Source organism: Rhinichthys klamathensis, unplaced genomic scaffold, assembly GCF_029890125.1.
Source record: "Rhinichthys klamathensis goyatoka isolate OS25496 unplaced genomic scaffold, OSU_Roscu_1.1 h1tg000249l_1, whole genome shotgun sequence".
Lineage (NCBI taxonomy): Eukaryota > Metazoa > Chordata > Actinopteri > Cypriniformes > Leuciscidae > Rhinichthys > Rhinichthys klamathensis.
The window spans coordinates 918,102-1,038,560 of NW_026606771.1; the positions used below are offsets into that span (position 1 = coordinate 918,102).

Sequence of the window (120,459 nt, forward strand, 5' to 3'; positions counted from 1 at the left end):
TGCTACCCCATATCATAGAACAATAATATAAATAAGGCAAGATCAAAGAACAATATAAAGTATGCAATGCTTTACTATTTAAAATATGCTTTACTTTAGCAATTACAGAAATGCTTCTTGATATTTTAGTGATGGTATATTTAATGTGAGAGTTCCAAGTAATTCTATCATCTATTATAACTCCAAGAAATTTGATTTCATGCACCCGCTCTATAACAACACCCTCTATCTGGATTGCTTCCTGAGCATTGGTGTTACTGTTGCCAAATATCATCATTTTACTTTTACTCAAATTTAGTGATAATTTGTTTTGTTTGAACCACATATTAACACGTTTGAGTTCCAAGGTAACAATTTGACACAGTTGTTGTAAATCATCACCCGATGCAAAAATATTTGTATCGTCTGCAAACAAGATAAATCTCAGTATTTTTGATGTTTTACAAATATCGTTTATATACATATTAAATAATTTTGGACCCAGAATGGAACCTTGAGGTAAGCCGCACACAATTTCTTGACAACTCGACTGATGATCTCCTATTGTCACACATTGTTTTCTATTTTTTAAGTAACTGGTAACCCACTGTAATGCTACCCCTCTAATCCCATACTTTTCCAGTTTGTTAATCAATATGTCATAATTTATTGTGTCAAATGCTTTACTTAGGTCAATAAATAACCCTATTGCATATTTCTTATTATCAACAGCATTCGTTATTTCATCAACTATATCAAAGAGTGCATGTGAAGTTGAACAATTTTTCCTAAAACCAAACTGATTGTCTGAGAGTAATTTGTTTCTTTCTATAAAGCTATCTAGTCTAGAATTAAAAACCTTCTCTAAAATTTTTGAAAATTGTGGTAAAAGAGAAACAGGCCTGTAGTTAGTAAAGAGATGCTTATCCCCTGCCTTAAACAGAGGAATCACTTTTGCTACTTTCATACTATCAGGAAATTGGCCAGTTTGCAATGACAAGTTACAAATGTATGTTAACGGTTTACAAATACTTTCAATAACACATTTTAAGGTCTTCATATCCATATCATAGTGGTCTGTTGAGGTTTTGTTTTTACACCTTCCAACAATGTCCAATATCTCATTTTCCTCAACAGGATTAAGAAACAATGTCTTAGGATTTGTGTCTATTAGCTCACAATTATAGGTCTCAACATTTGCAATTTTTGCAGCAAAATTCGGGCCAACATCTACAAAGAATTTATTAAATTTGTTAACTATTGAGTTCTTATTATTTATAATGTTGTCCTCATCTCTAAAATATTGTGGATAATTGTTCATTCTAGTTTTATTTCTGATTAAACTATTTAAAATATTCCATAAACCTTTAATATTATTCTTATTGCTATCTAACAATTTATTGTAATAATCCTGTTTACATTTTCTAATGATACCTGTCAATTTGTTTTTATATTTCTTATATTTAACCTCCGCTTCCTTGGTTCTATGTATTAAAAAAAAATTGTAAAGTGAATTTTTTTTCTTGCATGCATTCTGCAATCCTTTTGACATCCATGGGTTTTCTATGCCTTTTCTGTTTTCACAGTGATTTTTTATTGGACAATTTTTATCATATACTTTTTGAAATACTCGCGCAAACTCATCATGTGCCTTGTTAGTGTCATTCTCTCTGTATATAATACTCCAGTCTTGCGTTAATAGTTCCTTTCTAAATGCTTCAATAGTTTTCTCTGTTTTTACCCTTCTAGACAAATACATAGTTTCCTCTTCATTTTTTTGATAAGCATTTTTATGTAATACAAAAACTGGAAGGTGATCACTGATATCATTTATCATTAGTCCGCTGACTGTATTACTTTCTAATTCATTGGAAAAAATATTATCTATTAAAGTAGCACTATGGTTTGTAATTCTACTCGGTTTAGTTATTAGAGGAAACAAACCTATACTAAATAGAGTATTAATAAATTCGTCAGTCTTTTTATGTTTATTTGGGTTTAGCAGATCGATGTTAAGATCACCTCCAACAAACATAAGTTTCTGCTTTGAATTTGAAAAGTGCTCCTCTAACCAATTATTAAACACATCTATATTAGACCCAGGTGTTCTATAAATACAACTTACAATAATATTTTTCTTTTTTGTCCTTACAATTTCAATAGTTAGACATTCAAGTATATCATCCACCACCATAGTCATATTTTCAATCAATTTAAAACCATAATTTAAATCTACAAACATAGCTACACCCCCACCTTGCTTATTTCTTCTGTTCTGACTTATAAACTCATAACCTTCAATACTAAAATCCATTTCTGTATCATTACGTATCCATGTTTCTGATATCAAAATCACACTGAATTTTGAAAACTGTTTTAAGTAACTCTTAATGTGGTCAAAGTTTGCATAAAGGCTTCTACTATTAAAGTGAATTACAGAGAAGGTATTAACATACTTAAATGTACAATTGAAATCATCCTCTGTGTAATATTGACAGACATTAACAGATCTCGTAAAGAAATTATTTTCAGGGTCAATGTCAATCTCAGTACTCTGTAAATCATATTGTGAGGATGCAATATCCAGACCATTTAATTCAGTATTTTTCCTTAATGAGAGTTTAAAATCAGAGATTGCTTTAGAAGTCTTGATGGAGGCCATGTGAAAGGAAATGTTTCAACATACCAGAATTATGCCGATTATCCTGATTTTTAAACTTGGTTTGGTGTGCTGGTGCGCCGATGAACTATTAGTTCTATTAGAACTATTAGTTTAACTCTTGCGGCTCTCAACTCTGGCATCAATTCTTTTCGCTTCTTTTTAACTAAGTCCGTATAGTCCTCGTTTATGAAAATGTTTGATCCTTTGAGGCGTTTTGCGTGCAGCAAAATAGTTTCTCGATCCTTCCAACGCAGAAGCTTGACGATAATGGGTCTCGGCCGGTCCCTTCCGCCGTCCGGTTTCCCCACGCGGTGGGCCCTTTCCACCTCCACCGTGTGCTGCAGCTGGAGCTTCTCCGTCAACAGTTGTTTCACTTTTTCCTCCGCGTCGGCCCAAGTCTCCCCCGGCAATTCCTTTACTCCCTCAAAGACCAAGTTGTTTCTGCGGCTCTGTCCTTCCAGGTACTCCATTTTATCGTTGATGATGAGCATACTGTCGCAGACTTTATAAACATCAGATTGCAATGTGTTGTTGCGTTCAGTCAGTTTTACATTCTCTTCCTTCAGATTGTCCACCTCACCTTGCGTGAACTGTAAGCTTGTTTTGAGTTCTTGAATGTCCCTTAATATTGCATCCATACGGGTGTTTGTAGCTTCCATCGTCATTTTTATAAATCCTTTAAAAATCTCCTGTTGTTGCTGAAGTAGTTCCTTGAACATATCCTTTTGTTGATCCATTAGCCCAATGACTCGACTTAGGCTAACGTACTCCTCCTCCGATGCCAAATCTACCTGCTGCTTGGTCTCTGATTTTGATGGTTTCGGCATTGTGAGGAGCCTAGCGATAAAAGCTAGTTCAGTCTGTCTGGGGGTGTGTCACTCTTCTGCACAGGGTAACAACTGTGTATTAGACTGCTCCTATTCTTGCAAGAATAAATACTTCTATTTTATATAATTTGACTCTTTTTATTATTAATGTGTCTCTTACGCAGTGATGTTTGTTTGAGATGAATTTTTGCCACAACAGTTTTGGTGTCAGAAGTGATATTCCTTGGACGTGCCTCCTGGACCTGAGATCGGACGGTGTTTGGCCACCTGGACTAAGTAAGTTCCAGCTCTACCTCGTAAACTTGAGAGAGAGGGGCCGACCGATATCAGGGCCGGGAGAATCGACCACTGGAATCTAAAGAACCCGCAGGTGGCAACAGAAGCATCTCTGGTAAGAGACAGTTCAATTTATTTTCTTTTGGGTAAGTTAATTAAATTCAGTTTAATTGGGGAGAAGAGTGAAATTGAACCATATTGGCTGAAGGCTGTTTCTGTGGTACGTAATCTGAGATTAATTGAGATCTATATAGATCAAGAAATTTCAAACAGATACGAGGGAAAATGATCTGAGATTAATTGAGGTCTGTAACAGAACAAGAAATTTCAAGCAGATAAATAATCTGGGATTAAGTGAGAACTGTAACAGATCAAGAGATTTCAAACAGATAGGTACCCTGAAAATTAGTTGTTCCACGACGGAGCAAATTGTTTTTAGGTACTAAGGCTAATTAGGGGGAACCAGAACAGTTTTTGGTAAACCGTAATTAGGAGGGCACTAATAGTGCAACCCGACCGATTTGGGTTAAAAGAAAGAATCGGATTTGTTTAGGGACGCCTAACAGATTAAACAAAACGCGCGTTGAAGAGAAATCCACAGAGAACAGAAAACAGCCAGTATGGGGATGTCTCAAAAGCAAGCTTGCGAAATTTGATACACCGGTTTTCTGTAGAACTAGGAAAGTATGGGGGGAAATGTATGTTTTAGATATTGAAAAAACTGAGAAAATACCATGATTTCCCCAGGGAGGAAACACTGAGCACAAATAGACTAAGAGTGTGCGAGAATCAGTGGAACAGGGCAGCGGGACAAAAGGTTGTTGTGGCTGCGTTCAACATGTGTGTAAAAAATGTGAACAGATAATGGATTGTAAATGGATGCATGACATTAGATGTCTATAGAACTTAAATTTATATGACAAGGATTGAAGTAGCAAGAAGCAATAAGGCTGTCTGTGTGAAATAGAGGGAACTGTAAGTGAGACTTGGTGGAAGAGGGAAGTGAAAAAAAACAAAAAGGTTGGTGTGTGAGATATGTGTGTGTGGGGATTGTTCAAACAATCATGTACTGGTTAGATAATGAAGGAACTGGCATGTTTGAGAAAAGAAAGGAGAGGATAATGAAGGAACTGGCATGTAGGGAAAAGAAAGGATAAATATAGTAGAAAACTATATGTGATGAAAATAGACATGGTCTGATAGAATTTATGGAAGTCAAATGTAAAATGTTTAAATGATATGAAAAGTTTTAGAATAAAATAAGGCATTGTATGATTGACAGGGATTAACATGATATGAAGAATGTTTTAAGCAGAATGGGGAACAATTCTAGATTTTGATAAAATAATGATTGAAATGATGATATATCTGCCTTATTTTATTAATGTTAAGAAAATAAGGGTATTGAAGCAAGTAGCTATAATGGTTGTCTGTGTAATTTACGGACTGAGTAATATAATCTGTTTTGGAGAAACAGTAGAGATAAGACTGAGACAATAATGTGATGGAAGGGAAAAAGGCTTCAAACCAGTGGAAATGAAAATAATGATGTACAAATTGTTACACTTTATGAAGAGTAACGGAACAGTCCGGGGAAATAAATAAGTAAATAAATAGTGAGACAGAAGAGAGCAAATGCTGTAAACAGCTCTGCTCTGAAGATCTCACTTTGAAGAGATTTGCAGATGATGTTTTGTAAAAGATAAGCTGGGATAACAGCAACAGTGCTTGCTTATTCGCCCGGTTTCCGGATGTTAGACATGTACTTGTAATTAGTGTTGTTGATGATAATACCAAATTAGTAAGGTAAAGACAGAAAACAAATTAGAATATTTTGAGCATTTTCTGTGCTGCTCATGAAATTATGTTCTGCCAATAATAATGATGAAGAGTATGATTTGGCTATTGTGATTGAATCCGCCATTGGTGGAGGGTCAAAGGAATACAGAGAACTGCTTATCAGTGGGTCTGTTTACATTCCTGAAATGGGACACACACTGCTTCAAGGGCGTGCAGTTAGTTGGAGCCGTTTGCAAGCTCACAGTGATCAAACTATAGTCAAGGACAGGTGTCTGATGCTGAAGTTGAGGCTGAAACAAATTCACTAGATGACAGAGAGTGTTTTAATGGTGGTCATCAGGACAATTTAATAGGTAACTGTAAATGACCACCGAGAAGGTGTTTAAAAATGTGATAAAATGACAACACATTTCTGGTAATAATATTGGTTTGAAAATAGATCAGTGTTTAAATGACGATAGTGACAATTATTGGTCTGAGAAATAAGAGATAAAAAACAAGGTCAAAAGATTGAAGTCTTAAAGTGAATCCTTTTGTGACTCCAACAAATGTGAGTTGCAAAATATGTAAAGGTAATATAGAGAGACAGATCTCAAAGATGATTTATAATAACTGCAAAAGATGCAGAGTAGCCTTGTCAAAGTTAGTGTGAATCCTGATTGGAGACTGATAAACTCCTAGAAGAGAAAACTTTTGAAGTCAGATATTAAGTTATGGTAATTGAGAACTTGACAACTAAAATTGAGATTGAGAAATGTGAAACGTTATTGAGAACTAGCATAATTACCATTATGTAAGAACAAATAAGCAGAAGCAGTAGGCTACTGAATTAACAGTTGCTAAATGTAAAATGTGTTGAAAGGCATCTGATTAAACAAACAGCTTGAAAAGTTGACCATGAAAGAACTAGAAGCTGATGTTTTGCTTCCAAAAGATAAGTTTGTTATGGGCTGTATTGAAACAGTTCGCTTATCTAAAATCTGATGTGTGCTGTGCCTGAAACTGCCAGTGCGACAGAGACTCAATCTGAGTGGAAATTTGTAATGTCTAAATTCCCTGAGGTGGGCAAAAGACAAATATAAATAATATGTTTATTTGAAACCGTATGTAATTTCTGGCAAAGATGTCTTAAGCTGGGATAGAGTTAAAAGATGGTAGATAAAAGTTTGATGTTAGAAGTATATGAGAGAGCAGTGTACCATCCAATAGAGTCTCAGAGTCTCTCTCATTCAATGAGTCAGCGAAAAGCTGGTATCTGTGATAATAAGTAAAGCACAGTGTTTCAGTTGAAGATCATAGACACAGAGATGTTTTAAAAATAAAACTGAATGACTTTAAAGAAGTATTTAAAATAATAATACAGATAGAGATGACATTTTGATTAGCTTATTTTAGGACCAGTAACTTCTTTGTCTCATTTAGTCTCCACCATTCAGGACCGATGGCTCCGGCTACAGATGAAGTACACTGAATGTACGGTTGTGATCTAAATTCACTGAGTATAATCCAAGCAGCTAGGTTGCTGCTTTTAAGATAGTTAATGGATTTAAGTGATTAAATACTGTTGTTATTGACCTGTCTCCCTCTGTGAACACTATTAGGCAATCCGAATGGCTCTGGTGACTCTTGAACGTGCCTTTCCTAAGCTCCAGAAAACAGCTGAGTTCTGTTGAAGCAAACAGCCTGTGATGGGAAAGAGCGGTCACCAGTGGGCACGAGTGACCATCTCTATGATGGGTAAGACCTTCTATTGGCCAGACAGGGGGCAACCCAAGCCAGAGTGGATCACGTAAAGTCACTGGCATCTCAAGATGGAGGTGTTTATGTGAGAAAGGTATGAGAGTGGAGCGGATGACTGTGAGGCCAGCAGCATCCTTTATCGTTAGGGCGGATGAGCTGTGAGGAGTTACAGGCAGTCTGACCCAGAAACGTGAGTGTTCCTCTAATACCAATCACCAGAAACCGCATTCATTGTATGGCTTGTTTTTTTTATTTGTGACAAGCGTCTGCAAATATGCCAGGGGAAAACACCCTGATGGAGATTATAGATAAAGGGCTAACAGGAGTGGGCTTTCAAGAGCCAGCTGAGGCCATGAAGTGATTCCCATTAGTTGTTGTGGAGACAGTAGCAAAACTTTTTATGTACTGGTTTGCCTTATGGGCAAGGAAAATCATAGTGTTGATTTTGAACTAATAGGTCTATGACATAGTTTTAACTCCTGAAGGTCGTTAGACATGGTGGTGGCTAAAGATGAAGACAGCTCTTGTAGATTTGAGAAAAGTCTGGATAACAAGGTGAATGGTCAAAGGTTATTGTAATTAATTTAATATTACATTTTGTCTAAGTTACAGCCTTAGAAGGCTGTTGAAAAAGATTATTTATTTATAGTGAGAGAGACTGCTTGAGTGGAGGAAGGGATGGTGCTCTGTCTGTCTTTCCATCATTGGCCTGCTAGAGCAAGCTGAAGCAAAATAATGATAATGAAACAAAACAACCCAGCTGACCTTGTTAAATTCTAATGAATAATGAACAAGACATGCTTTGAAACTGGTTGGGAGACCATGTAAAATTAGGTAGAAGCTACCGGAAAATGGGAAGTTTAAAATCTTATTTAAAATTTAAATCTTTTAGCAATAATATAAAGAAAAGTGAACATTGAGAATGAGCAGTTAACATATGTGTGTCTAGTATGAGTGTGTGTGATGGTGACAGCACTTTATGTCTTGTATGTATTAGTTTGGGGCACTAATATTGCGCCTGTAATACTTTTGTCATACATAATGTAGATTTGAAGATCAGTTTAAGTAAATTGGAATTGTGTAGTTGTAGATCACCATCTGGCATGGGCTGAGATAAATGAAAATGTTGTAGATTTGAGGGAAACAACAAAGTGACATATTGGCTAAGTCAACATGAAATTATCAAGAGAGCCCCTCACATTTATGATTATTGTGAACAAAGGGGGAGAAACGATTGACTGACATTGACCAAGTCTGCACAGCACGACCTGACCTGATAGAAACAATTGATGACTTTGGAAATGTTTGTAGATGACTGACTTGAGAGACCAAACAACAGGCCTGAAAAGCAAGATACGCTGTGAGACTGAGGGCCGTTGCCTTTCAAATACTTCGATAAGAAGATGAGATTGTGGCTTTAAGTGACGAATGTAATATTTTGTTTCAGAGACAGAGAAAGATGTCTGGGCAAAATTTGGCTGAAGGACGCCGTTTGGGTTGGTGTTGATGGCAAATCAAATTAGTTTAAATTGATGCATGAGTTGATTAATGCATCAAAAGGGGGATGGTATAACAATTGCCAAATATGGTTTATTAAGGGGTTCACAGTTGCTGAATAAATGTTGGGAGAACACTAGGGGTAATTTGATAAAAGCCCTGAAAGAAGCCATTTTTTCTGCCTAACAAAATTGATGTCTGTGAGTGTGCACACACCAGAGGTGGGAGTAAGTCACACATGTGCAAGTCACAAGCAAGTCTCAAGTCTTAACCTTCGAGTCTCAAGCAAGTCCAAGTCAATTTTTTATAAAAGCAAGCAAGTCAAGTCAAGTCACTGCCTTATGTCAAGCAAGTCAAGTCAAGTCGTAGCTTGGGTCACAAGTCACTGGCAAGTCATACAAACGTTTGATGATTTCACTGAATTTATATATTAAAATAAGTTAAAACTACATAAGTTGTGGACTATGGTTTTATTTGCAACATTTTTTTTAAATATGCATTTCCACATACAGCTGAGTGGTTACTACAATAAAAATCTAAAAAATAAAAAATAAATACAATTTCAAACTACATAGCCTAAAATGTAAATGTAACTGAAATTAGGCCAACATTAAAGCATGAAAAAATAAATATGCCTCAAACATTGCAGAAGACCATTAAAAGGTATTAAACAATTCACAATTCAAGTATAATGGTTCCTATGCCACCAAATGGCATTCTTCAAACTGGCATCCCCTTTATATAAGTTATATAACAGCCGTTGGCATTTAGCCTATTATGAAGCTAAAACCGCCAATAGGTGGCGGCAAATCACCGTCTTAATGTACGAGTCATAGAAGCAGTCAACTGATTTGTTCAAAATGACAGATTCGTTCTGGAACTAAGCAACTAGGTCACTGAATCACAAATACGCATAACTCTTTCTGTGGCTTGTTTGGAACTATTGTCATTGGAGAAATAGAGCAAAAACAGAAAATATTTGGAATATTATGTCTAAAATGTCACATCACAATATTCACTCTTTGTTTACTGAACTGTTTTATAAAATCATCACATTTGCAATCGCGCCAATAATCTGGAAATATTTTTTTATATATGTTATAATTATGAAAATAACTCATACTAGGGCCATTTTTCCGCCACATTTTGAATTTTGGGTGCATATTACAGTTTTTTACAATCACTTTGTTACTATTTTCAGAACCTTGATGTCATTTTTCACAACTCTAGACACAAAACTCACAACCAATGATCAAAAAGCACATTTTTCAAAACTCTAACCCTTTTCTCAATTGCTTGGATACAATACACATAAAACTTAGATCATTTGTTCATTCAACAAAGATCACCTGTTCAATATGACACAACTTAACATCAAAGTACTACTATTTCAAAAGGCAATTCACACATTACATTTCAAATGAGTGTCTATTCATTTCCTTACAATGATCTAACTATCAATTGATACAACTGGTCAAAATGATAAGTAACTGTTGCATTACTCTTAATGCATAGTTGTATGGAAACAGACACACAATCTTCATGTTTACAGTAAATCATGAAAGTTTCAAGATAATGAGATTCATTGTCACCAATTAGCATGGCATGAACCAATTAGACTACAATATCCATGGATGTAGCCTAATATTTTATCATACTGTAATGCTTCATCAGACACTGTCTCTATGGTGCCAAATACTGTACCACCTTTTCAGACTATGTACAGTATTGACAGTACAGTACTGTATAGATGCAGGCCCTTGTAACTGCGTGTCCAATTCTGCCAATCACAGCAGAGCAGTGTCAGGCCTGGACTCGCCATGCCAAAGGTTTTTTCCAAGATGTCATTTTCCAACATCCATTGTGATGTAGATGAGAACCTGTGGCCAAATCCACAACACAGAGTTGATGACAGTGTAGAAGTACAGTAATCACTCCTGTTTAGTTTCTTACAGCAAGTTGAGGAACACTGCATTTGATGTTTTACAGTACTGTCTTTTCTTTTCTATTTCATAGCTAATTATTTTTGCTTTGATTCAAAAAACCATGTTGTGATTGTACTGTAGTGTTTTGCATCAATATATTACAAACTTTGTTCACAATGATTCCACTGTGTCTGTAATATTCTCTCTACTACTGCAGTACTTTTACAGAGATGTATTTACTGTACATGTAGTACCATAATGAAACCTGTATCACCTATTTTGCTCTACAATATTTAATGATTGTACGAACAATGACACAGTGAAACTATCGGTTGCTTGTGTGTGGGTGATCTATAGTTATGTTTCAATGGTATTTCACAGTTAATTTGTTTTTTGAACCAATGATTGTGCAAGTGCAAGATTTCTTTAAAGATGTGAATGCGCAATGCAATGTTTTGAACATTAGACAGCCTGTGTTACAAGTGATTATCGTTTTGAGTTTTGTGTCTAGAGTTTTGAAAAATGACATCAAGGTTCTGAAAATAGTAGCAAAGTGATTGTAAAAAACTGTAATTCTGCTGGCATTTTTTGCCACCAACCCCCTGATAACATTAAGAGAAACATAAACGACAAAACTAACAGTTTTCTATATTGTTTTTCGTCATTGGAAAGAACAACATTTTTGGCTTTAAAGCATGATTTAAAAAGAAATGTGGCAAATGTTATACAAAACATATACCGACATTAATTATCATTTGAATATTGACAACATTAAGCTACATTTGAAAACATAATTGTGTATAAAGAGGCATGCTGTTTTGACCAATAGTATTCTCTCTAGATTTAAAGATAGTCAAATTAACTATAACAAACAGGTTAAACAAGCCATAGCTTAGCCTACTTTTAGACGTGGTGAATGAAGTTCGACTGTTCGAGGTTGTGATGGTCGTCCGATATCCATTGCCAGTTATTATGCGTACAACAAATCTTCTTGCATGAATATGGTCATTTTCTAGTGTTTATATCCAAAAAGAAACGATGCAGGGAGATGTTTTTGTTTTTAGCGCGCTCACCGCGATGTAGGCTATGTTTTTCTGGGCTTGTGCAGCGTCACGCAATCGCGCAGAATCTGATGACTGACGTCAATGGTTCCGTTGCTTTCATTTTGTTTATCAATGGATGTTGCGATGATTTATATAAAAATGTATATCAAGTCATTCTCGAGTCATACAGTTCAAGTCAAGTCAAGTCTCAAGTCATTGGATCTCAAGTCAAAGTCAAGTCGAGTCATTTTCTTAATTTAGTCAAGCAAGTCTCAAGTCCTTAAATTTGCGACTCGAGTCTGACTCGAGTCAAGTCATGTGACTCGAGTCCCCCATCTCTGGCACACACCAATAACAAAGATTGTTTCAACAGGAAACGCCAGGGCATCGAAGGACACGGGAGAACAGTAGACAAAAGAAACTACGTACTTTACTATCTGACAATAACCTCGAAATTTGTTTCTCTTTACAGAGAGCATGCAGGATTGGGAGACAGGGCAAAATGTGCCAATAAAATAATGGAATTTGGCTAACTGTCCTGGCCTGGGTTATTAGTGTGGCAGAAAGGTGCTACACCTGCGCAGCGCATAACTTAAAATTTTCCTTTTACAGAATGTCAGGATGGATTGGATCAAACAGAACTAATTCTGTTCCAAATGTATAAATATTGTGTGGACATGAGCAAAGTGGGTTGAGTGTTTTTTCAGGGTAAAAGGACCCCGAGTGCTATTAAGTGAGCAAGAAATTATCCGGAGATAATGTTTCAGATTGTTGATTCCACAGGTCACACCAAAGGGGACGAGCGGTTGTCAAGCGGTCACTAACAAAATACTTAAGGTCTCCATTCACAGATGACAGTTCACTCCAGTGGGGGTGCGGTCGTGATATAAGGGAAAACCTTATAAGGATCAGAAAATGGTTGGAGAGTGTGACACCTGGGTCCAAGCCTCTCACCTTAGACAACACCAACAGGCCTCAACCATCCAATAGAGCACAAAGTGAGGGATTCAAGGACGTGCTAGTAACGTACCTCCCGAACCTACGAGGGAAAGACCATTGCAACGGCACGCAAAGTGTCACCCTGGCGAACACGGAACGTCCGTGGGGCGAACGAGATGATCAACACAACTGATGGTTTAAGTTTGACAGAAGAATCTGATTTTGTGATGATTTGGTTTGATTGAATCAAACTAGGTATTGATTTGATTGTAAATGTAGAAAATATATTGATTGTGTCCGTAATGGAAATATTAGAGTTACAGTTTTTCTCGATTGCTTAAACACTATAACCAGGCTTTTGAACTAAAATTTCAAAACCATAATGCCATTTATCAAAAAGCACACCCATTTCACTGAACTATGAACACTATTCCCCTGTTTTGACACATTAGTCAGATTTGTTGAACTGTCACAGCAAAACTCTACACACAAATCCCTTCATTTCTCATTGCCTACACCACGTGGTCATTTAGAAAGCACTAGCATTCAAAATTGTTCACTCAAGTCAGCACAGCTTCAGCTCAGTTAGCACACAATTACCCAGGTGAAAACACTAAGAGTCAAAATTGAACACACATCAGTCAGATCCTTCAATAGATAGATAAAAGCTTATACAATCTTTTATAAAAGATAAAAATTAGTTTACTGAGTTTTGGAATAATGGATCCACAGAGAAATTAAGCAATAGGTCGAGGAGGAGGATGAGGAGGAGGAAGAGGAGGAGGAGGAGGGAGAGGAAGAGGAGGAGGAAGAGGAACAGGAGGAGTTAGAGGAAGAGGAGGAGGAATAGGAAGAGGAAGAGGAGGAGGAAGAGGAGGAGGAGGAGGAGGAGAAGAAGAAGGAGGAGGAAGGGCAAGGGCAAGAAGACAAGCAGTCTCGGATGAAATTCAAGCCACTTTAGTTGGCCATGTCCTTGTCCATGGTATGACTATGAGGGAGGCTGGGCAACGAGTACAGCCAAATTTAAGTCGCTTCACCGTCGCCTCCATCATCAGAACCTTCAGGAAGGTGTGGTGGCAAACAAATTTCTATCACTGAATAAGAGACAAACATTTCCAATTGTCTTTGATGAGGTTTATGTTCTTGCAAGAAAAGGCCAGCAGTCGTACAGTCACACAGAGTGGCTGCAGAGTGTGACAGGGCACAGGGAGGGCATCCTTTCTCCTTTATAGTCTTGACTCCCAGAATGTTATCTTTCTAGGCCAATGATGGTATTTCAACCATACGTGGAACATTCTTAGACTTGTTCATCATATTGTATTCTTGAGTGGAGGCATGTGCCAACACTCTTTACCATTCCAATACAATTCCAGATTTGAATAAGGTTTGTGTGTGCTCTTTTACTGTCATATGATGCTCACACACATCTTACGTAAGAGTAGGAGAGAGTAAAAAAGCAAGCAACATGACTTACCAGTTTTGGAAATGTTGTTTTGAATTTATAGCACCAGTGTGTAAGACTATGTTGTAGTGTGTGTATTTTTGAGGGCTTGTGTGTCCTGTCTGAGGGCAACGTTTGGTTTTTCAGCAAGAGTGAATGGTTTTGAGTGTAGAGCTTCATTTTGACCTGAAAATAGGATGTTTGGGGAATTGGGTGAGACGTTATGGGTTTGTGTTTACTGTTTTGAGAATACGAGGCATAGTTTCAAGAAATGTGTTTAAGCAATCGAGAAAAACTGTAATATTGAACAACTGCATTGGGTTGGAAGAATGGATAAAATTATAAGACTTCTCTGGTTAGATTTTGTTAAATATGGCATTAAATAGAGCTTACTAAATTGAATTAGAAGTGAACAAAATATGGTTAGGAAAACCGAGGTGAAATATGGAGATGGGCGTAGAATAATGGAAAAGGCTTAATGATAGGAGTTAGGATTGTTATTCTAATAATTTTGTTATTCATGGGGGAATACGATTACAGTGACAGGTGAAACATGCTGTCTGTTCAATTGGTGAAAATGACAGTCTATCCCAAGGATGAACAAAATTATGTGACGATACATGTAGCGGGAGCTACAGTGAGATATGTGTTAAATGTATGTTCTGTTTGTTTTTCTTCTATTTGTTTATTTTCTGAGAAAGATTAAGGGCAAAAGATTTAAAGAAGGTTACAAGCAGCGGTCATCCGTGTTACGAGATGGCGTACAAAGATAGGGTTTGAAACTGAGTGATTTTTATTATACTTCATCTGTTTGTTTCCTTACTATGTTATAACTACCTTTTTCCTTACTGGCGTGACTGAGGGTCTGTTTACAGGAGCGCAGGAACAGTGATTTCTCGCTTAGCCCGGCGTCGTAAAAATGTTTACTTGCTAGCTAAAATATTACGGGGCCTTTCCCCCACAAAAACAGCCTTATGCTTCTTCATTCTAAACTTTTCTTCACAGGTTCAAGGAGAGTGATCATTTATGCAAAAAATCAGAGATGAAGAGTATAAGTGTGATGATATGACTTAAAATTTGTTTTATTGTTTATTATTGTGATTATGGGTAATCAGAATGATAAAAAGTGAGGAGTTGTAGTGGCAATTTTAATGATATTCATTGATCTTTAGTAAAATATAGATGATTCAAAGAATGTCACATGTGTGTCTCTCACTTGTAGTGAGAGAAGATTCTGTTTATGTACCTGGGGAGGCAGAAGAGGGAGACACTCCAGAGAACAGACGAACAAGGACCTCTGACCTAGATGTCAGAAGGCCATTTTGGTGAAGGGGAGCTTAGTGGGCCAACTAGTGACGTCTATGGAAAACTACTGGGAGGAAGGCTCTGGGGGGAAGAAGGCCTTGAAACTAAGATAAAAGCTAGTTCAGTCTGTCTGGGGGTGTGTCACTCTTCTGCACAGGGTAACAACTGTGTATTAGACTGCTCCTATTCTTGCAAGAATAAATACTTCTATTTTATATAATTTGACTCTGAGTGTCTCTTACGCAGTGATGTTTGTTTGAGATGAATTTTTGCCACAACAGCAGCACATATTTCTTTTGCAAAAACATTGCATCAGACATATCATATATCATATTTTTTACTTTATACTTGCTAGGAAATGAATTGAAATTGAACCTTTGTATAAATAAGAAAATTATATTTTAAAAAGAAGTTTAAAGGAAAAAAAGTACCAATTAATGACATTGTGTCAGAACACAGCAAACATGAAGAAGTGCTTTTACATTTTTGTTCAAACTTTAAAGTAAGATTACCCTTTGAAAAGTGTGATCATTAAACTTAATCTTTGGTTTTGAGGGGAATTAAATATTCTCAGGACCCCCATCGACCCCTGAAGTTATGACTTCTGAAGATCTCCCATGTGTAAATTCACTCGGTTGAAAAATGTAATTGTAAAATTGAAAGTTTTGTAATTTACACATCTGAAATTAAAGGTACAGTAGTTTTTTAAAAAGTATTTGAATAGCTAAAATCAATGTCATTATTAATAAATATGATCTCATTGGTGTAAAATTAGCTCTGCCAATGTTCTGACGGGTAAGTCCATGGTGGCCTCCATGTCGTTCCTCCATCTTGAAAAAACTATAATAGCGGAGAGGTACAAAAAGCACTAGGCTACCTCAACGCGTTTCTACAACACGTTTTCGTTCAGAGCCGGCTGACTGAAACCATCTGAAAGGGGCACAAGGAGGTCAGTGAGAGGCGCTTGTCACTCCCTCCGGCAAATTTGAAAGATTGCACGGCACTTCATAATACAATCCCATAATAAAGCTTAAAAAACATTATTTAAAGTGAAACGTGTCCGGCAAATTCAAAACTAGGGTAAATATCGGGATAGCTTTTCCCAGGTGGATAGAGCTAATGAAGGAGAAGTTGCCTGCTTTCTTTTCGACAGGTAAGTCAATGTTACGGTCTAAATTACAAGCTTTTTCATTCCGTGGTTGTGCAATTCATTAAATAGGCAGCATAGCGGTAGAACGTGTATAGTTAAACTCGATGAAGTGCTATTGGATGACATGTCGTAGCTTCTTGGCACATAACGGTTACCGTAGTTGCAACACGCATTTGAAAAAGCGTGGCGCTAGAGAGCACTATGCGTTTGAATCGAGGAGGTCAAAGGGGGCATGCTTTCTGCTATAGTCTCATCAGCTCTCCCCAAAGTCTGTTCATGCGGCCAACAGACAGCCTGTCGCATCAACAAATGCTAGCATTTGAAAATTCTACATATATTTTGAGTAGATAACCGATAGTATATTCTCAGTGAAGGGTTTCACCCTGTGTGCTTCCACAATGAATAAGGATAGTTTGAGAGATGCAAGAAAAGTAATATGATATATCTTATACGTACAATAGGTCATAGCTACAGCAGAAAAAGTAAGATCATACTTTGAATTAAGACGAGTAAAATTAAAATATTCGCTCAAGACAAACTTTACTTATGCAGCGTCTCTGAAAATGTGTGGTGATTTTCTAAATGATACAACTTAATCTAAATAAGAGCAATGTAGAGTCCTGGGATTTCTTTTAAAACAAAAACATTGTGACAAACTTTGACAACATGTTTCATGTCGCATGCTATTTGAAATAAGATCTAAGATGCCAAAGGACAGTTCTTGATTTATAACATTTTTATTTGATTTTTGAACAAACGATGTTTAGTAAAAATAATAGCTTTATGCAAATCATTTATATCATACAGAAGTCTTCTAAGAAGATAAATAGAAGATATGATTTTAAAACAAAAAAGATTTGATTTAGACAGTCTTTTAATTTTAAAAGATCTAATTTAAACTTTTAAGATTATACTTTTAAATGAATTTAATTTGAATAAACCTATGAAAAGCAGACTAGCATTGCATACGCTGTGACATAATTGTGCCCCAGAGGCTCATCTGGCCTGTAACTCCTCCGTCTCTGTGCGGGTCTGAAGCTTCATCTCACCCTGTAGCTTATCACTAAAGGATCTGGGAGGGCTTTGTTTGTTTATCACAACTTAAACTATTTGCTTTTTGAATTGTTTTTTATCATTGCATAGATCTAGATTCTACTACTTCTTCAGTTCTATGAAAATGTAAGGAGTTTTTTTTTTATAATTATAGATGTAATTTATATATATATTTATATTTATATTATAAATATATTAATTAAGATAAAACTATGTTTAATTTGTATGAATACATTTTAGTAGCATATGTGTTATTATTCATTGAGTTATATACTTTATTTATAATAATTTAATTTTAAAATAGAGATTTTATGGAGTCAAGTCAAGTCAAGTCACATTTATTTATATAGCGCTTTTCACAATACAGATTGCATCAAAGCAGCTTCACAGTGATAACATGAAAGTAGTACAACACAGTTCAATAATATTGTTGAATATTAAATATCCCCAACTAAGCAAGCCAAAAGCAAGGCGACAGTGGCAAGGAACCAAAACTCCATCAGATTGGATGGAGAAAAAAACCTTGGGAGAACCCAGGCTAGTCAGGGGCCAGTTCTCCTCTGGCTAACAATCATAGGGTTTTAAAGAAGCTTTACAGTAAGTCCATATCAGAGAGTACCTGGAAAAAATACATTTAGTTAATCATGTAATATTTAGGGGATAACATATCGCCGGCGTTGAGTCGTCTCTTCGCAGGCGTTGAGTCGTCTCTTCACAGGCGTTGGTCTTCTCATCACAGGCGTTGAGGCATCCGAAATCCCCGTGAGAGGCAGGATACCAAACTGGAGCCTACGAACGCCATTTTTCTCGGGACAAGCGTCCCGAGATAACAGCAGAAAGGCAGATGGGAAATAATTAGCATAGCTGATGTTCATAATGATTTCCATTACACGGGAGTAGGTGTTAGAAAACCATAATCTCACAACTCTCCGTAACCCAAACTCTCCGCAACCCAACCGCAACCATACGGACCGACCCGTTTGTCTATAAGGCTGTCGAGCCCCACTGGTGCGTTAAGCAGTTTCAGTGGCAAACGGTTCCGTATGGCATAGCAGAGGACTAAAAGGTAAGCATTATGTGAATGCTTGACTAAAGAGACACGTCTTTAGTCTAGTTTTAAACTGTGTCAGCGAGTCAGAGCATCGGACCGTATCGGGAAGGCTATTCCAAGCATGGAGCCGCAAAACACCTTAGAAATTATATTAAATTACTTATTTTTATTTATTTTGAAAATGTAAAAATGCAGCTTTCAGGTGTACACGGTAGAATATGCTGTTACAGTACAAAAATTATTATGGCTATATTAATAAAAATTATACTTTAGGTCACAGTTAAACAAAATCCTTACAGTAATCTTCTAAAAGATAAATAGAAGATACGAATGTATTAAAACTATAAAGATTTCATTTAAACCATCTTTTCATTTTAAAATATTTAAACTTTTACGATTATGATTTGAAATAATCTTAGTACGAACAAAATTTTGGCTCTGGAAAGGTGTTAGCAGACTAACATTACACGATGCACAGAGACTCATCTGCTCTGTCACCCTCTATCCTGAAGCTAATGGGGGCTGGCCTGAGGCATCACAGATTCTAAATGTCTTCATTGGTGCTGTCGCACTAAAGATAGGCCTATGTGGTGATTTTCGCACTGATACTACTTGAGGAATTATTGAACATTTCACACAATGTGTGAGATGACTTGTGAGAGCCCCAAATTTCAAAGTTCTTTACATGTACCCTGATAAATAAAAAATATAGTCAAGTTTTTCCACGATGTAGCATATTTGTTTTATGAATTAATTTAATTTAAAATATCTTGTATTTTTAAAAGATATAATTTAAACTTTTAATGATTATACTATGAAATAAGATTAACACTAATCGAACACATGCAATGTCTCGTTCTGACCGCTGAAAAGACACACACACACACACACACACACACACACACACACACACACACAGACAATGCATGCCTGTCAAGCGAGGGGGAGAGAGAATTACTTGTGGTAATAAAGATCTTTTCAACTTTAAATGTATGGACATTAGGAACTACTTTGTCAACCGGCTGAAAAAGTAAGATGGTTTTATTTTTTGTCACCCCGTTAGCAACCTGTATGTTTTCTACAGCTCTCTGAACATGTAAGATCAGTAAATTTAGTTATTTATTTAAAAAATGAACGATAAAAGCATTTTATTAATATACTTTTAAATGAAGAATGTTGTTCAACTTAAGTTAGTGTGAAATAATATATTTGTAAATTACTAGATGTAAATTTGAACCATTTTCATTTATATAGAGCATGATGTTTTTCAACTTTAGTGTGAAATATATGATACATATTGTGCTCACTTGGAGGGGTATCATGTAACACACACACACACACAGATAAGCGCGCGCCCGGGCCCCTCTGACTTAGAGGTTTTCAGGATTCAGAGAGGTCTAAAGTAATTTATTGCCGATGAGATCACCCATTTCTTACACATACACACATAGACACACACACACACCACTCCGGTCAAGCGTGGGGGAGAGAGAATCACTGGGGGACAACTTTAAACTCATCTTTTACATCTTTTGTAAACCATTCATATTGTATGGACATCTTAGGAACTACTTCTTCAACTCGGTGAAAAAGTAAGATGGTTTTATTTTGTGAACCGTTAGCAACCTGTATGTTTTCTTCTAATCTATAAAACATGCCGGATGATTTTTATCTAAAATAATTGGATCAGTACATTTAGTTATTTATTTTACAATGAATGAGAAAAGCATTTTATTTATTTGTTTATCTAAAATAATTGGTTTGGTGTGAAATATTTGTAATTTCATTTATATCAATTGAAAGAACTGAATGGTTTCAACTCTAGCCAGTGTGAGATATTTTCTCACTGTCCCAGCAAGAGTGCAGGAATGGGATGGACTCTCACTCACTCACTCACACACACACACACACACACACGCACATACATAGAAGACTAAAAGGTGCTGGTCAGCCACAGACTCGCTGTGAGAGAGAAAACAATCTGGGATCTTTTCATGTTTAAACTCATCTTTTACATCTTTGTTAAACCATTCATATTGTATGGACATCTTAGGAACTACTTCTTCAACTTGGTGAAAAAAGTAAGATGATTTTATTTTGTGAACCGTTAGCAACCTGTATGTTTTCTTCTAATCTATAAAACATGTCGGATGATTTTTATCTAAAATAATTGGATCAGCACATTTTAGTTATTTATTTTACAATGAACGATAAAAGCATTTTATTTATATACTTTTAAATGAACAATGTTGTTCAACTTTAGTTAGTGCACGATATTTTCTCACTTTCACACCCCCGCAAATGTATAGCCCCTGCTTCAGGAATGCGGAGGGTATCATGTAACACACACACACACAGATGCAGATGCTTAGTGCGGTGACCATGGCTGTCATGAAAAAAGGCCGGTGAGAGAGAGAGAGAGTCACTCGGAGGAACATCTTTGGGGAATGTCTGATAAAGTAAGATGATTTTATTTATTGCACACCCCTTCAATGTTTTATTCTATAATTTCTCAGGATCAAAGACAACTGTCATACCCCGGATCAAAGACAACTGGCAACTTGACGTATAATAGAAGGGTCAATAGGGCAAAGACAACTGTCAAAATAAATGATTATACACCCACATCAAAGACAACCGGCATACCCCAGATCAAAGACAACTGTCAACTTGATCGATCGATAGGTCAAAGGGTCATCCTAGATCAAAGGGACCTCCGGAACACACTCCGGAAGGTCAAAGGTTAGCCCCGCCCACCTGTCAATCATAGGGTCATAAATCATCTTGACAGAAGCTGCCGGGTATATCTACTAACAACCCTTGGTCTGATTCTGGATCAGAGAATTCACGGATCAAAGCTTGTTGCAGCTGCTGGTAGTCCGTTTTGATAGTCTCTGTTTGACGGTCAAGGAAGCTGCGCACATCACGACTGGACGTAATTCTTAGCAGGTACAATCTGTCCCAAGCGGTCGCGTTGGTGACAGTTTGTAAGTGAAAGTCAATGTCTTGCAGGTAGGCATGCACGTCGTGGCCTCCTGCAGGGTTCGGAGTGAACGTAGGGATGTGTCTGGCCAGCTTGTCAAGTTCTTTGGGGGCCGTGCCGTGGTTAGGGGCAGGGGTTCTCTTGAAGGCCCCCCTCCTTGCTGCTGGCGGGGGTTCTTGTGCGCTGGCTGGTGGTGTCTTGAACGGTGGACTTTCGCCCCCCTTTTCAGCTCTTAGCTCTTGGCTGAAAGATGCGGAACGGCTGGTCAGGGGAAACTTTGTGGTGTGTGTTTCCCCTTCCCGGTCACTCTGTAGTCTATACGAGTGTTTCAGCTCTGTGCGGACAATGTCAAGTTCGTATTCGAGATTGTGTCTCTGCTGAACAAGCTCGTGGATTTTAGCTTGGGCCGCTTGCAAGTGTTTTTTGCAGGCCTTGGCTTTAGTGTCTCTTTCTTTTAATTCAGTCTCTGCTCTTGCAAGGAGAGCTTCACCATGTCGGAGTTTCTTGTCGAGTTCCTTTTTGGTTTCTTTCTCCGACTGCTTTCTTTGGTCTGTGTCCAGACGAAGATCAGAGAGGGCTTTTTGGAGTCTTTCCACTTCCTCTTGTAGCTCTGGGTCTGTGGTATCCTTTTTCCCGCGCTGTTCGTGGGTCTCAAGGAGTAGCTGGTCCAGACGAGACTGAGCGTGGGTTTGGTTCCTCCGGGCCTCCTCCACTTGAAGCTTTAGCGTTGCGGCTTCCTGCTCCAGGTTGATGCCGTGTCTTTCGCTGAGCCGTGCCTGGTTGACAAGTGTGTGAGCGAGATGTCCAACGATTTTGGCCCAGTCTTTGTATTGGTAGCTCTGGGTTGGATCGTGTTCCATCAGCTTGTCCAAGTCGACGTCCAGCTGCTCTTGGCTCGGGGGCTCTGAGTCACCAGCTTCCTCGGGCAGGAAGGTAGCTGTCATGGCTGTCAGCCATGTGTCGAGGTTGTCCCAGTGGGCTGCGGGACTGGAGGCACGGGACATACTGGCTCACTGTGGGCGAGAGAAACACAGCACACACACAAAGAGACCAAGGCAAGTTCGTTCTACCGTTAACGAATTATGCTAATACGGGCTATGCCGTCTATGAGAATTTTGGCTAACTGATGCAGACAGTTAGATTGGGACAATTTGCGTAGGTCAGCGCAGGGCCTAAATAAAGATTTTGACAGGGCGGCAGCCTAAGGAGTCACGTGGTGACGCTAGCTGCTCAGTGGTCGATCTGTTATTTAGCTGTCCTTCGTGTCTCTCATAGGCTCTGTTTCTAGGTGAACTGAAAGAAACAAATCACAACAGAACGGAAAAATAGCGAGATAGAAAAGATTGCAGTAAAATGAAACAAAACAAATTAATAGGTCTGTAATGAAATGGGAGATATACTAACACAGAGAGTGTTGCAGGGGATAACGAGGCCTGAGCCTGCTATCCAGATGGGTTTTACCTTATTTAGTTTGCCTGGGTGACTTGCGGTCACTCTGGTTGGAGCCAGCGTCGTGGTTAATCCTTCCGTCGACCCCACACTCAACCGCCGTGTCCCCGGGCCTCTCTGTTCATCTGTACCAAGGTGCGTTCCTCTCAAACAATCTGCGACTTTGGAGTGCCAGATTGCTGATGACACAGTTCATGTGTCGCACCAAATGGAAAGAGACAGAAAAGTCCGAGACTCACTCACGGTCCGCGTCGGTAACGCCGGTCAGACAAACCAGCTTGCCGGAAACCAACCAGAGATGCCTGTCGAATCACCACAGTGCCCTAGGGAATTCTACGTACAAATACAGAACAGGATTTAGCAAGTGAAACTTAAAGTGAATTAAGGCTTTCTTTTTTATCCAAATTGAGTAATTATGTGTGTAGAAATAAAGGCAAAGGCTTTACTAAATAATAATAAACAAAAGGAAATTATGATAATGTTGGTAATTATCAAAATGACCTAACCCAAAAGAGAAAATAGAGAATAAGGAAAGCCAGATGAAACACGGAGGAAGCAGGCTGTCGTAGCGTGTTTGTGCCACAAGGGTACGTACTTCCTCAGTGGTGGCCCACCTGACTTGAATGGACAAACTTAATTCAAATCAAATTCAACGAAGGTTAAATCAAATTTAAATAAGCATGTAAGAAGAATTAAAAGGAAAATCAGAATAATATCCGCTAATCACCAATGATAGCAATGAAGTATCATTAATAATTATGAAATAATCAAGAGAGAAAGGTAGAACTAAAGAGCAGGCTGAACGCAGGAGGAGGTGTACCGTAGTAGTGGGTTTTCGCCACAAGGGGACGCACTTCCTCTCTGTCGTTAACCTGGTTGAATCAGCCACCTTAATTTAAATTTAAATTCAAAGTTGTTTGAACCAAATTCAAATAAGCGTGTAAAGGAAGTTCAAGATCAGAATTATATCTGATAGTAAATCAAGATTACTGCAAGGTATCATTAATAATTATGAAATAATCCAAAGAGAGAAGTAGCAATAAGTGATTCAAAACAGAATTGCAAAGAGAGAGTGAAGAGACTCGACAGCTGTGAACCGACTTAGCAGGAGATGGCCATTAGATGGCTTAATTCCTTCCAAGTGGGTTAAACAGTGGCTGAGTCTGAGCTGAGACTTCACTCTAAATTTTAATCCAAATCCTGTTTGAATCAAACTCAAGCCAAGTACAAACAGTTAGAGGCAGGAGAACTATCTAACGTTCAACAATATTAACACAAGCAAAGCTTTCCAATGCGAATATGTATTGAAAGTTAGACTGCAAAGTTCATAATCACAGGAAAAATGAAAAAAAACGAGAGAATTTTTAGAACAGAGTGACCTGTTTGCGAATTCCCACACGATGGCGCAATTTTCGTTCATGCGGGGTGAAGTCAGGGCGTGGTAGTGATTTGAGACTGTCACACACTTAAAGGTTGCCCTCTTGTGTTTGTCAGCGGAATAACAACCAGCCTGCTTCAAATGTGATTCAAATCTAAGGGCACGCCCCGTTACTGCATAGATCACAAACATAAAACTTTAAATCTCGGCGGATTTTTGGTGCTATATTTCACAAAAGTGTGTGGCAGGATTTCTTCGCTGCACTACACGTAAATTGTGGACAACAGGAATTAGGCATCTGTTTTTCGGATCCAAATAACATTTATCAAATAGCATTTATGATGACAAATGTTTTCAGTGTTGGATTTTTTCGGTGCTATGTTTTACAAGCACATCTAGCAGGATTCGTCGCTGCGTTGTGCGAGAGAAAACAGGAATTATTCATCTGTTTTTCGACTCCCATAACATATATCAAATAGCACCTATGATTAAATATGCTTTAGGTTTTTACAATTGAGTAGCTACGTCAATGTTTAACCAGGAGTTTATCGTTAATCTAACGATTATAAGGCCTTTTTAAGAATAGTGAAAGAGCATCGTTTCACTAAATCTTGTCTTCACCCTGTTAGAGGAATCTCGTTCGGACAGGGGAGTTTTTAATATTAAAATGTAGCGCGTCTTTACAGAGGCAATTTTAATATTATTAATATAACTGCAGTTTAATTTAGCAATTAACAGTGACTAAAATGTTAAGACATATTTAGCAGCTGTTAATGTGCTTACCTGAATTCGGCTTTGTGCCTTTACTCAGTTTAGTCAGTGAGTTCGCGCTGCGCGCTTTGGCTCACGATTCGAAACGCGCATACAATACTAAATAACAATATACACATAGATTGAAACTGAATTGCTCATAAACAAATTTAAAATGTTCCCGCATCCAATGGACCAGCTACTCCTTGAGACCCACGACCAGCGCGGGAAAAAGGATGCAACAGACCCAGAGCTACAAGAAAAAGTGGAAAAACTCCAAAAAGCCCTGTCTGATCTTCGTCTGGACACAGACCAAAGAGAGCAGTCGGAGAAAGAAAGCAGAGAGGAACTCGACAAGAAACTCCGACATGGTGAAGCTCTCCTTGCAAGAGCAGAGACTGAATTAAAAGAAAGAGACACTAAAGCCAAGGCCTGCAAAAAACACTTGCTAGCGGCCCAAGCTAAAATCCACGAGCTTGTTCAGCAGAGACACGATCTCGAATACGAACTTGACATTGTCCGCACAGAGCTGAAACACTCGTATAGACTGCAGAGTGACCAGGAAGGGGAAACACACACCACACAGTTTCCCCTGACCAGCCGGTCCGCATCTTTCAGCCAAGAGCTAAGAGCTGAAAAGGGGGGCGAAAGTCCACCGTTCAAGACACCACTAGCCAGCGCACAAGAACCCCCGCCAGCAGCAAGGAGGGGGGCCTTCAAGAGAACCCCTGCCCCTAACCACGGCACGGCCCCCAAAGAACTTGACAACCTGGCCAGACACATCCCTACGTTCACTCCGAACCCTGCAGGAGGCCACGACGTGCATGCCTACCTGCAAGACATTGACTTTCACTTACAAACTGTCACCAACGCGACCGCTTGGGACAGATTGTACCTGCTAAGAATTACGTCCAGTCGTGATGTGCGCAGCTTCCTTGACCGTCAAACAGAGACTATCAAAACGGACTACCAGCAGCTGCAACAAGCTTTGATCCGTGAATTCTCTGATCCAGAATCAGACCAAGGGTTGTTCACCGCCATGGACCTCCAGCAGGCCCGACTTGAAACCCCACAGAGCTACTACAGCCGACTCCGACAAGCCTACTTCGGAGCACGGAACCAGCCTTATATGGAAGAGGATGTCAATTTCAGAACTTTGTTCCTTCGAAATCTGCATCCCACAGTGAGTCATCACTTAGGCATCCTGGCCTGTCCCCGTAGCATGTCTACCCAACAGCTACGAGACTTGGCCCACAAAGCTCACATTAAGCAAAAGATTGTGTCCGAAAAGACTTTGAAAGACCACAAAATCTACTCTGTCTCTGAGCACTACTCAGAGCTGGCTCTAGAGGGCGCCCCACAACACCACAGCCCTTTTCACAGACAGTCAGAACCGTTCCAGGCCAACAGAGGGCAGCACAACTGTGATGGTGCACATCCTAGACACCAGAGCGAGCGCTCTGAAAGATTCTGGGAAACCAGCCGGCGACCCAGAAATAGCCGACCCCCATCACCAAGAACCCCAAGCCCAGAAAACAGGCCATGGAGCCCCTCTCGACATGCCACCGACGAGCCCAGGTCTGAGCCCACATCAGATAGAAATCGTATGGCCCCGTCAGAGACGGCGGAGATCCTGAAGGTGCTGAAAGAGCTTCTTCACAGGAAACTTCACAAGGGACACAGGAAGGATGAGCCCGACGTCTTGTGTCTAAGCGTAAGACCAAGCACCCTGAACACTGCTCGTCGGCCACAGGCCACAGAGCCAGCTGTCACATCACAAAGTGACAGCATCATCCAGCCACCTCAGCTGACAGCTGCACTTCCTGAGCATGACAGCACAGTTTCCCACGACTGGGTCCAACACCACAAAGTACCAGGAAATGCTGTTTTGGCTAACTGCCTCCGCAGCGAACCACCCGAGACCAGCCCTAACTACCCATCGATCACCACACCAGCCCCGACGCCAAGATTTCTGGGGAACCTAAGAATCCAAAAGGGGGTGGCCCGGAAACTCTACCTGGCTGTCACGCTGGAAAATGAGGTGAGGCTTGAAGCCCTGGTCGACACGGGCTCAGACCTCACTTTAATATCAGCTGAACTTTTTGAAAGACTCAGATTCAAAGCTAAGAAACAAGATCGAACTCTCACATCTCAAACGTGTGAGCTGACTGTGCAGTCATACAGCCAGAACGACATTCGGCTCGAACAGGTAGCTCCAGTTCACCTTACACTTGGCTCTATGGGTCTGATCCACCCAGTGTACATCTCACAAATGAACACTCACCCACTTCTAATTGGCAAAGACCTGTTAGATCGCTTTGAGCCTTTACTGGACTTCAAACAGCTGAAAGTTTGGGCTCAAGTTCAGGAACCTCTCCCCCTCCCGTCAGACAGGTCACCTGTGCCAGACTGTCAGGTCACAGAGGTCACGAGAACTCCCGCAGAGCCAGACTTCGAGGTCACCAAGGTCACGGGAACTCCCGCAGCCAGCCATGAAGACACAGCCTCAGCACCACATGAAGGTTTGAATTCGCTACCCTGCACCTTCCAGCTCACCAATGACAATTCAATGCCCACTATGAGAAACCACCCCTCATACCCCTCCAACCACCCACGCAAGGCGTCTGAACAAACAGACAACCGGTGCCCCAGACCACTGCAGTTCACCAAGCACATGCTGCGTGCACGGGACAACTCTACGTGTTCTGCACCTGGTGACATCACTGCGCCACAGCTTGTGATGCCACAGTGCAAAAGGGGGGTCATGCCAGTGTATGCCCACGATGCACCATGTGCTGCCAACCGCAGCACCAGAACACCGAAGCAAGTGGCATACCGGCGTCCTCGAAGCGAAAAGACTGTCCTAGCCAAGCAAGGACGACACTCGCTGAGATCTTTCCTCCCTTTCTCTCTCCCTCTCCCCTTTGTCTTTTGCAGGATGCTGTTGTGGTTCTTCATCCGGTGCCTCCAGCCAACCAGAGGACAGCCGCAATCGGACATCTCACCAGGTCCGGCAGCAGGCATCGTCCGGAGAGAACAACCGGGAATCCTGATCACCAAGCACAGGACCCACACCCAGAAAGTGTGTGTTCGACGCGACCCACGCAACATCTACAGAGCACCTCACCCCAGCACAGTAGCCCAATACATCTGGACCCGTGCCCGATGGACAGAGGACCCCCTCGAACACATGCTCAACCAACGTGATAAAATGACTGTCACACAAGCAGACTTAGGTGGACACAACCGCCGTTCTAAACGGTTCCTGGTAGCTTTGCTCGGAGCCGCCGCTGCTGTCGGAACTCTGTTCAACGTTGACATGTCCAGTGTCAACGCAGTGAACCTAGCCACCATGAGACGGCATGTGACTGAAATTCAAACTGAGATCCCACTGCTAAAGGAGCAACTCACAACACAGAGTGCCTCCCTGCAGATCACTGACAAGACATTTAAGGGAATCGTGGTAATTCTCAACACCCACAGCGTTCTGCTGAACCAGACAGTGAACTCGATGAAACAGCTGGTTACTGTTTTCCAGAAAGCTCTGATGACAGACATGCTACGGGAGGTGACCTCCCCCATTGCCAGCCTAGCCATGGGTAAAAATTCCACCGCACCTGATACCCTTAAGCCTTGTAAACACCGTGCTGGCTTCCGCCATCACCACCCCAACTGACCCTCTACAAATGCACCTGGCCCCAAACCGGCACATGTGCACCTTGACTAAAGACATTCATTATCCCTGTCCTAGCAAACCCTTCCTCAGAGACAACACTGACGGAATCTGTGGATTGCAACCTATGATCAGCGACACCCGCTGTCCTGCCAAAGCCAAGCCTCGCACTCAAGTCACCAAGACGCAAGCAGAGATTGCAGGTGACAGGTGGCTCATTAACACTCCTGTGCGCACAGCTACACTCACTTACGACCAGCACGACACTGTCACCCGTGTCATCTTGCTCAACCAGAGCATGTGGAGTCGAGTACTGAAAGGTGCCATCCCAGCTAATTGACATTGCTCCTATCGACACAGCCCTCCAAGCCTTGTCTCGACTACCCATTCTGACTACCTCACCTGTTGTCCAAGCCTGGACCGCAGCCGACACTGCACTGTGTACCTCTATGGTAGTCAGACACACCCTGACACTGGGCTTGGCCTTCATCCTATACAGGAGACTGAACGAGATGCAAACATCTTCAGCCGAGCTCACGAAAGGTTTCGGACGAAACCCGCAAAAAGGGGGTGCCAAGTCAGAGACCAGGCCAGAGGCAGCTTCGAACCTCATAGAGCTGAATCCTCAGCCCTAATAACCACCTGCTGCATGAGTCATGATTCACCTGCCATCCGCCCATTGTGATGTGTCGTCCGATGATGTCCACAAAGGGACGTCATCGGACGAAAAGGGGGACTGTAAGGTATCTGGGGTAAATCCATGACTCTGTCCTGAACGCAAATAAAGCACATTCTTCCTAAAACCCAAAGTTTTTAGGATTAATGAAAATTACTGGACTTTGGTGCCAACAAGTCTGCTCCTAACACTTTTACGACCCTGGAACACTCGCCAGAGACTAACCCTGCATTCTCCCACTCACTAGTCCAAGCTTCAAAGGAATTCCAGAGAACCCCCCCCCCTGTTGGGTGCTCAATGCACGCAGATACAAACACACACACATATATTAACTTTTACTACTCTCCTCATTTAAAGACATTTACTGAGGTATATTTGATATGTTGTTATGTTTGTCGATTGCCCAGGTCCTATGAAGGGATCTATGAGTGTGTGTTAGTTTAAAACAAACTGCAAGGGCAGTTAATTATGCTTTTAATGTAACTTTGCAATATAACTCTCCTTGAATGTCTTTCTTCCTATGTTCAGAATCCTTGTGACCTGACAAGGTCATTTATGTAATTGAACAAGCCATAAAATCGTCCCCTTGGAATTATAAGGTTCTATCTGCGTTCTGAGCAGTTTTGAGATATTGAGCTTCAAAGTTTTTGCATTACATATAGGAAAATTTATATGGGGAACAAGTTTCTTTCAAACATGAAAATAACAGGGACCCTAAATGTATTCTAAATATAAAATATCAAAATCCTCTCAAATTTGTAAATGGTTTTTTTTGGAATGGGTCAAACGCAGATAGAACCTTCTAATTCTAAAAAAACACTTTTTGCTTAGAATTATAAGGTTCTATCTGCCAAAACATTATTTGAACATTAAATATAAAATTAATGTTGTAACAATGTCTCAACATGTGTTAGAAAGTAAAAATTGTATCCTTTCTATGACATTTATTTCATATTTTTTAGCACTTCCATGTATTTAGGACATTTCAAATTAAGCAAGGTAGGTCTAAATATTTTGTCCAGTGCAGAATCTTAATTTCCGTTACCAATTTGGTGGGTAATTAAACACATTATTGCAGAAATTGTTACTTTAATCTTTCTTTTGTTTAGACAGAAAGCAGCTACTGTAATACATCTGAGCAGGACTTTATTCCAGCTAAAGTGGGCCAGGTGAAATGGCTTTCTCTCTAGACATCAGTATGGCTGAAATAACATGCTAACGTTTATTGTTGTAATTAAGACCCCATCAATGAAATTGTTAACTATTTGACCTTTAAGGCTTAAAATTGTAAAAATTAAGACATTTTAAGACTTTAAAAACTACAAGAAAATCGACATGCTTCAGCAAATTAATTCATAAAGTTTTATAATCATTGAAAAATGATTCACTGACTATATGATCACAAAAAATGTCAGACTAATTTTTTAATCACACACACACACACACTCTCTCTCACTCACACACACACACACACTCACACACACGCACACACACCAACACACTTTCACACACACACACACACACACACACACACACACACACACACACACACTCGCACACACACACTCGGACACACACACACACACACACTTTCACACACTCGCACACACACCCATTTTCACACACTCGCGCACACACACACTTGCATGTTAAATGTTTTTTTTAAATATTCAATTTACTCACTGCATATTTGTATAATTCAGATAATAATAACTATAATAATAATAGTTATTAATAATAACCTCATTGATAATTAATACAGTTTTTTACAATCACTTTGTTACTATTTTCAGAACCTTGATGTCATTTTTCACAACTCTAGACACAAAACTCACAACCAATGATCAAAAAGCACATTTTTCAAAACTCTAACCCTTTTCTCAATTGCTTGGATACAATACACATAAAACTTAGATCATTTGTTCATTCAACAAAGATCACCTGTTCAATATGACACAACTTAACATCAAAGTACTACTATTTCAAAAGGCAATTCACACATTACATTTCAAATGAGTGTCTATTCATTTCCTTACAATGATCTAACTATCAATTGATACAACTGCTCAAAATGATAAGTAACTGTTGCATTACTCTTAATGCATAGTTGTATGGAAACAGACACACAATCTTCCATGTTTACAGTAAATCATGAAAGTTTCAAGATAATGAGATTCATTGTCACCAATTAGCATGGCATGAACCAATTAGACTACAATGTCCATGGATGTAGCCTAATATTTTGTCATACTGTAATGCTTCATCAGACATTGTGTCTATGGTGCCAAATACTGTACCACCTTTTCAGACTATGTACAGTATTGACAGTACAGTACTGTATAGATGCAGGCCCTTGTAACTGCGTGTCCAATTCTGCCAATCACAGCAGAGCAGTGTCAGGCCTGGACTCGCCATGCCAAAGGTTTTTTCCAAGATGTCATTTTCCAACATCCATTGTGATGTAGATGAGAACCTGTGGCCAAATCCACAACACAGAGTTGATGACAGTGTAGAAGTACAGTAATCACTCCTGTTTAGTTTCTTACAGCAAGTTGAGGAACACTGCATTTGATGTTTTACAGTACTGTCTTTTCTTTTCTATTTCATAGCTAATTATTTTTGCTTTGATTCAAAAAACCATGTTGTGATTGTACTGTAGTGTTTTGCATCAATATATTACAAACTTTGTTCACAATGATTCCACTGTGTCTGTAATATTCTCTCTACTACTGCAGTACTTTTACAGAGATGTATTTACTGTACATGTAGTACCATAATGAAACCTGTATCACCTATTTTGCTCTACAATATTTAATGATTGTACGAACAATGACACAGTGAAACTATCGGTTGCTTGTGTGTGGGTGATCATTAAATATTGTAGAACAAAAAAGGGGATACAGGTTTCATTATGGTACTACATGTACAGTAAATACATCTCTGTAAAAGTACAGTAGTAGTAGAGAGAATACTACAGACACAGTGGAATCATTGAACAAAGTTTGTAATATATTGATGCAAAACACTACAGTACAATCACAACATAGGTTTATTTGAATCAAAGCAAAAATAATTAGCTATGAAATAGAAAAGAAAAGACACTACTGTAAAACATCAAATGCAGTGTTTCTCAACTTGCTTGGTTGTACTGTAAGAAACAAAACTGTAGTGATTACTGTATTTCTACATTGTAATCAACTCTGTGCTGTGGATTTGGCCACAGGTTCTCATCTACATCACAATGGATGTTTTCATTAGCCAAACATCTTGGAAAACACCTTCGGCATGGCGAATCCAGGCCTGACACTGGTCTGCTGCGATGGCATTGCAGGCGTCATCCATGGATATTGTAGTCTAATTGGTTCATGCTCCACGCAAATTGGTGACAATGAATCTCGTTATCTTGAAACTTTCATGATTTACTGTAAACATGGAAGATTGATTGTCTGTTTCCATACAACTATGCATTACAGTAAGAGTAATGCAACAGTTACTTATCATTTTGAGCAGTCGTATCACTTGATAGTTAGATCATTGTACTGAAATGAATAGACACTCATTTGAAATGTAATGTGTGAATTGCCTTTTGAAATAGTAGTACTTTGATGTTAAGTTGTGTCATATTGAACAGGTGATTTTTGTTAAATGAACAAATGATCTAAGTTTTATGTGTATTGTATCCAAGCAATTGAGGAAAGGGTTAGAGTTTTGAAAAATTTGCATTTTGATCATTGGTTGAGAGTTTTGTGTCTAGAGTTGTGAAAAATGACATCAAGGTTCTAAAAATAGTAACAAAGTGATTGTAAAAAACTGTAATAACCAATACACTATAAAGAAAATGGCCAAATTGAAGCCACTTCATAACACTACACAATTTAGTGAATATTTAATTTACTGTAAATGTATAGCATTATGCCTTTATGGGGTTTCTTTTTGTCTTCAAGGAAAAGTTGGCGACATGACATATAAAGTTGATTCTGATTGGTCCTCTTCTGTGCATTCCAAGTGCTGATTGGCTCACGCAGATAGAACCTTATAGAGCCAAGTTAGAGTTCGATTTTGTAGATAGAACCTTTTTGTTTTTTCAATAAAAAGTCCCACAATGTACACAATTTGAAAAAACACATCACATAATGTAAATAAGTTGTCACAGAATAAGAATATGTGAATAACTCAATTTTGACAAAAATGTCAGATAGAACCTTATAATTCCAAGGGGACGAAATGTATTTTACTATGTTTTACCATCTTTGGAATGATTCTGAACAAATTCTGACTGATCGTAAAACCTGTGAATGCAGCCATAATTTAGCTTTGACAAGACAAAGAGAATTTTGCCGCCAAGAGTTTCGTTGAATGTCATTGGCCAGTTCGCACCTCAGAGGTGTGGACTCCAGTTCCTTTAAAGAGAACTGGACTCGCTCTTCCTGCCTCTGTCTTCCCTCTCTGGCTGGTACCCTGGACTGCTCTTCCTCCAACATGTGACGCGCGCTTGACTCTCTCGCTCGCTCGTACTCTGGACTCTCCCTTCCTTCATCATGTGACTCCTTGGTCCATCGGGAACTCGTGTTCATGCGATGACCCATCTTTCCTTTGTTTGTCTAGTTCAGTTTTATTTTCCTTTTTGTATTCTCCTTTGTTCATTCTCACCGGCGAGTGAAATGAACTTAGTTTGAATCATTTCTTTGGCAACACCTTCAACGGACGATTTGAACATCCCGCCACACGGGCGCGCCGGAAAGGACCTCTGACCGGGTTCGGAACACACACACACGTATACGAGAGAACATGATCAGCAAGTATTCGTTTCCTATCGAGATCTAAATACTGCTAAGATTGCCTGCCCTAATTAGGGTACGATTTGACTCTAAGTGTCTCTCTTAACGGTTCTGTGTCTGATGAATTTTGCCAAACTCACCAGCTCTCTCTCTCTCTCTCTCTCTCTCTCTCTCTCTCTCTCTCTCTCTCTCTCTCTCTTTCTATATGCATTCTCCTTCCTCGATGTTTTATTGTGTTTGTAAATACATTTATTCCTTGTAACGTTTATTAACCGTATACGTAATCACCTTTATTAAATACATATATTCATTGATTGATTCTGCCTGTGCTCATACTTCAAATCACTTAAATGTTTCGATCAGCTACAAGCTTTGAAATGGTATAATACTTTAAATAGTATTGTGACAAAACAGGAGAGCTATCTTTTACGGCCGTAAAGATCGTCTCTTCCTGCGAGTCTCTTAAAGGTAATTTCTCTGTGGAAATTGATGAAGATCCATGATCAGTTTGCTGGACAAACAGATTATTCGATACTAATTAATTCCATTGAGGAGTATCCTGAGAATCTATATATTCTAGACAATTTGTATATGAATATTGAATTATAATTCGTTATGATTTGATTATTGATAAATAAAATTGATCTATCTTGCCGATCTGTATGAATAATTGATTATACATCCATTGTATTCAGTCGTTCATAACGGATTGGCAACGTAACCCCCTTTGCCGGGTGATTTTTAACATGTATTGTTATCAGGGTCAAACCCGTATTAATAGTTATTAATTTGTAATTACTAAATATTGAATACATATTACCCAATGGCCCAAATACTTTACAGGAGAATACAAAAAGGAAAATAAAACTGAACTAGACAAACAAAGGAAAGATGGGTCATCGCATGAACACGAGGTCCCGATGGACCAAGGAGTCACATGATGAAGGAAGGGAGAGTCCAGAGTACGAGCGAGCGAGACAGTCAAGCGCGCGTCACATGTTGGAGGAAGAGCAGTCCAGGGTACCAGCCAGAGAGGGAAGACAGGGGTACCGGCCAGAGAGGGAAGACAGAGCACAGGAAGAGCGAGTCCAGTTCTCTTTAAAGGAACTGGAGTCCACACCTCTGAGGTGCGAACTGGCCAATGACATTCAACGAAACTCTTGGCGGCAAAATTCTCTTTGTCTTGTCAAAGCTAAATTATGGCCGCATTCACAAGTTTTACGATCAGTCAGAATTTGTTCAGAATCATTTCAAAGATGGTAAAACATAGTAAAATACATTTTATGGCTTGTTCAATTACATAAATGACCTTGTCAGCTCACAAGGATTCTGAACATAGGAAGAAAGACATTTAAGGAGAGTTATATTGCAAATTTACATTAAAAGCATAATTAACTGCCCTTTTAGTTTGTTTTAAACTAACACACACTCATAGGTCCCTTCATAGGACCTGGGCAATCGACAAACATAACAACATATCAAATATACCTCAGTAAATGTCTTTAAATGAGGAGAGTAGTAAAAGTTCATATATGTGTGTGTGTGTATCTGCGTGCATTGAGCACCCAACAGGGGGGGGTTCTCTGGAATTCCTTTGAAGCTTGGACTACGTGAGTGGGAGAATGCAGGGTTAGTCTCTGGCGAGTGTTCCAGGGTCGTAAAAGTGTTAGGAGCAGACTTGTTGGCACCAAAGTCCAGTAATTTTCATTAATCCTAAAAACTTTGGGTTTTTAGGAAGAATGTGCTTTATTTGCGTTCAGGACAGAGTCAATGATTTACCCCAGATACCTTACACACTAAAAGCCAAAGGGCCTGCTCGAGGCTTGAGGAAGTTCCCATATGGTCTAGCGGTCAGGATTCCTGGTTTTCACCCAGGCGGCCCGGGTTCGACTCCCGGTATGGGAAGTTCGTGTTGTCTTTGCTTCACTTATGGAAACAGCCAGGACGTCTCTCTGTGCCACTAGCACTTTTGGCCGGCAGGCGGAGCTTACGAAACCTGATAGGTTTAGGTTCTGTCCCCAACCAGTGTGCCTTTGATAGCTCAGCTGGTAGAGTGGAGGACTGTAGGTGGCAAATTGGCAATCCTTAGGTCGCTGGTTCGACTCCGGCTCGAAGGAGGTCTTTTTCACAAGCAAACATTTCATTGGCCATGCTTCTCGACGAGGCCGTCAGCGCTTGAGTTTGTAGTCCAGCATTTTGCAATCGCGACCGCCGCTGGAGGGCAAAAGCTCATTCCCTGACCGGGAATCAAACCCAGGCCGCGGCGGTGAGAGCGCCGAATCCTAACCACTAGACCACCAGTGAAGGTCTGCTGACTCTTTCCCGTCAAGCCTGGCTGTGTGCCTCTACCAGATTTTGCAGCAACTGCTCAAGCAAGACCACTAAGGCTTGAATTTTCCTTCAGGAGAGGAGACTTCTCTGACCCTGGATCACAGTTATTCCACTGAGAAACTGTCACAGGCTCTGTAGGAATATCCTAACAGCACCACAACTTGCCATGAAAACAAAGCAACCAAGATCCCCAACATGTGACGCAACTTGAAGCTTTTTATAGCAGGCTCCTCATCAGACCCCTTCCTGACGTTGGCTCCAGGCCTGTTGATGGCATGAGATAAAGTAGATGTCATGACAGGCCTCTGCCCAGTCGGACACCAACAAGTCGCGTGCATAGTTTTTGTTATTATTATTATTGGATTAGTTGAATAATATTTTAAATTGACAGTCCAACAATAGGCTGCTTTGTCAGTGGGATAACGGTTACCATACAATACCATGCGTCTTTTCAGATGCATTGCATGGGTACTGTCACAAGGACCTTGCTTTGCGACCAGTTTATAGTGTCTATTATGCCAACACAGCAATGGGAGGAAACTGAACCCCCTGGGCGAGGCAAATGAGAGCTCCCTCCGATGAGCCTGATGAAATTGAATTCAGTAAACAATCCCTTCGGATCATTCCCATATTCTTAAAGGGGGGCGGTCACACACTAAAAGTCAAAGGGTCTGCTCAAGGCTTGAGGAAGTTCCCATATGGTCTAGCGGTCAGGATTCCTGGTTTTCACCCAGGCGGCCTGGGTTCGACTCCCGGTATGGGAAGTTTGTGTTGTCTTTGCTTCACTTATGGAAACAGCCAGGACGTCTCTCTGTGCCACTAGCACTTTTGGCCGGCAGGCGGAGCTTACGAAACCTGATAGGTTTAGGTTCTGTCCCCAGCCGGTGTGCCTTCGATAGCTCAGCTGCTAGAGCGGAGGACTGTAGGTGGCAAATTGGCAATCCATAGGTCGCTGGTTCGACTCCGGCTCGAAGGAGGTCTTTTTCACAAGCAAACATTTCATTGGCCATGCTTCTCGACGAGGCCGTCAGCGCTTGAGTTGGTAGTCCAGCATTTTGCAATCGCGAAATGATGGTGAGAGCGCCGAATGGCGGTGAGAGCGCCGAATCCTAACCACTAGACCACCAGGGAAGGTCTGCTGACTCTTTCCCGTCAAGCCTGGCTGTGTGCCTCTACCAGATTTTGCAGCAACTGCTCAAGCAAGACCACTAAGGCTTGAATTTTCCTTCAGGAGAGGAGACTTCTCTGACCCTGGATCACAGTTATTCCACTGAGAAACTGTCACAGGCTCTGTAGGAATATCCTAACAGCACCACAACTTGCCATGAAAACAAAGCAACCAAGATCCCCAACATGTGACGCTTCCAACTTGAAGCTTTTTATAGCAGGCTCCTCATCAGACCCCTTCCTGATGTTGGCTCCAGGCCTATTGATGGCATGAGATAAAGTAGATGTCATGACAGGCCTCTGCCCAGTCGGACACCAACAAGTCGCGTGCATAGTTTTTGTTATTATTATTATTGGATTAGTTGAATAATATTTTAAATTGACAGTCCAACAATAGGCTGCTTTGTCAGTGGGATAACGGTTACCATACAATACCATGCTCTTTTCAGATGCATTGCATGGGTACTGTCACAAGGACCTTGCTTTGCGACCAGTTTATAGTGTCTATTATGCCAACACAGCAATGGGAGGAAACTGAACCCCCTGGGCGAGGCAAATGAGAGCTCCCTCCGATGAGCCTGATGAAATTGAATTCAGTAAACAATCCCTTCGGATCATTCCCATATTCTTAAAGGGGGGCGGTCACACACTAAAAGCCAAAGGGCCTGCTCAAGGCTTGAGGAAGTTCCCATATGGTCTAGCGGTCAGGATTCCTGGTTTTCACCCAGGCGGCCCGGGTTCGACTCCCGGTATGGGAAGTTCGTGTTGTCTTTGCTTCACTTATGGAAACAGCCAGGACGTCTCTCTGTGCCACTAGCACTTTTGGCCGGCAGGCGGAGCTTACGAAACCTGATAGGTTTAGGTTCTGTCCCCAACCGGTGTGCCTTCGATAGCTCAGCTGGTAGAGCGGAGGACTGTAGGTGGCAAATTGGCAATCCTTAGGTCGCTGGTTCGACTCCGGCGCGAAGGAGGTCTTTTTCACAAGCAAACATTTCATTGGCCATGCTTCTCGACGAGGCCATCAGCGCTTGAGTTGGTTGTCCAGCATTTTGCAATCGCGACCGCCGCTGGAGGGCAAAAGCTCATTCCCTGGTCCGGGAATCGAACCCAAGCCGCGGCGGTGAGAGCGCCGAATCCTAACCACTAGACCACCAGGGAAGGTCTGCTGACTCTTTCCCGTCAAGCCTGGCTGTGTGCCTCTACCAGATTTTGCAGCAACTGCTCAAGCAAGACCACTAAGGCTTGAATTTTCCTTCAGGAGAGGAGACTTCTCTGACCCTGGATCACAGTTATTCCACTGAGAAACTGTCACAGGCTCTGTAGGAATATCCTAACAGCACCACAACTTGCCATGAAAACAAAGCAACCGAGATCCCCAACATGTGACGCCTCCAACTTGAAGCTTTTTATAGCAGGCTCCTCATCAGACCCCTTCCTGACGTTGGCTCCAGGCCTGTTGATGGCATGAGATAAAGTAGATGTCTTGACAGGCCTCTGCCCAGTCGGACACCAACAAGTCGCGTGCATAGTTTTTGTTATTATTATTATTGGATTAGTTGAATAATATTTTAAATTGACAGTCCAACAATAGGCTGCTTTGTCAGTGGGATAACGGTTACCATACAATACCATGCGTCTTTTCAGATGCATTGCATGGGTACTGTAACAAGGACCTTGCTTTGCGACCAGTTTATGGTGTCTATTATGCCAGCACAGGAATGGGAGGAAACTGAACCCCCTGGGCGAGGCAAATGCACTCAAGGGTGCCTGACTGGTGGGCCAGTGGCGCAATGGATAACGCGTCTGACTACGAATCAGAAGATTGGAGGTTCGACTCCTGGCTGGCTCGCTCTGCCTCTTTTGCTTCGCTGTCAGCCCATAGCCATTTTATTATTTCCTTTTATTAGCCCATAGTTTTTGTTATTATTATTATTGGATTAGTTGAATAATATTTTAAATTGACAGTCCAACAATAGGCTGCGTTGTCAGTGGGATAACGGTTACCATACAATACCATGCTCTTTTCAGATGCATTGCATGGGTACTGTCACAAGGACCTTGCTTTGCGACCAGTTTATAGTGTCTATTATGCCAACACAGCAATGGGAGGAAACTGAACCCCCTGGGCGAGGCAAATGCACTCAAGGGTGCCTGACTGGTGGGCCAGTGGCGCAATGGATAATGCGTCTGACTACGAATCAGAAGATTCCAGGTTTGACTCCTGGCTGGCTCGCTCTGCCTCTTTTGCTTCGCTGTCAGCCCATAGCCATTTTATTATTTCCTTTTATTAGCCCATATTTTTTGTTATTATTATTATTGGATTAGTTGAATAATATTTTAAATTGACAGTCCAACAATAGGCTGCTTTGTCAGTGGGATAACGGTTACCATACAATACCATGCTCTTTTCAGATGCATTGCATGGGTACTGTCTTTTGTTATTATTATTATTGGATTAGTTGAATAATATTTTAAATTGACAGTCCAACAATAGGCTGCTTTGTCAGTGGGATAACGGTTACCATACAATACCATGCTCTTTTCAGATGCTTTGCATGGGTACTGTCACAAGGACCTTGCTTTGCGACCATTTTATAGTGTCTATTATGCCAACACAGCAATGGGAGGAAACTGAACCCCCTGGGCGAGGCAAATGAGAGCTCCCTCCGATGAGCCTGATGAAATTGAATTCAGTAAACAATCCCTTCGGATCATTCCCATATTCTTAAAGGGGGGCGGTCACACACTAAAAGCCAAAGGGTCTGCTTGAGGCTTGAGGAAGTTCCCATATGGTCTAGCGGTCAGGAGTCCTGGTTTTCACCCAGGCGGCCCGGGTTCGACTCCCGGTATGGGAAGTTCGTGTTGTCTTTGCTTCACTTATGGAAACAGCCAGGACGTCTCTCTGTGCCACTAGCACTTTTGGCCGGCAGGCGGAGCTTACGAAACCTGATAGGTTTAGGTTCTGTCCCCCAACCGGTGTGCCTTCGATAGCTCAGCTGGTACAGCGGAGGACTGTAGGGGGCAAATTGGCAATCCTTAGGTTGCTGGTTTGACTCCGGCTCGAAGGAGGTCTTTTTCGCAAACATTTCATTGGCCATGCTTCTCGACGAGGCCGTCAGCGCTTGAGTTGGTAGTCCAGCATTTTGCAATCGCGACCGCCACTGGAGGGCAAAAGCTCATTCCCTGACCGGGAATCGAACCCAGCCCACGGCGGTGAGAGCACCGAATCCTAACCACTAGACCACCAGGGAAGGTCTGCTGACTCTTTCCCGTCAAGCCTGGCTGTGTGCCTCTACCAGATTTTGCAGCAACTGCTCAAGCAAGACCACTAAGGCTTGAATTTTCCTTCAGGAGAGGAGACTTCTCTGACCCTGGATCACAGTTATTCCACTGAGAAACTGTCACAGGCTCTGTAGGAATATCCTAACAGCACCACAACTTGCCATGAAAACAAAGCAACCGAGATCCCCAACATGTGACGCCTCCAACTTGAAGCTTTTTATAGCAGGCTCCTCATCAGACCCCTTCCTGACGTTGGCTCCAGGCCTGTTGATGGCATGAGATAAAGTAGATGTCTTGACAGGCCTCTGCCCAGTCGGACACCAACAAGTCGCGTGCATAGTTTTTGTTATTATTATTATTGGATTAGTTGAATAATATTTTAAATTGACAGTCCAACAATAGGCTGCTTTGTCAGTGGGATAACGGTTACCATACAATACCATGCGTCTTTTCAGATGCATTGCATGGGTACTGTAACAAGGACCTTGCTTTGCGACCAGTTTATGGTGTCTATTATGCCAGCACAGGAATGGGAGGAAACTGAACCCCCTGGGCGAGGCAAATGCACTCAAGGGTGCCTGACTGGTGGGCCAGTGGCGCAATGGATAACGCGTCTGACTACGAATCAGAAGATTGGAGGTTCGACTCCTGGCTGGCTCGCTCTGCCTCTTTTGCTTCGCTGTCAGCCCATAGCCATTTTATTATTTCCTTTTATTAGCCAAAAGTTTTTGTTATTATTATTATTGGATTAGTTGAATAATATTTTAAATTGACAGTCCAACAATAGGCTGCTTTGTCAGTGGGATAACGGTTACCATACAATACCATGCTCTTTTCAGATGCATTGCATGGGTACTGTCACAAGGACCTTGCTTTGCGACCAGTTTATAGTGTCTATTATGCCAACACAGCAATGGGAGGAAACTGAACCCCCTGGGCGAGGCAAATGAGAGCTCCCTCCGATGAGCCTGATGAAATTGAATTCAGTAAACAATCCCTTCGGATCATTCCCATATTCTTAAAGGGGGGCGGTCACACACTAAAAGCCAAAGGGCCTGCTCAAGGCTTGAGGAAGTTCCCATATGGTCTAGCGGTCAGGATTCCTGGTTTTCACCCAGGCGGCCCGGGTTCGACTCCCGGTATGGGAAGTTCGTGTTGTCTTTGCTTCACTTATGGAAACAGCCAGGACGTCTCTCTGTGACACTAGCACTTTTGGCCGGCAGGCGGAGCTTACGAAACCTGATAGGTTTAGGTTCTGTCCCCAACTGGTGTGCCTTCGATAGCTCAGCTGGTAGAGCGGAGGACTGTAGGTGGCAAATTGGCAATCCTTAGGTCGCTGGTTCGACTCCGGCTCGAAGGAGGTCTTTTTCGCAAACATTTCATTGGCCATGCTTCTCGACGAGGCCGTCAGCGCTTGAGTTGGTAGTCCAGCATTTTGCAATCGCGACCGCCGCTGGAGGGCAAAAGCTCATTCCCTGACCGGGAATCGAACCCAGCCCACGGCGGTGAGAGCGCCGAATCCTAACCACTAGACCACCAGGGAAGGTCTGCTGACTCTTTCCCGTCAAGCCTGGCTGTGTGCCTCTAACAGATTTTGCAGCAACTGCTCAAGCAAGACCACTAAGGCTGGAATTTTCCTTCAGGAGAGGAGAATTCTCTGACCCTGGATCACAGTTCTTCCACTGAGAAACTATCACAGGCTCTGTAGGAATATCCTAACAGCACCACAACTTGCCATGAAAACAAAGCAACCAAGATCCCCAACATGTGACGCCTCCAACTTGAAGCTTTTTATAGCAGGCTCCTCATCAGACCCCTTCCTGACGTTGGCTCCAGGCCTGTTGATGGCATGAGATAAAGTAGATGTCTTGACAGGCCTCTGCCCAGTCGGACACCAACAAGTCGCGTGCATAGTTTTTGTTATTATTAATATTGGATTAGTTGAATAATATTTTAAATTGACAGTCCAACAATAGGCTGCTTTGTCAGTGGGATAATGGTTACCATACAATACCATGTGTCTTTTCAGATGCATTGCATGGGTACTGTAACAAGGACCTTGCTTTGCGACCAGTTTATAGTGTCTATTATGCCAACACAGCAATGGGAGGAAACTGAACCCCCTGGGCGAGGCAAATGCACTCAAGGGTGCCTGACTGGTGGGCCAGTGGCGCAATGGATAATGCGTCTGACTACGAATCAGAAGATTCCAGGTTTGACTCCTGGCTGGCTCGCTCTGCCTCTTTTGCTTCGCTGTCAGCCCATAGCCATTTTATTATTTCCTTTTATTAGCCCATATTTTTTGTTATTATTATTATTGGATTAGTTGAATAATATTTTAAATTGACAGTCCAACAATAGGCTGCTTTGTCAGTGGGATAACGGTTACCATACAATACCATGCTCTTTTCAGATGCATTGCATGGGTACTGTCTTTTGTTATTATTATTATTGGATTAGTTGAATAATATTTTAAATTGACAGTCCAACAATAGGCTGCTTTGTCAGTGGGATAACGGTTACCATACAATACCATGCTCTTTTCAGATGCTTTGCATGGGTACTGTCACAAGGACCTTGCTTTGCGACCATTTTATAGTGTCTATTATGCCAACACAGCAATGGGAGGAAACTGAACCCCCTGGGCGAGGCAAATGAGAGCTCCCTCCGATGAGCCTGATGAAATTGAATTCAGTAAACAATCCCTTCGGATCATTCCCATATTCTTAAAGGGGGGCGGTCACACACTAAAAGCCAAAGGGTCTGCTTGAGGCTTGAGGAAGTTCCCATATGGTCTAGCGGTCAGGAGTCCTGGTTTTCACCCAGGCGGCCCGGGTTCGACTCCCGGTATGGGAAGTTCGTGTTGTCTTTGCTTCACTTATGGAAACAGCCAGGACGTCTCTCTGTGCCACTAGCACTTTTGGCCGGCAGGCGGAGCTTACGAAACCTGATAGGTTTAGGTTCTGTCCCCCAACCGGTGTGCCTTCGATAGCTCAGCTGGTACAGCGGAGGACTGTAGGGGGCAAATTGGCAATCCTTAGGTTGCTGGTTTGACTCCGGCTCGAAGGAGGTCTTTTTCGCAAACATTTCATTGGCCATGCTTCTCGACGAGGCCGTCAGCGCTTGAGTTGGTAGTCCAGCATTTTGCAATCGCGACCGCCACTGGAGGGCAAAAGCTCATTCCCTGACCGGGAATCGAACCCAGCCCACGGCGGTGAGAGCACCGAATCCTAACCACTAGACCACCAGGGAAGGTCTGCTGACTCTTTCCCGTCAAGCCTGGCTGTGTGCCTCTACCAGATTTTGCAGCAACTGCTCAAGCAAGACCACTAAGGCTTGAATTTTCCTTCAGGAGAGGAGACTTCTCTGACCCTGGATCACAGTTATTCCACTGAGAAACTGTCACAGGCTCTGTAGGAATATCCTAACAGCACCACAACTTGCCATGAAAACAAAGCAACCGAGATCCCCAACATGTGACGCCTCCAACTTGAAGCTTTTTATAGCAGGCTCCTCATCAGACCCCTTCCTGACGTTGGCTCCAGGCCTGTTGATGGCATGAGATAAAGTAGATGTCTTGACAGGCCTCTGCCCAGTCGGACACCAACAAGTCGCGTGCATAGTTTTTGTTATTATTATTATTGGATTAGTTGAATAATATTTTAAATTGACAGTCCAACAATAGGCTGCTTTGTCAGTGGGATAACGGTTACCATACAATACCATGCGTCTTTTCAGATGCATTGCATGGGTACTGTAACAAGGACCTTGCTTTGCGACCAGTTTATGGTGTCTATTATGCCAGCACAGGAATGGGAGGAAACTGAACCCCCTGGGCGAGGCAAATGCACTCAAGGGTGCCTGACTGGTGGGCCAGTGGCGCAATGGATAACGCGTCTGACTACGAATCAGAAGATTGGAGGTTCGACTCCTGGCTGGCTCGCTCTGCCTCTTTTGCTTCGCTGTCAGCCCATAGCCATTTTATTATTTCCTTTTATTAGCCAAAAGTTTTTGTTATTATTATTATTGGATTAGTTGAATAATATTTTAAATTGACAGTCCAACAATAGGCTGCTTTGTCAGTGGGATAACGGTTACCATACAATACCATGCTCTTTTCAGATGCATTGCATGGGTACTGTCACAAGGACCTTGCTTTGCGACCAGTTTATAGTGTCTATTATGCCAACACAGCAATGGGAGGAAACTGAACCCCCTGGGCGAGGCAAATGAGAGCTCCCTCCGATGAGCCTGATGAAATTGAATTCAGTAAACAATCCCTTCGGATCATTCCCATATTCTTAAAGGGGGGCGGTCACACACTAAAAGCCAAAGGGCCTGCTCAAGGCTTGAGGAAGTTCCCATATGGTCTAGCGGTCAGGATTCCTGGTTTTCACCCAGGCGGCCCGGGTTCGACTCCCGGTATGGGAAGTTCGTGTTGTCTTTGCTTCACTTATGGAAACAGCCAGGACGTCTCTCTGTGACACTAGCACTTTTGGCCGGCAGGCGGAGCTTACGAAACCTGATAGGTTTAGGTTCTGTCCCCAACTGGTGTGCCTTCGATAGCTCAGCTGGTAGAGCGGAGGACTGTAGGTGGCAAATTGGCAATCCTTAGGTCGCTGGTTCGACTCCGGCTCGAAGGAGGTCTTTTTCGCAAACATTTCATTGGCCATGCTTCTCGACGAGGCCGTCAGCGCTTGAGTTGGTAGTCCAGCATTTTGCAATCGCGACCGCCGCTGGAGGGCAAAAGCTCATTCCCTGACCGGGAATTGAACCCAGCCCACGGCGGTGAGAGCGCCGAATCCTAACCACTAGACCACCAGGGAAGGTCTGCTGACTCTTTCCCGTCAAGCCTGGCTGTGTGCCTCTAACAGATTTTGCAGCAACTGCTCAAGCAAGACCACTAAGGCTGGAATTTTCCTTCAGGAGAGGAGAATTCTCTGACCCTGGATCACAGTTCTTCCACTGAGAAACTATCACAGGCTCTGTAGGAATATCCTAACAGCACCACAACTTGCCATGAAAACAAAGCAACCAAGATCCCCAACATGTGACGCCTCCAACTTGAAGCTTTTTATAGCAGGCTCCTCATCAGACCCCTTCCTGACGTTGGCTCCAGGCCTGTTGATGGCATGAGATAAAGTAGATGTCTTGACAGGCCTCTGCCCAGTCGGACACCAACAAGTCGCGTGCATAGTTTTTGTTATTATTAATATTGGATTAGTTGAATAATATTTTAAATTGACAGTCCAACAATAGGCTGCTTTGTCAGTGGGATAATGGTTACCATACAATACCATGTGTCTTTTCAGATGCATTGCATGGGTACTGTAACAAGGACCTTGCTTTGCGACCAGTTTATGGTGTCTATTATGCCAGCACAGGAATGGGAGGAAACTGAACCCCCTGGGCGAGGCAAATGCACTCAAGGGTGCCTGACTGGTGGGCCAGTGGCGCAATGGATAACGCGTCTGACTACGAATCAGAAGATTCCAGGTTCGACTCCTGGCTGGCTTGCTCTACCTCTTTTGCTTCGCTGTCAGCCCATAGCCATTTTATTATTTCCTTTTATTAGCCCATAGTTTTTGTTATTATTATTATTGGATTAGTTGAATAATATTTTAAATTGACAGTCCAACAATAGGCTGCTTTGTCAGTGGGATAACGGTTACCATACAATACCATGCTCTTTTCAGATGCATTGCATGGGTACTGTCACAAGGACCTTGCTTTGCGACCAGTTTATAGTGTCTATTATGCCAACACAGCAATGGGAGGAAACTGAACCCCCTGGGCGAGGCAAATGAGAGCTCCCTCCGATGAGCCTGATGAAATTGAATTCAGTAAACAATCCCTTCGGATCATTCCCATATTCTTAAAGGGGGGCGGTCACACACTAAAAGCCAAAGGGCCTGCTCGAGGCTTGAGGAAGCTCCCATATGGTCCAGCGGTCAGGATTCCTGGTTTTCACCCAGGCGGCCCGGGTTCGACTCCCGTTATGGGAAGTTCGTGTTGTCTTTGCTTCACTTATGGAAACAGCCAGGACGTCTCTCTGTGCCACTAGCACTTTTGGCCGGCAGGCGGAGCTTACAAAACCTGATAGGTTTAGGTTCTGTCCCCAACCGGTGTGCCTTCGATAGCTCAGCTGGTAGAGCGGAGGACTGTAGGTGGCAATTTGGCAATCCTTAGGTCGCTGGTTCGACTCCGGCTCGAAGGAGGTCTTTTTCGCAAACATTTCATTGGCCGTGCTTCTCGACGAGGCCGTCAGCGCTTGAGTTGGTAGTCCAGCATTTTGCAATCGCGACCGCCACTGGAGGGCAAAAGCTCATTCCCTGACCGGGAATCGAACCCAGGCCGCGGCGGTGAGAGCGCCGAATCCTAACCACTAGACCACCAGGGAAGGTCTACTGACTCTTTCCCGTCAAGCCTGGCTGTGTGCCTCTACCAGATTTTGCAGCAACTGCTCAAGCAAGACCACTAAGGCTTGAATTTTCCTTCAGGAGAGGAGACTTCTCTGACCCTGGATCACAGTTCTTCCACTGAGAAACTGTCACAGGCTCTGTAGGAATATCCTAACAGCACCACAACTTGCCATGAAAACAAAGCAACCAAGATCCCCAACATGTGACGGCTCCAACTTGAAGCTTTTTATAGCAGGCTCCTCATCAGACCCCTTCCTGACGTTGGCTCCAGGCCTGTTGATGGCATGAGATAAAGTAGATGTCTTGACAGGCCTCTGCCCAGTCGGACACCAACAAGTCGCGTGCATAGTTTTTGTTATTATTATTATTGGATTAGTTGAATAATATTTTAAATTGACAGTCCAACAATAGGCTGCTTTGTCAGTGGGATAACGGTTACCATACAATACCATGCGTCTTTTCAGATGCATTGCATGGGTACTGTCACAAGGACCTTGCTTTGCGACCAGTTTATAGTGTCTATTATGCCAGCACAGGAATGGGAGGAAACTGAACCCCCTGGGCGAGGCAAATGAGAGCTCCCTCCGATGAGCCTGATGAAATTGAATTCAGTAAACAATCCCTTTGGATCATTCCCACATTCTTAAAGGGGGGCGGTCACACACTAAAAGCCAAAGGGCCTGCTCGAGGCTTTAGGAAGGTCCCATATGGTCTAGCGGTCAGGATTCCTGGTTTTCACCCAGGCGGCCCGGGTTCGACTCCCGGTATGGGAAGTTCGTGTTGTCTTTGCTCCCCTTATGGAAACAGCCAGGACGTCTCTCTGTGCCACTAGCACTTTTGGCCGGCAGGCGGAGCTTACGAAACCTGATAGGTTTAGGTTCTGTCCCCAACCGGTGTGCCTTCGATAGCTCAGCTGGTAGAGCGGAGGACTGTAGGTGGCAAATTGGCAATCCTTAGGTCGCTGGTTCGACTCCGGCTCGAAGGAGGTCTTTTTCACAAGCAAACATTTCATTGGCCATGCTTCTCGACGAGGCCGTCAGCGCTTGAGTTGGTAGTCCAGCATTTTGCAATCGCGAAATGCTGGTGAGAGCGCCGAATGGCGTGAGAGCGCCGAATCCTAACCACTAGACCACCAGGGAAGGTCTGCTGACTCTTTCCCGTCAAGCATGGCTGTGTGCCTCTACCAGATTTTGCAGCAACTGCTCAAGCAAGACCACTAAGGCTTGAATTTTCCTTCAGGAGAGGAGACTTCTCTGACCCTGGATCACAGTTATTCCACTGAGAAACTGTCACAGGCTCTGTAGGAATATCCTAACAGCACCACAACTTGCCATGAAAACAAAGCAACCAAGATCCCCAACATGTGACGCCTCCAACTTGAAGCTTTTTATAGCAGGCTCCTCATCAGACCCCTTCCTGACGTTGGCTCCAGGCCTGTTGATGGCATGAGATAAAGTAGATGTCATGACAGGCCTCTGCCCAGTCGGACACCAACAAGTCGCGTGCATAGTTTTTGTTATTATTATTATTGGATTAGTTGAATAATATTTTAAATTGACAGTCCAACAATAGGCTGCTTTGTCAGTGGGATAACGGTTACCATACAATACCATGCGTCTTTTCAGATGCATTGCATGGGTACTGTCACAAGGACCTTGCTTTGCGATCAGTTTATAGTGTCTATTATGCCAGCACAGGAATGGGAGGAAACTGAACCCCCTGGGCGAGGCAAATGAGAGCTCCCTCCGATGAGCCTGATGAAATTGAATTCAGTAAACAATCCTTTCGGATCATTCCCATATTCTTAAAGGGGGGCGGTCACACACTAAAAGCCAAAGGGCCTGCTTGAGGCTTGAGGAAGTTCCCATATGGTCTAGCGGTCAGGATTCCTGGTTTTCACCCAGGCGGCCTGGGTTCGACTCCCGGTATGGGAAGTTCGTGTTGTCTTTGCTTCACTTATGGAAAAAGCCAGGACGTCTCTCTGTGCCACTAGCACTTTTGGCCGGCAGGCGGAGCTTACGAAACCTGATAGGTTTAGGTTCTGTCCCCAACCAGCGTGCCTTTGATAGCTCAGCTGGTAGAGCGGAGGACTGTAGGTGGCAAATTGGCAATCCTTAGGTCGCTGGTTCGACTCCGGCTCGAAGGAGGTCTTTTTCACAAGCAAACATTTCATTGGCCATGCTTCTCGACGAGGCCGTCAGCGCTTGAGTTGGTAGTCCAGCATTTTGCAATCGCGACCGCCGCTGGAGGGCAAAAGCTCATTCCCTGACCAGGAATCGAACCCAGGCCACGGCGGTGAGAGCGCCGAATCCTAACCACTAGACCACCAGGGAAGGTCTGCTGACTCTTTCCCGTCAAGCCTGGCTGTGTGCCTCTACCAGATTTTGCAGCAACTGCTCAAGCAAGACCACTAAGGCTTGAATTTTCCTTCAGGAGAGGAGACTTCTCTGACCCTGGATCACAGTTATTCCACTGAGAAACTGTCACAGGCTCTGTAGGAATATCCTAACAGCACCACAACTTGCCATGAAAACAAAGCAACCAAGTTCCTCAACATGTGACGCCTCCAACTTGAAGCTTTTTATAGCAGGCTCCTCATCAGACCCCTTCCTGACGTTGGCTCCAGGCCTGTTGATGGCATGAGATAAAGTAGATGTCTTGACAGGCCTCTGCCCAGTCGGACACCAACAAGTCGCGTGCATAGTTTTTGTTATTATTAATATTGGATTAGTTGAATAATATTTTAAATTGACAGTCCAACAATAGGCTGCTTTGTCAGTAGGATAACGGTTACCATACAATACCATGCTCTTTTCAGATGCATTGCATGGGTACTGTCACAAGGACCTTGCTTTGCGACCAGGTTATGGTGTCTATTATGCCAGCACAGGAATGGGAGGAAACTGAACCCCCTGGGCGAGGCAAATGCACTCAAGGGTGCCTGACTGGTGGGCCAGTGGCGCAATGGATAATGCGTCTGACTACGAATCAGAAGATTCCAGGTTTGACTCCTGGCTGGCTCGCTCTGCCTCTTTTGCTTCGCTGTCAGTCCATAGCCATTTTATTATTTCCTTTTATTAGCCCATATTTTTTGTTATTATTATTATTGGATTAGTTTAATAATATTTTAAATTGACAGTCCAACAATAGGCTGCTTTGTCAGTGGGATAACGGTTACCATACAATACCATGCTCTTTTCAGATGCATTGCATGGGTACTGTCTTTTGTTATTATTGTTATTGGATTAGTTGAATAATATTTTAAATTGACAGTCCAACAATAGGCTGCTTTGTCAGTGGGATGACGGTTACCATACGAGCTTACGAAACCTGAAAGGTTTAGGTTCTGTCCCCAACTGGTGTGTCTTCGATAGCTCAGCTGGTAGAGCGGAGGACTGTAGGTGGCAAATTGGCAATCCTTAGGTCGCTGGTTCGACTCTGGCTCGAAGGAGCTCTTTTTCACAAGCAAACATTTCATTGGCCATGCTTCTCGACGAGGCCGTCAGCGCTTGAGTTGGTAGTCCAGCATTTTGCAATCGCGACCGCCGCTGGAGGGCAAAAGCTCATTCCCTGACCGGGAATCGAACCCAGGCCGCGGCGGTGAGAGCGCCGAATCCTAACCACTAGACCACCAGGGAAGGTCTGCTGACTCTTTCCTGTCAAGCCTGGCTGTGTGCCTCTACCAGATTTTGCAGCAACTGCTCAAGCAAGACCACTAAGGCTTGAATTTTCCTTCAGGAGAGGAGACTTCTCTGACCCTGGATCACAGTTATTCCACTGAGAAACTGTCACAGGCTCTGTAGGAATATCCTAACAGCATCACAACTTGCCATGAAAACAAAGCAACCAAGTTCTTCAACATGTGATGCCTCCAACTTGAAGCTTTTTATAGCAGGCTCCTCATCAGACCCCTTCCTGACGTTGGCTCCAGGCCTGTTGATGGCATGAGATAAAGTAGATGTCTTGACAGGCCTCTGCCCAGTCGGACACCAACAAGTCGCGTGCATAGTTTTTGTTATTATTAATATTGGATTAGTTGAATAATATTTTAAATTGACAGTCCAACAATAGGCTGCTTTGTCAGTGGGATAACGGTTACCATACAATACCATGCGTCTTTTCAGATGCATTGCATGGGTACTGTAACAAGGACCTTGCTTTGCGACCAGTTTATGGTGTCTATTATGCCAGCACAGGAATGGGAGGAAACTGAACCCCCTGGGCGAGGCAAATGCACTCAAGGGTACCTGACTGGTGGGCCAGTGGCGCAATGGATAACGCGTCTGACTACGAATCAGAAGATTCCAGGTTCGACTCCTGGCTGGCTCGCTCTGCCTCTTTTGCTTCGCTGTCAGCCCATAGCCATTTTATTATTTCCTTTTATTAGCCCATAGTTTTTGTTATTATTATTATTGGATTAGTTGAATAATATTTTAAATTGACAGTCCAACAATAGGCTGCTTTGTCAGTGGGATAACGGTTACCATACAATACCATGCTCTTTTCAGATGCATTGCATGGGTACTGTCACAAGGACCTTGCTTTGCGACCAGTTTATAGTGTCTATTATGCCAACACAGCAATGGGAGGAAACTGAACCCCCTGGGCGAGGCAAATGAGAGCTCCCTCCGATGAGCCTGATGAAATTGAATTCAGTAAACAATCCCTTCGGATCATTCCCATATTCTTAAAGGGGGCGGTCACACACTAAAAGCCAAAGGGCCTGCTCGAGGCTTTCATATGGTCTAGCGGTCAGGATTCCTGGTTTTCACCCAGGCAGCCCGGGTTCGACTCCCGGTATGGGAAGTTCGTGTTGTCTTTGCTTCACTAATGGAAACAGCCAGGACGTCTCTCTGTGCCACTAGCACTTTTGGCCGGCAGGCGGAGCTTACGAAACCTGATAGGTTTAGTTTCTGTCCGCAACCGGTGTGCCTTCGATAGCTCAGCTGGTAGAGTGGAGGACTGTAGGTGGCAAATTGGCAATCCTTAGGTCGCTGGTTCGACTCCGGCTTGAAGGAGGTCTTTTTCATAAGCAAACATTTCGTTGGCCATGCTTCTCGACGAGGCCATCAGCGCTCGAGTTGGTAATCCAACATTTTGCAATCGCGACCGCCGCTGGAGGGCAAAAGCTCATTCCCTGACCGGGAATCGAACCCAGGCCGCGGCGGTGAGAGCGCCGAATCCTAACCACTAGACCACCAGGGAAGGTCTGCTGACTCTTTCCCGTCAAGCCTGGCTGTGTGCCTCTGCCAGATTTTGCAGCAACTGCTCAAGCAAGACCACTAAGGCTTGAATTTTCCTTCAGGAGAGGAGACTTCTCTGACCCTGGATCACAGTTCTTCCACTGAGAAACTGTCACAGGCTCTGTAGGAATATCCTAACAGCACCACAACTTGCCATGAAAACAAAGCAACCGAGATCCCCAACATGTGACGCCTCCAACTTGAAGCTTTTTATAGCAGGCTCCTCATCAAACCCCTTCCTGACGTTGGCTCCAGGCTTGTTGATGGCATGAGATAAAGTAGATGTCATGACAGGCCTCTTCCCAGTCGGACACCAACAAGTCGCGTACATAGTTTTTGTTATTATTATTATTGGATTAGTTGAATAATATTTTAAATTGACAGTCCAACAATAGGCTGCTTTGTCAGTGGGATAACGGTTACCATACAATACCATGCGTCTTTTCAGATGCATTGCATGGGTACTGTAACAAGGACCTTGCTTTGCGACCAGTTTATGGTGTCTATTATGCCAGCACAGGAATGGGAGGAAACTGAACCCCCTGGGCGAGGCAAATGCACTCAAGGGTGCCTGACTGGTGGGCCAGTGGCGCAATGGATAACGCGTCTGACTACGAATCAGAAGATTCCAGGTTCGACTCTTGGCTGGCTCGCTCTGCCTCTTTTGCTTCGCTGTCAGCCCATAGCCATTTTATTATTTCCTTTTATTAGCCCATATTTTTTGTTATTATTATTATTGGATTAGTTGAATAATATTAAATTGACAGTCCAACAATAGGCTGCTTTGTCAGTGGGATAACGGTTACCATACAATACCATGCTCTCTTCAGATGCATTGCATGGGTACTGTCTTTTGTTATTATTATTATTGGATTAGTTGAATAATATTTTAAATTGACAGTCCAACAATAGGCTGCTTTGTCAGTGGGATAACGGTTACCATCGCGTGCATATTTTTTGTTATTATTATTATTGGATTAGTTGAATAATATTTTAAATTGACAGTCCAACAATAGGCTGCTTTGTCAGTGGGATAACGGTTACCATACAATACCATGCGTCTTTTCAGATGCATTGCATGGGTACTGTAACAAGGACCTTGCTTTGCGACCAGTTTATAGTGTCTATTATGCCACCACAGGAATGGGAGGAAACTGAACCCCCTGGGCGAGGCAAATGCACTCAAGGGTGCCTGACTGGTGGGCCAGTGGCGCAATGGATAACGCGTCTGACTACGAATCAGAAGATTCCAGGTTCGACTTCTGGCTGGCTCGCTCTGCCTCTTTTGCTTCGCTGTCAGCCCATAGCCATTTTATTATTTCCTTTTATTAGCCCATAGTTTTTGTTATTATTATTATTGGATTAGTTGAATAATATTTTAAATTGACAGTCCAACAATAGGCTGCTTTGTCAGTGGGATAACGGTTACCATACAATACCATGCGTCTTTTCAGATGCATTGCATGGGTACTGTCACAAGGACCTTGCTTTGCGACCAGTTTATAGTGTCTATCATGCCAGCACAGGAATGGGAGGAAACTGAACCCCCTGGGGGAGGCAAATGAGAGCTCCCTCCGATGAGCCTGATGAAATTGAATTCAGTAAACAATCCCTTCGGATCATTCCCATATTCTTAAAGGGGGGCGGTCACACACTAAAAGCCAAAGGGCCTGCTCGAGGCTTGAGGAAGTTCCCATATGGTCTAGCGGTCAGGATTCCTGGTTTTCACCCAGGCGGCCTGGGTTCGACTCCCAGTATGGGAAGTTCGTGTTGTCTTTGCTTCACTTATGGAAACAGCCAGGACGTCTCTCTGTGCCACTAGCACTTTTGGCCGGCAGGCGGAGCTTACGAAACCTGATAGGTTTAGGTTCTGTCCCCAACCGGTGTGCCTTCGATAGCTCAGCTGGTAGAGCGGAGGACTGTAGGTGGCAAATTGGCAATCCTTAGGTCGCTGGTTCGACTCCGGCTCGAAGGAGGTCTTTTTCACAAGCAAACATTTCATTGGCCATGCTTCTCGACGAGGCCGTCAGCGCTTGAGTTGGTAGTCCAGCATTTTGCAATCGCGAAATGATGGTGAGAGCGCCGAATGGCGGTGAGAGCGCCAAATCCTAACCACTAGACCACCAGGGAAGGTCTGCTGACTCTTTCCCGTCAAGCCTGGCTGTGTGCCTCTACCAGATTTTGCAGCAACTGCTCAAGCAAGACCACTAAGGCTTGAATTTTCCTTCAGGAGAGGAGACTTCTCTGACCCTGGATCACAGTTATTCCACTGAGAAACTGTCACAGGCTCTGTAGGAATATCCTAACAGCACCACAACTTGCCATGAAAACAAAGCAACCAAGATCCCCAACATGTGACGCCTCCAACTTGAAGCTTTTTATAGCAGGCTCCTCATCAGACCCCTTCCTGACGTTGGCTCCAGGCCTGTTGATGGCATGAGATAAAGTAGATGTCATGACAGGCCTCTGCCCAGTCGGACACCAACAAGTCGCGTGCATAGTTTTTGTTATTATTATTATTGGATTAGTTGAATAATATTTTAAATTGACAGTCCAACAATAGGCTGCTTTGTCAGTGGGATAACGGTTACCATACAATACCATGCGTCTTTTCAGATGCATTGCATGGGTACTGTCACAAGGACCTTGCTTTGCGACCAGTTTATAGTGTCTATTATGCCAGCACAGGAATGGGAAGAAACTGAACCCCCTGGGCGAGGCAAATGAGAGCTCCCTCCGATGAGCCTGATGAAATTGAATTCAGTAAACAATCCCTTCGGATCATTCCCGTATTCTTAAAGGGGGGCATTCACACACTAAAAGCCAAAGGGCCTGCTCGAGGCTTGAGGAAGTTCCCATATGGTCTAGCGGTCAGGATTCCTGGTTTTCACCCAGGCGGCCTGGGTTCGACTCCCGGTATGGGAAGTCCGTGTTGTCTTTGCTTCACTTATGGAAACAGCCAGGACGTCTCTCTGTGCCACTAGCACTTTTGGCCGGCAGGCGGAGCTTACGAAACCTGAAAGGTTTAGGTTCTGTCCCCAACTGGTGTGCCTTCGATAGCTCAGCTGGTAGAGTGGAGGACTGTAGGTGGCAAATTGGCAATCCTTAGGTCGCTGGTTCGACTCCGGCTCGAAGGATTTCTTTTTCACAAGCAAACATTTCATTGGCCATGCTTCTCGACGAGGCCGACAACGCTTGAGTTGGTAGTCCAGCATTTTGCAATCGCGAAATGATGGTGAGAGCGCCGAATGGCGGTGAGAGCGCCAAATCCTAACCACTAGACCACCAGGGAAGGTCTGCTGACTCTTTCCCGTCAAGCCTGGCTGTGTGCCTCTACCAGATTTTGCAGCAACTGCTCAAGCAAGACCACTAAGGCTTGAATTTTCCTTCAGGAGAGGAGACTTCTCTGACCCTGGATCACAGTTATTCCACTGAGAAACTGTCACAGGCTCTGTAGGAATATCCTAACAGCACCACAACTTGCCATGAAAACAAAGCAACCAAGATCCCCAACATGTGACGCCTCCAACTTGAAGCTTTTTATAGCAGGCTCCTCATCAGACCCCTTCCTGACGTTGGCTCCAGGCCTGTTGATGGCATGAGATAAAGTAGATGTCATGACAGGCCTCTGCCCAGTCGGACACCAACAAGTCGCGTGCATAGTTTTTGTTATTATTATTATTGGATTAGTTGAATAATATTTTAAATTGACAGTCCAACAATAGGCTGCTTTGTCAGTGGGATAACGGTTACCATACAATACCATGCGTCTTTTCAGATGCATTGCATGGGTACTGTCACAAGGACCTTGCTTTGCGACCAGTTTATAGTGTCTATTATGCCAGCACAGGAATGGGAGGAAACTGAACCCCCTGGGCGAGGCAAATGAGAGCTCCCTCCGATGAGCCTGATGAAATTGAATTCAGTAAACAATCCCTTCGGATCATTCCCGTATTCTTAAAGGGGGGCATTCACACACTAAAAGCCAAAGGGCCTGCTCGAGGCTTGAGGAAGTTCCCATATGGTCTAGCGGTCAGGATTCCTGGTTTTCACCCAGGCGGCCTGGGTTCGACTCCCGGTATGGGAAGTCCGTGTTGTCTTTGCTTCACTTATGGAAACAGCCAGGACGTCTCTCTGTGCCACTAGCACTTTTGGCCGGCAGGCGGAGCTTACGAAACCTGATAGGTTTAGGTTCTGTCCCCAACCGGTGTGCCTTCGATAGCTCAGCTGGTAGAGCGGAGGACTGTAGGTGGCAAATTGGCAATCCTTAGGTCGCTGGTTCGACTCCGGCTCGAAGGATTTCTTTTTCACAAGCAAACATTTCATTGGCCATGCTTCTCGACGAGGCCGACAAAGCTTGAGTTGGTAGTCCAGCATTTTGCAATCGCGAAATGATGGTGAGAGCGCCGAATGGCGGTGAGAGCGCCAAATCCTAACCACTAGACCACCAGGGAAGGTCTGCTGACTCTTTCCCGTCAAGCCTGGCTGTGTGCCTCTACCAGATTTTGCAGCAACTGCTCAAGCAAGACCACTAAGGCTTGAATTTTCCTTCAGGAGAGGAGACTTCTCTGACCCTGGATCACAGTTATTCCACTGAGAAACTGTCACAGGCTCTGTAGGAATATCCTAACAGCACCACAACTTGCCATGAAAACAAAGCAACCAAGTTCCTCAACATGTGACGCCTCCAACTTGAAGCTTTTTATAGCAGGCTCCTCATCAGACCCCTTCCTGACGTTGGCTCCAGGCCTGTTGATGGCATGAGATAAAGTAGATGTCTTGACAGGCCTCTGCCCAGTCGGACACCAACAAGTCGCGTGCATAGTTTTTGTTATTATTAATATTGGATTAGTTGAATAATATTTTAAATTGACAGTCCAACAATAGGCTGCTTTGTCAGTGGGATAACGGTTACCATACAATACCATGCGTCTTTTCAGATGCATTGCATGGGTACTGTAACAAGGACCTTGCTTTGCGACCAGTTTATGGTGTCTATTATGCCAGCACATGAATGGGAGGAAACTGAACCCCCTGGGCGAGGCAAATGCACTCAAGGGTGCCTGACTGGTGGGCCAGTGGCGCAATGGATAACGCGTCTGACTACGAACCAGAAGATTCCAGATTCGACTCCTGGCTGGTTCGCTCTGCTTCGCTGTCAGCCCATAGCCATTTTATTATCCCATATTTTTTGTTATTATTATTATTGGATTAGTTGAAGAATATTTTAAATTGACAGTCCAACAATAGGCTGCTTTGTCAGTAGGATAACGGTTACCATACAATACCATGCTCTTTTCAGATGCATTGCATGGGTACTGTCACAAGGACCTTGCTTTGCGACCAGTTTATAGTGTCTATTATGCCAACACAGCAATGGGAGGAAACTGAACCCCCTGGGCGAGGCAAATGAGAGCTCCCTCCGATGAGCCTGATGAAATTGAATTCAGTAAACAATCCCTTCGGATCATTCGCATATTCTTAAAGGGGGGCGGTCACACACTAAAAGCCAAAGGGCCTGCTCAAGGCTTGAGGAAGTTCCCATATGGTCTAGCGGTCAGGATTCCTGGTTTTCACCCAGGCGGCCCGGGTTCGACTCCCGGTATGGGAAGTTCGTGTTGTCTTTGCTTCACTTATGGAAACAGCCAGGACGTCTCTCTGTGCCACTAGCACTTTTGGCCGGCAGGCGGAGCTTACGAAACCTGATAGGTTTAGGTTCTGTCACCAACTGGTGTGCCTTCGATAGCTCAGCTGGTAGAGCGGAGGACTGTAGGTGGCAAATTGGCAATCCTTAGGTTGCTGGTTTGACTCCGGCTCGAAGGAGGTCTTTTTCGCAAACATTTCATTGGCCATGCTTCTCGACGAGGCCGTCAGCGCTTGAGTTGGTAGTCCAGCATTTTGCAATCGCGACCGCCACTGGAGGGCAAAAGCTCATTCCCTGACCGGGAATCGAACACAGGCCGCGACGGTGAGAGCGCCGAATCCTAACCACTAGACCACCAGTGAAGATCTGCTGACTCTTTCCCGTCAAGCCTGGCTGTGTGCCTCTACCAGATTTTGCAGCAACTGCTCAAGCAAGACCACTAAGGCTTGAATTTTCCTTCAGGAGAGGAGACTTCTCTGACCCTGGATCACAGTTATTCCACTGAGAAACTGTCACAGGCTCTGTAGGAATATCCTAACAGCACCACAACTTGCCATGAAAACAAAGCAACCAAGATCCCCAACATGTGACGGCTCCAACTTGAAGCTTTTTATAGCAGGCTCCTCATCAGACCCCTTCCTGACGTTGGCTCCAGGCCTGTTGATGGCATGAGATAAAGTAGATGTCTTGACAGGCCTCTGCCCAGTCGGACACCAACAAGTCGCGTGCATAGTTTTTGTTATTATTATTATTGGATTAGTTGAATAATATTTTAAATTGACAGTCCAACAATAGGCTGCTTTGTCAGTGGGATAACGGTTACCACACAATACCATGCGTCTTTTCAGATGCATTGCATGGGTACTGTAACAAGGACCTTGCTTTGCGACCAGTTTATAGTGTCTATTATGCCAGCACAGGAATGGGAGGAAACTGAACCCCCTGGGCGAGGCAAATGCACTCAAGGGTGCCTGACTGGTGGGCCAGTGGCGCAATGGATAACGCGTCTGACTATGAATCAGAAGACCCCAGGTTCGACTCCTGGCTGGCTCGCTCTGCCTCTTTTGCTTCGCTGTCAGCCCATAGCCATTTTATTATTTCCTTTTATTAGCCCATAGTTTTTGTTATTATTATTATTGGATTAGTTGAATAATATTTTAAATTGACAGTCCAACAATAGGCTGCTTTGTCAGTGGGATAACGGTTACCATACAATACCATGCGTCTTTTCAGATGCATTGCATGGGTACTGTCACAAGGACCTTGCTTTGCGACCAGTTTATAGTGTCTATTATGCCAGCACAGGAATGGGAGGAAACTGAACCCCCTGGGGGAGGCAAATGAGAGCTCCCTCCGATGAGCCTGATGAAATTGAATTCAGTAAACAATCCCTTCGGATCATTCCCATATTCTTAAAGGGGGGCGGTCACACACTAAAAGCCAAAGGGCCTGCTCGAGGCTTGAGGAAGTTCCCATATGGTCTAGCGGTCAGGATTCCTGGTTTTCACCCAGGCGGCCTGGGTTCGACTCCCAGTATGGGAAGTTCGTGTTGTCTTTGCTTCACTTATGGAAACAGCCAGGACGTCTCTCTGTGCCACTAGCACTTTTGGCCGGCAGGCGGAGCTTACGAAACGTGATAGGTTTAGGTTCTGTCCCCAACCGGTGTGCCTTCGATAGCTCAGCTGGTAGAGCGGAGGACTGTAGGTGGCAAATTGGCAATCCTTAGGTCGCTGGTTCGACTCCGGCTCGAAGGAGGTCTTTTTCACAAGCAAACATTTCATTGGCCATGCTTCTCGACGAGGCCGTCAGCGCTTGAGTTGGTAGTCCAGCATTTTGCAATCGCGAAATGATGGTGAGAGCGCCGAATGGCGGTGAGAGCGCCGAATCCTAACCACTAGACCACCAGGGAAGGTCTGCTGACTCTTTCCCGTCAAGCCTGGCTGTGTGCCTCTACCAGATTTTGCAGCAACTGCTCAAGCAGGACCACTAAGGCTTGAATTTTCCTTCAGGAGAGGAGACTTCTCTTACCCTGGATCACAGTTCTTCCACTGAGAAACTATCACAGGCTCTGTAGGAATATCCTAACAGCACCACAACTTGCCATGAAAACAAAGCAACCGAGATCCTTAACATGTGACGCCTCCAACTTGAAGCTTTTTATAGCAGGCTCCTCATCAGACCCCTTCCTGACGTTGGCTCCAGGCCTGTTGATGGCATGAGATAAAGTAGATGTCATGACAGGCCTCTGCCCAGTCGGACAGCAACAACTCGCGTGCATAGTTTTTGTTATTATTATTATTGGATTATTTGAATAATATTTTAAATTGACAGTCCAATAATAGGCTGCTTTGTCAGTGGGATAACGGTTACCATACAATACCATGCGTCTTTTCAGATGCATTGCATGGGTACTGTAACAAGGACCTTGCTTTGCGACCAGTTTATAGTGTCTATTATGCCAGCACAGGAATGGGAGGAAACTGAACCCCCTGGGCGAGGCAAATGCACTCAGGGGTGCCTGACTGTTGGGCCAGTGGCGCAATGGATAACGCGTCTGACTACGAATCAGAAGATTCCAGGTTCGACTCCTGGCTGGATCCCTCTGCCTCTTTTGCTTCGCTGTCAGCCCATAGCCATTTTATTATTTCCTTTTATTAGCCCACAGTTTTTGTTATTATTATTATTGGATTAGTTGAATAATATTTTAAATTGACAGTCCAACAATAGGCTGCTTTGTCAGTGGGATAACGGTTACCATACAATACCATGCGTCTTTTCAGATGCATTGCATGGGTACTGTCACAAGGACCTTGCTTTGCGACCAGTTTATAGTGTCTATTATGCCAGCACAGCAATGGGAGGAAACTGAACCCCCTGGGCGAGGCAAATGAGAGCTCCCTCCGATGAGCCTGATGAAATTGAATTCAGTAAACAATCCCTTCGGATCATTGCCATATTCTTAAAGGGGGGCGGTCACACACTAAAAGCCAAAGGGCCTGCTCGAGGCTTGAGGAAGTTCCCATATGGTCTAGCGGTCAAGATTCCTGGTTTTCACCCAGGCGGCCCGGGTTCGACTCCCGGTATGGGAAGTTCGTGTTGTCTTTGCTTCACTTATGGAAACAGCCAGGACGTCTCTCTGTGCCACTAGCACTTTTGGCCGGCAGGTGGAGCTTACGAAACCTGATAGGTTTAGGTTCTGTCCCCAACTGGTGTGCCTTCGATAGCCCAGCTTGTAGAGCGGAGGACTGTAGGTGGCAAATTGGCAATCCTTAGGTCGCTGGTTCGACTCCGGCTCGAAGGAGGTCTTTTTCACAAGCAAACATTTCATTGGCCATGCTTCTCGACGAGGCCGTCAGCGCTTGAGTTGGTAGTCCAGCATTTTGCAATCGCGAAATGGTGGTGAGAGCGCTGAATGGCGGTGAGAGCGCCAAATCCTAACCACTAGACCACCAGGGAAGGTCTGCTGACTCTTTCCCGTCAAGCCTGGCTGTGTGCCTCTACCAGATTTTGCAGCAACTGCTCAAGCAAGACCACTAAGACTTGAATTTTCCTTCAGGAGAGGAGACTTCTCTGACCCTGGATCACAGTTATTCCACTGAGAAACTGTCACAGGTTCTGTAGGAATATCCTAACAGCACCACAACTTGCCATGAAAACAAAGCAACCGAGATCCCCAACATGTGACGCCTCCAACTTGAAGCTTTTGATAGCAGGCTCCTCATCAGACCCCTTTCTGACGTTGGCTCCAGGCCTGTTGATGGCATGAGATAAAGTAGATGTCATGACAGGCCTCTGCCCAGTCGGACACCAACAAGTCGCGTGCATAGTTTTTGTTATTATTATTATTGGATTAGTTGAATAATATTTTAAATTGACAGTCCAACAATAGGCTGCTTTGTCAGTGTGATAACGGTTACCATACAATACCATGCGTCTTTTCAGATGCATTGCATGGGTACTGTCACAAGGACCTTGCTTTGCGACCAGTTTATAGTGTCCATTATGCCAGCACAGGAATGGGAGGAAACTGAACCCCCTGGGCGAGGCATATTAGAGCTCCCTCCGATGAGCCTGATGAAATTGAATTCAGTAAACAATCCCTTCGGATCATTCCCATATTCTTAAAGGCGGGCGGTCACACACTAAAAGCCAAAGGGCCTGCTCGAGGCTTGAGGAAGTTTCAATATGGTCTTGCGTTCAGGATTCCTGGTTTTCACCCAGGCGGCCCGGGTTCGACTCCCGGTATGGGAAGTTCGTGTTGTCTTTGCTTCACTTATGGAAACAGCCAGGACGTCTCTCTGTGCCACTAGCACTTTTGGCAGGCAGGCGGAGCTTACGAAACCTGATAGGTTTAGGTTCGTGTTGTCTTTGTCCAACACGGAAGTTCGTGTTGTCTTTGCTTCACTTATGGAAACAGCCAGGACGTCTCTCTGTGCCACTAGCACTTTTGGCCGGCAGGCGGAGCTTACGAAACCTGATAGGTTTAGGTTCTGTCCCCAACCGGTGTGCCTTCGATAGCTCAGCTGGTAGAGCGGAGGACTGTAGGTGGCAAATTGGCAATCCTTACGTCGCTGGTTCGACTCCGGCTCGAAGGAGGTCTTTTTCACAAGCAAACATTTCATTGGCCATGCTTCTCGACGAGGCCATCAGTGCTTGAGTTGGTAGTCCAGCATTTTGCAATCGCGACCGCCGCTGGAGGGACAAAAGCTCATTCCCTGACCGGGAATCGAACCCAAGCCGCGGCGGTGAGAGCGCCGAATCCTAACCACTAGACCACCAGGGAAGGTCTGCTGACTCTTTCCCGTCAAGCCTGCCTGTGTGCCTCCACCAGATTTTGCAGCAACTGCTCAAGCAAGACCACTAAGGCTTGAATTTTCCTTCAGGAGAGGAGACTTCTCTGACCCTGGATCACAGTTATTCCACTGAGAAACTGTCACAGGCTCTGTAGGAATATCCTAACAGCACCACAACTTGCCATGAAAACAAAGCAACCAAGATCCCCAACATGTGACGCCTCCAACTTGAAGCTTTTTATAGCAGGCTCCTCATCAGACCCCTTCCTGACGTTGGCTCCAGGCCTGTTGATGGCATGAGATAAAGTAGATGTCTTGACAGGCCTCTGCCCAGTCGGACACCAACAAGTCGCGTGCATAGTTTTTGTTATTATTATTATTGGATTAGTTGAATAATATTTTAAATTGACAGTCCAACAATAGGCTGCTTTGTCAGTGGGATAACGGTTACCACACAATACCATGCGTCTTTTCAGATGCATTGCATGGGTACTGTAACAAGGACCTTGCTTTGCGACCAGTTTATAGTGTCTATTATGCCAGCACAGGAATGGGAGGAAACTGAACCCCCTGGGCGAGGCAAATGCACTCAAGGGTGCCTGACTGGTGGGCCAGTGGCGCAATGGATAACGCGTCTGACTATGAATCAGAAGACCCCAGGTTCGACTCCTGGCTGGCTCGCTCTGCCTCTTTTGCTTCGCTGTCAGCCCATAGCCATTTTATTATTTCCTTTTATTAGCCCATAGTTTTTGTTATTATTATTATTGGATTAGTTGAATAATATTTTAAATTGACAGTCCAACAATAGGCTGCTTTGTCAGTGGGATAACGGTTACCATACAATACCATGCGTCTTTTCAGATGCATTGCATGGGTACTGTCACAAGGACCTTGCTTTGCGACCAGTTTATAGTGTCTATTATGCCAGCACAGGAATGGGAGGAAACTGAACCCCCTGGGGGAGGCAAATGAGAGCTCCCTCCGATGAGCCTGATGAAATTGAATTCAGTAAACAATCCCTTCGGATCATTCCCATATTCTTAAAGGGGGGCGGTCACACACTAAAAGCCAAAGGGCCTGCTCGAGGCTTGAGGAAGTTCCCATATGGTCTAGCGGTCAGGATTCCTGGTTTTCACCCAGGCGGCCTGGGTTCGACTCCCAGTATGGGAAGTTCGTGTTGTCTTTGCTTCACTTATGGAAACAGCCAGGACGTCTCTCTGTGCCACTAGCACTTTTGGCCGGCAGGCGGAGCTTACGAAACGTGATAGGTTTAGGTTCTGTCCCCAACCGGTGTGCCTTCGATAGCTCAGCTGGTAGAGCGGAGGACTGTAGGTGGCAAATTGGCAATCCTTAGGTCGCTGGTTCGACTCCGGCTCGAAGGAGGTCTTTTTCACAAGCAAACATTTCATTGGCCATGCTTCTCGACGAGGCCGTCAGCGCTTGAGTTGGTAGTCCAGCATTTTGCAATCGCGAAATGATGGTGAGAGCGCCGAATGGCGGTGAGAGCGCCGAATCCTAACCACTAGACCACCAGGGAAGGTCTGCTGACTCTTTCCCGTCAAGCCTGGCTGTGTGCCTCTACCAGATTTTGCAGCAACTGCTCAAGCAGGACCACTAAGGCTTGAATTTTCCTTCAGGAGAGGAGACTTCTCTGACCCTGGATCACAGTTCTTCCACTGAGAAACTATCACAGGCTCTGTAGGAATATCCTAACAGCACCACAACTTGCCATGAAAACAAAGCAACCGAGATCCTTAACATGTGACGCCTCCAACTTGAAGCTTTTTATAGCAGGCTCCTCATCAGACCCCTTCCTGACGTTGGCTCCAGGCCTGTTGATGGCATGAGATAAAGTAGATGTCATGACAGGCCTCTGCCCAGTCGGACAGCAACAACTCGCGTGCATAGTTTTTGTTATTATTATTATTGGATTATTTGAATAATATTTTAAATTGACAGTCCAATAATAGGCTGCTTTGTCAGTGGGATAACGGTTACCATTTTGCAGCAACTGCTCAAGCAAGACCACTAAGGCTTGAATTTTCCTTCAGGAGAGGAGACTTCTCTGACCCTGGATCACAGTTATTCCACTGAGAAACTGTCACAGGCTCTGTAGGAATATCCTAACAGCACCACAACTTGCCATGAAAACAAAGCAACCAAGATCCCCAACATGTGACGCCTCCAACTTGAAGCTTTTTATAGCAGGCTCCTCATCAGACCCCTTCCTGACGTTGGCTCCAGGCCTGTTGATGGCATGAGATAAAGTAGATGTCTTGACAGGCCTCTGCCCAGTCGGACACCAACAAGTCGCGTGCATAGTTTTTGTTATTATTATTATTGGATTAGTTGAATAATATTTTAAATTGACAGTCCAACAATAGGCTGCTTTGTCAGTGGGATAACGGTTACCATACAATACCATGCGTCTTTTCAGATGCATTGCATGGGTACTGTAACAAGGACCTTGCTTTGCGACCAGTTTATGGTGTCTATTATGCCAGCACAGGAATGGGAGGAAACTGAACCCCCTGGGCGAGGCAAATGCACTCAAGGGTGGCTGACTGGTGGGCCAGTGGCGAAATGGATAACGCGTTTGACTACGAATCAGAAGATTCCAGGTTCGACTCCTGTCTGGCTCGCTCTGCCTCTTTTGCTTCGCTGTCAGCCCATAGCCATTTTATTATTTCCTTTTATTAGCCCATATTTTTTGTTATTATTATTATTGGATTAGTTGAATAATATTTTAAATTGACAGTCCAACAATAGGCTGCTTTGTCAGTGGGATAACGGTTACCATACAATACCATGCTCTTTTCAGATGCATTGCAGGGGTACTGTCTTTTGTTATTATTATTATTGGATTAGTTGAATAATATTTTAAATTGACAGTCCAACAATAGGCTGCTTTGTCAGTGGGATAACGGTTACCATCGCGTGCATAGTTTTTGTTATTATTATTATTGGATTAGTTGAATAATATTTTAAATTGACAGTCCAACAATAGGCTGCTTTGTCAGTGGGATAACGGTTACCATACAATACCATGCGTCTTTTCAGATGCATTGCATGGGTACTGTAACAAGGACCTTGCTTTGCGACCAGTTTATAGTGTCTATTATGCCAGCACAGGAATGGGAGGAAACTGAACCCCCTGGGCGAGGCAAATGCACTCAAGGGTGCCTGACTGGTGGGCCAGTGGCGCAATGGATAACGCGTCTGACTACGAATCAGAAGATTCCAGGTTCGACTCTTGGCTGGCTCGCTCTGCCTCTTTTGCTTCGCTGTCAGCCCATAGCCATTTTATTATTTCCTTTTATTAGCCCATAGTTTTTGTTGTTATTATTATTGGATTAGTTGAATAATATTTTAAATTGACAGTCCAACAATAGGCTGCTTTGTCAGTGGGATAACGGTTACCATACGAGCTTACGAAACCTGATAGGTTTAGGTTCTGTCCCCAACCGGTGTGCCTTCGATAGCTCAGCTGGTAGAGCGGAGGACTGTAGGTGGCAAATTGGCAATCCTTAAGTTGCTGGTTCGACTCCGGCTCGAAGGAGGTCTTTTTCACAAGCAAACATTTCATTGGCCATGCTTCTCGACGAGGCCGTCAGCGCTTGAGTTGGTAGTCCAGCATTTTGCAATCGCGACCGCCGCTGGAGGGCAAAAGCTCATTCCCTGACCGGGAATCGAACCCAGGCCGCGGTGGTGAGAGCACCGAATCCTAACCACTAGACCACCAGGGAAGGTCTGCTGACTCTTTCCCGTCAAGCCTGGCTGTGTGCCTCTACCAGATTTTGCAGCAACTGCTCAAGCAAGACCACTAAGGCTTGAATTTTCCTTCAGGAGAGGAGACTTCTCTGACCCTGGATCACAGTTATTCCACTGAGAAACTGTCACAGGCTCTGTAGGAATATCCTAACAGCACCACAACTTGCCATGAAAACAAAGCAACCAAGATCCCCAACATGTGACGCCTCCAACTTGAAGCTTTTTATAGCAGGCTCCTCATCAGACCCCTTCCTGACGTTGGCTCCAGGCCTGTTGATGGCATGAGATAAAGTAGATGTCTTGACAGGCCTCTGCCCAGTCGGACACCAACAAGTCGCGTGCATAGTTTTTGTTATTATTATTATTGGATTAGTTGAATAATATTTTAAATTGACAGTCCAACAATAGGCTGCTTTGTCAGTGGGATAACGGTTACCATACAATACCATGCGTCTTTTCAGATGCATTGCATGGGTACTGTAACAAGGACCTTGCTTTGCGACCAGTTTATGGTGTCTATTATGCCAGCACAGGAATGGGAGGAAACTGAACCCCCTGGGCGAGGCAAATGCACTCAAGGGTGCCTGACTGGTGGGCCAGTGGCGAAATGGATAACGCGTTTGACTACGAATCAGAAGATTCCAGGTTCGACTCCTGTCTGGCTCGCTCTGCCTCTTTTGCTTCGCTGTCAGCCCATAGCCATTTTATTATTTCCTTTTATTAGCCCATATTTTTTGTTATTATTATTATTGGATTAGTTGAATAATATTTTAAATTGACAGTCCAACAATAGGCTGCTTTGTCAGTGGGATAACGGTTACCATACAATACCATGCTCTTTTCAGATGCATTGCATGGGTACTGTCTTTTGTTATTATTATTATTGGATTAGTTGAATAATATTTTAAATTGACAGTCCAACAATAGGCTGCTTTGTCAGTGGGATAACGGTTACCATCGCGTGCATAGTTTTTGTTATTATTATTATTGGATTAGTTGAATAATATTTTAAATTGACAGTCCAACAATAGGCTGCTTTGTCAGTGGGATAACGGTTACCATACAATACCATGCGTCTTTTCAGATGCATTGCATGGGTACTGTAACAAGGACCTTGCTTTGCGACCAGTTTATAGTGTCTATTATGCCAGCACAGGAATGGGAGGAAACTGAACCCCCTGGGCGAGGCAAATGCACTCAAGGGTGCTTGACTGGTGGGCCAGTGGCGCAATGGATAACGCGTCTGACTACGAATTAGAAGATTCCAGGTTCGACTCTTGGCTGGCTCGCTCTGCCTCTTTTGCTTCGCTGTCAGCCCATAGCCATTTTATTATTTCCTTTTATTAGCCCATAGTTTTTGTTATTATTATTATTGGATTAGTTGAATAATATTTTAAATTGACAGTCCAACAATAGGCTGCTTTGTCAGTGGGATAACGGTTACCATACGAGCTTACGAAACCTAATAGGTTTAGGTTCTGTCCCCAACCGGTGTGCCTATGATAGCTCAGCTGGTAGAGCGGAGGATTGTAGGAGGTAAATTGGCAATCCTTAGGTCGCTGGTTCGACTCCGGCTCGAAGGAGGTCTTTTTCACAAGCAAACATTTCATTGGCCATGCTTCTCGACGAGGCCGTCAGCGCTTGAGTTGGTAGTCCAGCATTTTGCAATCGCGACCGCCGCTGGAGGGCAGAAGCTCATTCCCTGACCGGGAATCGAACCCAGGCCGCGGTGGTGAGAGCGCCGAATCCTAACCACTAGACCATAAGGGAAGGTCTGCTGACTCTTTCCCGTCAAGCCTGGCTGTGTGCCTCTACCAGATTTTGCAGCAACTGCTCAAGCAAGACCACTAAGGCTTGAATTTCCCTTCAGGAGAGGAGACTTCTCTGACCCTGGATCACAGTTATTCCACTGAGAAACTGTCACAGGCTCTGTAGGAATATCCTAACAGCACCACAACTTGCCATGAAAACAAAGCAACCAAGATCCCCAACATGTGACGCCTCCAACTTGAACCTTTTTATAGCAGGCTCCTCATCAGACCCCTTCCTGACGTTGGCTCCAGGCCTGTTGATGGCATGAGATAAAGTAGATGTCATGACAGGCCTCTGCCCAGTCAGACACCAACAAGTCGCGTGCATAGTTTTTGTTATTATTATTATTGGATTAGTTGAATAATATTTTAAATTGACAGTCCAACAATAGGCTGCTTTGTCAGTGGGATAACGGTTACCATACAATACCATGCGTCTTTTCAGATGCATTGCATGGGTACTGTCACAAGGACCTTGCTTTGCGACCAGTTTATAGTGTCTATTATGCCAGCACAGGAATGGGAGGAAACTGAACCCCCTGGGCGAGGCAAATGAGAGCTCCCTCCGATGAGCCTGACGAAATTGAATTCAGTAAACAATCCCTTCGGATCATTCCCATATTCTTAAAGGGGGGCGGTCACACACTTGTAAAGTATTTGGGCCATTGGGGAATATGTATTCAATATTTAGTAATTACAAATTAATAACTATTGATACGGGTTTGACCCAGATAACAATACATGTTAAAAATCACCCGGCAAAGGGGGTTACGTTGCCAATCTGTTATGAACGACTGAATACAATGGATTTATAATCAATTATTCATACAGATCGGCAAGATAGATCAATTTTATTTATCAATAATCAAATCATAACGAATTATAATTCAATATTCATATACAAATTGTCTAGAATACATAGATTCTCAGGATACTCCTCAATGGAATTAATTAGTATCGAATATTCTGTTTGTCCAGCAAACTGGTCATGGATCTTCATCAATTTCCACAGAGAAATTACCTTTAAGAGACTCGCAGGAAAAGACGATCTTTACGGCCGTAAAAGATAGCTTTCCTGTTTTGTCACAATACTATTTAAAGTATTATACCATTTCAAAGCTTGTAGCTGATCGAAACATTTAAGTGATTTGAAGTATGAGCACAGGCAGAATCAATCAATGAATATATGTATTTAATAAAGATGATTACGTATACGGTTAATAAACGTTACAAGGAATAAATGTATTTACAAACACAATAAAACATCGAGGAAGGAGAATGCATATAGAAAGAGAGGGAGAGAGCTGGTGAGTTTGGCAAAATTCATCAGACACAGAACCGTTATGAGAGACAACTTAGAGTCAAATCGTACCCTAATTAGGGCAGGCAATCTTAGCAATATTTAGATCTCGGTAAGAAACGAATACTTGCTGATCATGTTCTCTCGTGTGTGTGTGCGTGTGTTCCGGACCCGGTCAGAGGTCCTTTCCGGCGCGCCCGTGTGGCGGGATGTTCAAATCGTCCGTTGAAGGTGTTGCCAAAGAAATGATTCAAACTAAGTTCATTTCACTCGCCGGTGAGAATGAACAAAGGAGAATACAAAAAGGAAAATAAAACTGAACTAGACAAACAAAGGAAAGATGGGTCATCGCATGAACACGAGGTCCCGATGGACCAAGGAGTCACATGATGAAGGAAGGGAGAGTCCAGAGTACGAGCGAGCGAGAGAGTCAAGCGCGCGTCACATGTTGGAGGAAGAGCAGTCCAGGGTACCAGCCAGAGAGGGAAGACAGGGGTACCGGCCAGAGAGGGAAGACAGAGCACAGGAAGAGCGAGTCCAGTTCTCTTTAAAGGAACTGGAGTCCACACCTCTGAGGTGCGAACTGGCCAATGACATTCAACGAAACTCTTGGCGGCAAAATTCTCTTTGTCTTGTCAAAGCTAAATTATGGCCGCATTCACAGGTTTTACGATCAGTCAGAATTTGTTCAGAATCATTTCAAAGATGGTAAAACATAGTAAAATACATTTTATGGCTTGTTCAATTACATAAATGACCTTGTCAGCTCACAAGGATTCTGAACATAGGAAGAAAGACATTTAAGGAGAGTTATATTGCAAAGTTACATTAAAAGCATAATTAACTGCCCTTTTAGTTTGTTTTAAACTAACACACACTCATAGGTCCCTTCATAGGACCTGGGCAATCGACAAACATAACAACATATCAAATATACCTCAGTAAATGTCTTTAAATGAGGAGAGTAGTAAAAGTTCATATATGTGTGTGTGTTTGTATCTGCGTGCATTGAGCACCCAACAGGGGGGGGGTTCTCTGGAATTCCTTTGAAGCTTGGACTACGTGAGTGGGAGAATGCAGGGTTAGTCTCTGGCGAGTGTTCCAGGGTCGTAAAAGTGTTATGAGCAGACTTGTTGGCACCAAAGTCCAGTAATTTTCATTAATCCTAAAAACTTTGGGTTTTAGGAAGAATGTGCTTTATTTGCATTCAGGACAGAGTCAATGATTTACCCCAGATACCTTACACACTAAAAGCCAAAGGGCCTGCTCGAGGCTTGAGGAAGTTCCCATATGGTCTAGCGGTCAGGATTCCTGGTTTTCACCCAGGCGGCCCGGGTTCGACTCCCGGTATGGGAAGTTCGTGTTGTCTTTGCTTCACTTATGGAAACAGCCAGGACGTCTCTCTGTGCCACTAGCACTTTTGGCCGGCAGGCGGAGCTTACGAAACCTGATAGGTTTAGGTTCTGTCCCCAACTGGTGTGCCTTCGATAGCTCAGCTGGTAGAGTGGAGGACTGTAGGTGGCAAATTGGCAATCCTTAGGTCGCTGGTTCGACTCCGGCTCGAAGGAGGTCTTTTTCACAAGCAAACATTTCATTGGCCATGCTTCTCGACGAGGCCGTCAGCGCTTGAGTTGGTAGTCCAGCATTTTGCAATCCCGACCGCCGCTGGAGGGCAAAAGCTCATTCCCTGACCGGGAAACGAACCCAAGCCGCGGCGGTGAGAGCGCCGAATCCTAACCACTAGACCACCAGGGAAGGTCTGCTGACTCTTTCCCGTCAAGCCTGGCTGTGTGCCTCTACCAGATTTTGCAGCAACTGCTCAAGCAAGACCACTAAGGCTTGAATTTTCCTTCAGGAGAGGAGACTTCTCTGACCCTGGATCACAGTTATTCCACTGAGAAACTGTCACAGGCTCTGTAGGAATATCCTAACAGCACCACAACTTGCCATGAAAACAAAGCAACCAAGATCCCCAACATGTGACGCCTCCAACTTGAAGCTTTTTATAGCAGGCTCCTCATCAGACCCCTTCCTGACGTTGGCTCCAGGCCTGTTGATGGCATGAGATAAAGTAGATGTCTTGACAGGCCTCTGCCCAGTCGGACACCAACAAGTCGCGTGCATAGTTTTTGTTATTATTATTATTGGATTAGTTGAATAATATTTTAAATTGACAGTCCAACAATAGGCTGCTTTGTCAGTGGGATAACGGTTACCATACAATACCATGCGTCTTTTCAGATGCATTGCATGGGTACTGTAACAAGGACCTTGCTTTACGACCAGTTTATGGTGTCTATAATGCCAGCACAGGAATGGGAGGAAACTGAACCCCCTGGGCGAGGCAAATGCACTCAAGGGTGCCTGACTGGTGGGCCAGTGGCGAAATGGATAACGCGTTTGACTATGAATCAGAAGATTCCAGGTTCGACTCCTGTCTGGCTCGCTCTGCCTCTTTTGCTTCGCTGTCAGCCCATAGCCATTTTATTATTTCCTTTTATTAGCCCATATTTTTTGTTATTATTATTATTGGATTAGTTGAATAATATTTTAAATTGACAGTCCAACAATAGGCTGCTTTGTCAGTGGGATAACGGTTACCATACAATACCATGCTCTTTTCAGATGCATTGCATGGGTACTGTCTTTTGTTATTATTATTATTGGATTAGTTGAATAATATTTTAAATTGACAGTCCAACAATAGGCTGCTTTGTCAGTGGGATAACGGTTACCATACAATTCCATGCGTCTTTTCAGATGCATTGCATGGGTACTGTAACAAGGACCTTGCTTTGCGACCAGTTTATAGTGTCTATTATGCCAGCACAGGAATGGGAGGAAAGATTCCAGGTTCAGAAGATTCCAGGTTCGACTCTTGGCTGGCTCGCTCTGCCTCTTTTGCTTCGCTGTCAGCCCATAGCCATTTTATTATTTCCTTTTATTAGCCCATAGTTTTTGTTATTATTATTATTGGATTAGTTGAATAATATTTTAAATTGACAGTACAACAATACGCTGCTTTGTCAGTGGGATAACGGTTACCATACGAGCTTACGAAACCTGATAGGTTTAGGTTCACACCCCAACCGGTGTGCCTTCGATAGCGGTGCCCGGGGACCGTTCGTCTGTCTAATTTCGACAAATCACGTCTCTGCATGTCCATCTTTTCCATTTTTATGACAGCCAATCAGATCTCAGCATTTCCATTTTCTACATTTTAAGACAGCCAATCACCGTGGCCCGTCCATCTTTACAATTTTAAGACAGCCAATGACCGTGGCCCTTTCCATCATTGCCGGAGCATGCGCAGTAAGTCTACCTCCTATCGCTCACAGCCAATCAATAATATTTGTGAGTTATTTTTGGAAAAGCTGCGTGAAGTCTGTATTTGAATTTAGCGACTTGGGAATTTAATCCACCGAGGTAAGTTTCCTCTATTTAATTAACTAGCTTTAATTCATATGTTTTTTTTTTTAAATAAACTTTTACATTGTTTTAGGTAAGACGTTGACGGTGACACCGAGGTAAGATTTCTCTATTTAATTAACGTTAACTATCTTTAATTAATAGTTTTTTCTTAAATAAACTGTTACATTGTGTTAGGTAAGACGTCAACGTTGTTGCTTTGTTTAGTCTGCTAACGTTAACTAACTTAGCTAAGAATGAATGAATGAATGAATGGAGTAACGTTAAGTTAGCTGAAACGTATTTTCGACAGAGAGAAACGACAGTTATAATTGGTATAACATTGGTATAACACCCACAATGATTTAATTTGAATGAATGAATGAGTTTTGTGTTGTATTCAGGTGTTGCACCTGTTATAACAGGAGACTTTGTGTTTACCAACTGATAATAATCATAATATGATTGTACTAAATTACTTTTATATCTGCTACTACTATGTATTAATATAGTATACACTGAGGTACTTGTGTATTAATAAATTATACACTGCGGTACTATGTATTAATAAATTATACACTGAGGTAACGTTACTATGTATTTAATATATAATACACTGGTACTATGTATTAATATATAATACACTGAGGTACTATAGCAGTGAGTTAAAACTACTCACGAATAGTTACAAATTTAAAGTGAATAGTTACAATTTTATTTACTCTAGTAATGGAAGATGGCATCCAAATACAAAAAGCACAGGGCTATGAGTGAAGAGGAGTGGATGTCACGCCTGCGAAGGTTTGCTGTTGTAGGGGTCTGGCCTTCTGAGGCAGGAAACAGGCCGGCACCCCGCCAGAAAAAGTGGAATGACCTGTATCAGTTGCACTTCCGACTCTTCTGCCATGTCCAGCACTGTCACAAGTGCCATGACAAGGAGGACACCATCGCCTGCCTGCAGTCCCAGGATGTTCATTCAGAGTGTCTCTCCTCTGTCTCTTCCTCCCTCTCCTGTGTCCACAACCACATCTTCGATACCATCGGTAGCTGCTAGAGCTGTGAGAAACTCTTAAATTAAGTGGTTTTCTTCACAATGACACTTAACTTCAAATAATCATCCTTCATTATTTGCCTTTTTTATTTATAAAGGAAGTGTCCGCTGCTGCCGCCTCCTCCTCTGGTACCTCCTCTGCTCCTCTTGCCACTGCACCCTCTGGTCCATCACCTGCCACCACCAGCTCAGCCGTCATTCCAACTCCCACCTCTCTCCAGGCCACTGATGGACCTGCTGGACCTTCAGGGCCTGCATCTGTTGCACTTGAGCAACGACTGGTAATTATGCCTGTCACATTTTATTTTTATCATACCGTGTACTGATCATTTAGTAGACTTTTATTGTATTGCAATATTTATTATTATTGTTGTGTAATAATAATAATCATTATTATAATAATAATTAGAAAATGTATTTGTAAATCACTTTTAAAAAACGTTTTCAAATCACAAAAAATACACAATGCAATCATGAAATAGACAGAGATTTAAGACAATGAATAGAAATCTGAAGAATACGTAAATGAATAAAAGCATAATGCTCTAATTAAAATCCATTTTTATAATAATGTGTTTTAAAAAGAGTATTCAATTTTCCAGATTGTGCATGCTTGTACCGGCTCTGCTGCTGCTAGTCCCTCCTCTTCACTGCCATCACCCGTCACCCCTGCAGCCCCACAACAACTGGCAAGTCTTTTGTAACATGTTGTATCAGTCGTGTTATTGTCTTGCTTATAATTGAATTATTTTGATATTTGTTTAATTATTTTTTATTTTATTTATTATTATTACATTTAACAGGTTTCAAATGAGGACACCACTCTGTCCCCACCAGCCTAGCCTCTGCTCCTCCTTACTTCCCCATCGTCCCAGCCTCTCTTCCCACTGCTACAACTACAAGTCCCTCTGGGACACCTGCCATGACTCCAGCAGCACCACAGCAAGAGCTGGTAGGTCTTTTGTGACATGTTAACAGTGTGAAAGATGTGCTATTTTTCTGCCTGTGATATTGTTGTTATTTTATTTTTATATATTCATATATTTACCAGGCTGTGGATGAGCGCAGTATCCCAGGGATGGACAGAGTGGACAGCCTGGCAGAGTACTTGGTGGGACTGAGGAATGAAACTGGACAAACACTTAACTCCCAGCAGGCCAGTACCATCATAGCTCTGTGGCAGAACCTTCTACCGTATGACCAGCAGCGTGTAGCGTACCCTCCACGGTACAAGTCGCGCCTGACAACAGGACGCTTCAGTTGCTCTAAAAAGAAACCTGAATTTACGCCAGGTGTGGAGAGTATGACACGTTGCGTCCTAGGATCGACAGGATCCCCTGCCCACTGGCCAGACTGTTGTCGTCTGGTAGAGTGCATTTTTGTAAAACTCTGTGACATCTTTAAATGTCCAAAAACAGGGTACATATGCACTGACTAGATGGACTCTAATTCTCAGAGACTATAGCAAGATCAGACAGCAAGTCCTGGGTAATGGTGCAGTCATGCAGAGCTCTACACTCTAATTCAATGGCACAACAAGCGACTGAAGAGGCAGGAATGTAGTATTCTGCTGCAAGGGGTCAACTTGCCTGCCTCCATTCCTGTTGCTCCCGTACCTCTCCCACCAGTACAGGTACGCCCCACTGCTGCACCACCACAGCCTGCCCCTCCACAGCCTGCCCCTCAACATCAGTACCACTTGCCTCAAAGTACAGCAGGACAAGTCTATTCAGTTCAATTTTAATCCCACATAACACACTGTATATTACAGTTTTTTGTGTGAGCCTTGTAAGGAGTGTTGATTTTGTTTTTTGTATATTTTTTACCAGTTGATCAGAATCTTCTACCTTTATTGCTTGCTTTATTTATTTATTTATTTAATATTTGTATTTTATATTTAATTATTCAATTCATTTGTATATGTGCCATGCTTACTGTGTGTGTGAGAGAGAAAGAGATAATTAAGATGTATATTTTGTAATATATTTTTTATATATTTAAACAGCAAGGCCTTTATTTATTGCCAACATTCACTCAGAGAAGACAATTACATTGTTGCAGTACTTTCAATTCTAATGTCTTTCATGTTTAAATTTGATTGTATTAATGAATTGGGTATTTTTTCTCAAGCAAATATGTAAAATACATACATACAAACAACACATATGAATATAGTTATAACTTTTTATACATTTAAGTCGAAACATATGGTAATATTTCAGTTAGGGTTTTTGGTTAGAGATATTTCTATCTTTGTGTGTTTACTGCAATTATAATTTATCATCAGACATTTTTATCGTGTGTATATATATATATATATATATATATATATATATATATATATATATATATATATATATATATATATATATATATATATATGTGTCTTTTTAATTTTTTTTATTATAAAAGTGTCTCTTTCATTAATCATTTTGTGAGCCTGAGTCAAAACATTATTATAATAATTACTATTATTATTATTATTATAGGCCTATATATTATTATTATTATAGACCTATATATCTAATGTTTATAGTACATTTCAAGGAACTCCATATTCATATGGGTAATAAATAAATATAAACATGTATCCATACAATGAGAAAAACAGTAATAAAATAAACATATGAAACCATTTGAAATTCCAGTGAAATATCACTATAATATAGAAAAGAGTAATTTAAAAAAAGATAATAAAGATTTCTTATATTCAATGGTGAACTAATAAAATAAATAATACATTTCAAGAAACCACATATTCATATAATAAATACATTTTAACAATTATCCATACATGTAAAAAAAATACGTTTTTATAAAATAAGTGTTAAGGCATAAAAGCACATTAAATTTATACATATGTGTTCATTCATTAAGAAAAGATATTGGGTGATTTCAACCTTGTCCGAGGTGGGACTCGAACCGACGTCGTACACGTCAGTGATTTGCCCATGAAATATATAAAAAGGCAATTTTCTATCAAATATGAATACCAATCTACCAAAAAATCACACAGAAGTGTGAAAGGTGGGTTTATCTTTTCCCTTTCCTTTCCTTTTCCTTTTTTTTTCCTTCTCTTTTCTCTCTTTTTCCTTCTTCCTCTTCTTCCCCTTCTTCCCCTTCTTTTTCCTTCTCCCCTTCCTCAAACAGACTATTGTTCCCCAGCTTTAGCTCAGCTGGTAGAGCAGAGGACTATAGGTGGCAAATTGCCGATCCTTAGGTCGCTGGTTCGACTCCGGCTCGAAGGAGGTCTTTTTCACAAGCAAACATTTCATTGGCCATGCTTCTCGACGAGGCCGTCAGCGCTTGAGTTGGTAGTCCAGCATTTTGCAATCGCGACCGCCGCTGGAGGGCAAAAAGCTCATTCCCTGACCGGGAATCGAACCCAGGCCGCGGCGGTGAGAGCGCCAAATCCTAACCACTAGACCAGCGGTTCCCAAACTTTTTTTCCTGCGCACCCCCTTCTATGTCCCAACCGGGTTGGCGCACCCCCAATCCCCACTTCAAAAAAAAAATACAACAAAGCTTTTTTTATCGCCCTATAAAGACTCATGTTTAATCATGCGCTAATAACCAGAACACACATGACAATAACAACATCAACAAAGTTTCAATATAATGCAACAAAGCTACGCACAAGCTTCCACTTTTAACCCTTAGTTTCACACGTAAGTTTAAAATATTTTAACTGACCCCCCAGCGTGAGTTTTTCAAGGCGACCGTTATTTAGAACTTGTCACTTTAATGTTACCATGGTGACGCGTCATTCCTTGTCACGTGACACAGCGCAACCACAACACAGCGCTGAATGAATGATCTGCTTTTATGTCATTTTTCCTTTTTTATCAAAAATATTCACAAATGTATTAGCTATACCATGAAACACTGATATTCCGATTGTCAAATATGGGCAAGTGGATATGTTTTATTGTTCAAACACCTTCATGACGATCGTTAGTTTGTGCCACAGTTCAGAGAATCGGATCTGTTGGATTTACAACACGTGACGTCAATTCCTCCACTTCTCACGAAATACATGAAAGTAAGTGGCCGGTGAACTGGGAGAAGAATAGGGTAAAATGTGAAGCTACGTATACAATGTGTATCTGATATGAATAAAACGTGTCGTCTTATTATAATGAAAAGGATTAATATTGCCGCTTCCATAGAAATCAGCTAAATCAAAATCATTGTTTTGCTAGTACTTATGTGTATTTAAATGTCTGAAACCTAAAATAAACATTATGTGGTTGAAAACACTCAATGGTTGTGATATATGACAACACTGGCTCAGTGCCAGCCAACGCGCGAAAGCACATTTGTCACTTTACCGGCTGCAGTGCAGAGCAGTGCGTAGAAGACAGCAGCTGTTTTCAACGTTTCTATCAAAAACTAATAAATTATAGTTTTTTTTATTTAAAATAAAAGCGATTACAAAGGAAATGTTTACTGTTCATGGTTTTTATTTTATTGTATGGAAAAATCCCACTTACAAAACAGACCGCCATTACATTTTTCCTCTCGCGCACCCCCTGGTGGCAGCTCGCGTACCCCTGGGGGTGCGCGCACCACACTTTGGGAATCCCTGCACTAGACCACCAGGGAAGGTCTGTTGACTCTTTCCCGTCAAGCCTGGCTGTGTGCCTCTACCAGATTTTGCAGCAACTGCTCAAGCAAGACCACTAAGGCTTGAATTTTCCTTCAGGAGAGGAGACTTCTCTGACCCTGGATCACAGTTATTCCACTGAGAAACTGTCACAGGCTCTGTAGGAATATCCTAACAGCATCACAACTTGCCATGAAAACAAAGCAACCAAGTTCTTCAACATGTGACGCCTCCAACTTGAAGCTTTTTATAGCAGGCTCCTCATCAGACCCCTTCCTGACGTTGGCTCCAGGCCTGTTGATGGCATGAGATAAAGTAGATGTCTTGACAGGCCTCTGCCCAGTCGGACACCAACAAGTCGCGTGCATAGTTTTTGTTATTATTAATATTGGATTAGTTGAATAATATTTTAAATTGACAGTCCAACAATAGGCTGCTTTGTCAGTGGGATAATGGTTACCATACAATACCATGCGTCTTTTCAGATGCATTGCATGGGTACTGTAACAAGGACCTTGCTTTGCGACCAGTTTATGGTGTCTATTATGCCAGCACAGGAATGGGAGGAAACTGAACCCCCTGGGCGAGGCAAATGCACTCAAGGGTGCCTGACTGGTGGGCCAGTGGCGCAATGGATAACACGTCTGACTACGAATCAGAAGATTCCAGGTTCGACTCCTGGCTGGCTCGCTCTGCCTCTTTTGCTTCGCTGTCAGCCCATAGCCATTTTATTATTTCCTTTTATTAGCCCATAGTTTTTGTTATTATTATTATTGGATTAGTTGAATAGTATTTTAAATTGACAGTCCAACAATAGGCTGCTTTGTCAGTGGGATAACGGTTACCATACAATACCATGCTCTTTTCAGATGCATTGCATGGGTACTGTCACAAGGACCTTGCTTTGCGACCAGTTTATAGTGTCTATTATGCCAACACAGCAATGGGAGGAAACTGAACCCCCTGGGCGAGGCAAATGAGAGCTCCCTCCGATGAGCCTGATGAAATTGAATTCAGTAAACAATCCCTTCGGATCATTCCCATATTCTTAAAGGGGGCGGTCACACACTAAAAGCCAAAGGGCCTGCTCGAGGCTTGAGGAAGTTCCCATATGGTCTAGCGGTCAGGATTCCTGGTTTTCACCCAGGCGGCCCGGGTTCGACTCCCGGTATGGGAAGTTCGTGTTGTCTTTGCTTCACTTATGGAAACAGCCAGGACGTCTCTCTGTGCCACTAGCACTTTTGGCCGGCAGGCGGAGCTTACGAAACCTGATAGGTTTAGGTTCTGTCCCCAACTGGTGTGCCTTCGATAGCTCAGCTGGTAGAGCGGAGGACTGTAGGTGGCAAATTGGCGATCCTTAGGTCGCTGGTTCGACTCCGGCTCGAAGGAGGTCTTTTTCACAAGCAAACATTTCATTGGCCATGCTTCTCGACGAGGCCGTCAGCGCTTGAGTTGGTAGTCCAGCATTTTGCAATCGCGACCGCCGCTGGAGGGCAAAAGCTCATTCCCTGACCGGGAATCGAACCCAGGCCGCGGCGGTGAGAGCGCCGAATCCTAACCACTAGACCACCAGGGAAGGTCTGTTGACTCTTTCCCGTCAAGCCTGGCTGTGTGCCTCTACCAGATTTTGCAGCAACTGCTCAAGCAAGACCACTAAGGCTTGAATTTTCCTTCAGGAGAGGAGACTTCTCTGACCCTGGATCACAGTTATTCCACTGAGAAACTGTCACAGGCTCTGTAGGAATATCCTAACAGCATCACAACTTGCCATGAAAACAAAGCAACCAAGTTCTTCAACATGTGAAGCCTCCAACTTGAAGCTTTTTATAGCAGGCTCCTCATCAGACCCCTTCCTGACGTTGGCTCCAGGCCTGTTGATGGCATGAGATAAAGTAGATGTCTTGACAGGCCTCTGCCCAGTCGGACACCAACAAGTCACGTGCATAGTTTTTGTTATTATTAATATTGGATTAGTTGAATAATATTTTAAATTGACAGTCCAACAATAGGCTGCTTTGTCAGTGGGATAATGGTTACCATACAATACCATGCGTCTTTTCAGATGCATTGCATGGGTACTGTAACAAGGACCTTGCTTTGCGACCAGTTTATGGTGTCTATTATGCCAGCACAGGAATGGGAGGAAACTGAACCCCCTGGGCGAGGCAAATGCACTCAAGGGTGCCTGACTGGTGGGCCAGTGGCGCAATGGATAACACATCTGACTACAAATCAGAAGATTCCTGGCTGGCTCGCTCTGCCTCTTTTGCTTCGCTGTCAGCCCATAGCCATTTTATTATTTCCTTTTATTAGCCCATAGTTTTTGTTATTATTATTATTATTGGATTAGTTGAATAATATTTTAAATTGACAGTCCAACAATAGGCTGCTTTGTCAGTGGGATAACGGTTACCATACAATACCATGCTCTTTTCAGAAGCATTGCATGGGTACTGTCACAAGGACCTTGCTTTGCGACCAGTTTATAGTGTCTATTATGCCAACACAGCAATGGGAGGAAACTGAACCCCCTGGGCAAGGCAAATGAGAGCTCCCTCCGATGAGCCTGATGAAATTGAATTCAGTAAACAATCCCTTCGGATCATTCCCATATTCTTAAAGGGGGGCGATCACACACTAAAAGCCAAAGGGCCTGCTCGAGGCTTGAGGAAGCTCCCATATGGTCTAGCGGTCAGGATTCCTGGTTTTCACCCAGGCGGCCTGGGTTCGACTCCCGTTATGGGAAGTTCGTGTTGTCTTTGCTTCACTTATGGAAACAGCCAGGACGTCTCTCTGTGCCACTAGCACTTTTGGCCGGCAGGCGGAGCTTACGAAACCTGATAGGTTTAGGTTCTGTCCCCAACCAGTGTGCCTTCGATAGCTCAGCTGGTAGAGCGGAGGACTGTAGGTGGCAAATTGGCAATCCTTAGGTCGCTGGTTCGACTCCGGCTCGAAGGGGGTCTTTTTCGCAAACATTTCATTGGCCATGCTTCTCGACGAGGCCGTCAGCGCTTGAGTTGGTCGTCCAGCATTTTGCAATCGCGACCGCCACTGGAGGGCAAAAGCTCATTCCCTGACCGGGAAACGAACCCAGGCCGCGGCGGTGAGAGCGCCGAATCCTAACCACTAGACCACCAGGGAAGGTCTGCTGACTCTTTCCCGTCAAGCCTGGCTGTGTGCCTCTACCAGATTTTGCAGCAACTGCTCAAGCAAGACCACTAAGGCTTGAATTTTCCTTCAGGAGAGGAGACTTCTCTGACCCTGGATCACAGTTATTCCACTGAGAAACTGTCACAGGCTCTGTAGGAATATCCTAACAGCACCACAACTTGCCATGAAAACAAAGCAACCAAGATCCCCAACATGTGACGGCTCCAACTTGAAGCTTTTTATAGCAGGCTCCTCATCAGACCCCTTCCTGACGTTGGTTCCAGGCCTGTTGATGGCATGAGATAAAGTAGATGTTTTGACAGGCCTCTGCCCAGTCGGACACCAACAAGTCGCGTGCATAGTTTTTGTTATTATTATTATTGGATTAGTTGAATAATATTTTAAATTGACAGTCCAACAATAGGCTGCTTTGTCAGTGGGATAACGGTTACCATACAATACCATGCGTCTTTTCAGATGCATTGCATGGGTACTGTAACAAGGACCTTGCTTTGCGACCAGTTTATAGTGTCTATTATGCCAGCACAGGAATGGGAGGAAACTGAACCCCCTGGGCGAGGCAAATGCACTCAAGGGTGCCTGACTGGTGGGCCAGTGGCGCAATGGATAATGCGTCTGACTATGAATCAGAAGATTCCAGGTTCGACTCCTGGCTGGCTCGCTCTGCCTCTTTTGCTTCGCTGTCAGCCCATAGCCATTTTATTATTTCCTTTTATTAGCCCATAGTTTTTGTTATTATTATTATTGGATTAGTTGAATAATATTTTAAATTGACAGTCCAACAATAGGCTGCTTTGTCAGTGGGATAACGGTTACCATACAATACCATGCGTCTTTTCAGATGCATTGCATGGGTACTGTCACAAGGACCTTGCTTTGCGACCAGTTCATAGTGTCTATAATGCCAGCACAGGAATGGGAGGAAACTGAACCTCCTGGGCGAGGCAAATGCACTCAAGGGTGCCTGACTGGTGGGCCAGTGGCGCAATGGATAACGCGTCTGACTACGAATCAGAAGATTCCAGGTTCGACTTCTGGCTGGCTTGCTCTGCTTTGCTGTCAGCCCATAGCCATTTTATTATTTCCTTTTATTAGCCCATAGTTTTTGTTATTATTATTATTGGATTAGTTGAACAATATTTTAAATTGACAGTCCAACAATAGGCTGCTTTGTCAGTGGGATAACGGTTAGCATACAATACCATGCGTCTTTTCAGATGCATTGCATGGGTACTGTCACAAGGACCTTGCTTTGCGACCAGTTTATAGTGTCTATTATGCCAGCACAGGAATGGGAGGAAACTGAACCCCCTGGGCGAGGCAAATGAGAGCTCCCTCCGATGAGCCTGATGAAATTGAATTCAGTAAACAATCCCTTCGGATCATTCCCATATTCTTAAAGGGGGGCGGTCACACACTAAAAGCCAAAGGGCCTGCTCAAGGCTTGAGGAAGTTCCCATATGGTCTAGCGGTCAGGATTCCTGGTTTTCACCCAGGCGGCCTGGGTTCGACTCCCGGTATGGGAAGTTCGTGTTGTCTTTGCTTCACTTATGGAAACAGCCAGGACGTCTCTCTGTGCCACTAGCACTTTTGGCCGGCAGGCGGAGCTTACGAAACCTGATAGGTTTAGGTTCTGTCCCCAACTGCTGTGGCTTCGATAGCTCAGCTGGTAGAGTGGAGGACTGTAGGTGGGAAATTGGCAATCCTTAGGTCGTTGGTTCGACTTCGGCTCGAAGGAGGTCTTTTTCACAAGCAAACATTTCATTGGCCATGCTTCTCGACGAGGCCGTCAGCGCTTGAGTTGGTAGTCCAGCATTTTGCAATCGCGACCGCCGCTGGAGGGCAAAAGCTCATTCCCTGTCCGGGAAACAAACCCAAGCCGCGGCGGTGAGAGCGCCGAATCCTAACCACTAGACCACCAGGGAAGGTCTGCTGACTCTTTCCCGTCAAGCCTGGCTGTGTGCCTCTACCAGATTTTGCAGCAACTGCTCAAGCAAGACCACTAAGGCTTGAATTTTCCTTCAGGAGAGGAGACTTCTCTGACCCTGGATCACAGTTATTCCACTGAGAAACTGTCACAGGCTCTGTAGGAATATCCTAACAGCACCACAACTTGCCATGAAAACAAAGCAACCAAGATCCCCAACATGTGACGCCTCCAACTTGAAGCTTTTTATAGCAGGCTCCTCATCAGACCCCTTCCTGACGTTGGCTCCAGGCCTGTTGATGGCATGAGATAAAGTAGATGTCTTGACAGGCCTCTGCCCAGTCGGACACCAACAAGTCGCGTGCATAGTTTTTGTTATTATTAATATTGGATTAGTTGAATAATATTTTAAATTGACAGTCCAACAATAGGCTGCTTTTTCAGTGGGATAATGGTTACCATACAATACCATGCGTCTTTTCAGATGCATTGCATGGGTACTGTAACAAGGACCTTGCTTTGCGATCAGTTTATAGTGTCTATTATGCCAGCACAGGAATGGGAGGAAACTGAACCCCCTGGGCGAGGCAAATGAGAGCTCCCTCCGATGAGCCTGATGAAATTGAATTCAGTAAACAATCCTTTCGGATCATTCCCATATTCTTAAAGGGGGGCGGTCACACACTAAAAGCCAAAGGGCCTGCTCGAGGCTTGAGGAAGTTCCCATATGGTCTAGCGGTCAGGATTCCTGGTTTTCACCCAGCCGGCCCGGGTTCGACTCCCGGTATGGGAAGTTCGTGTTGTCTTTGCTTCACTTATGGAAAAAGCCAGGACGTCTCTCTGTGCCACTAGCACTTTTGGCCGGCAGGCGGAGCTTACGAAACCTGATAGGTTTAGGTTCTGTCCCCAACCGGTGTGCTTTCGATAGCTCAGCTGGTAGAGCGGAGGACTGTAGGTGGCAAATTGGCAATCCTTAGGTCGCTGGTTCGACTCCGGCTCGAAGGAGGTCTTTTTCACAAGCAAACATTTCATTGGCCATGCTTCTCGACGAGGCCGTCAGCGCTTGAGTTGGTAGTCCAGCATTTTGCAATCGCGAAATGATGGTGAGAGCGCCGAATGGCGGTGAGAGCGCCGAATCCTAACCACTAAACCACCAAGGAAGGTCTGCTGACTCTTTCCCGTCAAGCCTGGCTGTGTGCCTCTACCAGATTTTGCAGCAACTGCTCAAGCAAGACCACTAAGGCTTGAATTTTCCTTCAGGAGAGGAGACTTCTCTGACCCTGGATCACAGTTATTCCACTGAGAAACTGTCACAGGCTCTGTAGGAATATCCTAACAGCACCACAACTTGCCATGAAAACAAAGCAACCAAGATCCCCAACATGTGACCCCTCCAACTTGAAGCTTTTTATAGCAGGCTCCTCATCAGACCCCTTCCTGACGTTGGCTCCAGGCCTGTTGATGGCATGAGATAAAGTAGATGTCTTGACATGCCTCTGCCCAGTCGGACACCAACAAGTCGCGTGCATAGTTTTTGTTATTATTAATATTGGATTAGTTGAATAATATTTTAAATTGACAGTCCAACAATAGGCTGCTTTGTCAGTGGGATAACGGTTACCATACAATACCATGCGTCTTTTCAGATGCATTGCATGGGTACTGTAACAAGGACCTTGCTTTGCGACCAGTTTATGGTGTCTATTATGCCAGCACAGGAATGGGAGGAAACTGAACCCCCTGGGCGAGGCAAATGCACTCAAGGGTACCTGACTGGTGGGCCAGTGGCGCAATGGATAACGCGTCTGACTACGAATCAGAAGATTCCAGGTTCGACTCCTGGCTGGCTCGCTCTGCCTCTTTTGCTTCGCTGTCAGCCCATAGCCATTTTATTATTTCCTTTTATTAGCCCATAGTTTTTGTTATTATTATTATTGGATTAGTTGAATAATATTTTAAATTGACAGTCCAACAATAGGCTGCTTTGTCAGTGGGATAACGGTTACCATACGAGCTTACGAAACCTGATAGGTTTAGGTTCTGTCCCCAACCGGTGTGCCTTCGATAGCTCAGCTGGTAGAGCGGAGGACTGTAGGAGGTAAATTGGCAATCCTTAGGTCGCTGGTTCGACTCCGGCTCGAAGGAGGTCTTTTTCACAAGCAAACATTTCATTGGCCATGCTTCTCGACGAGGCCGTCAGCGCTTGAGTTGGTAGTCCAGCATTTTGCAATCGCGACCGCCGCTGGAGGGCAGAAGCTCATTCCCTGACCGGGAATCGAACCCAGGCCGCGGTGGTGAGAGCGCCGAATCCTAACCACTAGACCATAAGGGAAGGTCTGCTGACTCTTTCCCGTCAAGCCTGGCTGTGTGCCTCTACCAGATTTTGCAGCAACTGCTCAAGCAAGACCACTAAGGCTTGAATTTTCCTTCAGGAGAGGAGACTTCTCTGACCCTGGATCACAGTTATTCCACTGAGAAACTGTCACAGGCTCTGTAGGAATATCCTAACAGCACCACAACTTGCCATGAAAACAAAGCAACCAAGATCCCCAACATGTGACGCCTCCAACTTGAAGCTTTTTATAGCAGGCTCCTCATCAGACCCCTTCCTGACGTTGGCTCCAGGCCTGTTGATGGCATGAGATAAAGTAGATGTCATGACAGGCCTCTGCCCAGTCAGACACCAACAAGTCGCGTGCATAGTTTTTGTTATTATTATTATTGGATTAGTTGAATAATATTTTAAATTGACAGTCCAACAATAGGCTGCTTTGTCAGTGGGATAACGGTTACCATACAATACCATGCGTCTTTTCAGATGCATTGCATGGGTACTGTCACAAGGACCTTGCTTTGCGACCAGTTTATAGTGTCTATTATGCCAGCACAGGAATGGGAGGAAACTGAACCCCCTGGGCGAGGCAAATGAGAGCTCCCTCCGATGAGCCTGACGAAATTGAATTCAGTAAACAATCCCTTCGGATCATTCCCATATTCTTAAAGGGGGGCGGTCACACACTTGTAAAGTATTTGGGCCATTGGGGAATATGTATTCAATATTTAGTAATTACAAATTAATAACTATTGATACGGGTTTGACCCAGATAACAATACATGTTAAAAATCACCCGGCAAAGGGGGTTACGTTGCCAATCTGTTATGAACGTCTGAATACAATGGATTTATAATCAATTATTCATACAGATCGGCAAGATAGATCAATTTTATTTATCAATAATCAAATCATAACGAATTATAATTCAATATTCATATACAAATTGTCTAGAATACATAGATTCTCAGGATACTCCTCAATGGAATTAATTAGTATCGAATATTCTGTTTGTCCAGCAAACTGGTCATGGATCTTCATCAATTTCCACAGAGAAATTACCTTTAAGAGACTCGCAGGAAAAGACGATCTTTACGGCCGTAAAAGATAGCTTTCCTGTTTTGTCACAATACTATTTAAAGTATTATACCATTTCAAAGCTTGTAGCTGATCGAAACATTTAAGTGATTTGAAGTATGAGCACAGGCAGAATCAATCAATGAATATATGTATTTAATAAAGATGATTACGTATACGGTTAATAAACGTTACAAGGAATAAATGTATTTACAAACACAATAAAACATCGAGGAAGGAGAATGCATATAGAAAGAGAGGGAGAGAGCTGGTGAGTTTGGCAAAATTCATCAGACACAGAACCGTTATGAGAGACAACTTAGAGTCAAATCGTACCCTAATTAGGGCAGGCAATCTTAGCAATATTTAGATCTCGGTAAGAAACGAATACTTGCTGATCATGTTCTCTCGTGTGTGTGTGCGTGTGTTCCGGACCCGGTCAGAGGTCCTTTCCGGCGCGCCCGTGTGGCGGGATGTTCAAATCGTCCGTTGAAGGTGTTGCCAAAGAAATGATTCAAACTAAGTTCATTTCACTCGCCGGTGAGAATGAACAAAGGAGAATACAAAAAGGAAAATAAAACTGAACTAGACAAACAAAGGAAAGATGGGTCATCGCATGAACACGAGGTCCCGATGGACCAAGGAGTCACATGATGAAGGAAGGGAGAGTCCAGAGTACGAGCGAGCGAGAGAGTCAAGCGCGCGTCACATGTTGGAGGAAGAGCAGTCCAGGGTACCAGCCAGAGAGGGAAGACAGGGGTACCGGCCAGAGAGGGAAGACAGAGCACAGGAAGAGCGAGTCCAGTTCTCTTTAAAGGAACTGGAGTCCACACCTCTGAGGTGCGAACTGGCCAATGACATTCAACGAAACTCTTGGCGGCAAAATTCTCTTTGTCTTGTCAAAGCTAAATTATGGCCGCATTCACAGGTTTTACGATCAGTCAGAATTTGTTCAGAATCATTTCAAAGATGGTAAAACATAGTAAAATACATTTTATGGCTTGTTCAATTACATAAATGACCTTGTCAGCTCACAAGGATTCTGAACATAGGAAGAAAGACATTTAAGGAGAGTTATATTGCAAAGTTACATTAAAAGCATAATTAACTGCCCTTTTAGTTTGTTTTAAACTAACACACACTCATAGGTCCCTTCATAGGACCTGGGCAATCGACAAACATAACAACATATCAAATATACCTCAGTAAATGTCTTTAAATGAGGAGAGTAGTAAAAGTTCATATATGTGTCTGTGTTTGTATCTGCGTGCATTGAGCACCCAACAGGGGGGGGGTTCTCTGGAATTCCTTTGAAGCTTGGACTACGTGAGTGGGAGAATGCAGGGTTAGTCTCTGGCGAGTGTTCCAGGGTCGTAAAAGTGTTATGAGCAGACTTGTTGGCACCAAAGTCCAGTAATTTTCATTAATCCTAAAAACTTTGGGTTTTAGGAAGAATGTGCTTTATTTGCATTCAGGACAGAGTCAATGATTTACCCCAGATACCTTACACACTAAAAGCCAAAGGGCCTGCTCGAGGCTTGAGGAAGTTCCCATATGGTCTAGCGGTCAGGATTCCTGGTTTTCACCCAGGCGGCCCGGGTTCGACTCCCGGTATGGGAAGTTCGTGTTGTCTTTGCTTCACTTATGGAAACAGCCAGGACGTCTCTCTGTGCCACTAGCACTTTTGGCCGGCAGGCGGAGCTTACGAAACCTGATTGGTTTAGGTTCTGTCCCCAACCGGTGTGCTTTCGATAGCTCAGCTGGTAGAGCGGAGGACTGTAGGTGGCAAATTGGCAATCCTTAGGTCGCTGGTTCGACTCCGGCTCGAAGGAGGTCTTTTTCACAAGCAAACATTTCATTGGCCATGCTTCTCGACAAGGCCATCAGTGCTTGAGTTGGTAGTCCAGCATTTTGCAATCGCGACCGCCGCTGGAGGGACAAAAGCTCATTCCCTGACCGGGAATCGAACCCAAGCCGCGGCTGTGAGAGCGCCGAATCCTAACCACTAGACCACCAGGGAAGGTCTGCTGACTCTTTCCCGTCAAGCCTGGCTGTGTGCCTCCACCAGATTTTGCAGCAACTGCTCAAGCAAGACCACTAAGGCTTGAATTTTCCTTCAGGAGAGGAGACTTCTCTGACCCTGGATCACAGTTATTCCACTGAGAAACTGTCACAGGCTCTGTAGGAATATCCTAACAGCACCACAACTTGCCATGAAAACAAAGCAACCAAGATCCCCAACATGTGACGCCTCCAACTTGAAGCTTTTTATAGCAGGCTCCTCATCAGACCCCTTCCTGACGTTGGCTCCAGGCCTGTTGATGGCATGAGATAAAGTAGATGTCTTGACAGGCCTCTGCCCAGTCGGACACCAACAAGTCGCGTGCATAGTTTTTGTTATTATTATTATTGGATTAGTTGAATAATATTTTAAATTGACAGTCCAACAATAGGCTGCTTTGTCAGTGGGATAACGGTTACCATACAATACCATGCGTCTTTTCAGATGCATTGCATGGGTACTGTAACAAGGACCTTGCTTTGCGACCAGTTTATGGTGTCTATTATGCCAGCACAGGAATGGGAGGAAACTGAACCCCCTGGGCGAGGCAAATGCACTCAAGGGTGCCTGACTGGTGGGCCAGTGGCGAAATGGATAACGCGTTTGACTATGAATCAGAAGATTCCAGGTTCGACTCCTGTCTGGCTCGCTCTGCCTCTTTTGCTTCGCTGTCAGCCCATAGCCATTTTATTATTTCCTTTTATTAGCCCATATTTTTTGTTATTATTATTATTGGATTAGTTGAATAATATTTTAAATTGACAGTCCAACAATAGGCTGCTTTGTCAGTGGGATAACGGTTACCATACAATACCATGCTCTTTTCAGATGCATTGCATGGGTACTGTCTTTTGTTATTATTATTATTGGATTAGTTGAATAATATTTTAAATTGACAGTCCAACAATAGGCTGCTTTGTCAGTGGGATAACGGTTACCATACAATACCATGCGTCTTTTCAGATGCATTGCATGGGTACTGTAACAAGGACCTTGCTTTGCGACCAGTTTATAGTGTCTATTATGCCAGCACAGGAATGGGAGGAAAGATTCCAGGTTCAGAAGATTCCAGGTTCGACTCTTGGCTGGCTCGCTCTGCCTCTTTTGCTTCGCTGTCAGCCCATAGCCATTTTATTATTTCCTTTTATTAGCCCATAGTTTTTGTTATTATTATTATTGGATTAGTTGAATAATATTTTAAATTGACAGTACAACAATAGGCTGCTTTGTCAGTGGGATAACGGTTACCATACAATACCATGCTCTTTTCAGATGCATTGCATGGGTACTGTCACAAGGACCTTGCTTTGCGACCAGTTTATAGTGTCTATTATGCCAACACAGCAATGGGAGGAAACTGAACCCCCTGGGCGAGGCAAATGAGAGCTCCCTCCGATGAGCCTGATGAAATTGAATTCAGTAAACAATCCCTTCGGATCATTCCCATATTCTTAAAGGGGGGCGATCACACACTAAAAGCCAAAGGGCCTGCTCGAGGCTTGAGGAAGTTCCCATATGGTCTAGCGGTCAGGATTCCTGGTTTTCACCCAGGCGGCCTGGGTTCGACTCCCGTTATGGGAAGTTCGTGTTGTCTTTGCTTCACTTATGGAAACAGCCAGGACGTCTCTCTGTGCCACTAGCACTTTTGGCCGGCAGGCGGAGCTTACGAAACCTGATAGGTTTAGGTTCTGTCCCCTACCGGTGTGCCTTCGATAGCTCAGCTGGTAGAGCGGAGGACTGTAGGTGGCAAATTGGCAATCCTTAGGTCGCTGGTTCGACTCCGGCTTGAAGGGGGTCTTTTTCGCAAACATTTCATTGGCCATGCTTCTCGACGAGGCCGTCAGCGCTTGAGTTGGTAGTCCAGCATTTTGCAATCGCGACCGCCACTGGAGGGCAAAAGCTCATTCCCTGACCGGGAAACGAACCCAGGCCGCGGCGGTGAGAACGCCGAATCCTAACCACTAGACCACCAGGGAAGGTCTGCTGACTCTTTCCCGTCAAGCCTGGCTGTGTGCCTCTACCAGATTTTGCAGCAACTGCTCAAGCAAGACCACTAAGGCTTGAATTTTCCTTCAGGAGAGGAGACTTCTCTGACCCTGGATCACAGTTATTCCACTGAGAAACTGTCACAGGCTCTGTAGGAATATCCTAACAGCACCACAACTTGCCATGAAAACAAAGCAACCAAGATCCCCAACATGTGACGGCTCCAACTTGAAGCTTTTTATAGCAGGCTCCTCATCAGACCCCTTCCTGACGTTGGTTCCAGGCCTGTTGATGGCATGAGATAAAGTAGATGTTTTGACAGGCCTCTGCCCAGTCGGACACCAACAAGTCGCGTGCATAGTTTTTGTTATTATTATTATTGGATTAGTTGAATAATATTTTAAATTGACAGTCCAACAATAGGCTGCTTTGTCAGTGGGATAACGGTTACCATACAATACCATGCGTCTTTTCAGATGCATTGCATGGGTACTGTAACAAGGACCTTGCTTTGCGACCAGTTTATAGTGTCTATTATGCCAGCACAGGAATGGGAGGAAACTGAACCCCCTGGGCGAGGCAAATGCACTCAAGGGTGCCTGACTGGTGGGCCAGTGGCGCAATGGATAACGCGTCTGACTATGAATCAGAAGATTCCAGGTTCGACTCCTGGCTGGCTCGCTCTGCCTCTTTTGCTTCGCTGTCAGCCCATAGCCATTTTATTATTTCCTTTTATTAGCCCATAGTTTTTGTTATTATTATTATTGGATTAGTTGAATAATATTTTAAATTGACAGTCCAACAATAGGCTGCTTTGTCAGTGGGATAACGGTTACCATACAATACCATGCGTCTTTTCAGATGCATTGCATGGGTACTGTCACAAGGACCTTGCTTTGCGACCAGTTCATAGTGTCTATTATGCCAGCACAGGAATGGGAGGAAACTGAACCTCCTGGGCGAGGCAAATGCACTCAAGGGTGCCTGACTGGTGGGCCAGTGGCGCAATGGATAACGCGTCTGACTACGAATCAGAAGATTCCAGGTTCGACTTCTGGCTGGCTCGCTCTGCTTCGCTGTCAGCCCATAGCCATTTTATTATTTCCTTTTATTAGCCCATAGTTTTTGTTATTATTATTATTGGATTAGTTGAACAATATTTTAAATTGACAGTCCAACAATAGGCTGCTTTGTCAGTGGGATAACGGTTACCATACAATACCATGCGTCTTTTCAGATGCATTGCATGGGTACTGTCACAAGGACCTTGCTTTGCGACCAGTTTATAGTGTCTATTATGCCAGCACAGGAATGGGAGGAAACTGAACCCCCTGGGCGAGGCAAATGAGAGCTCCCTCCGATGAGCCTGATGAAATTGAATTCAGTAAACAATCCCTTCGGATCATTCCCATATTCTTAAAGGGGGGCGGTCAGACACTAAAAGCCAAAGGGCCTGCTCGAGGCTTGAGGAAGTTCCCATATGGTCTAGCGGTCAGGATTCCTGGTTTTCACCCAGGCGGCCCGGGTTCGACTCCCGGTATGGGAAGTCCGTGTTGTCTTTGCTTCACTTATGGAAACAGCCAGGACGTCTCTCTGTGCCACTAGCACTTTTGGCCGGCAGGCGGAGCTTACGAAACCTGATAGGTTTAGGTTCTGTCCCCAACTGGTGTGCCTTCGATAGCTCAGCTGGTAGAGCGGAGGACTGTAGGTGGCAAATTGGCAATCCTTAGGTCGCTGGTTCGACTCTGGCTCGAAGGATTTCTTTTTCACAAGCAAACATTTCATTGGCCATGCTTCTCGACGAGGCCGACAGCGCTTGAGTTGGTAGTCCAGCATTTTGCAATCGCGAAATGCTGGTGAGAGCGCCGAATGGCGGTGAGAGCGCCGAATCCTAACCACTAGACCACCAGGGAAGGTCTGCTGACTCTTTCCCGTCAAGCCTGGCTGTGTGCCTCTACCAGATTTTGCAGCAACTGCTCAAGCAAGACCACTAAGGCTTGAATTTTCCTTCAGGAGAGGAGACTTCTCTGACCCTGGATCACAGTTATTCCACTGAGAAACTGTCACAGGCTCTGTAGGAATATCCTAACAGCACCACAACTTGCCATGAAAACAAAGCAAACGAGATCCCCAACATGTGACGCCTCCAACTTGAAGCTTTTTATAGCAGGCTCCTCATCAAACCCCTTCCTGACGTTGGCTCCAGGCCTGTTGATGGCATGAGATAAAGTAGATGTCATGACAGGCCTCTTCCCAGTCGGACACCAACAAGTCGCGTACATAGTTTTTGTTATTATTATTATTGGATTAGTTGAATAATATTTTAAATTGACAGTCCAACAATAGGCTGCTTTGTCAGTGGGATAACGGTTACCATACAATACCATGCGTCTTTTCAGATGCATTGCATGGGTACTGTAACAAGGACCTTGCTTTGCGACCAGTTTATAGTGTCTATTATGCCAGCACAGGAATGGGAGGAAACTGAACCCCCTGGGCGAGGCAAATGAGAGCTCCCTCCGATGAGCCTGATGAAATTGAATTCAGTAAACAATCCCTTCGGATCATTCCCATATTCTTAAAGGGGGGCGGTCACACACTAAAAGCCAAAGGGCCTGCTCGAGGCTTGAGGAAGTTCCCATATGGTCTAGCGGTCAGGATTCCTGGTTTTCACCCAGGCGGCCCGGGTTCGACTCCCGGTATGGGAAGTTCGTGTTGTCTTTGCTTCACTTATGGAAACAGCCAGGACGTCTCTCTGTGCCACTAGCACTTTTGGCCGGCAGGCGGAGCTTACGAAACCTGATAGGTTTAGGTTCTGTCCCCAACTGGTGTGCTTTCGATAGCTCAGCTGGTAGAGCGGAGGACTGTAGGTGGCAAATTGGCAATCCTTAGGTCGCTGGTTCGACTCCGGCTCGAAGGAGGTCTTTTTCACAAGCAAACATTTCATTGGCCATGCTTCTCGACAAGGCCATCAGTGCTTGAGTTGGTAGTCCAGCATTTTGCAATCGCGACCGCCGCTGGAGGGACAAAAGCTCATTCCCTGACCGGGAATCGAACCCAAGCCGCGGCGGTGAGAGCGCCGACTCCTAACCACTAGACCACCAGGGAAGGTCTGCTGACTCTTTCCCGTCAAGCCTGGCTGTGTGCCTCCACCAGATTTTGCAGCAACTGCTCAAGCAAGACCACTAAGGCTTGAATTTTCCTTCAGGAGAGGAGACTTCTCTGACCCTGGATCACAGTTATTCCACTGAGAAACTGTCACAGGCTCTGTAGGAATATCCTAACAGCACCACAACTTGCCATGAAAACAAAGCAACCAAGATCCCCAACATGTGACGCCTCCAACTTGAAGCTTTTTATAGCAGGCTCCTCATCAGACCCCTTCCTGACGTTGGCTCCAGGCCTGTTGATGGCATGAGATAAAGTAGATGTCTTGACAGGCCTCTGCCCAGTCGGACACCAACAAGTCGCGTGCATAGTTTTTGTTATTATTACAGTTTTTTACAATCACTTTGTTACTATTTTCAGAACCTTGATGTCATTTTTCACAACTCTAGACACAAAACTCACAACCAATGATCAAAAAGCACATTTTTCAAAACTCTAACCCTTTTCTCAATTGCTTGGATACAATACACATAAAACTTAGATCATTTGTTCATTCAACAAAGATCACCTGTTCAATATGACACAACTTAACATCAAAGTACTACTATTTCAAAAGGCAATTCACACATTACATTTCAAATGAGTGTCTATTCATTTCCTTACAATGATCTAACTATCAATTGATACAACTGCTCAAAATGATAAGTAACTGTTGCATTACTCTTAATGCATAGTTGTATGGAAACAGACACACAATCTTCCATGTTTACAGTAAATCATGAAAGTTTCAAGATAATGAGATTCATTGTCACCAATTAGCATGGCATGAACCAATTAGACTACAATATCCATGGATGTAGCCTAATATTTTATCATACTGTAATGCTTCATCAGACACTGTGTCTATGGTGCCAAATACTGTACCACCTTTTCAGACTATGTACAGTATTGACAGTACAGTACTGTATAGATGCAGGCCCTTGTAACTGCGTGTCCAATTCTGCCAATCACAGCAGAGCAGTGTCAGGCCTGGACTCGCCATGCCAAAGGTTTTTTCCAAGATGTCATTTTCCAACATCCATTGTGATGTAGATGAGAACCTGTGGCCAAATCCACAACACAGAGTTGATGACAGTGTAGAAGTACAGTAATCACTCCTGTTTAGTTTCTTACAGCAAGTTGAGGAACACTGCATTTGATGTTTTACAGTACTGTCTTTTCTTTTCTATTTCATAGCTAATTATTTTTGCTTTGATTCAAAAAACCATGTTGTGATTGTACTGTAGTGTTTTGCATCAATATATTACAAACTTTGTTCACAATGATTCCACTGTGTCTGTAATATTCTCTCTACTACTGCAGTACTTTTACAGAGATGTATTTACTGTACATCTAGTACCATAATGAAACCTGTATCACCTATTTTGCTCTACAATATTTAATGATTGTACGAACAATGACACAGTGAAACTATCGGTTGCTTGTGTGTGGGTGATCTATAGTTATGTTTCAATGGTATTTCACAGTTAATTTGTTTTTTGAACCAATGATTGTGCAAGTGCAAGATTTCTTTAAAGATGTGAATGCACAATGCAATGTTTTGAACATTAGACAGCCTGTGTTACAAGTGATTATCGTTTTGAGTTTTGTGTCTAGAGTTTTGAAAAATGACATCAAGGTTCTGAAAATAGTAGCAAAGTGATTGTAAAAAACTGTATTATTGGATTAGTTGAATAATATTTTAAATTGACAGTCCAACAATAGGCTGCTTTGTCAGTGGGATAATGGTTACCATACAATACCATGCGTCTTTTCAGATGCATTGCATGGGTACTGTAACAAGGACCTTGCTTTGCGACCAGTTTATGGTGTCTATTATGCCAGCACAGGAATGGGAGGAAACTGAAGCCCCTGGGCGAGGCAAATGCACTCAAGGGTGCCTGACTGGTGGGCCAGTGGCGCAATGGATAACACGTCTGACTACGAATCAGAAGATTCCAGGTTCGACTCCTGGCTGGCTCGCTCTGCCTCTTTTGCTTCGCTGTCAGCCCATAGCCATTTTATTATTTCCTTTTATTAGCCCATAGTTTTTGTTATTATTATTATTGGATTAGTTGAATAATATTTTAAATTGACAGTCCAACAATAGGCTGCTTTGTCAGTGGGATAACGGTTACCATACAATACCATGCTCTTTTCAGATGCATTGCATGGGTACTGTCACAAGGACCTTGCTTTGCGACCAGTTTATAGTGTCTATTATGCCAACACAGCAATGGGAGGAAACTGAACCCCCTGGGCGAGGCAAATGAGAGCTCCCTCCGATGAGCCTGATGAAATTGAATTCAGTAAACAATCCCTTCGGATCATTCCCATATTCTTAAAGGGGGGCGATCACACACTAAAAGCCAAAGGGCCTGCTCGAGGCTTGAGGAAGTTCCCATATGGTCTAGCGGTCAGGATTCCTGGTTTTCACCCAGGCGGCCTGGGTTCGACTCCCGTTATGGGAAGTTCGTGTTGTCTTTGCTTCACTTATGGAAACAGCCAGGACGTCTCTCTGTGCCACTAGCACTTTTGGCCGGCAGGCGGAGCTTACGAAACCTGATAGGTTTAGGTTCTGTCCCCAACCGGTGTGCCTTCGATAGCTCAGCTGGTAGAGCGGATGACTGTAGGTGGCAAATTGGCAATCCTTAGGTCGCTGGTTCGACTCCGGCTCGAAGGGGGTCTTTTTCGCAAACATTTCATTGGCCATGCTTCTCGACGAGGCCGTCAGCGCTTGAGTTGGTAGTCCAGCATTTTGCAATCGCGACCGCCACTGGAGGGCAAAAGCTCATTCCCTGACCGGGAAACGAACCCAGGCCGCGGCGGTGAGAGCGCCGAATCCTAACCACTAGACCACCAGGGAAGGTCTGCTGACTCTTTCCCGTCAAGCCTGGCTGTGTGCCTCTACCAGATTTTGCAGCAACTGCTCAAGCAAGACCACTAAGGCTTGAATTTTCCTTCAGGAGAGGAGACTTCTCTGACCCTGGATCACAGTTATTCCACTGAGAAACTGTCACAGGCTCTGTAGGAATATCCTAACAGCACCACAACTTGCCATGAAAACAAAGCAACCAAGATCCCCAACATGTGACGGCTCCAACTTGAAGCTTTTTATAGCAGGCTCCTCATCAGACCCCTTCCTGACGTTGGTTCCAGGCCTGTTGATGGCATGAGATAAAGTAGATGTTTTGACAGGCCTCTGCCCAGTCGGACACCAACAAGTCGCGTGCATAGTTTTTGTTATTATTATTATTGGATTAGTTGAATAATATTTTAAATTGACAGTCCAACAATAGGCTGCTTTGTCAGTGGGATAACGGTTACCATACAATACCATGCGTCTTTTCAGATGCATTGCATGGGTACTGTAACAAGGACCTTGCTTTGCGACCAGTTTATAGTGTCTATTATGCCAGCACAGGAATGGGAGGAAACTGAACCCCCTGGGCGAGGCAAATGCACTCAAGGGTGCCTGACTGGTGGGCCAGTGGCGCAATGGATAACGCGTCTGACTATGAATCAGAAGATTCCAGGTTCGACTCCTGGCTGGCTCGCTCTGCCTCTTTTGCTTCGCTGTCAGCCCATAGCCATTTTATTATTTCCTTTTATTAGCCCATAGTTTTTGTTATTATTATTATTGGATTAGTTGAATAATATTTTAAATTGACAGTCCAACAATAGGCTGCTTTGTCAGTGGGATAACGGTTACCATACAATACCATGCGTCTTTTCAGATGCATTGCATGGGTACTGTCACAAGGACCTTGCTTTGCGACCAGTTCATAGTGTCTATTATGCCAGCACAGGAATGGGAGGAAACTGAACCTCCTGGGCGAGGCAAATGCACTCAAGGGTGCCTGACTGGTGGGCCAGTGGCGCAATGGATAACGCGTCTGACTACGAATCAGAAGATTCCAGGTTCGACTTCTGGCTGGCTCGCTCTGCTTCGCTGTCAGCCCATAGCCATTTTATTATTTCCTTTTATTAGCCCATAGTTTTTGTTATTATTATTATTGGATTAGTTGAACAATATTTTAAATTGACAGTCCAACAATAGGCTGCTTTGTCAGTGGGATAACGGTTACCATACAATACCATGCGTCTTTTCAGATGCATTGCATGGGTACTGTCACAAGGACCTTGCTTTGCGACCAGTTTATAGTGTCTATTATGCCAGCACAGGAATGGGAGGAAACTGAACCCCCTGGGCGAGGCAAATGAGAGCTCCCTCCGATGAGCCTGATGAAATTGAATTCAGTAAACAATCCCTTCGGATCATTCCCATATTCTTAAAGGGGGGCGGTCAGACACTAAAAGCCAAAGGGCCTGCTCGAGGCTTGAGGAAGTTCCCATATGGTCTAGCGGTCAGGATTCCTGGTTTTCACCCAGGCGGCCTGGGTTCGACTCCCGGTATGGGAAGTTCGTGTTGTCTTTGCTTCACTTATGGAAACAGCCAGGACGTCTCTCTGTGCCACTAGCACTTTTGGCCGGCAGGCGGAGCTTACGAAACCTGATAGGTTTAGGTTCTGTCCCCAACTGCTGTGGCTTCGATAGCTCAGCTGGTAGAGTGGAGGACTGTAGGTGGGAAATTGGCAATCCTTAGGTCGTTGGTTCGACTCCGGCTCGAAGGAGGTCTTTTTCACAAGCAAACATTTCATTGGCCATGCTTCTCGACGAGGCCGTCAGCGCTTGAGTTGGTAGTCCAGCATTTTGCAATCGCGACCGCCGCTGGAGGGCAAAAGCTCATTCCCTGTCCGGGAAACAAACCCAAGCCGCGGCGGTGAGAGCGCCTAATCCTAACCACTAGACCACCAGGGAAGGTCTGCTGACTCTTTCCCGTCAAGCCTGGCTGTGTGCCTCTACCAGATTTTGCAGCAACTGCTCAAGCAAGACCACTAAGGCTTGAATTTTCCTTCAGGAGAGGAGACTTCTCTGACCGTGGATCACAGTTATTCCACTGAGAAACTGTCACAGGCTCTGTAGGAATATCCTAACAGCACCACAACTTGCCATGAAAACAAAGCAACCAAGATCCCCAACATGTGACGCCTCCAACTTGAAGCTTTTTATAGCAGGCTCCTCATCAGACCCCTTCCTGACGTTGGCTCCAGGCCTGTTGATGGCATGAGATAAAGTAGATGTCTTGACAGGCCTCTGCCCAGTCGGACACCAACAAGTCGCGTGCATAGTTTTTGTTATTATTAATATTGGATTAGTTGAATAATATTTTAAATTGACAGTCCAACAATAGGCTGCTTTGTCAGTGGGATAATGGTTACCATACAATACCATGCGTCTTTTCAGATGCATTGCATGGGTACTGTAACAAGGACCTTGCTTTGCGACCAGTTTATGGTGTCTATTATGCCAGCACAGGAATGGGAGGAAACTGAACCCCCTGGGCGAGGCAAATGCACTCAAGGGTGCCTGACTGGTGGGCCAGTGGCGCAATGGATAACACGTCTGACTACAAATCAGAAGATTCCAGGTTCGACTCCTGGCTGGCTCGCTCTGCCTCTTTTGCTTCGCTGTCAGCCCATAGCCATTTTATTATTTCCTTTTATTAGCCCATAGTTTTTGTTATTATTATTATTGGATTAGTTGAATAATATTTTAAATTGACAGTCCAACAATAGGCTGCTTTGTCAGTGGGATAACGGTTACCATACAATACCATGCTCTTTTCAGATGCATTGCATGGGTACTGTCACAAGGACCTTGCTTTGCGACCAGTTTATAGTGTCTATTATGCCAACACAGCAATGGGAGGAAACTGAACCCCCTGGGCGAGGCAAATGAGAGCTCCCTCCGATGAGCCTGATGAAATTGAATTCAGTAAACAATCCCTTCGGATCATTCCCATATTCTTAAAGGGGGGCGATCACACACTAAAAGCCAAAGGGCCTGCTCGAGGCTTGAGGAAGTTCCCATATGGTCTAGCGGTCAGGATTCCTGGTTTTCACCCAGGCGGCCTGGGTTCGACTCCCGTTATGGGAAGTTCGTGTTGTCTTTGCTTCACTTATGGAAACAGCCAGGACGTCTCTCTGTGCCACTAGCACTTTTGGCCGGCAGGCGGAGCTTACGAAACCTGATAGGTTTAGGTTCTGTCCCCAACCGGTGTGCCTTCGATAGCTCAGCTGGTAGAGCGGAGGACTGTAGGTGGCAAATTGGCAATCCTTAGGTCGCTGGTTCGACTCCGGCTCGAAGGGGGTCTTTTTCGCAAACATTTCATTGGCCATGCTTCTCGACGAGGCCGTCAGCGCTTGAGTTGGTAGTCCAGCATTTTGCAATCGCGACCGCCACTGGAGGGCAAAAGCTCATTCCCTGACCGGGAAACGAACCCAGGCCGCGGCGGTGAGAGCGCCGAATCCTAACCACTAGACCACCAGGGAAGGTCTGCTGACTCTTTCCCGTCAAGCCTGGCTGTGTGCCTCTACCAGATTTTGCAGCAACTGCTCAAGCAAGACCACTAAGGCTTGAATTTTCCTTCAGGAGAGGAGACTTCTCTGACCCTGGATCACAGTTATTCCACTGAGAAACTGTCACAGGCTCTGTAGGAATATCCTAACAGCACCACAACTTGCCATGAAAACAAAGCAACCAAGATCCCCAACATGTGACGGCTCCAACTTGAAGCTTTTTATAGCAGGCTCCTCATCAGACCCCTTCCTGACGTTGGTTCCAGGCCTGTTGATGGCATGAGATAAAGTAGATGTTTTGACAGGCCTCTGCCCAGTCGGACACCAACAAGTCGCGTGCATAGTTTTTGTTATTATTATTATTGGATTAGTTGAATAATATTTTAAATTGACAGTCCAACAATAGGCTGCTTTGTCAGTGGGATAACGGTTACCATACAATACCATGCGTCTTTTCAGATGCATTGCATGGGTACTGTAACAAGGACCTTGCTTTGCGACCAGTTTATAGTGTCTATTATGCCAGCACAGGAATGGGAGGAAACTGAACCCCCTGGGCGAGGCAAATGCACTCAAGGGTGCCTGACTGGTGGGCCAGTGGCGCAATGGATAACGCGTCTGACTATGAATCAGAAGATTCCAGGTTCGACTCCTGGCTGGCTCGCTCTGCCTCTTTTGCTTCGCTGTCAGCCCATAGCCATTTTATTATTTCCTTTTATTAGCCCATAGTTTTTGTTATTATTATTATTGGATTAGTTGAATAATATTTTAAATTGACAGTCCAACAATAGGCTGCTTTGTCAGTGGGATAACGGTTACCATACAATACCATGCGTCTTTTCAGATGCATTGCATGGGTACTGTCACAAGGACCTTGCTTTGCGACCAGTTCATAGTGTCTATTATGCCAGCACAGGAATGGGAGGAAACTGAACCTCCTGGGCGAGGCAAATGCACTCAAGGGTGCCTGACTGGTGGGCCAGTGGCGCAATGGATAACGCGTCTGACTACGAATCAGAAGATTCCAGGTTCGACTTCTGGCTGGCTCGCTCTGCTTCGCTGTCAGCCCATAGCCATTTTATTATTTCCTTTTATTAGCCCATAGTTTTTGTTATTATTATTATTGGATTAGTTGAACAATATTTTAAATTGACAGTCCAACAATAGGCTGCTTTGTCAGTGGGATAACGGTTACCATACAATACCATGCGTCTTTTCAGATGCATTGCATGGGTACTGTCACAAGGACCTTGCTTTGCGACCAGTTTATAGTGTCTATTATGCCAGCACAGGAATGGGAGGAAACTGAACCCCCTGGGCGAGGCAAATGAGAGCTCCCTCCGATGAGCCTGATGAAATTGAATTCAGTAAACAATCCCTTCGGATCATTCCCATATTCTTAAAGGGGGGCGGTCAGACACTAAAAGCCAAAGGGCCTGCTCGAGGCTTGAGGAAGTTCCCATATGGTCTAGCGGTCAGGATTCCTGGTTTTCACCCAGGCGGCCTGGGTTCGACTCCCGGTATGGGAAGTTCGTGTTGTCTTTGCTTCACTTATGGAAACAGCCAGGACGTCTCTCTGTGCCACTAGCACTTTTGGCCGGCAGGCGGAGCTTACGAAACCTGATAGGTTTAGGTTCTGTCCCCAACTGCTGTGGCTTCGATAGCTCAGCTGGTAGAGTGGAGGACTGTAGGTGGGAAATTGGCAATCCTTAGGTCGTTGGTTCGACTCCGGCTCGAAGGAGGTCTTTTTCACAAGCAAACATTTCATTGGCCATGCTTCTCGACGAGGCCGTCAGCGCTTGAGTTGGTAGTCCAGCATTTTGCAATCGCGACCGCCGCTGGAGGGCAAAAGCTCATTCCCTGTCCGGGAAACAAACCCAAGCCGCGGCGGTGAGAGCGCCTAATCCTAACCACTAGACCACCAGGGAAGGTCTGCTGACTCTTTCCCGTCAAGCCTGGCTGTGTGCCTCTACCAGATTTTGCAGCAACTGCTCAAGCAAGACCACTAAGGCTTGAATTTTCCTTCAGGAGAGGAGACTTCTCTGACCGTGGATCACAGTTATTCCACTGAGAAACTGTCACAGGCTCTGTAGGAATATCCTAACAGCACCACAACTTGCCATGAAAACAAAGCAACCAAGATCCCCAACATGTGACGCCTCCAACTTGAAGCTTTTTATAGCAGGCTCCTCATCAGACCCCTTCCTGACGTTGGCTCCAGGCCTGTTGATGGCATGAGATAAAGTAGATGTCTTGACAGGCCTCTGCCCAGTCGGACACCAACAAGTCGCGTGCATAGTTTTTGTTATTATTAATATTGGATTAGTTGAATAATATTTTAAATTGACAGTCCAACAATAGGCTGCTTTGTCAGTGGGATAATGGTTACCATACAATACCATGCGTCTTTTCAGATGCATTGCATGGGTACTGTAACAAGGACCTTGCTTTGCGACCAGTTTATGGTGTCTATTATGCCAGCACAGGAATGGGAGGAAACTGAACCCGCTGGGCGAGGCAAATGCACTCAAGGGTGCCTGACTGGTGGGCCAGTGGCGCAATGGATAACACGTCTGACTACGAATCAGAAGATTCCAGGTTCGACTCCTGGCTGGCTCGCTCTGCCTCTTTTGCTTCGCTGTCAGCCCATAGCCATTTTATTATTTCCTTTTATTAGCCCATAGTTTTTGTTATTATTATTATTGGATTAGTTGAATAATATTTTAAATTGACAGTCCAACAATAGGCTGCTTTGTCAGTGGGATAACGGTTACCATACAATACCATGCTCTTTTCAGATACATTGCATGGGTACTGTCACAAGGACCTTGCTTTGCGACCAGTTTATAGTGTCTATTTTGCCAACACAGCAATGGGAGGAAACTGAACCCCCTGGGCGAGGCAAATGAGAGCTCCCTCCGATGAGCCTGATGAAATTGAATTCAGTAAACAATCCCTTCGGATCATTCCCATATTCTTAAAGGGGGCGGTCACACACTAAAAGCCAAAGGGCCTGCTCGAGGCTTGAGGAAGTTCCCATATGGTCTAGCGGTCAGGATTCCTGGTTTTCACCCAGGCGGCCCGGGTTCGACTCCCGGGTATGGGAAGTCCGTGTTGTCTTTGCTTCACTTATGGAAACAGCCAGGACGTCTCTCTGTGCCACTAGCACTTTTGGCCGGCAGGCGGAGCTTACGAAACCTGATAGGTTTAGGTTCTGTCCCCAACTGGTGTGCCTTCGATAGCTCAGCTGGTAGAGCGGAGGACTGTAGGTGGCAAATTGGCAATCCTTAGGTCGCTGGTTCGACTCCGGCTCGAAGGATTTCTTTTTCACAAGCAAACATTTCATTGGCCATGCTTCTCGACGAGGCCGACAGCGCTTGAGTTGGTAGTCCAGCATTTTGCAATCGCGAAATGCTGGTGAGAGCGCCGAATGGCGGTGAGAGCGCCGAATCCTAACCACTAGACCACCAGGGAAGGTCTGCTGACTCTTTCCCGTCAAGCCTGGCTGTGTGCCTCTACCAGATTTTGCAGCAACTGCTCAAGCAAGACCACTAAGGCTTGAATTTTCCTTCAGGAGAGGAGACTTCTCTGACCCTGGATCACAGTTATTCCACTGAGAAACTGTCACAGGCTCTGTAGGAATATCCTAACAGCACCACAACTTGCCATGAAAACAAAGCAACCGAGATCCCCAACATGTGACGCCTCCAACTTGAAGCTTTTTATAGCAGGCTCCTCATCAAACCCCTTCCTGACGTTGGCTCCAGGCCTGTTGATGGCATGAGATAAAGTAGATGTCATGACAGGCCTCTTCCCAGTCGGACACCAACAAGTCGCGTACATAGTTTTTGTTATTATTATTATTGGATTAGTTGAATAATATTTTAAATTGACAGTCCAACAATAGGCTGCTTTGTCAGTGGGATAACGGTTACCATACAATACCATGCGTCTTTTCAGATGCATTGCATGGGTACTGTAACAAGGACCTTGCTTTGCGACCAGTTTATAGTGTCTATTATGCCAGCACAGGAATGGGAGGAAACTGAACCCCCTGGGCGAGGCAAATGAGAGCTCCCTCCGATGAGCCTGATGAAATTGAATTCAGTAAACAATCCCTTCGGATCATTCCCATATTCTTAAAGGGGGGCGGTCACACACTAAAAGCCAAAGGGCCTGCTCGAGGCTTGAGGAAGTTCCCATATGGTCTAGCGGTCAGGATTCCTTGTTTTCACCCAGGCGGCCCGGGTTCGACTCCCGGTATGGGAAGTTCGTGTTGTCTTTGCTTCACTTATGGAAACAGCCAGGACGTCTCTCTGTGCCACTAGCACTTTTGGCCGGCAGGCGGAGCTTACGAAACCTGATAGGTTTAGGTTCTGTCCCCAACCGGTGTGCCTTCGATGGCGGTACCTGACAGCCGTGCGTCTGTAAAATCTATCCAATACAATGACGAGCTCCATCTTTAAAAAACCAATTACGTTACGAGCTCCATTTTTGGCCGTCCAATGAAATGTCAAGGTCCATTTTTCATAGACCAATCACCGCACATAGTCCATTTTTGTCCATCTTTGAGTTTGAGCAGATTCCATCCAATCTCCGCTCAAATTCTCTTTTTTGGCCGTCCAATGAAATGGCAATGTCCATTTTTCATACACCAATCACCGCACGTTGAGCATAAACGTCACCGCTGCTATTTATATTCCGCTCAGGTAACGTTATGTTATTTATAGTAATTGTATTTATTGTTAATGAACGTTTTCTGTATTTTAGGAATAGCAAGATTGCTCCGTAAAACTACCTTACCTATAGATCAGGTAACGTTAACTGTCATTGTGTAAGTAATAGGGTATAACGTTAATTGCCGCAGCTCAATTTGTAATGTAAATAGTTTTATCCGATTTGGTCTGACTTTGTGTAACTTCAGTCAGCAAGCAAACCTTTATTTTTTGTATAGGTAACGTTACGTTAGCTAACGTTATAGCTAACGTTATCATCGAGCTTGGCAATTGTAAAGTCACATTTTTGTCAGTAAACGTTAACTTATTTTTTTCCTGATAGGATTAGTAAAATAGCATATCTGATAGTGTTTGTTACTTCATAGGACATGGATAAATCAATGTACAATAAATCTCATTGTACTAGTCTACTGTAACACTGGCATAAAATGTAACACATAATACATTTGGATAATTTCTAACTTTTGGGTGTTTGTTTAACTTTTATACACCTGTGGTAAAAAATGACCAGTCATAAGTGAATGGATGAGAATACAATAAGTATATAAAATTAAATTCAGGCACATGTTCATTTTATCACATGGACACAGTTGAAATAACACAATGTTTAATCTGAGTATTTGTTATAGTCAAAATAGTCCATACATTATGCGTTTTACTACAAAACAATGTGTATGAGCCCAGGTCAATGAGGCATACAGGCCATAAATAGCAAACAGAAGTTCAAAACTTGTAATGTTTACACAAACTCTATCACAAGATCTATCACAACATTAGGTGATGATATATACAGTATGCATTATTTGGATTTATAAACTGTTATAATGTGGCGGTCATTTTGGAGCAGGAACACAAAACTAGCTAACATGAAATTAACACAACAGTAGGGTTAATGCGGTGTTGCCGGGCTACAATGGCAGTTAGTTTAACATGTTCTGTATTGTTTCAGGCAACGACATGGCTTCAACTAAGTCACACAAAGGCATGAGCGATGCTGACTGGCTTGCGCGTCTGGAGAGTTTTGCCCGAACAGGAGTTTGGCCATCTAGGGAGGGGAATAGACCTTCTCCCCGACAAAAAAGATGGCATGAGTTGTATCAGAAGGTAAATTATGCAGCTAGATTCATGGGTGAACTAATAAACTTGTATGATAATACATTGTGCTATTTGTATTTATGTGTATGGATAAGTAATTATTTACAATGTAAATACAATGTAATATTGATAAAATTAAGATGCCTGTTTTGAGATAACATGGACTACAGTGTCATAGCTACACTTTATGTTCACAGATAGAAAAATGCCCTCTGCAAATGAGGGGCCAGACCACCCTTCTGAAGGAAGCTCAGAACTGTTTTTGTGGATTTCACAAGGTAACTTCAATTAGCCTAGTTCAAGTTGCATAACTAGATAGATGTGTTTGCAATATCAATGTGCCTTTATATCTAAAATTAGGCATTATGAGGAGTGTATAATATCATGTGTCTGGTACATTTTAATGCATGTATCACAGGTTAATCCACCAGTCACAGTGGATGCATCACAGCGCACCCCTGCCCAAAGCACACCCTCCATCAGTGATGTGTCACATCCTGCAAAGAAAGCCAAACTGACATTGACAATGGTAAGCAGACCTTACTGCAGGTATCACTGCAGACATTGAAACATCTCAACATTTTCCTATAGTGTTGCAGGTTTTTTATCACTGACTATGACAAAACTTTTCAGTTTGAAAAGTCAAGGTTTGGAGGCTCACATGTGGCAGCAGCAAAACCCAATTTGAGCATCCAGCGGAAAACCTCTCAGGTTAATATAAAAGACATCATAACTATATAATGACATCATCACTTTATCACTACATAATTTTATTTAATAAAAAACGCAATCCCCTTAATATATTAATCATAACGTTTGACTCCACAGACATTAGAGCACTCCATTTCAGCCGCAGCTTCATGCCCACCCTCTGATCCTCGTCCTCCTTCATCCCCCAAACCTCATCGGCCTGTCATCAAGTCCTCCTCTTCCTTCTTCCTTCCTCCAGCTCAGAGATCACAACGCACCAAAGAAACAGCAACACCATCGATTAATTCTGAGTTTGCTGTTGTGAGGAGCCCAGTAAGATGTCAATTTAAAATATAAACATGCCTTTGTCATTTAATGCTCTCTTAGATTTTATTTAAACCAGTGTTTTTGATAATATCAGCAGGTCTCATCTCAGCCAGAAGACACTGCGGATCTCCCACTACTGTGGCCACAGACAATGCCACAGCAGGACCAGAAGTGGGTGTCGGAAGCACTTTTTAGGGTTGGTGCAAAGGGTAAGCTGGAGCTGCGTGAAAACCTGCAGTTGTGGTATCACCCCCCACCAACAGCCCTGTTGTACCACCAAGCTCCAGCACCTGATAGATTTTTTTCACAGTGGCTCTTGCTCTGGATGCCATATAGGCTATGGAAGGTGCGGCTCCAGTGTTCTAACCCTGTCTGTGCCAGGCATCAGCTGTGTGGTGGTGGTCTGCACAGGAGAGTACGACAGGTGTTAGATATTGACAGATACTACAATCTGGTTACAGAGACCCTGATCTGTACCAGGTGTAGAACCAGCTACCTGTCCTGGAGTCATGCTGTGCTGCAACAGTTGGACCTGGCCCATCGATCTGAATTCAGGATCATCCTCACACGCAAGTAAATATGTTGCAGTCATGTTCACTCATATGCTACCTTTTTGATAAATAATTCTTACAATAATTAGATACATGATAATAAGATACTTGAATAAATACTTTTTTCCAAGGTATGCCTGTGACATTCGAGTTCTTCGCTTGTTGCGTGAGAGGGGCATGGGGAATGGCCCAGTGAGGATCATCGGACAGCTGAGGGAGAACCACAGTGAGGAGTGGTTAAAACGTGTGGCTCGGTACACATCAGAGTGTGTGGCCTTTTTGGATAAGCCTGGCCTGCATCCAATGCACTTCCAGGAACCACCACCACTTGCTCCAGTACCCAGCTACAAATGGCTCCTCACTGTATACAGTCAGGACATCCTCAACAGGCTCGATCAAATCAAGGCCAGCATCACATCCACGTATGGATCAATTTTAAAAATGGATTCAACTAAGAAGGTTAGAGGAGCTGCTTTAATGACTGTACTCCTTTCTATAATGAATTGTTAGACCAAAATAGCTTTATTTTTCAATGTTACTGATTTGGATGTATGTTTTATTTTTTGCTATGTTTATTGTTTCTTTTAGATCACCAAGAAGTTGAGTGGGCCTGCAAAAGGCACAGCACAGTGGCTTACCTCAGTAGGCAATGAGGTAGGTCAGGTGCTGATGAGTGTCCTGACTGCGAATGAAGGGGCTGGGTTAGACCTCATGGCTGCAGGGCTCATGGAGAGGTACCAGCGAGCTGGTGTTGATCCTCCCACTATCCTGTATGTGGACTGTGACTGTTGCAAGGAAGTGGGAGAGACTAAACTGAAGAGGCGGTTCAGCGGCTGGCCCGATGTCATCGTCCGCCTAGACATTTGGCATTTTATGCGACGTCTGGCAGTAGGGTGCACCACTGATGCCCACCAGTTGTACCCTACTTTTATGTCTAGGTTGTCATCCTGTATTTTTGAGTGGGACGCAGGGGATCTCACTCTGCTGAGAAGGGCCAAGAGGGAGCAACTCACCCAACAGGGCTGGCCTGCAATGACGCCGGCAGAGCTTGACCGTCATATAAGCAAAGATGAGCTGGCCCAACACTGCAGGAGGAGAACACGAGGAGAGGAAACCACTATCCGCCTCCTTGATATGCTCATCAGAGAGCTCATGGGTGGCAGGGGGAATGACGCCCTTGGTGTTCCTCTCCTTGACAGTGTGAGGATGCAGCACATCTGGCATGTCCAGAGACGGCACGTCACCTGTATCCAGGACCCTCCAGATGTGCCACTATACACGGAAACTGGAACCATAAACAAGGGCGGGATGGTTCTAAAAACGTACCGGTGTGCCAGAGGCTCCACATCCCTGGAATCATTTCACTGCCACCTAAACAGATTTATTCCAGGTTTGTCATGACAGAATATACCACATCTTGCCACTAATTCCTGTTAATTTAGATATTTGCAGTGAACAGATAATATTTTCTCTTTTGCAGTTTCTCAAAACAATGTTTGGGTTTCTATTTCTTTTTCTAGGGAACAGCGCAAACAGCGCAAACAGCCTGAACTTCCAGATTTACCTCCTGGAAGGTTTGTTACGCTGTAATCAGGACCGGGCAGCAGCTGCTGTTGCAGGTGGAAGTTCAACCCTGCGTACTTACACAAGGGAGCTGGTTTACTCTGTCAATGAGAACTACAATAATGTAAAGACTAAAGGGGTGGATCTAATCCGTGGGGAATTTGCATATCATAATTAATAATTGGTAATTAATAATTATTCATACATGTTTGGATTAGATCAGTCTTACATGTTAATAAATCTCCCGATAAGGGAGGATCTGTCATTCTACCTGCATGCGTGCATGTGAATCCCTGAAATTAACCACAAGTTGATTGCAGTTAATTACACGGACCATGTTTCACAAACAGGTAAAATGAATTAGCTCAATTGTCAGGATAATATTTGTGGGATCCACAATATCATCTTACTTTATAGGATTTCAGGAAACGCAATTCTCTGGCCAGAAGAATTGGGTTTCCCGCCCTATAAACACAACACATACTCTTTACGGTATTTTTAATTTTAGTAAGCATGTAGCATAAGACCTTTTGCACTTAAGGGACTTGAAATTGAGCAAAGAGACAGCACATCAATCAAAATGAATATAATGGATTTAATAAAGGCATGACTACTTATGTATTTACTACGGTTACACGGGATATATATGTATTTACAAACACATAGACATCAATGAACAATACAATAAGACATCAACGAACAATACAATAAGACATCAATGAACGAGAAATGCGTAAAGTTTGGACAATGGATAACTTACACGCGTGAGCGAGTAAGAGAGAGAGAGAGAGAGAGAGAGAGAGAAAGGGAGGAAAGAGAGAACGTTGGCAGGATTGCTCCTAAGACATTCACCTCTCCGATTACAACACGAAACATCATCTTAAAGCTTCTTAGAAGCTCTATAAAGAGATTATACTTGCACAAGTTAGGTTATGGTCTCTGTGTCGAGGCATTCCTGTACGGCCCTGTTTGGCCGCATGCGTGAACGGAGTCCTTCATGTGGAAGCGTCACGTGGTGCTGCTTGGCGCGCGTGTTGAACAGAGGTTTAAAGTCTTGGAGGTAACATTACCAAAGAAAATAGAGATCTCTACGGGGAAATCACGCGGAGTTAACGTTACATCTTTGCATGGCTGGCGAAGAAGCGCGTGCTTCGCTCGGTCCGGCGCGTCACGCGGTCACGTGCGCGTGTTTCTCCTTCAACGCGAGCGCGCGCTCGTTTAAAGGTCCCTTGTAGATGGATTTGCTGAAGAGATATGTCACGGGGTTTTCTTTTCAATCGTCGATTGGAATTAAACACAGAGACTTATCTACAACTGAAAAACACAAACTAAACTAGAAACAAATAAAAGAAAGGCGAAGAACTCGCCCGGAGGCGAGACGTTACATCATGACACGAGGACACGGGAGGAAGAGAGTCCAGAGGGAGGCTCAGTCCTCTTTAGAGGAACTGGAGTCCACGCCTCTGAGGTGCGAACTGGCCAATGACATTCAACGAAACTTTTGGCGGCCAAATTCTCTTTGTCTTGTCAAAGTTAAACTATGGCCGTGTCCGCCTCTTTTATGACCAGTCAGAATTTGTCAGAATCATTCCACAAGATGGTAAAAACTTAGAAAACATACATTTTACTGTAATCTTCTGTATCTGACCAAATCAGTTGGAACGAGATAATTAAAACGGTACCAAACAAAACATTTACACATAATTGGAATACGAAGATACATCTTAAAACATAACTATAAACTCAAGAGTTTCACTGATACGCTAGATCATATCTAGACTACCCTGGACTGGGAAACACACAGACATACAGGAATATATCGTATACAATTGGTAATGGCTCGTTTTATGAGTGTAATGTAAAAGTCCATCATGTGTGTGTGTTGGTTTGTGTGTGTGTGTGTTAGAGTTCTGTTATCTCTCTTGCAGAAATGGGGGAAGGCATGGAATGTTCAAGCATTTTATGGCTCTGGCCATTCCTGAGAGAGAGAGTGTGTGTGTGTGTGTTGTACACGTTCTTGCTTGAGGAAAGGGGGAAGTCAACTGACAGTCCATACCTTACAGTCCCCCTTTTCGTCCGATGACGTCCCTTTGTGGACATCATTGGACGACACATCACAATGGGCGGATGGCAGGTGAATCATGACTCATGCAGCAGGTGGTTATTAGGGCTGAGGATTCAGCTCTATGAGGTTCGAAGCTGCCTCTGGCCTGGTCTCTGACTTGGCACCCCCTTTTTGCGGGTTTCGTCCGAAACCTTTCGTGAGCTTGGCTGAAGGTGTTTGTATCTCGTTGAGTCTCCTGTATAGGATGAAGGTCAAGCCCAGTGTCAGGGTGTGTCTGACTACCATAGAGGTACACAGTGCAGTGTCGGCTGCGGTCCAGGCTTGGACAACAGGTGAGGTAGTCAGAATGGGTAGTCGAGACGAAGCTTGGAGAGCTGTGTCGATAGGAGCAATGTCAATTAGCTGGGATCACCCCCCTTTCGCAAACCACAACTCCCGTTCTGGAGTTAGGGTGAAAGTGTGGTTCCTGGAGAAGGATGGGATTTCCAGTTTAATTTGTACTCTTTGCATGGAAGATGGTACCATGCCAGGTTGTCAAGGTGAAGGATGGCACTTTTCGGTGCTTGGATTCACAGGCTCTAGTGGAGCGAGGTGACACAGGTGTCAGTGTCATTCGGGTCGTAAGTGAGTGCAGCTGTGCGCACAGGAGTGTTAGCGAGCCGCCTGTCACTTACACTCTCTGCTTGGGTCTTGATGCCTTGAGTGCGTGGCTTGGCTTCGGCAGGGCAGCGGGTGTCGCTGATCTGCAGCCCGCAGATTCAGTCAGTGTTGTCTCTGAGGAAAGGCTTGTTAGGGCAGAGATAGTGAATTTCTTTGGTCAATGTGCACACGTACGGGTTCGGAGCTTAGGACGGCTTTGTGTTGCTGTCGTTGCAGTCAACCCCGTCCGGCGTGTGGATCTTGATGTGAATGTTACTTTTCAAAATCTGACCTTGACAATGTTCTTGAGCCGGTAGATTCGGCTTGACTCTATGATGGGCAAGTTCAAGAGAAAACCCCCCCCCCTTCTCTGCTTGTAGTCGACGCAGAGAGGGATGGCACTACCCAGAGAGTAGGAAAGGTGTATTTGTAAAGAGTCAGTTGGCGTGGTAATGGCGGACGCCAGCACGGTTTTCACGAGGCTTAAGGGTATCAGGTGCGGTGGAATTCTACCCCTGGCGAGGCTGTCGATGGAGGAGTTCACCCCCTGCAGCAGGTTTGTCATCAGGGCTGTTACCAGCTGAGTTTGAGCAAAGTCATTCTGGAAGACAGTAAACAGCTGTTTCATGGAGTGAGTGTTGGAGTGCATGGGGTTCAACGCTGTGAGTGTTGAAAGTTACCACAGTTCCCTTTAGTGTCTTGTCGATGGTCTGCAGGGATGCACTCTGTTGTGAGTGCTCTTTTATCTGTGGAATCTCAGTCTGAATTTCGGCTACATGCCGTCCCACGTTGGCGAGGTTTGCTGCATTCATGCTGGACATACAAGTGTTAAACAGAGTTCTGACGGCAGTGCGGCGGTGGTTGTGGCCACCTGGCTCCGCTAGCGTGACAGTCATTTTTTCAAGTTGCTTGAGCATGTGTTCAACCACGGTCTCAGCGTGAGTGCGGGAGTCCTTTGTCCATCGGCACCTACCCAGCTGTATTGTGTTGTTACGCTGGGGTAGTGTGTTCTGTAGGCGTTGTGAGGATCAGGTGGCACATTCACTTTCTGAGTGCGGGTCCGGCAGAAAAGGAGTCCTGGTGCCAAACCTGGTGAGATGTCCGATTGCGGTTGCCCTCTGGTTGGCTGGAGGCACAGCAGCATCCTGGTAAAAGTGAAAGGGAGAGAGAAAGAGAGAAAGGGAGGAAAAATTTCAGCGAGTCTCGTCCTTTTGGCTAGGACAGTCTTTTCGCTTTGAGAACGCCGGTATGCCACTTGCTTCGGTGTCTTGCAAGTGTCTCTGGTGCTGCGGCGTGCAGCGGCATACATTGGCATTGACCCCCTTTTGCACTGTGGCATCACAAGCCGTGGCGCGGTGATGGCATCAGGTGCAGAACGCTGAATGTTGTTTAGTGCACGCAGCATGTGCTTGTTGACGCAGGTTGTCTGGAGCACCGGTTGTCGGTTTGTGCAGACGGCGTCCGTGGGTGGTTGGAGGGGTAATGAGAGGTGGTTTCTCATAGTGTCCATTGTTTTGTCATAGTCTTTGGTGAGCTGAAAGGTTAAGGTCAGGTGAAGCAGGGGCTCTGTGACTATTGTCACACTTGTAGGGAGAGACTAATGCATGACCCTAAAAGTTCAGAACCACGGTTTAATGGGTTCACTAGGTATGTAGCATAAAGCTAGATGTTTCACGTGTGGCTAGCTAGTGAAGTGTGTCTTGTATCCTTATCTTAGCTGTGGATGTTAGGAGGCCAAGACTTTATGTGGTTCCGAGAGTATGTCCTGTGAAGGGGATAGCCAAGATGAAATAATTGTCTTAAGACGAAATTATTTCTCTGGACTTAACTAGTGGGTCACTACAGCTTGACGAAGTGAATGATAGGGGGAAAAAGGACAGCTGTCCTATTCGAATAATGCTTATTATCAATTCTCTGGACTATAGTTGTGCCCTAGTAAAGTGCTGAAATACTTGTGTTTCAGGGTCACAAAAATGAGTGCGCTTGTTGAAAATAAACACAATCACAAGTAAAGGTGTCTCTGTTTCCTTTCTGGGCCCTATGGGGACTGGAACCACATTTGAATAAGAGAGGAAATCAAAGTAAATCATATAGATGATCGAATAGCCAAGGGAATAGCTGAGTGCTATTATTATCAAAGTCAAAGAAATTAAAGAATTAACGAAGAGCAAAACAAAATTAAAATTAAAAGCGAAAAGAAATAAAAGTGATCAAAATTACGGGAATGATCTTAAGGCGAGAATAATCAGTGGCCTTAGTGACTAAACTTTGGATTTACCTGGGTCACCACTTCATAGTGGGTTACGGCGATTGCGTGTTCCAGACCACACCGTGTGTGCCCCATCGAAGGGTTAGTCACCTGCCGATGAAAATCCCTATTGCTATATGAATTCTTCTCTAGCTACACAGTTTACATGTAGTTAAACTTAAGTTTAATTAACAGGTTATCTGCGAAGTTATCCTCCGACAGTTAGTAAGGACTATGCCTGAACTAGGGAAGGTAAACTTTAGCTAAGAGGAATTGCAAACACGGAAAGTGAATAATTAGAAACCCTAACCGATGTTAAGGAAAGTATTTTAGAATACGTTACATTGTGTGAACACAAGCGGTGATTAAGGGTTCAAGTAAATGATGCTAACTGCTAACTGTAGAAGTTATTATTTAGCTTAGCATAAGCTGGAGGGATGCTAGGTTAACGTAGCCACCTAGGCTGGTTTGTTTACAAAGTGACATCACAAGATAGCACTTCCTTTGACAAGTCGGTGTCTTGGGAACCATAGCGTGTCAGACAATTCAACAGTCCCTAACGAATGTATGTACATTTTTCATGAATTATGCATGTTTAAACGGGTTAACAGGATGCACCTATATTTTAAGTCTTTCTAGGACTCGGTGTTACATTAAGTAAAATGCAGATGTGTTTTGGCATTAGCTAATTTTACTCATGGAACTCTTCTCTGTATCTTACGCAACTTATTCTATTTGTTTACAGAGTAAGGTAATAGATTTGCTGTAAGTCAAAGCTTGTCTAAGCATATATAGTTACGTCCCTCTCGTGCACGAATGCTGACTTTTCAGCGAGTAAACAGTTTTGATCGCTAGGTAGCTCTCGGCTTGTAGATGCAGCTAACATTTAGGTGAATTACATCAATCTAACCATAATTTGTAAGGCCTTTACAGTTGTAGACAGGGGAGCGTCACCCAGGTCTACCTAGATATAACTCTGTCCTGAGCTTTCTTTGTTAGACACAGGTTTAGTCATACTACAATTTGGATTTCTTTTAAGCAAAGCAGAATAGATATCGGTACAGTTTACAAGCTGCTGAGATGAGGTTTCTGTGTTAAACAGACTTACGCTTTACTGCTGAACATTAGGGATGTAACGATATTGACGATATCGCGCTATCGCGGTGGTAAACGTGTCTCGATATCGTCGTGGTTGGGTTACAATATTAAAAGGACAGGTGTCCGTCACAAAGCAAGAGGAATAAACACAGTCCCGCGGATCACAAACTTCCAAGATGCCGTCTGCAAGTGTGTTTATTGTCTGCAACAAATCGCAGAAATCAAGGGAGAAGAGAAATGTAGATGAACTGCTGCGCTTGTGACAGGGCGCATGTTTACCTGAACGAGCAGAGAGAGAGCGAGAGAGCAAGCCCCGGTCGCGCGCGCGCACTCTCTCTCTCTCTCTCTCTCTCTTCGGAGCCAAGCAAGCGAAAGGCTCAAAAGGTCTCAAAACTAAGCGCTGTATTGCTCTCTCTCCCTCGCAGGCTCGCACATATTAATCAAAATAAATCGACAAGATGTTTTTTTTTTCCTGACGTACATGAACGCTAAACAAGTGATATGTTGATGTGCATTTTAGCATTGCTAATATTCCTGTGTTTTCGTCTCGTTCGGGATCCGTTTGAAGCTGAATGCATCACCTGAAAAGCTGGCACGTAACGTTACGTGTCAGTGTCAAATAATGTACACATAATGAATGGCGACTGTAGAAAGTAAAAGCTGAATCCCGGACATTTTGGGTGATCTCGAAATGTGGGACTGATTGTGCAAATCAGCAATGTAACGTTAGGATAGCCTAGCGTAGCAAACTAGCGATTTTTAAAAACGTTAAAAACATTTCAATAAACAACATAGTTGCAAATATATATGTACATAACTGTGTAGAGCACAAAACAAGACTGTCATAATTTTTTAATCATCATCACAAACACTATCGTGAGCTATTTAACAATACCGTGAGCTTTTCCACAATATCGCAATAAATATCGTACCGTGAGGTCAATATCGAAATTGTATCGTACCGTGAGATTTTGATATCGTTACATCCCTACTGAACATGCTACTTTTAGTTGGAAATCTAAGGCTTTTTACTTAAAGTAGAGATGTCAATTCCAGCTATCGTTTTATCTGCATGTGGACAAGCCAGCGATCAAAATGCGTATCGCACGTTGTGTTCTGGTTGGATCGCAACGATCAAAAGCACGCCTGTAGGTTAACGGTAGTTTAAAACTGTGGTGGTTTTCCTACACCCTGGCGTTAAGGTGACGTATGCCCTATTTGGAGCTAGTGTTTCTTGTAACCCTTCATTGTCATAGAAAGTAATGTTTAGCAGTGTCATTTCAACCAGCATGTAGCAAGTGCTTGGTTCGAAGGAGTCGTGCGTAGTCTATTGGCAGGTGAGGTGTACACGTCTATTCGAGATTTTCTTTAAATCAGTAAAGTTCTAATTTTTCCTATTGCAGAGTCTTGTGTCTCTTTGAGCACACATTTTCGTCTATTCTTAAAAGTTCTATGTCCTTATGCTGATCAGGGACCCTTTTAGAAGAGTCTTGCACTGTGTTTGTGCAGTTCAAAGTCAGTGGGGTTTTAGGAAGTCTTTGTGAGGAGGCCTTCTGCATTAGGTCACGCATCGTTGAGTGGGCATTGCGTGGTATTTGGCGAGCTGGAAGGTGCAGGGTCGCGAACTTGAACCTTGACTTGGTGTAAGCTTCTTTTAGCTTGTTAAGTCTTTTGGGAGCCATGCCGTGGTTAGTGGCAGGCCTCTCCCGGAAACGCTTTTGAGTCTCTTTAAGTTCAGTCTCTGCTCTTTGCAAGGGGCTTCACTTTTGTCGGAGTTTCTCGTCGAGTTCCTCTCTGGTTCTTTTCTCTGACTGCTCTCTTCGGTCTATTGTGCAGATGAAGATCAGACAGGGCAGTTTGAAGTCTTTCCACTTCCTTCTTGTAGCTAGGGGTCGTTGTCATCCTCGGCTTGCATCCTTAGCGTTGCAACTTCGTGCTCCAGGGCGATGCGGCTCCTTTCGTGGAGACGTCCTTGTGTGATGAGCTGGCAAGTGAGGTTGACGTGTCTGACCGAGCTTTGGCTTGGTTTGTGCGCCGTCAGCTTGTCCACGTCTGCGATGCTCTTGGCTCGAGGCTCTGAGTCACTAGCGTCCTCGGGCAGGAAGTTAGCCGTCATGGCCGTCAGCCATGTGTCGAGGTTGTCCCAGCGGGTTGTGGGACTGTAGGACCGGAACAAACTGGCTTCACTGTGGGCGAGAGGAACACAACACACGCAGAGAGACCAGTGCAATTTCGTTCTACGTTTAACGAGCTATAATACGGGCTATGCCGTGTATGAAAATTTTGGTTAACTGATGCAGACAGTTAAATCATTCGGTGGGACAATTTAGGTAGGTCAGTATGGGCCTGAATAAAATTTAACAGGGCGGTAGCTTAGTGGTCACCTGTTGATGCTAAGGGCTTGGTTTGTCAAACTATTATTCAGCGTTCCTTGTTGTCTCAGATAGGCTCTGTCTTCTAGGTGAACTGAAAGGAACAGAGCACAACAGAAAAGAGCAGTGGCAAGATAGCAAAGTTTGAAGTAACATGCAACCATCAAAGATGGAAAGGTCTGTAATGAAATGGCGTCAATAGTACACAGGAAGTGTTACAAGGGAAGAGGAGGCCTAAGCCTGCGGTTTGTGGCTCGGAGAGGAGAAGGGAGCCACACGCTTCAATGACCGGGGGAATTCATAGATTCTGTGGCCAATACTAAGTGGATGGGTTTAATACCTTTTTCTAGTTTGCCTGGGGTGAAATGAGGTCATTCGGGTTGGAGTCAGCATTGTGGTTGGTCTTCCTGTCATCCCCAAACACTTGACAGCAGTGTCCCGGGCCCTTCCGTATATCTGTACCGATGTGCGCCCTCTCACGCAACCGGCAGTGCCAAATTGGTAATGTGTTGCGGGCCGCACCAACGGAGAGATACGGGAAAGTCCGAGACTTGCGCTCAGTCAGCGCTGGTGACGCAGGTCAGACGAACCCGCTTGCTGGACCCCAAGCAGAGATGACTGTCAAATCACCACAGCACGAGAGAAATTTCTACCTACAAACACAAAACAGGATGAAGGACAAGTGAACCTCAACGTGAATTAAAGCTCTCTTTATCTCAATCAAATTGAGTGTCTATTTTTTGTAGAAAAAAAAATCGAAGGCAGCGGCTTTACTAAAATTATGGTACAAACAAAAAGGAAATTATGACGATGTTAATTATCGGAACAACCTAGCCTCCATTCAGAGAAGAGATTAAGTGCAGCAGGAAGAGCACAGGAGGAAGCAAGCTGCAGTGGCGTGTTTGGGCCACTTCCTCCTAGTGGTCAATCTGGCTGACAGAGACCTTGATTTAAATTGCATTCAAACTGGTTTAACTACAATTCAAATCAAGCATATGCATAGATGTTAAGTAACTTCTAGAAAGTAAGGATACAGTTGTCATAACGTATCGAATCAAAATTACTAAAAATAATTTGAAAAAGGAAATATAGAAATAAAGCCATAAAACCATTCCCGACAGGAACGGAGACTTCATTCAAATTAATTTGAAATTTGTTTGTTTCAAACCAAGAGAGAAAATTATTTAGGAAAGGATGACCTTGTTACCATTGTCCACACGATGGCGACATCTCGCTCATGGAGGGTAAAGTCCGGACGTGGAGGCAGTCTGATACTGGGAAACTTAAGGGCGCACCCTAGCGTTTGGCAGTAGCATTGCAACCCGCCTGCTTTCACATGTGACTGTCTCAGAGGACGTGCAAAGAATTACACGCCTCAATTGTTGCATAAATCAGAAATAGTGCGGAATTTAAATCTCGACGGATTTCTTTCCGGTTCTATATTTCACAAAACGGCGTGGCAGGATTTTTCCTACACACACACATAGGGACAACAGGAATTACACGTCTGTCGTTCGGATCCAAATACATTTATCAAATAGCATTTTATGATTTAAAATGTTTTTAGGTTTTGGATTTTTTTTTTTTTTTTTTTTTTTTTTGGTGCTATGTTTTACAAGCACATCTAGCAGGATTCGTCGCTGCGTTGTGCGAGAGAAAACAGGAATTATTCATCTGTTTTTCGACTCCCATAACATATATCAAATAGCACCTATGATTAAATATGCTTTAGGTTTTTACAATTGAA

At 43.9% G+C, this 120,459-nt stretch overlaps 72 non-coding genes across 72 annotated transcripts; 63 read left to right on the forward strand and 9 right to left on the reverse strand.

Annotated features, from left to right (window-relative positions):
- The first annotated feature begins 36,208 nt into the window (after positions 1–36,208).
- trnae-uuc (transfer RNA glutamic acid (anticodon UUC)) lies at positions 36,209–36,280 on the forward strand. The gene has a single exon. It is a non-coding gene; the product is annotated as a tRNA-Glu (tRNA).
- A 125-nt stretch (positions 36,281–36,405) lies between these two features.
- trnay-gua (transfer RNA tyrosine (anticodon GUA)) lies at positions 36,406–36,492 on the forward strand. The gene is given in 2 exon segments: positions 36,406–36,442; positions 36,457–36,492. It is a non-coding gene; the product is annotated as a tRNA-Tyr (tRNA).
- A 906-nt stretch (positions 36,493–37,398) lies between these two features.
- On the forward strand, positions 37,399–37,470 carry trnae-uuc (transfer RNA glutamic acid (anticodon UUC)). Its single transcript has one exon. It is a non-coding gene; the product is annotated as a tRNA-Glu (tRNA).
- Positions 37,471–38,559: 1,089 nt separating this feature from the next.
- On the forward strand, positions 38,560–38,631 carry trnae-uuc (transfer RNA glutamic acid (anticodon UUC)). Its single transcript has one exon. It is a non-coding gene; the product is annotated as a tRNA-Glu (tRNA).
- A 125-nt stretch (positions 38,632–38,756) lies between these two features.
- Positions 38,757–38,843, forward strand: trnay-gua (transfer RNA tyrosine (anticodon GUA)). Its single transcript is given in 2 exon segments — positions 38,757–38,793; positions 38,808–38,843. It is a non-coding gene; the product is annotated as a tRNA-Tyr (tRNA).
- A 1,813-nt stretch (positions 38,844–40,656) lies between these two features.
- trnae-uuc (transfer RNA glutamic acid (anticodon UUC)) lies at positions 40,657–40,728 on the forward strand. Its single transcript has one exon. It is a non-coding gene; the product is annotated as a tRNA-Glu (tRNA).
- A 324-nt stretch (positions 40,729–41,052) lies between these two features.
- Positions 41,053–41,124, reverse strand: trnae-cuc (transfer RNA glutamic acid (anticodon CUC)). Its single transcript has one exon. It is a non-coding gene; the product is annotated as a tRNA-Glu (tRNA).
- A 1,107-nt stretch (positions 41,125–42,231) lies between these two features.
- On the forward strand, positions 42,232–42,303 carry trnae-uuc (transfer RNA glutamic acid (anticodon UUC)). The gene has a single exon. It is a non-coding gene; the product is annotated as a tRNA-Glu (tRNA).
- A 125-nt stretch (positions 42,304–42,428) lies between these two features.
- Positions 42,429–42,515, forward strand: trnay-gua (transfer RNA tyrosine (anticodon GUA)). The gene is given in 2 exon segments: positions 42,429–42,465; positions 42,480–42,515. It is a non-coding gene; the product is annotated as a tRNA-Tyr (tRNA).
- Positions 42,516–42,626: 111 nt separating this feature from the next.
- Positions 42,627–42,698, reverse strand: trnae-cuc (transfer RNA glutamic acid (anticodon CUC)). Its single transcript has one exon. It is a non-coding gene; the product is annotated as a tRNA-Glu (tRNA).
- Positions 42,699–43,939: 1,241 nt separating this feature from the next.
- trnae-uuc (transfer RNA glutamic acid (anticodon UUC)) lies at positions 43,940–44,011 on the forward strand. The gene has a single exon. It is a non-coding gene; the product is annotated as a tRNA-Glu (tRNA).
- Positions 44,012–44,335: 324 nt separating this feature from the next.
- Positions 44,336–44,407, reverse strand: trnae-cuc (transfer RNA glutamic acid (anticodon CUC)). Its single transcript has one exon. It is a non-coding gene; the product is annotated as a tRNA-Glu (tRNA).
- A 1,107-nt stretch (positions 44,408–45,514) lies between these two features.
- trnae-uuc (transfer RNA glutamic acid (anticodon UUC)) lies at positions 45,515–45,586 on the forward strand. Its single transcript has one exon. It is a non-coding gene; the product is annotated as a tRNA-Glu (tRNA).
- Positions 45,587–45,711: 125 nt separating this feature from the next.
- trnay-gua (transfer RNA tyrosine (anticodon GUA)) lies at positions 45,712–45,798 on the forward strand. The gene is given in 2 exon segments: positions 45,712–45,748; positions 45,763–45,798. It is a non-coding gene; the product is annotated as a tRNA-Tyr (tRNA).
- Positions 45,799–45,909: 111 nt separating this feature from the next.
- On the reverse strand, positions 45,910–45,981 carry trnae-cuc (transfer RNA glutamic acid (anticodon CUC)). The gene has a single exon. It is a non-coding gene; the product is annotated as a tRNA-Glu (tRNA).
- Positions 45,982–46,599: 618 nt separating this feature from the next.
- trnar-acg (transfer RNA arginine (anticodon ACG)) lies at positions 46,600–46,672 on the forward strand. The gene has a single exon. It is a non-coding gene; the product is annotated as a tRNA-Arg (tRNA).
- A 416-nt stretch (positions 46,673–47,088) lies between these two features.
- On the forward strand, positions 47,089–47,160 carry trnae-uuc (transfer RNA glutamic acid (anticodon UUC)). The gene has a single exon. It is a non-coding gene; the product is annotated as a tRNA-Glu (tRNA).
- A 125-nt stretch (positions 47,161–47,285) lies between these two features.
- Positions 47,286–47,372, forward strand: trnay-gua (transfer RNA tyrosine (anticodon GUA)). Its single transcript is given in 2 exon segments — positions 47,286–47,322; positions 47,337–47,372. It is a non-coding gene; the product is annotated as a tRNA-Tyr (tRNA).
- Positions 47,373–47,483: 111 nt separating this feature from the next.
- On the reverse strand, positions 47,484–47,555 carry trnae-cuc (transfer RNA glutamic acid (anticodon CUC)). Its single transcript has one exon. It is a non-coding gene; the product is annotated as a tRNA-Glu (tRNA).
- A 723-nt stretch (positions 47,556–48,278) lies between these two features.
- trnae-uuc (transfer RNA glutamic acid (anticodon UUC)) lies at positions 48,279–48,350 on the forward strand. The gene has a single exon. It is a non-coding gene; the product is annotated as a tRNA-Glu (tRNA).
- Positions 48,351–48,475: 125 nt separating this feature from the next.
- trnay-gua (transfer RNA tyrosine (anticodon GUA)) lies at positions 48,476–48,562 on the forward strand. Its single transcript is given in 2 exon segments — positions 48,476–48,512; positions 48,527–48,562. It is a non-coding gene; the product is annotated as a tRNA-Tyr (tRNA).
- An 877-nt stretch (positions 48,563–49,439) lies between these two features.
- trnae-uuc (transfer RNA glutamic acid (anticodon UUC)) lies at positions 49,440–49,511 on the forward strand. The gene has a single exon. It is a non-coding gene; the product is annotated as a tRNA-Glu (tRNA).
- Positions 49,512–49,636: 125 nt separating this feature from the next.
- Positions 49,637–49,723, forward strand: trnay-gua (transfer RNA tyrosine (anticodon GUA)). The gene is given in 2 exon segments: positions 49,637–49,673; positions 49,688–49,723. It is a non-coding gene; the product is annotated as a tRNA-Tyr (tRNA).
- A 115-nt stretch (positions 49,724–49,838) lies between these two features.
- On the reverse strand, positions 49,839–49,910 carry trnae-cuc (transfer RNA glutamic acid (anticodon CUC)). Its single transcript has one exon. It is a non-coding gene; the product is annotated as a tRNA-Glu (tRNA).
- A 1,233-nt stretch (positions 49,911–51,143) lies between these two features.
- Positions 51,144–51,215, reverse strand: trnae-cuc (transfer RNA glutamic acid (anticodon CUC)). The gene has a single exon. It is a non-coding gene; the product is annotated as a tRNA-Glu (tRNA).
- A 618-nt stretch (positions 51,216–51,833) lies between these two features.
- trnar-acg (transfer RNA arginine (anticodon ACG)) lies at positions 51,834–51,906 on the forward strand. Its single transcript has one exon. It is a non-coding gene; the product is annotated as a tRNA-Arg (tRNA).
- Positions 51,907–52,508: 602 nt separating this feature from the next.
- Positions 52,509–52,595, forward strand: trnay-gua (transfer RNA tyrosine (anticodon GUA)). Its single transcript is given in 2 exon segments — positions 52,509–52,545; positions 52,560–52,595. It is a non-coding gene; the product is annotated as a tRNA-Tyr (tRNA).
- A 115-nt stretch (positions 52,596–52,710) lies between these two features.
- Positions 52,711–52,782, reverse strand: trnae-cuc (transfer RNA glutamic acid (anticodon CUC)). Its single transcript has one exon. It is a non-coding gene; the product is annotated as a tRNA-Glu (tRNA).
- A 1,729-nt stretch (positions 52,783–54,511) lies between these two features.
- On the forward strand, positions 54,512–54,583 carry trnae-uuc (transfer RNA glutamic acid (anticodon UUC)). Its single transcript has one exon. It is a non-coding gene; the product is annotated as a tRNA-Glu (tRNA).
- Positions 54,584–54,708: 125 nt separating this feature from the next.
- On the forward strand, positions 54,709–54,795 carry trnay-gua (transfer RNA tyrosine (anticodon GUA)). Its single transcript is given in 2 exon segments — positions 54,709–54,745; positions 54,760–54,795. It is a non-coding gene; the product is annotated as a tRNA-Tyr (tRNA).
- An 878-nt stretch (positions 54,796–55,673) lies between these two features.
- On the forward strand, positions 55,674–55,745 carry trnae-uuc (transfer RNA glutamic acid (anticodon UUC)). Its single transcript has one exon. It is a non-coding gene; the product is annotated as a tRNA-Glu (tRNA).
- A 125-nt stretch (positions 55,746–55,870) lies between these two features.
- On the forward strand, positions 55,871–55,957 carry trnay-gua (transfer RNA tyrosine (anticodon GUA)). The gene is given in 2 exon segments: positions 55,871–55,907; positions 55,922–55,957. It is a non-coding gene; the product is annotated as a tRNA-Tyr (tRNA).
- An 878-nt stretch (positions 55,958–56,835) lies between these two features.
- On the forward strand, positions 56,836–56,907 carry trnae-uuc (transfer RNA glutamic acid (anticodon UUC)). The gene has a single exon. It is a non-coding gene; the product is annotated as a tRNA-Glu (tRNA).
- A 125-nt stretch (positions 56,908–57,032) lies between these two features.
- trnay-gua (transfer RNA tyrosine (anticodon GUA)) lies at positions 57,033–57,119 on the forward strand. The gene is given in 2 exon segments: positions 57,033–57,069; positions 57,084–57,119. It is a non-coding gene; the product is annotated as a tRNA-Tyr (tRNA).
- A 1,240-nt stretch (positions 57,120–58,359) lies between these two features.
- trnae-uuc (transfer RNA glutamic acid (anticodon UUC)) lies at positions 58,360–58,431 on the forward strand. The gene has a single exon. It is a non-coding gene; the product is annotated as a tRNA-Glu (tRNA).
- A 1,013-nt stretch (positions 58,432–59,444) lies between these two features.
- trnah-aug (transfer RNA histidin (anticodon AUG)) lies at positions 59,445–59,517 on the forward strand. The gene has a single exon. It is a non-coding gene; the product is annotated as a tRNA-His (tRNA).
- A 417-nt stretch (positions 59,518–59,934) lies between these two features.
- trnae-uuc (transfer RNA glutamic acid (anticodon UUC)) lies at positions 59,935–60,006 on the forward strand. Its single transcript has one exon. It is a non-coding gene; the product is annotated as a tRNA-Glu (tRNA).
- A 125-nt stretch (positions 60,007–60,131) lies between these two features.
- trnay-gua (transfer RNA tyrosine (anticodon GUA)) lies at positions 60,132–60,218 on the forward strand. The gene is given in 2 exon segments: positions 60,132–60,168; positions 60,183–60,218. It is a non-coding gene; the product is annotated as a tRNA-Tyr (tRNA).
- Positions 60,219–61,481: 1,263 nt separating this feature from the next.
- On the forward strand, positions 61,482–61,553 carry trnae-uuc (transfer RNA glutamic acid (anticodon UUC)). The gene has a single exon. It is a non-coding gene; the product is annotated as a tRNA-Glu (tRNA).
- Positions 61,554–62,972: 1,419 nt separating this feature from the next.
- On the forward strand, positions 62,973–63,059 carry trnay-gua (transfer RNA tyrosine (anticodon GUA)). The gene is given in 2 exon segments: positions 62,973–63,009; positions 63,024–63,059. It is a non-coding gene; the product is annotated as a tRNA-Tyr (tRNA).
- Positions 63,060–63,865: 806 nt separating this feature from the next.
- Positions 63,866–63,938, forward strand: trnah-aug (transfer RNA histidin (anticodon AUG)). Its single transcript has one exon. It is a non-coding gene; the product is annotated as a tRNA-His (tRNA).
- A 417-nt stretch (positions 63,939–64,355) lies between these two features.
- Positions 64,356–64,427, forward strand: trnae-uuc (transfer RNA glutamic acid (anticodon UUC)). Its single transcript has one exon. It is a non-coding gene; the product is annotated as a tRNA-Glu (tRNA).
- A 125-nt stretch (positions 64,428–64,552) lies between these two features.
- trnay-gua (transfer RNA tyrosine (anticodon GUA)) lies at positions 64,553–64,639 on the forward strand. Its single transcript is given in 2 exon segments — positions 64,553–64,589; positions 64,604–64,639. It is a non-coding gene; the product is annotated as a tRNA-Tyr (tRNA).
- Positions 64,640–71,423: 6,784 nt separating this feature from the next.
- trnae-uuc (transfer RNA glutamic acid (anticodon UUC)) lies at positions 71,424–71,495 on the forward strand. The gene has a single exon. It is a non-coding gene; the product is annotated as a tRNA-Glu (tRNA).
- Positions 71,496–71,620: 125 nt separating this feature from the next.
- On the forward strand, positions 71,621–71,707 carry trnay-gua (transfer RNA tyrosine (anticodon GUA)). The gene is given in 2 exon segments: positions 71,621–71,657; positions 71,672–71,707. It is a non-coding gene; the product is annotated as a tRNA-Tyr (tRNA).
- Positions 71,708–72,512: 805 nt separating this feature from the next.
- trnah-aug (transfer RNA histidin (anticodon AUG)) lies at positions 72,513–72,585 on the forward strand. Its single transcript has one exon. It is a non-coding gene; the product is annotated as a tRNA-His (tRNA).
- Positions 72,586–80,309: 7,724 nt separating this feature from the next.
- On the forward strand, positions 80,310–80,381 carry trnae-uuc (transfer RNA glutamic acid (anticodon UUC)). The gene has a single exon. It is a non-coding gene; the product is annotated as a tRNA-Glu (tRNA).
- A 125-nt stretch (positions 80,382–80,506) lies between these two features.
- On the forward strand, positions 80,507–80,593 carry trnay-gua (transfer RNA tyrosine (anticodon GUA)). The gene is given in 2 exon segments: positions 80,507–80,543; positions 80,558–80,593. It is a non-coding gene; the product is annotated as a tRNA-Tyr (tRNA).
- Positions 80,594–80,708: 115 nt separating this feature from the next.
- trnae-cuc (transfer RNA glutamic acid (anticodon CUC)) lies at positions 80,709–80,780 on the reverse strand. The gene has a single exon. It is a non-coding gene; the product is annotated as a tRNA-Glu (tRNA).
- A 1,295-nt stretch (positions 80,781–82,075) lies between these two features.
- Positions 82,076–82,162, forward strand: trnay-gua (transfer RNA tyrosine (anticodon GUA)). Its single transcript is given in 2 exon segments — positions 82,076–82,112; positions 82,127–82,162. It is a non-coding gene; the product is annotated as a tRNA-Tyr (tRNA).
- An 801-nt stretch (positions 82,163–82,963) lies between these two features.
- Positions 82,964–83,036, forward strand: trnah-aug (transfer RNA histidin (anticodon AUG)). The gene has a single exon. It is a non-coding gene; the product is annotated as a tRNA-His (tRNA).
- Positions 83,037–83,829: 793 nt separating this feature from the next.
- Positions 83,830–83,901, forward strand: trnae-uuc (transfer RNA glutamic acid (anticodon UUC)). Its single transcript has one exon. It is a non-coding gene; the product is annotated as a tRNA-Glu (tRNA).
- Positions 83,902–85,220: 1,319 nt separating this feature from the next.
- On the forward strand, positions 85,221–85,307 carry trnay-gua (transfer RNA tyrosine (anticodon GUA)). The gene is given in 2 exon segments: positions 85,221–85,257; positions 85,272–85,307. It is a non-coding gene; the product is annotated as a tRNA-Tyr (tRNA).
- Positions 85,308–86,080: 773 nt separating this feature from the next.
- On the forward strand, positions 86,081–86,153 carry trnar-acg (transfer RNA arginine (anticodon ACG)). The gene has a single exon. It is a non-coding gene; the product is annotated as a tRNA-Arg (tRNA).
- Positions 86,154–86,360: 207 nt separating this feature from the next.
- Positions 86,361–86,447, forward strand: trnay-gua (transfer RNA tyrosine (anticodon GUA)). The gene is given in 2 exon segments: positions 86,361–86,397; positions 86,412–86,447. It is a non-coding gene; the product is annotated as a tRNA-Tyr (tRNA).
- Positions 86,448–89,259: 2,812 nt separating this feature from the next.
- On the forward strand, positions 89,260–89,331 carry trnae-uuc (transfer RNA glutamic acid (anticodon UUC)). Its single transcript has one exon. It is a non-coding gene; the product is annotated as a tRNA-Glu (tRNA).
- A 125-nt stretch (positions 89,332–89,456) lies between these two features.
- Positions 89,457–89,543, forward strand: trnay-gua (transfer RNA tyrosine (anticodon GUA)). The gene is given in 2 exon segments: positions 89,457–89,493; positions 89,508–89,543. It is a non-coding gene; the product is annotated as a tRNA-Tyr (tRNA).
- An 806-nt stretch (positions 89,544–90,349) lies between these two features.
- Positions 90,350–90,422, forward strand: trnah-aug (transfer RNA histidin (anticodon AUG)). Its single transcript has one exon. It is a non-coding gene; the product is annotated as a tRNA-His (tRNA).
- Positions 90,423–91,479: 1,057 nt separating this feature from the next.
- trnay-gua (transfer RNA tyrosine (anticodon GUA)) lies at positions 91,480–91,566 on the forward strand. Its single transcript is given in 2 exon segments — positions 91,480–91,516; positions 91,531–91,566. It is a non-coding gene; the product is annotated as a tRNA-Tyr (tRNA).
- Positions 91,567–92,367: 801 nt separating this feature from the next.
- Positions 92,368–92,440, forward strand: trnah-aug (transfer RNA histidin (anticodon AUG)). The gene has a single exon. It is a non-coding gene; the product is annotated as a tRNA-His (tRNA).
- A 793-nt stretch (positions 92,441–93,233) lies between these two features.
- On the forward strand, positions 93,234–93,305 carry trnae-uuc (transfer RNA glutamic acid (anticodon UUC)). Its single transcript has one exon. It is a non-coding gene; the product is annotated as a tRNA-Glu (tRNA).
- A 125-nt stretch (positions 93,306–93,430) lies between these two features.
- trnay-gua (transfer RNA tyrosine (anticodon GUA)) lies at positions 93,431–93,517 on the forward strand. Its single transcript is given in 2 exon segments — positions 93,431–93,467; positions 93,482–93,517. It is a non-coding gene; the product is annotated as a tRNA-Tyr (tRNA).
- Positions 93,518–94,395: 878 nt separating this feature from the next.
- On the forward strand, positions 94,396–94,467 carry trnae-uuc (transfer RNA glutamic acid (anticodon UUC)). Its single transcript has one exon. It is a non-coding gene; the product is annotated as a tRNA-Glu (tRNA).
- A 125-nt stretch (positions 94,468–94,592) lies between these two features.
- On the forward strand, positions 94,593–94,679 carry trnay-gua (transfer RNA tyrosine (anticodon GUA)). The gene is given in 2 exon segments: positions 94,593–94,629; positions 94,644–94,679. It is a non-coding gene; the product is annotated as a tRNA-Tyr (tRNA).
- A 3,711-nt stretch (positions 94,680–98,390) lies between these two features.
- Positions 98,391–98,463, forward strand: trnah-aug (transfer RNA histidin (anticodon AUG)). The gene has a single exon. It is a non-coding gene; the product is annotated as a tRNA-His (tRNA).
- A 793-nt stretch (positions 98,464–99,256) lies between these two features.
- On the forward strand, positions 99,257–99,328 carry trnae-uuc (transfer RNA glutamic acid (anticodon UUC)). Its single transcript has one exon. It is a non-coding gene; the product is annotated as a tRNA-Glu (tRNA).
- Positions 99,329–100,345: 1,017 nt separating this feature from the next.
- Positions 100,346–100,418, forward strand: trnac-aca (transfer RNA cysteine (anticodon ACA)). Its single transcript has one exon. It is a non-coding gene; the product is annotated as a tRNA-Cys (tRNA).
- A 613-nt stretch (positions 100,419–101,031) lies between these two features.
- On the forward strand, positions 101,032–101,118 carry trnay-gua (transfer RNA tyrosine (anticodon GUA)). The gene is given in 2 exon segments: positions 101,032–101,068; positions 101,083–101,118. It is a non-coding gene; the product is annotated as a tRNA-Tyr (tRNA).
- Positions 101,119–101,919: 801 nt separating this feature from the next.
- On the forward strand, positions 101,920–101,992 carry trnah-aug (transfer RNA histidin (anticodon AUG)). The gene has a single exon. It is a non-coding gene; the product is annotated as a tRNA-His (tRNA).
- A 793-nt stretch (positions 101,993–102,785) lies between these two features.
- Positions 102,786–102,857, forward strand: trnae-uuc (transfer RNA glutamic acid (anticodon UUC)). The gene has a single exon. It is a non-coding gene; the product is annotated as a tRNA-Glu (tRNA).
- Positions 102,858–104,362: 1,505 nt separating this feature from the next.
- On the forward strand, positions 104,363–104,435 carry trnae-uuc (transfer RNA glutamic acid (anticodon UUC)). The gene has a single exon. It is a non-coding gene; the product is annotated as a tRNA-Glu (tRNA).
- Positions 104,436–104,560: 125 nt separating this feature from the next.
- On the forward strand, positions 104,561–104,647 carry trnay-gua (transfer RNA tyrosine (anticodon GUA)). The gene is given in 2 exon segments: positions 104,561–104,597; positions 104,612–104,647. It is a non-coding gene; the product is annotated as a tRNA-Tyr (tRNA).
- Positions 104,648–120,459: the final 15,812 nt, after the last annotated feature.